Source organism: Pararge aegeria, chromosome 12 (genome assembly GCF_905163445.1).
Source record: "Pararge aegeria chromosome 12, ilParAegt1.1, whole genome shotgun sequence".
NCBI lineage: Eukaryota > Metazoa > Arthropoda > Insecta > Lepidoptera > Nymphalidae > Pararge > Pararge aegeria.
The window spans coordinates 7015138-7136253 of NC_053191.1; the positions used below are offsets into that span (position 1 = coordinate 7015138).

Genomic DNA, 121116 nt, shown 5'->3' on the forward strand with positions numbered 1-121116 from the left:
TTATTAAAGTTGAAAAAAATCGGTGATCTGTGGGGTATGTCGGTGATGGTCATTTCTAACATGATTGACGTTATTGCCCCTTATCTAGCTGTAATTTTTAATGAATGTGTTGATATGGGTATTTTTCCGAACCTAATGAAATGTAGTAAATTAATACCCCTTTTTAAATCCGGTCATAAAAATTATTTTAACAATTACAGGCCTATTTTAATCTTGCCAACTCTTAGTAAGGTCTTTGAAAAAATTATACTTTATCAACTTTTAAATCATTTTAATGTAAATAACTTACTTCATCCGGAGCAGTACGGCTTCACTAAAGGTCGTAGTACAACGGATGCAGGCGCAAGACTCATAAAGCATATTTACGATGCCTGGGAACGTTCGCAGAATGCCATTGGTGTTTTCTGTGATCTGTCCAAAGCATTCGATTGCGTTGAACACAAAACGTTGTTATTAAAACTAAGCCACTATGGCATCAAAAACGTTGCACTCAATTTAATTGCCTCTTATCTAAGTGATAGAGTTCAAAGGGTATGCGTAAAAGACATAAAGTCTAAGGGATCATCTGCCTTAATGGGTGTCCCACAAGGCTCAATTTTGGGTCCCTTATTGTTTCTGGTGTATATAAATGATCTGCCACACCATGTCAGGGGCACTTGTGAGATTGTACTGTTCGCAGATGATACATCTCTCATTTTTAAGACTGATAGAAACAAAGATAATTTTGACGACGTAAACCGTGCTTTGTCACATGTGTCAGACTGGTTTACTGTTAATAACTTACTTTTAAATGCAAAAAAAACCAAGTGTTTGGAATTTGTTTTGCCTAAATTGATAAAAACATCATAATAAATGGAGAAACACTTGAAATAGAAAACTCCACTGTTTTTCTAGGAGTGACCTTAGATTGTAAGCTACAGTGGGGTACCCATATAGAAAGCCTAGCGAGTAAACTCAGCTCAGCTGCATATGCAATCAGGAAAATAAGACAGCTTACCGATGTTGAAGCAGCTAGGCTTGTTTATTTCGCATACTTTCACAGTATTATGTCCTATGGGATCTTGCTGTAGGGAAAAGCTGCAGATATTGAAAGTATATTTATACTACAGAAAAGAGCCGTACGATCAATATATAAACTTGGATCACGCGAATCGCTTCGTGAAAAATTTAAACAAATAGGTATTCTTACAGTAGCTTCGCAATACATTTATAATAATATAGTCTTTGTGAGGCAAAATATTACTCTTTATAAATCAAAAGCGGAAATTAACAATCGACTTACCAGAAACGGTCATAAATTAGTGATATCTGCATATCGTCTGCGAAAGGTGCAGAACTCCTTTGTGGGGTTGAGTATACGCTTTTACAACATGATTCCTAAGGAAATTCTTGACCTACCAATGCATACATTTAAAAAATGTGTAAAAACGCATCTAGTACAGCGAGGTTACTATACATTTGATGAATTCCTCAATGACAAGGTAGAATGGAAGCAGCCAGCCTCGCTCTCATCTCCCGCAAGATAGCAAAATGATTGTAAATGTTGATGTTGGAAAAGAGCAACTACTGAGTTTCTTGCCGGCTCTTCTCGGTAGAATCTGCTTTCCGAACCGGTTGTAGAGTCACACAAACATGCATACTTGACGTTTCAAAAGTGCTTATAAAGTAGGCCTACTTGAAATAAATGAATTTGAATTTGAATTCAATAGCAAATTTTTTTCTGTACTTAAAAATCTATTGTTTAACATTTTCTCATACATTTTGTATTTACCCATTGACCAAATAAAGACATTTTCATAACAAATCAATCGAACTTTAAGATTCAGATTATTCACATAGGCTTGGTTTCCCTTCAGTAAGAAGCACAGCCCATTGCAGAACGCCATCAATGCGCACATGAGGATTCCCGTTTTGCACTGAAAAAAATTGAAATTCTTATTTTGGACTTAACAACATTTTGTTACACAGGTTTTTTTTTTAGTTAGTGACCAGGGTGGTTACTAGCCACGGCCAAACCGACCGACAAAGACGTGCCACAAAGCGATTAAGCGTTCCAGTACGCTGTCGCGTAGAAACCGATTACCTACGGGTATGAGTTTAATATAACTGCCTCCTAACAGGCTACCATCTTAGACCATTACTTACCATAAAGTTAGATTGCAGTCAAGCGCTTACTTGTACTAGAAACTAAAAAAGGGACTAGGACTCAAGTCGGACCTCAGCGCTCTTTTTATATTACACCGACAATAAACACCTTAAACCTACAGTACTCAACTTTTTTTGGCCACTGATGGTCATTGAAAATCATCGCCTTTATATAGAGCAACACTCTGCAGGTAATTCTAGGAACTCTACAACGTGCCGCCCTGCCATCAATCTCTGGCTTAATGTATTTCGGTAAGGCGTAGTTGCTGTTGTAATAACTGGCACGCACGCCCAGGGCGGCACGTTGCAGAACGTATTCCTAGAATTCCCTGCGAAGTGTTGCTGGTGTATAGGCGGTGGTTTTAACATCAGGGTGGCTATCTGCTTGGTACTTCAATCTTCTTATTCTTGCAGCGCCGTCTCCTACCGAAGGTTGGCAACCATTAAGGCTATTTGGACTTTGGACGCAGCTGCACGGAACAACGATCTAGTACGTTTCCAGAACCATTGGCGTAAAGTTTGTAGCCACGTGTTTCTTCTTCGGCCAGGTGGTCTTTGTCGGCTATTTTCCCTGAATTATGAGCTGCAGGGCTAGCAGAGGCAGGAGATTAAATTTATATTCCCGGGATAACAGGGAATAGGATTATATTACATATATATATTATTCGGATATTACTTATTTCTACTTGTGCATCAGTGCTCCAGTACCTCGTCATCCGTAGTTTAACATGCTAACCATTAGACCAAAGAGGCAGTTGACCGACGTCAAAGATAAATAAATGTTATTAGAGATTACCTTGTACTCTAACAAACTCTTTTGTAGGTAAATCAAAAGGCTTCCATTTCGGCCGACCGAGCTGACAGTGTGTCGTCGAAGCAATGCCCTTGTGAATTTCCTGAGAGCGTAAGACTTTATTTAGAGAGTAAGAAAACAATTAAGCGGTGATCTTCAGCTTCACTTTCGGGGGTCTATCGTTTATAACTTTTATGTGTGGTTTCCTCACGATGTTTTCCCGTTTCCTCACGATGTTTTCCCGTTTTCCCGTTCACCGTTGAAGCAAGTGATATTTTAATTGCTTTAAACACACATAAATTAGAAAACTTAGAGGTGCGTGCTGGGATTCGAACGCGACCCCCCGAAAGTGAAGTCGAAGTTCTAACCACACCGCTTCACGTAATAATAGCTAGACTTAATTGGTACTTTTACTACCTGATCCCAAATATTTTGCCGTATGATTTTCGGTTCCTGTCGGTCAGATCTAGCAGACTTCGGATTATAATCTGGAGGGTGGTAAAGCATGTCATAGGCGCACAAATGTTCCCTATTGGATTTCCATTTCGTATTATAAAACGTCCCCCCCGAGACTGGTATAACCATTTGTGTGATAAACCGATCCTCCAGTACCATCTTCATTTTAGACGTCTGTTTATAATCCGAAAAGTAGTATTAGACCTTAGAGTTTATTGAAATACTTAAAAATTTCCTTCGATACACATAATTTCAGAAAATGTTATTAGGATAATATCCTTTAAACCACTGTAGCCATTATAAATTTATAACTATAAACTTGTCAACATTTTGACAAACAACAAAGAGGTTACAACACTGACCTCTATTATACTACGCAAAGAAAAAACAGTACTTATTCAATCAATCCATTATTTATTTATTAATTTTATTTATGTACAGGTGAAATATCAATTTCACCCGTATCACCACGCCAATTTGGCATGAAAATATTATTAGGGTAATTTTAGATTTTAAGTGGCGTTTCTACTTGGCACAATTGAGATACTGACAAATACAATAACATTAATTACAATTATGAAATAATGTTAATAATAATACAATTAATAAATAACAATTGTTTTTTCCGTTCGCTCATATGTATCAATTAAGTTAACATGGACACATAATAATTAGTTACGATACGAATGACATTTATAATACTTACTAGCTATTTCCCGCGACTTCGTCTGCCCTTGATTTTGTTTTTCGATGTGGCATTCAATTTAGTTCTAGTTCTAAAAAAAATTAAAGTATTCAGTATAGCTAAGCCTTAAATGAGGGGTTTGCTGCTGTCCGCTGAGGAGTTCTGTCCTCTATCTCCAACCACATTCATCAGATCTACTCTAAGTTTGGGCAAAATTAAACACATATTATAACCTCTAAGTATACTATAAAAAAATTATATAAATCGGTCATAATTTGTCGGAGTTATGGTGTAAAATCGTCAAACACTTTCATCCCCTCTCCCGAAGGAACTGAGCTTAATGTCGGGATAAAAAGTCTTCCAAAATTATGTGTACAAAGTTTCATGAGGACCGGTTTAGTAGTTTTTGCGTGAAAGCGTAACAAACAAACGTAAGGGATAGGGATAGGGAATAGGGATTCATCAATCGTAAAAAAATAATGTATATTGAAATATTAGAATTATTTTTCAAACATTTTATTTCATTCATTACTGGCTTAATTTCTTAAGGCAATTTATTGAATACTAACGGACCCGCACGCTTTGTCCGCGAATGAGTCGACGTAAATAAATAGTCGTATGTTGACGCGGACTGTTTTATAGAACTTTAAAGAAACAACAATTCCGATAATTCCGATATATGTACTAACTACATACTCCGTCGTTTTGTTTACCGTTCACGCATCGCACGCATCAGAATCTCTCAAAAAGGATATTCTTTGCAGTTTTTGCAACTTTTCTCAATAACGATAGTAGCCATTGGTCGTAGCGTGATGTTGTGTTGTTGTGTTGTTGTGAGTTACCAATCAAAAAAAAAAATCGAAACAGCATTTTCTGAGATTAGCGCGTTCAACGAAACAAAATTTAAAAGCTTTATAATATTTCAATTATGACTAGATATCCAATAAACCACGTCACTAAAACTTCGTTGCGCGGATTTTGAAAGACAAATGTGGAAAAAATAGCGATGCTATCCTGTAGAAGCTGTTTGCTTTTCCGGGATAAAAAGGAGCCTTTTAGCTATTCCAGACTATATTGTAGGTATCTCTGCCAAATTTTAGCCAAATTGGTTCATTCGTTGTGGCGTTAAAGCGTAACAAACATCCATTCATACATCCACCCATACATCTATTCTCAAAAACTTTCGTATTTATAATATTAGTAGGATGGTACGCAATACGCATGCATTCGATCGTTGTCCTATACCTATGCCTTGTGACTTGCTGTTATCTGTGAAGAATGATGTCCTTGATCTCCGACAATATTCATCATATCTTCATTAAAATACACAATACATGCTTGGTACACACTGTCAAATAATAAAAGAATTATTAAAATCGGTGCAAATTTTACGGAGATATGAAGTAAACTTGATGAAAATTTCATCCCATTTTCCGGAGGAAACTTAATGTTTATCGGGATAAAAAGTATCCTATATGTTGACCCGGGATATCAGCTACCACTATACAAAATTTCATTAAAATCTGTTCAGTAGTTTTCACGTGATGCCCGGACAGACAGACAGAAAGACAAAAAAACAGACAAAAATAAAATAAAAATGTTTTGGACAGTATCGATTATATAGCATCCCCCGGTCAAAATTTTCAAAATATATCTATTAAATTATGGAGGGTAGAGGTAAGGAGAGTCATCTGTGTATATGAAAAAGTGTCGTCAAAATGTATTAAATTAGGATGGCGCCACATTTGCATCAGGGTAACTCTTAAAAGAAGCGCCAAATATAAATTTTGTTAGAGTAGGCTTGAAAAATAAACAAGGAAGTATGGAGATACAAGGAAGTAAGGTTATATTTGCCACAATATTTTGTACAACGTAAGTTGTTGAAATTCTCAATAATTAACTACTTTAGTCGATAATGACATTAAATTTTTTAACTCGGCATACTTCAATTCATCTACGATTGCTACATTCATACCATACCCTGTGCATCCACCAGCGCCATTGTGGAGGATTTTTGAACTGTTATTTAGCGCAACAACTGGACACTTTTTCAACTTTTCTCCCATATAAGATGACTCCTTACCTCTACCCTCCATATATTAAATGTACAGAAATCTTTCAGTTACAGTTTTATTATAAATATAGATTTTTATCGCCTCAATATAAAAACTATTGTTATAGAGAGCGGTTTATAATTCTAGATACGAGTACGAAAATAATAAAACAAAATGTCGTACATAAAACTCTATTATCAGAGTAGTTATTTAAGAGTTAATACAAGACTGGCATGGAGATTGCACCGCAGTGGGTGTGTGTTCTCTATGAGCTTCTGTTTATGAGCGGTGGCCACTTATAGCAGGGGGCCATTTCTTGAAGCGTCAAATTGTATTACTAAAAAAATAAATAGTTTTAAGAGGTCATTGGTCATAATGGTCCAATAATACGTCACGGATAGCATAGCTGACCTCTAGTATTATTTTCCTTCTTTGGCTTTTTGGTTTTAGTGCCTGTGCCTATATTTGCCTGTGCTTAATGTGTTAAGCAGTGAGCATATAGTAACGTATTAAAGCAATGGCTTAATGAACGTCCTTCGCTATGACAAGTTACTTATTATAGTAAGCTCAGTGACAGTAGGTATTTCGTAAAGCAGTAGTACCTATTTGTACTCTCTGCGATAGTATTACGATTACATTAGAAGGGCAACCGAATAAGACGCAGCAGTTTTCCTCGCGATTTTACTTTGTTTTACAACCACCCGACACTCGAACACACCTACGGAACAATATTACTCCAAGGAGAACAGATCACCCTTTTATATTCTCGTAAGACCGGGAGTTATCAAACCAATGTCAATAATAACTTCTAGAATAATTAAATAGCTATTAAATTAAGTTTATAATTTTATAACTATTGTAGTTATACTTCTTTTGGCGCATTAGGGAAATATGGTGAGCGTAAATTTTTACGATGCGCGCGCACACCGTCCCAAGAAACCGACACCATGAAGTTGGCCATAGTCAACAATTTTTCTAAAAGAGGTTTGACAGTTGACTTTCAATAATTCAAACAATACCTTTTTTATATTGTTAGTGTATTTTTTACTGCAAACATAGAATAAGGCGAAAGATAAAAACTTCTAACGCGTGTACAAGAGTACACACACGTTTTTTTCTTATTATTATTGTTTATCATTTAAATATATTAGTGCTAATAAAATTTACACAAAATTATATTCATATTCTGTGCATGATACAATCAAATGTCTTATTTTTATTATTTTTAATTACATTTAACATGCATGTAAATAGTAATGTTTACTTGATTTTCGTTAGTAATTTAGAAGGACAGTATTTATTTAATAGTTAATAATAGAAGGAATTATGTATGGAATCTAAAGGAAAATGTAGCCGATAGATGTTTAATTGAGGGTTGGTAACAACAGATATGGTAGGTATATCTTATACCTATATTACGTAAAAAAATATGTGACTGTCAGCGTTACGCCAGTAATGTCAAATTCTGTCATTGCCCGTGATCCCTGGTAATGGCGAAATATTTTCCAAAAGGCAATTTTGTTTGACTATTATTTTAAAATATTTTACCCTCAAAATTCACGACATGGACGATTACAGCTCACATTTTGATATATTTGGTCAGAATTGTTTTATTTAATATTATTTTGCTTTTTTTTTATTTAGCCTTTTTTTATTTATCTGCAGATTCATTGAATTATCTCATCCCACCAGTGAGGAAGTCCAACAGGACTCTTGGAGAGGATTCACTTTTTAAACGAGATTTTCAAAAGCAAACTGATATTAGATTGATTGAAGATTTTCGAAAAAAAATAACAAGAGGAATAATTATATCACCATCCATATTACACTTGCCGGATGTGCAAAGTTCTTCTTCTGTTATTGTAAACAAAACAACAAAGAGGGTAAGTCACATAAAAAACCTTAGGGCCCGGTGGCCATAATATTATCAAACTTGATTTGAGGTTAAAGATTACTGCATTATTATTTAATATTTTTGTTCGATTATTATTCGTTGTTTAATTACAACTGAGTTTGCAGTTGGTACAAATAGATATTTAATAAGTACCTATTTTACCTCACAGTTGATTAAAAAACAGAACTCTTCTGAAAATTCAAAAAATTGGAATTGTAATAACACTACATATTTGCCACTTAATGAAAAAAAAGAAAAAAAAATTGGACTTGAAGATAAACCTACGATTGAAGTAACAGTTGTACCAAGAGAAGCTGAGACGTTAACTAAAGTTTTCAATAAGCATCGCCGAAAGACGAAAGTACTTCAAAGCACAATATCAAATCAAGAGAGTTCTATAAAAAGTCAAAATATTTATTTCATGGTAAAAGGGAAAAGACGGGAAAAGGTGTATGAAATAAAATCGTCCGAAAGTACAAATTTTTCTAACAATTTTTTAAATGCGAGATATGAAGATATATCTTTAGAGCAGATTACTAATTCAAAGCAGTTATTAAGCTCCTTAAATATGGAAAAAAAGAAACGTAAAAATAAGAAAATTGAACAAAACAGTCAAAATAATTATACCTTTGACGGTACTAGCCAAATCATACAAAATTATGAAGAATCTAAAGTCAAGAATACTCGGAAAAGTAAAGTTACAATAGTTGGTCAGTTAGGATTAACTCAAGATGATCAGTATATTTTAAAATGCGCTGCGACAGTCAATGATAAACCGAGTAAGTTAACCTGCATAGTATTATGAAGTTGACTTCGTTTGTACACGTGGGTACCGATTTTGAGAATTAGTGGGCTCAACTGCAAACGTACGTACGTTTTTTTTCACATTGCAGTGGCATGGAAGTAAATTTTTCGAAAATGATTTTAATTTTCGGTTTACAGTACATATTTACATAAACCCACTGTAAAATTACTCATAAAGTGTCTATAGCGAGGAGTAATTATTACAATATTATAATTATGTAAAAATCATATTTGACGGCCGATTGGCGCAGTTTGTAGCGACCCTGCTTTTTGAGTCCAAGGCCGTGGGTTCGATTCCCACTACTGGAAAATGTCTGTGTGATGAGCATGAATGTTTTTCAGTATCTGGGTGTTTATATGTATATTCTAAGTATTTATGTATGTTATTCATAAAAAAAATATTTATCAGTCATCTTAGTACTCATAACACAAGCTACGCTTACTTTGGGGCTAGATGACGATGTGTGTATTGTCGTAGGATATTTATTTATTTAATATTTATTTATATATAACTAATTTCAGTCCAAGCTAATTATGTGGAACTGGACAATACAAATTATAAAACTAGTTTGAATATAAATAGGACCAGGAACGCGTGAGTATTTATCCAAACGTTCTGTTTTTTATTTGCTGATTAATAGAATCACTTAAAAATACAAAATAATTGATTTGTCATTTGATGATGGTTATGATTACAGACAATTTAAGATACGATATCCTTTTGCTCTACTTACATGTTGAGATGCCATGACATACTTTAATGTATTTCTAAAATGGTTTGTTTATTTACCAGTAACCAAGATTCAAATGTTCAAACTGATATTTGTTATTCAAACAACTGCATCAACCTTGACTCAACTAATATGAAGAAGAGGCAAGTTCTTTAATTTCTTTTACAGATCAGTTTTTGTAACGATATGATTATTTTCAATCCTCATTTTACGCAATTTTCTAGAATGATATCACAAGCTACACAAGTAAACTTTTTGCAATCAAATCACAAACCATTCAAAGCTTTTCAAAATAAAATAGCTCAATGCAGTTTTTCAACTGCTGAAAATATTGTCTTCAATAGCGGGACGCAAGATATTGCTCTATCAAACGGAGAAAAACCACTAGTTGTAATATCTGTTTACCCAAGACACGACAGTGAAGACAACAATATAAGTCCTGTTAATATTATTCAACATCCAACTTTATCACAAAAGAAAGTTAATAATATAGACATTAATACATTTAAAAGGAAGGAGAAACAACAAAACAAGGATTCCGTTATATCTGTAAATAAGACTCGACAACGGTCACCGCGGAGTAAATCACCTTCCCCAGGCTCTACACATATACAAAATAAAACTATAGCAGATAAAACAGTGGGTCGAGTTTTAGGAAATAAAAACAACAATATGCATAACATTAGTCCTCCTCAAAGAAATGTAAACAAATCTGGCCACAAATTAATTAAACCTAAAAAAGACACAAGCTGTTATTGTACTTATTCTATGGGTTTAGAAAACAAAGATTTAGTGGAACTTAAACGAACTCCCAAAGCATATGATATTAAAGAAACTGATACGACAAAAGTAAAAAGAGCATTGGTAAACCATTTTTTAAAGAGTGTCGACAGAATAGATCCCAGTGACACGAAAATGAAACTCGTCACCCCACAGAATGATACTTCAAGGGTAACAATAAATATTGACGGTGAAAAGGAGCACTATGACCTTTTTTTTGAGCAGAATGATTTTGATACGGGTTTATCAGTCAGAAAATCCAAGAAAAAGCCACCTATCAATGGGACTTCTCGGAATGATGTTTATAAAAATTCTAAGGAAAACCTTTTGATGTTATCTGACGAAAAGAAAAATGGCACATACATGTATTCACATGTATGTCTAATGTGTTTTATAAACGTATATTTATGACGCTACAATTAGTATTGGAATTTAATTATTTTTATTTTCAGGAAAAAAATGTTAAACCCAAGATTGAACCAATGCTGACAAGACTCAAAGTCAGAGATAGTTTAGAAATTTGCCACAGGTAGTTTATTTTAATTTTTATGTTTATTTTTTAAAACATTTCTAACCCTAATTCTGGAATAAATGAATTTTAACCAATAAAATAAGTGATCTGCGAATTGTAAACAAACATCAATTGCAATGCGATAAAGTCTTATTTTTTAGTCGCGATGGTCGAACTGGTTCACGGTTAAATACTAATGAAAACAGAGGTCAAAATGATTTAACAGATTCCTTTTTCAATGTGGCTCTCATTGGTAAGAATTAAGTAGTTGAAATAATTAATTGAAATAAGTTATCTTGATAACAGCTATATTTAACGTATACAGCTCCTGTAAAGCACTATCGAGGCGACGGTTGTTTAATACCTGATCCGAATGAGCGAGATAAAGAAATTAGAGTGCTTTTAGGTATTGTTAGAAATACTCGCAGCATCGAAAAAGAGGAATCCGTAGCTAATAAGGTAAAGATAAAAGAACATGTCTAACTCTTAGTACCTATGACAATTCCATTATTAAATAGCCACATTGTTAATATAACTGCCACACTAAAACAAAATATTGCAATTTAACATGGGTTGTTTTGTATTGCATTTAACAAGAATGTTCCTACGACAGATTATCTAAATGCCTCTTTCCTTAGACTTTGTATCCCTATCTGTTCGACGATTTGAAACAGTTATAGCATAACGTTTTACTTGAATATAATACTATTTTTATATACTATTTTTTTAATGACAAATTTTATAATTTTATAATCCAAGAAATTTACAGATTTACAACTAAAGTTTTTTATTTTATTTTCTATAGGATCTTAACGTCTCCTATAGTCATTCCGAGAGTCAAGATAGAAAAGAAAAAACTTGTTCCTGTTGTATAAAACGGTTTATTTTTTGTTTCTTTATTTTCAATCAAGATCTAATTTAAAATTAGTTTATCACTGGTTTATTTGGTTTTTTATTTTATGTTTTAGAGGTTCAAAAAGCTTAGTGACGGGAATAAGCATATCTAGATCCCAAAACTATTCAAAAAGAAAAAAAAACACGAATAGAAAAATAGTAATAACAACCAAATGTGCATATGAGCACATAGAGAAAAGGCGACCTCAAACGTCGACAGACAAACAAAGGACAAACGTAACGGAATTTTCTTCTGATCCACAATTTAATCAATTATTGACTAGCGATAAACAAGTAAATAAAAAATTTACCAATGAAAACGTATTTAGACAAGTGCCTCTTGAATCTGGTGTTCTAATTATGAATCACAATTTACGAATAGAACAGTTAAATCAGCGAAAACCTATTATTCTAACCCGTAAACAATACGATAAAGTAAAAAGAACAATACGATGTATAATGAAGCAACATAAATGTTATAATTTAATTACTTTTAATAAAGTGTCAATCGGTGAAGTTAAGATAAAGCGCACTCTGCAAAAGATTCGTTGCAATCGCGAAGTACAAACAGAATGGTGTGAAGTTTTAACAACTGATAGATGTAAAAACATTCAAACACAGCACAATTATAAAACAAAAAGAAGAGACGCACACGATACGAGCAGCAAGGTAAAAATATCTGGACAAAGAATTATAGATAAAATTATTTTTCCCGCCGATACAAAGAACGATAAAAATATAAAAAGAGATATGAATGAATACGTAAATTTAAATAAAGTTACTCCTCGGCAAGCTGACTCTATGGAAATATGCTACGCACATGCTTACGTAAAGCATTTCCCAATTTCCGCCACGCATTTTGGGGATGGATTGCACAATAAAATTACTCGTGATATTCCAAAACCTAGTACTTCACTTCATACTATATTTAAAGGTAGTTTATACTGTTAACCATAAATTTAATTAAGGTGTGTGTAAGTACGAGAAGTAAAGTTTAAAAAATTTTTAAGGTCATAGAAAGACTGCTACGCCAAACTTAGGAACATCAGCTTACTCTTTATGTTCTGATGCAAACCATTCGACAAAATCTATCACAGCTCCTCCTTACGCTGGTGATTGTAAGCCTAAAAAGCTATTCCTTCAGAAGCTCTTATCATGTTTGGTGATGCAATCAACGGAAACCACGATTCTGAAAGAAGTTCCGACGCGAAAACTGTCCAGTGTGAATAGCTCAGTTGATTCTTACCATATAAGCTCTTCTCTTGGTGTAAGTTTTTTTCCTTGCTAACGTATCTAAGACTTGTTCTTTGGCTTTTTTTAATATTTCCATGCTAGCCGTTCGCCCTGGTATCACCCGGGCCGCGTGATTATAGTCTAGGAACCAAGTTAGGTACTCGGTACTCGCGAGAGTACTGCCTAGTAAGTATTTGCGATTTTTCTGAAGGAATTAAGCTTAAATTCTTCACATAATTTTTGTAACTTATAGCTATCACTCTGTATATATCATTTACTTACCAGAACCTGTAGGCGAAATGAGCAGGGGAATCGCTATTTATAAAATGTAACTTTATTGTCATAGGCATTAGAAATGACGTCCTCACTTTATGACACATCGGCATCTTTCTACAGTAATCACGTCATAAAGCCAACGAATAAATTGAAAAGAAGTTTTCTTAGCTCGGTACGGGAATTTTTATCAAATCGACGTAGTTAAAAGTGCTTGTTATATTATATTTTCTTGTTTTGATAAATCACATATTTAAAATAAAATTGTTTTATTGGATAACTTTTTCCAAAGCATCTGTGACGTCGCCTTAGAATCGGTTCAGCGATTTGTGTTCTAATCATTTTTGAAAAGTAAGTGCTCTTGGCAGTAAAAGATAGGATCACAGAATTTACGACTCCAAAACTAATATCATTTTGCTGAGGCGGTGCAGCGTTTCAGTATTCATAATCGGCTCCACGATTGCGAGCATGCGAAACTTATTTTTGCGTTCAGTTCTGTCAAGAAAGCATTCGATTATTCCTGTTACTCAGTTTAACCACCCGGATGCACCGATGAAAATATCCGCAGAAGTCTAAGAAGTGCAAACAAAATATTATATTTTAGATAAAGGAATAATGGCAGCTAAAAAGGCCTACTTATCTGGACTTTAGATTATTTAAGACACTTATTTAATAAATAGAGGAGAAAGAGACAGATTATAGAGTAATTGGTAATAATGTGGTAAGGTAGACAGTAAGTGTGTGGTGTGGTATTCTAAGGTATAGAGGTATGCCAGTTGACGTGACGGTTAAGTTAAAAGCCCAGCGCAATATTCTAAGATATGGTAACATATTCGCCAAGCGAAGTAGATTGATTTTTCTGTATGGCATGGTAAAAAGGTATATCCATGCGCCAAGTAATCTGTGGTATTTCCCAGATACTTAGGTTATAGGCTAAGGGAATTAGGTCTGTCAAAAATTCAAATTCAAATTTTATTAGTTTCAACTCTTTTCTGTAGTAAAAATATAGTTTCTTTATTAGCAGCTCTGCCCCATAACAAGATCCCATACGACATTACACTATGGAAGTATGCACAATGAACAAGCCTAGGAGTTTCAACATCCGTTAGCTGTGTTATTTTTCTGATAGCATAAGCAGCAGAGCTGAGCTGGGCTCACCCGCTAGTGTTTCGACATGGGCACCCCACTGTAGTTTACAATCCAAGGTAACCCGGAAAAACTGTGGAATTCTCCAGTTATCATTAACTTTCTTTACATTTGGTAACATAAATTCCACACACTTTGTTTACTTTGCGTTTAAAACTAAGTTATTAACAGTAAACCAGTGAAATACATGTTAAATACCTATTACTCTGTTGTACATCGTAGTTCCTCAGGTTAGGGAATGTGAAGTCAATTTTAGTGAGCTGTTGGCGACACCTGTAATTACACCAGCACCCACGCCCTTCAGACCGGTGTTACAGCATTGCAGCAATACTGCTTAGCGGTAGAAATGAGCATGGTGATAGAACTTCCCCGCTCTATAACTAAAAGCACTGCTATTCCTCGGCAACATATAGGTGGAGGCACCTACGAGCATAAGTATACGAGGTGCAAGCACTGAACATCTGAACCTGAATCTATTTGGTACTTTAGACGACATATAAAACGGGTTTTGTAGATAAATATATTTAGGTACGATCAGTAACAATGATCACGCAGCGTTGTAATCGTATTTTACCCTTCATTTGGACATACTTTGGTTTGGTTTTTGCTTGATTTTAATTAACTTTTCACTTACACTGTATTCACATTTTCTGTAATTTTATACTACATGTATGTAGTTAATAGTACAGTACATTTCGATTTATTGAACGTGTAACAAATTATAAATTAAAAGATTCGTCCGATTTTGTACTCTTCTCAATATTCTGTGGGCCTCTTGGCTATGCTCTGTGGCTCAAATAAATGATATAGTCTGTGGACTGTTGCTGTGTGAGTGTGGTGTTATTTTTGATTGTGAGGTAGCGGTAGGAAATGTTGTAAATTGATTTCAATAATTTAAAAAACTGTAATGGCTTTCATTAGACGTTATATTCCATTGGTAACGCAAAGTTTAAAAAATGTATACATTGGTGAACAAAGTAAGTGTTATAATTTTCTAACCTGTCAAGAGTTATGCATTGACATGAATAAATAATTATTAAAAATATTCTTGTAGGGCGCAAAATCCATCGGTGGGTGGCTCCCACTTTAATGGCTTTGAAGAGTCGCGAAAACAAACAGGGTGGTAAAGTAATAAATCCCAGAAACACATTCTTAGAGTGGAATTTAGAAGCAGAGTTGTATGCTTTTGGGAAACGTCTGAGTGAAAATTTTGACTCAGATCTTCTACTCCAAGCTTTTACCGACCGGTCATATGTGATCAAGGAGGAGATGAAACAAAAAGAAATGGAATTTGATATTAAAATGAAGGATAACAGAGAATTAGCTGAAGAAGGTAAACATGAATTTTAAAATATTCACAACCCCCACCGACTAGAGGTTGTACATATAAGATTGGATGATGTTATACTATTAATGAGAAAGCTTAGGTATACACAATGGTGTTGCACGTGTTCTTTTTCTGCATTTATTACAGTTTTTTACAAATTCTGTGGTAACCATTACTTTTTATAGGATAAAAAAAAACCTGTTACTCTCCATCTTTTCAACTAAATTGGTTGTTTGGTTAGGGTGTAGAGTAAGGACAAATAAGTAAACACACTTTTGCATTTATAATGTAAGTATGGATTGTTTTTAACCACAACAATTATTTTATCTTTACAATGCCACATTTTTGCTCAAAAAATATTTCTTCAATATAATACATTCTGTTGAATATTATGCTTAAATTATGCTATTACTCCTTCAGTGCATTTTCATGTACCTTATTTAAGGGGATCCGAGATGTTAATGAACAGATATCTTAACTTGTTGAAATTTCGTCCATTTGAAGTTTTATATTGTTGCAGGAAGAAAATTCATGGAGCAGTATATTCAACTTTATTTAGAGACAGTCTTGCCAAAGTTTCCCATGGAAGGCATAGCTAGTATTCATAATCACCTTACAAGTGAAAAGGTTCTAGCAAATGTGTCTTTGCATCTTGGAACAAAGGATATAATTTTAGCTGATGTAAGTAATTTAAATTCAGAACAGGTTGGCTTATTGCAGGGAGTCCAAAAACTACAATTATTTTAATATTTTTCATGTTTTATTTAACTTGACACATAAATATTATTATTTTTAACTTTTAACTTATTTAATAAGTGATTTCAAATTCCAGGAATATCCAGTAGATAATTACACATTAGCAAATGCCTTTAAAGCTATTGTTGGAGCTTTATTGCGTTCTTCGGGTGAGGAGCAAGCAGCACATTTTGTGAGGGATTTTGTTATTACAAATTTACAAGGTAAATACACTATATTTTACATTTTTTGTCACATGTGTTAAGTAAGAACATTAAAGTGGTTAAATATGGTTTCAGAGAGAAGTAGTTTTATAACAATTATATCACATTATTTCAGGAAATTATTCTCTATCTAGTAAAAGCATTTTAATAAATCATAATAATTTGAGAGACAAGGTGGTAAATAAGAACAGATAAAAAGTTTGTAATACTGATCTAGTAAAAATTAATGCAAAAAATTTTTGGAATTACCCCAAAGCACCTTCTATGGTTATTTCCAAATAAACCCTTAATGGCTGGTTTTTTATAATCCTAAATTCAATTTTATTAATTTAAAGGGCAAGATGTAAATGAATTCTGGCATATAGAAGACCCCTGGACAATGTTGACTGATCTGATTGCTAAAACTGGCAGCAAACTAGAACCAAGGTTGATTGGGGAAGTAGGCAAGAATACACTACTAGCCTGCTATCGAGTTGGTCTATACTTAGACAAGAAAATGTTGTCTTCAGGTATGTTATTTATTTTTATATCTAAGTTATTTAACCTACCTAGCCTTACTTTCTTAAAGCAAGTTATGAATTTGCGAAATTCCGAAAATTAAGCTTAATTTGCTATACTCTGCGAAAAGCAGGAGAATCTGCATGGTGTAATTTATAATTTCTTCAATCCTTATATTGCACACGGCACACCAAACAGATCCTCGGGAATGTACCCTCTCGTTTCGCGCCGAAACCGGAGCATCCTCAGGGGATGTTGAATTTACAATGAATAATTGTTAAGTAAAGGCTGTACAATGTTTATATTTTTGTGTATTTCGAACTGGTGAGTTTGTTGCTGGCTGCTTCTCTGTAGAATCTGCTGTGAGAAGACAGTTTTAGAGCCACTACAAAGTACTAACAGTCAGGTTCTGCATTAGAAAAGTGCTTATAAAGGCCTGCTTGGAATTAATATTCTTTAAATTACTTTTTCTGTAATCAAATACTATGTTTGAACTGTTTATTAAGTCTTACCTTAATAATTGTCATTAGTTAAAATGGTAACAATTTTGTATTAAAAATTTATTGTTAATGCAAATGAAGTTCAACTTTATTTTAATGTAATTGACAAAATTATTTTTTTATTTTAGGATTTGGTGAGACAGTTGCGACAGCTAAAGAAATGGCTGCTAGAGAAGCTTTAAAGAAGATATTTGGCACTGAAGATAACATGTACCCCATTAATTTCAAGCTTAATGGCATACCAAAATCAAGCTGTAACTCAAGATATCAAGTGTCTGCCAGTTGAAAGTTTTCTTGATGTAGATTAAAATAGTATTAGTGTAGATTAAGGTTCTCATGATAATGAATATCTTTTAAGTAAATGAAGTTTAATTTTATTCTTACCTTTTAAATATTCAATACACAACAGTTTAAATTTAATTCCTACAATATCTTACACAAAATATACATCTAAAGTATTATAACAATTCATCTTTTAAGGCACATAAATCACAGTTTTTATATTATTTACAAGTTAATCACAGTCCAATTGCAAACGTGATTGGAAAAAGTGCAAATTTGAATAAATGCACTCTAAACAGTAATAATGATTTATAATGCACAGAACATCGTTTGACTGCCATATGACTCTTAGAATACGATGATGACAATTAATATGAATTCTATTGTCCAAAAAACATTTCTTGGAATCATACAAACGCGCGAAAGTCGCACGGCGTACGCTCATTGTCCGCATTGTCGCTGCATGGCTTAAACGGTACGAGAAATTTGAATGTAGCGTAGAAAACAATATTCATATCACACAAATGCGTGAAAGCGGCAGTCAAGCGGCCGCGCGAAAATTTTATCGTCGTTGCAGTCTTAGTCTATCATACAAATTGGTCATCAAGAAGCAGAAGAATCCAAAATAAGATTTCCATGTTTATCTTTAATCCTAACACGGCCAGATGCATATCGCGTTTCTGATGTTCCATCATTGTAGACCAGTTTGATTGTACCGTCAGGGAATTCACGTCGCTACAACAAAAGTTGGATGGAATTAAGCTGCATTTCTTTTTATAAGACAATGCTTTCACTTTTATTTCTTAACAAAAAATTTAATTGACCTCATTGTTATAAAAAAACTGAAATGCAAAAAAAAAATTTTTTGCCAAGTTAAATGAAAAAAATTACTGGGTATGATCATATACTTCGAATTCTCGAATTGCCTTTTAAGAGGAAACAAAATTTACTATACTGCACACTAAAACCAAAACAAAAACATAAAACGACACATTAAAACTTAAGTTGTTCAATTGGTGGTCTTAATTTAGCCTTTCATAAATCAATTTCCTACACTTGGCACTTTCTTAATCATTTAGAAAATATTTATTTCTTAACTGTTTTGTTACATAACAAAGACAGGAATGAGTTAATTTGGTCAAAAAGTTATCTAAGTTTAAATAGCCAAATGTCCACTGCTCATAACCTTTTACAAATTTATTTTCCCCAAATCCTTTTTTTTTTTTTTTTTTTTTTTTTTTTTTTCAAATGATGTCAAATGTCAAATGATGAATTATGTTTTTGTAAGTTGATTAATAACTACTATTTAACAAGCTTACCTTATGGTCTTTTGCATGAACTTCAATTTGCCCATTTGGAAAAACTATTCTTTGCTCTCCACTTGCTGAGACAGTTAACGCTGCACCATCAGGAAATCTCCATTCTTCACGTATATGGTCATTCTTTGGATCAAAGTACCGCATGCTGCCATTGGGCAATCTTATTTCTGATGAACCATCTTTGTAACGTTTTTCTACTTGGCCACTGTAAATAAATGATAAGTGAATATACTGAAGTCATTATATTATAAAATATGATTTTTCAATTTAAAATTACAAAAAAGGGTAGTTAACTTACTCTGGAAACTCTAAAACTTCTAATCCATCAGGATGTGTTGTATGGAATGTTTTTGTTTCAGCATAATAATACTTAATCCTGCCTTCATTGTAAAAGTTCTCTTTTATGTCACCATTATAATATATAAACTTACTGTACTTGCCATCTGCTGAAATTGACTTTATATTACCATTTGGAAATTTTAATTCTTTTGTACCATCTGGCTTCCTTATTTCTATGGGATTTAAATTTGTCCTTGTTGAGCTAGCCTTACTTGTTGGTTCAGGACTTGGAATCATTCTGGCATCAGACAATATTTCTTTATTTATAACTGTTCCAAATTTCTGACTAGAAGATGAATAATTGCTAAGAATTGTAACAGGTGATTTAGTTCTTTGATTTGAGCCTGATTGTGAACAATGTTTCAAAGTGTTTTGCATTTGATGATGATGATCATTTGACAAACTTTTACACAAATTTGATGAGTTAGATGTACTTGAACTTAAATAATAAGATGTCTGATCATGTGAGGGTGAAGTATTTTGATTTCTTGCAGATTTTGTAATAAAAAAATCATCACAGCTTCCCGTAGGCTTACTATTTGAAAATGCTGGACTGTAATTAGAATTTGAAGTGCTAGCCCTTTTACTGTTTGGGGAAGGTGATTTAAATCTTTCATTATATATTTTTTCCAAATTGTTCTCCTCTTCACCATCTGAATTACTTCCATTTATATTGGACATATCCAAGTTTAAATCATGATCGCTACTTGCTTCGTCATCTTCATAGGAGCATGGAAATGTTTGAAGTCCCTCATCATTTGTAGTTTTATTTTTGTCTTTATCACTTAATGAATCTTTTTGACTAAAATATTTGGCATAGCGTGAAGTAACTTTTAAATTAGGCACACTCTTTGCTCTCTTTTTAGGTGCAGCTTTTGAAATAGTTTGAATTTTCCTAGCTCTACTTTGTCGTTCAATTTCATAGGAGCGATATTTAATATCTGAATCCAATTTGACTTCTGATTCAGTGTCTTTTGTAGCCATATTAGAAAGCTTTTTGTTAATCTGCTCTAGATATTTAAGGTTTGTTAATCTTCGTGTCATTTCATTACTGTGCTGAATACGTCTATTTTCTTTTTTCAATTTATCTACTTCATCTTCAATTTTTTTTTTATCTTTTTCCATTATTTTAATTTGATTACGAAGACGCGCAATTGTAGATGTTGACTTTGCATCTTTTATCTTGATTTCTTCTTTTAGATCATGTATTTCTTTTTTTAAATTAACTACTTCATCTTTATCTTTTTTACTAAGCCGACCCCTCATTTCCCTAACATACCTCTCATACATCTGTTTTTGTTTACCAAGTTTTTCCTTTTCTTCTGCTAGGTAATATTCAGATAAAATTTTTTCTTCATTAAACTTTTGTTCAAAGGAAGTTTTCTCTTCATAAAACTTTTGACGCTCAAGGTCGATTTCTTCACGCATTTTGCTCAAAATCGAATTTTCTTTCCTAAAAGTTTCTATTTCATCTTCCAATTCTCTAAGTCTATCTTTAAGTAGTTCACTAGTTGCTATTAATTTAGAATTCATTTCTACTATGTTAGAGTTCATTGCTTCATTTGCAGCTGCTGCACTGTCATTGTGACATTGTATATCTTTTTTATCATCAATAACCTTTTTGGACATATGAATTATTTTATTAGAATTTTTTTCTTTACTTGCATCTTTTTGATTGCAAGGTGAAATTAACTGACTTTGAGTAACAGTTTTGCATGAACAACAACTGGTGGAACAGTCTTCACTGCATTCAGTGTAATCACTATCACAAGTTCCTGCATCACTGCATGTTTCATCATTTTGCTTCCCTTGCATTATGTCAGGTAGGATATGCATTAAATTAGGATTTCTTGTTAAGCATTTCTGCAAAACTAGTGGTGTACTTTCCCCAGAACATTCTAATTCACCTTTTCTTAAAAAACGACTAAAGAATGAGTTATCTATAGCAAAACTCTCATGAGCTACTTTGTTTTCAATAAATTCAAACATATTTTGTTCAGTCTCTTCTCTCTTTTGACTCATGCTTGATAGTTGCTCATCACAACTAATATCAGAAACTGTACTTTTAGCAGGTGATGCAAAATTTTTGTAATAAGCACTTTGCTTTAACTTCTTTAAGAAATCATCTTGTTCTTTGGTAAACATAGCTGCCCAAGTTTTTTCTTTATTAGAAGTTAATGGATGTTTACCTTTAGGATACTTAATAATTGGGTCTAAATTATTCTCAGGCACTATGTTGGCACTTGTTTTGTTAGAAATATTGTCAATTTGGTTATTGTTCGTAGCTTTCTGCTTAATACTGCCATTTGTGTCTGAAAAGCTTATTCTTACATCTGGTTTTTTTAAAAGTGGAAGACTATTAATCTTCAAAGGAGAAACTATTTTTGGCTTATCAACTACTATTTGTATTGGCACATTAGTATTATGTGTAGTATCCTTTGATTCTATAATTTTATTGCTTACGCTCCGATTTTCAACCAGATTTTTTTTTCTCCATGGTAAAGATCTTGTATTTTGTATTTTAAAATCATTCTTTTTTAAACCAAATCTAGCTGTTCCCTGCCCCCTTTTAAGAAATGGTTTACTTTGTGTCTTTTTAGGATTAAGGTTAGCCTTTGTGCTCATTTCATGCATAAGTTTTTCTGAAATTAGAACCTCAAAGTCTTTTTTAGGAGAAAGTATAGGTATGTCATCTAAGGATATTTGTTTTTTGGAAATTGAATGAGGTTCAGAAAGGTGCCCCGATTGTTGCTTTCTATCATCTTGTGCATCTGATGCTGTATTCTCTTTTGAAGTAATAGGCGAGTTTGTTGTACATTCAGACTCTCCAGACAAATTTAATACAGATATACCATCCATAACGTTTTGCAAGTTAATCTTTCTTGATATATTGCTCGTTCGTAATTGAGTAGACATATCGTCAGCATCTTGCGAAGATTGTAACAAAGTTCGAAAGGTATTATAACTGGTGCTATTACTAAAGTGACTTACTAGTTCCGTAATGCTGGAAGTAATTTCAGATGTTTCATGATACTGTAACTGTTGTTTTTGTAGTTTCCCGCGTTGTAATAATTGCCATTGTCGCAACATTTGTAACCGTTCCAAAATTTGAGAAGGAGATAAGGAAACGTCGCCATCTGAATAAGACTGGTCCATTGTCGTACTTCACAGTTAAATTATGGCTTAGCTTTATTTACAAATAATTATCATCAATACAAAATATTCAAGATTGTTTGTAATTCGTAACAACTTTTTCAAAAGTATTTTGACGTTTGCTTTTTTTAATAACTGAACGGCTCTCGGTTCTAGGCAAAAATTTCTACCATAGAATAAAGAAAAACTATTTATGGGCATAAAGGTAGAATGAAAAATACATGAATTTAGGATTAAAATAGCAATTAAATGCATTATTTTGAAGCGCTTAGCTAAAATATACTTATTTTCTGATAATTTTCCAGACGGTGCGGCGCTCATAAGTTATTTATAGTGTTCTGAAATTAAGAATTATTGATAAAGTCAGGTACTGATTAACCTAATTGTGACCAGCGACCCACCGACCCACCGACCCAGCGACCGAATTTTCTCTACTCTGACCTGGTCTGAGGCTCTTAGGCTGTGGCTAGTGACTATTGCGTCGAGAAATATGTGCCGTCAAGCGATTTAGCATTTTGATACTGTGCGTAGAAATAGGGTTATGGCTTACAACTGCCGAACGCCCAACAGGTTAGATTGCTACCGCCTTAAACTGCATCATCACTTACCATGAGTTGAGAATCTCAAATCAAATCTCAACTTATAACAAAAAAAACTTTTTAGTATACTTTCTACGTTACAGAAAAAAAAAAGTTATAGATAAGTTAGGAGTGATGCTTAATTCGAGGGAACGAGTGTTTTAACTGTGAACATTGCGAGAAAACCTGCGCGGCTTAGAATCCTTCTCATTTTCCTCAAAGTCATGTGAAGCTTACCGATCCGCACTTGGCAAGCGTGATTGATAACGGCCTTAACGTTTCTGTAGGAGACCCGTAGCCTGTAGTGAACCTGCCATGGGTTGATTATAATGAAATTCGGAATCATACAAAGCATCTTACTCACCGTCAAAATACGTACCGACATAAACTATGCAAAATAAATAAAGTTAGGTTTTTTCTTAGCCTCTGCCGAACGACCAAAACTACGTGTTTATATTCTCTTTGGTTCCAAGCATCGAGTTTATGTCACATGTCAATCGTGTGTCAAGTGTCAATAAATGTCTAAATTTTTGTCCAAAATCATTCAAATAACATCTGGAAATCTGCAGGCTAAACACATTCACACCGTAACCACAATGTCTAAAAGAAATAGCTTTCACAGGGCTCCAAAATTTAAACCTGAAATTAAGGTGGTGAATAATTCTCCCAAGACCGTTGCTATGACTAGTAGAAAGGAGAAAGTCGAAGTTCTTCCTGAGCCCATAAAATCTGTATCGGATAAAAAACTTTACAAGTATGTATAAAATAATCAAGTTATTAATAAAAATTAATTTGTCCGGAATTGGGTCGGTCTTGTGTCTCGAGCATCTCTCAAATTAAATAACTTGCGTCGTCCGCCTACGTACCTTAGACAGCACGGTAAGCCGGTCGTAATCTCCAAGATATTATTGACTGAAGCTCCCTTACCATGTTTTTATAATCAGAGCAGCACGCTGGATTTAACTTGTTTACCCTTCTCTTATATGACAGAAGAGGCGTATAGCTAGCAATGGTACATTTTGATAATTTTTATAATCCTCATCAATTTATTTTAATCTTTCTGCTATATAAGGTACTAAGAATCTTGTCTTAATACAGTACCAGTATCTTATGTAATAAAAATATTTTTCTCAAATTAAACTGCAGTTCCTGAGCTGAGACTAGTGTTCCAGCATACAATTTGGCATTTTTGTTTCTTCAGCATTATAATATTAGTTGGTTCAACTATAGAGTAACTTAACCTCCATTTTATAAAATTGTAATTAGGAAGATTTTATTTCAATTTGTTTTTTGATTAGTATAGGTAAGTTTTTTTTTTTTAATTTAAGAAATTTATTATGTATTCAACAGTGTTTGTATTTGATGAACGTAATCACTTTATGATTTAAGGTCTTGTTAAATTAAAAATTAAAACTGAATTGTCTAATAGCCAGAGATATCAAATAACTAATATAAAGATTTTAAATCTGCAGTTTAGAATTATAATGGTAAGGTTTTGTATTGTTTTATTTTTAGTTTTGATTTATATATTTTATTATATTTTATATTTAGTTTTCACAAGTTTTTAGTCACTTATTTATAAAGTGCAAAAAAACTATATTCCCCATATTCCTTTTATTATTTTAAATTTAAAAAATTTCTTTATATTCAAATTTTTTCTGTAGTTTATATATTACACATTTGTTCTTATAACCTACACTTAATAGCCAACTAGCTTGTACTACTGTAAATATAATATTTTACTAGGACAATAAGGCTAGAAAATGGACTGACAGCACTTCTCATATCAGACCCAAGTCGACAATTTATTGCTGATGAAAACAGTTCAAGTGAAGAGGAGAGCAGCGGCACTGATGAGAGTTCTGGGCAGGAGAGTGATGGGGCCAAGTCAGGCCAGTCAGCTGCCAGTGACCAACATGGAATTAAGAGACGTGCCGAGTTTGATGAAGAAAAACTGGTCAGTAATTTCTTTATTTTTGATATTTAATAATATTTTGCCCATTTATTTCATAAGACATGACACATAAACATTTATAAGGACTTTACCTTCCCATGTTATGATAATAAATCAAATTAAGTTGTAAAATCATTTTTATGATTTTACAACTTAACAACCCTTATAAACAACTAAAATTGATTGTTTTTAGGTTGCTTACTTTAGTTGTTTATATATGTACATAAATTAATAAATTTTTTTGTGAGGTACAGGGAAGAGACGATTTTTGTGAATTATACTAAGAAAGCTTTGCAAAACAAATAAAATAAGTGCTGCTTCATTGGTGTACCCATATAAATATAAATTCATATCAAATGTTTTAAATAGGTCACATTATTTTAAACCTTATAATTATGATATGTTTGCTCAGTAAGACTCAACACTAACTTTATTAAGCTGTTCATCTGTAAAGACTACTACATTCATTGTTATTTGTGATTGTGTTGTAATAATGACCATGAAATATAAAGCTATTTGATTATGACCTTCATTTGAGTCCACGGTCAATCTTTGTTATGCCTGACCACAGAGATTTCTTATACATTAACAAGTGACAATCAACAATCCTCACTGCGTTGTATCAAAACAAATATTTTTTTGCAGCCCAAATCAATTAAAATCGCTTGTGCGTGATCTTTAAGATTGCAAGTGTAAATGGTCCATAAAAAATAAAATATTCCTTGACTTGAATAAAGAGGAATTCTATATTTATAATCTTATTATCTACTACCATACATTGTAACATGATACACGATTGTTTATAATCGGCTTTCGATCGACGTGATTACATTAAAAGTAACTACACGTAGTTATGTACATACCCTACAAATGAATTGGATCGTGACAAATTTTGTTATTACGACAATAGCAGTAATCGTCACGTACCCATTATTAGTTTTTTCAGGACGGCCGTTTATGTAACTCTGTCTACTATTATTTATTATTATTGAATAACCCTAAAATATCCGACTTTCCAAAAGATACTCCTTCATGTTACCATTATGCTATGAATATTAGTGTAGATTATTACTGATATGCAATAAATAGACTTTCTTTATGGCTTTCTGTTCAGTTCCAATGAAATAAGGAACCTATCGTGAAAATATGCTTCTTAAAAAAATCTAAACTTTTGACACATTATTTCCGCTTTTATGCAGTTAATTGTAGTAATCTTAATTTATAATGCCAATGACGTTTACAGAACCATGATTGGTTGGTTGTCTAGATATATTTTTATAGGCATTCCACAGGAAAATGACGTAAATCTCCTGAAGCGCGAAGAGCGGGGTCGCGAAATAGGAATATGTATGTAATTCAAAATAACCGTTATCTACTTCTGGATGGAAGGTTGAGAAAAGATATAAAAAACAATTGCCCCAAGAACCATCTATCCACCGACCTGTTCGAATACACTATTACTGTCAAGATGATATACCTATTATTCAAGTAAACTAGTTATGAAAATTTAGCTTAATTTGGTAAACTCCGTGAGATGCAGGAGAATCTGTACGGAGTAATTTATATGTACTTAGGTGTAATTTTACAATAAAAAATTGCTTAACAATTATTCATTGCATGGGGAGCAAAACGCGTAGAGGGTACATTGCCGAAGATATGTTTGGTGTTAAGTAAAAAGATGGAAGAAATTATAAATTACAGATTCTCCCGCTTTTCGTGGAGCTTTAATATATCATGGAATTCGGCAAAGTAACACCTGCTTCTATTAAGTAGTATTAATCATCTCATACTTAATATGAATCAATGTACAAAATCGTGCTATACCTATGCCATTATGTTTAATTTTTTCCGAGGTTTTTATGTAACATCGGAACGTCAACTATTAATGCGCTCTAGATGCGGAACTGGTCCTGCAATTAAATCAATCATAAGCCGTTAATACGCGAACTGTCACGGAAACATTATGTTAATTAATTACTGGCATATGAGGCCTACGCCTCAGGTTGGTGGACTTACGACGGCACGTTGCAGGACGTGTTCTTGGCATGCCATGCGAAGTGTTTCCTATTTATAGGCTATGGTTTTCCTTGTGGGCCATCTGCTCGGTCCTTCAATTAATCAGGAAACGAAAAGAACATAAAAGCATAATTACTGCTCAAAAATAGCCTAACGAAAACATAGCCTCGGTGGGAGTGACTAATCGAGTGTGCCCCGCGAGCGTTTAGTTCGCTAGTCACAATGGCGACAGATTAGCTGACGGCCAATCACAACTGGTGCCGTGCTGCATAACATACAATAGAGCCAATCGTGTATTTTACGTTACAATTCATGGTACGTTCGCATATAGACTGATTGGCATTTCGAATGTCAATTTGTTATAAAGGGCAACTACTATGTTTTTTGCGGTTGCTGCAATTAATACTTTAAAAAAATAAAAACTTGTTAGTCATCTTCGTAACAAAGTAATAAAATGTTCAGGGACTAAGTTTAGCCGAATGAATCTCTGATCCGTATACCTAGGTATCTCGTTTGTCCTAGAACGTTTGTAGGTTCTGCTAATTATAATTCTAATTATGTCTGATGGTCTGGTCATACTTCATTTGGTTTCCGGCAAGGAAGGATAAAAAAAGGCTTATATACAATGTGCTGACTAAAATAAACGGATTATAGTTAGTTTCAACTTTCAAGTAGCAAAAACTTAGATAAAAACGAATTTATATTATTCGTTTAATGGGTACCGGGGTACTTGTTATGCTAAATGTGCAAACTGAATGGCACGCCATTTATAATCCCATTATTTAACATACTTAGGGAGATTATAATAATTATTGGCGATACGTCTATGACGGCTTTCAAGGTATCAATGTGTCTGGAGTTTCGGCCCTTGAGGTCTGTATAGATCTTAAACTTATTTATTCAACAACATTTCACACACATGGTAATGAAATCACCTATTTCTTTTTCGACGAATCACATACCGCCATCTATAATTATTCTCCAAAGTGAGCGTATCTTGTGTTATAGGTACTAAGATAACTGATGTTTTTTTTTGTGAATATATTATTACTTATATATACAGTTATTTATATAAACACCCAGACAATGAAAAACATTCATGTTCATCACAAAAACATTTTCCAGTTGTAGGCAAATTAAAACACAGCTTAGGACTCAAAAAGAAGGGTCACTTTTCCTCAAGCCCTAAAAAAGAAACCAATTAACTTGAATTTATGGCATAGTAATGTTAGCTGAAAGGACTTAGAGTAACAGGCTTTTTCTACCAGTAAAACCAAGGGATTTGTAATAAATCGTAATAAACGCGTACGTAGAACGTGGATGGGAAAGAATCTATAAAAAGAAAGCCGAAAAAATGCAAGGTTTCTGTGAGAAAGGTCTCAAGAGCAATTCTGTTATTAGATACTTAACTATTGAATAGGTATTATACCTTAAATATTACAACAATATACCTAACTCAAATAACAACATCATTTGTGATATTTTCTCCAAATCAAGTTATAATCTGGTCGCTCAAAGAATGCGTTCCTTGGTCATTTATAACAATAAGAAACAGTTGACCTAACCTTGTAACCAAACCTGTTAACCATCTATTTGTTTAACATAAAAAGCGCAAACTATAAAATATAATGTGAATACTTTTATTGTTATAGTTTTACTATGATATAGTTGGTAGGGTACAATAAATAGGGTAAAATAAAGATATCTATATAAATAAAAGAAAGTTGTGTTAGTTACACAATTTATAACTCAAGAAAGGCTGGAACAATTTTGATGATATTTGATTTTTTGGATTTCTCTTAGACCGGAATAGTATAATAAGTATTAAAATATAACATTCATTAAAAAAAATATGATCCGCGGTACGAACTTCGTACGGGACACCGGGACAGCTAGTTTATATTAAAATACAACGCCACTCTAAAGTAACATCATTGATTCAAATGCGACCTGTCAGAAATACATTATTTCATAGGTCGAACAATAGGTGCGAATTATAGAACACGTGGGCCAGAAGAGTTGTTTTTTTCTTTCTACAAGTTAACTGAGTCCTTGGCTGCAATCTCACCTGATGCTGTACTCAAGATGATCGGATGGTGGCCAGTAGCGTGCATAGAGGGTATGCACAAGGTATGCACAAAGCGGGCAGATTATATCAAATGAAAAAAATCGCCAGTACGTGTTATAAAAATCTTAAGGATGTAGAAGTTACCCTACCCTTAAGTTTTTTTAACTGGTACTGGAGATTTTCTTAATTTTATATCATCTGCATACCCTGTGCATACCCTATATGCACGCCACTATTGTCGGCAGTTATATTAAGTTCTTACCACTAATCAGATTTTACGCGTTATCGTGCCAACACTAAATCATTTGGCGGCACGTCACTAGCCGCGACCAATGCTCCTACCAGATCAGACCAGAAAAAAATCATAAATTATAAATTTCCAAATTGCCCCTGCCTGGGATCGAATCCTGGACCTCCCACTTATAAGACCACGGCGCTCACCACTGCGGCGTCGAAACTATTCTACTCGTATCTAGTTATAGTTCTCAGTAGTTCAAAGGTAGTTTCCATTTAAAGAGACAAACCCGTGCTAACACTTCATACCTTCGACAGGTGTATCGCCACAGTCGCAATGTATTTAGATTCGTGAAGAACACGTTTGAACAGATATCTAGAAAGCGATGCAAGATATTTCAAAAACAACTTTCACTTGACACGGTATGAGGTGCTGGCACCACTTTTACTTGATCCTGATATTTTCTAAAATCAATTTGTTGGTGTCGTTCATAATATGCGTTAAACAACGAGATTTGAAAGATAGCAATGCATTACAATGATTGATTGATGGCCTTTAGAAAGAATTTAGTTTAGAGATTTGTGAACTCGAGTTCATAAATAGATTTAATTGTAATTTCTCGCCAGCACGAAGTTAGTCCCGACTATTAGTCAAATATCACTAGTAGGTATATTTACATTTTCTGGAGAGTTTGTACGAATACGTTCTATGGGTACCGGCTTCGAGCATATTATATCTCGTTATTTCAATCCCCGCACCTTAGTTCGTTACAATAACCACTTGGAAAAGCGTGGAAAGATCTCGTCATTCGCTCTGTCCTAAAACAAAAGACTACTGAGAAACCCTATGAATGAAAAGCATGCAAATAGGAAATATCTACCAATTTGACTGCTATTGGTAAACTTGATATCTATTTACGTCCGACAGTGTATGTTTTTCTGCATGCAACCATTTGTATAGTATCTGTAGAAAAACATAATGATGGCATTATCATCATCATATCGACCTATCGCCAGCTCACTGCAGGTCACGGTTCTCCTCTCCCAATGAGAAGGAGTCAAGGCCCAGTAATCACGCTGGCCCAGTGCGGATTGGTGGACTCCCAAAAACTATGCAGGTTTCCTCACGATGTTTTCCTTCAACGTTGAAGCAAGTGATATTTTGATTACATAAAACGTGTTCAAAAAAATGTTTTGAGTGTGCAGTAAGCACGTGTATAAGTAGGGTAGACTCATACCGTCCCGTGTGCCGTAGAAGTTCTGACACCCGAGATGATTGTACGCAAGTGTGTAGCGAGGTGTAAATGGGGTACCTACTCCCCATCTTGTTTAAGGATTTACGTAAATTTCTAAAGATTAGGTATTATAAGATATCGTCGGGGATAGATTTTCGAAGAATGCTTTCCTAATGCCTACTGCTTCCTCAATTGCTTATATACCTCCTTTTATCAGAGTAGGAATATAAGGACCACTGTGCACCATGCAACCGGATTTGGATATGCCAGTCACATTCGCTCACATGTCCAGCATTATTCTAGTCCCCCGGAAATAAGAAAATTTCATTCTTCTAAACCAATGCACTGGTTTGAGCTTCGCTACTGAATGTTAGAGTTTTATTAACTACATGTATGTTAGAACGAGCGGTTTGAAAAGTACCTAAATTACAAGTCTATTACAGAGGCACCTACTTATTAACATGTAATGGCAGGAAGCCAACATTTAGAGTAAGTTATAAGCAGTAAGAATTACCGTGACAAGCTAACGCAAGAATGATTCTTTTAAATGACTTAAATAATCATTGTTGCATCGCATGCTATAAGCGTTCATCCCAGCTTATTATCTAGGTTTATTTTGACGACCTTCCAGCAGAGGCAATTTGGTAATTTATAATTTCTGAATTATTTCTGGTGGGTCTGGTGTAAGGCTTCTGCCGTGGCTAGTTATCACCTTATAAACAATGACGTGCCACTAAGCGTTCCGGTGCGATGTCGCATGGAAACCTATTAGGAGACTACCATACTCCCTAATAGGTTAGCCCGCTACCTTCTTAGACTGCATCCTTATTTTCCAACAGGTGAGATTTCAGTCAAGGGTTAACTTGTAGTAAAATAAAAAAAAATGTAATATTTTAATCAAACCCCAAGCTCTGCCCAGCCTTGGGATGTGTTGATGATTACTAATATCCGCAATTGGAGTTAAAACGTCTGTTTTTTAATATTCTATGGTCAGGTCTAGTGGGAGGCTTCGGCTTCCATTCTGGAATATACCCTAAAATCCTTCAAACAACATAGCTAAATTTCACGTTTCGTAGCTTCATATACACATTCACATAAATTAATATGTTGTTAATATGTTTTATTATTTTTGTTCATTCTACGAATTATTGTCAGGAATGACCAATAACGTGTATTTTTCACGCCAACCTTATCGATGTCTAGGCTTCATCATACTTCTAAATCGCTAGGTACCATAGTCTACAACAACTGCTTTTAGGGTAGGATAGTAGCGACTAGCCGCGGCCGAAGCCGCCCGAAAAGCAAAATAGAATATTGATGTTTTTTTAACTAGCGGTTTTCTTTTCGGAGTACTTCGTTCAAATTCCGGTACGCACCTCTAACTTTAGGAGTTACTTGCGTTTTACTTATTTTATTAGCGTGTTATTAAGTTTCACTTGTTTTAACGGTGAAGGAAACTATCGTGAGGAAACTTACATGCCTTAGAGTACTTTATAATGTTCTCAAAGATGTGTGAAGCCTATCAAATCGCATAGCGCACTTGGCCAGTATTGTGGACTACTGTCCTAAACTTCTCATTCTGAGAGAAGACCTATGTCTTGTCTGGTCGGTAATGTGTTAATAATGATGATGATGATGATGATGATGATGAATGTGTTAATTTTTTTTTTTTAACTTACGATTTGTATTACAAGACTATTCCTAATGTACTAGCACTATAATGACGGCCGATTGGCTCAGTGGGCAGCGACCCTGCTTTCTGAGTCCAAGGCCGTGGGTTCGATTCCCACAACTGGCAAATGTTTGTGTGATTAACATGAATGTTTTTCAGTGTCTGAGTATTTATCTGTATTTTATAAGTATTTATGTATACTATTTATAAAATTATTCATCAGTCACTTAGTACCCATAACACAAGCTACGCTTACTTTGGGGCTAGATGGCGGTGTGTGTAGTGACGTAGTATATTTATTTATATTTATAATGATACCTAATACTCGTAATAATTTTTCACAGGCAGCATGCGCTCTTTGCGTGGGAGCAGGCAGCTACAGCGACCCTCCCGATATCCAGGGACTGGCGCATTTCGTGGAACACATGGTGTTTATGGGCAGCGAGAAATATCCTAAGGAAAATGAGTTTGATTCATTCATTAAGGTAAGAAACTTATTATTATAATGTAGGGCCGGTACTTTCAAGTCAATGATTGGTGCATTCAAAACGCAGAACATGGACTCCATTTCTTAAAAAAAAACAAATTTGTTAAAAAGCAAGTTTTGAAGTCGGTGCCAAGTAAGTTTGCAATTATCTAAGCCAAATGTCAACTGCTCCTAACATTTTACAAAATATTGCTTTTCCCGAAACCGGGGCGTTAATTCTTAAGGTGTTCTCCCTGCACTTCACTATAAGCTACTTAATGTGAACAGCATAAATTGCTAACCAACAAAATGGTGAACGATAATGGTAATAATCGAATCACAACCCGTATTATACTTATTATCGTGTCTTTCCGGTGGCCATCCATCAAATCGCTATTGGTGTGCCTATAATATGTGAAAAGTTTTCTTGATTTCTCCAGGATCCCTCCAATAGATCTTGACCTGATGAAAATAGGACCACTTTGAAAGTGTACAGTTTCAAACAAAAAATAATCCAAGGCAATCCCAAATCGTAATAAAAGACAAAGTTTGAGGAACCAAACATAAAAATAACGAATTTGGAACCTCTTCCCTTTTTGAAGTCGGTTGATAAAGTGTAACTAATTACTAGAACTTAGTTTGTATATACCCGGTGCTTAAGTAAATGTTGATATCTTGTTTAACAGAAAAAAGGGGGATCCGATAACGCATCGACAGACTGTGAAGTGACGACCTTCTATTTCGAGATCCAAGAGAAGCATTTGCCTCACGCGATGGATATGTTCAGCCAGTTCTTTGTCAGTCCGCTTATGAAGAAGGAGGCCATGCAGCGAGAACGAGAGGCCATCGAGTCTGGTAAATATAAACATGTGTTTCAAGACCAATGTCTTGGAACAGTGCTTGTGTTTGTAGTGAGAACTTTGTACTCCGAATATGGGTCTAAGTGCCAAGTGTGAAATTTCTACTTACGTTTACGTATTCGATCGAGTAGTTAACCACGATTTACATGGAGTCAAAAGAGTGCCATCTAGTGACAATATAATAAATCCCTGACCAGGCAACCCGATAAGGAAGCTTAGATATCGATAGGGTAACCATAACAGATTATTTATTATATTTAAAAAAAGAAGGCCTAATAGGCCTTAATTGTATTATTATAATTTAGTTTATGTTGTTTTATTGCCTGTATATTATTTAAAATTTATTTAACTTTCTTATGGATTAAAGTCTGGGAATGGAAAGAAGTGGATGCATTACATACATCGCAATCGAGGCTTTAACTTAAACTTTTATTTTGTAGCATCATATCAACCCCTTTCTGGCCGGCCGGTCTCCTCCCACATTGAGAAGGAATTAGGCCGTACTCAACCACGCTGGCCCATTGCGTATTTGTAGACTCAACACGCCTTGAGAACATTATGAAGAGCTCTCAGGCATGCAGGTTTCACCACGATGTTTACCTTCGCCGTTGAAGCAAATTATATTAATATTGTAGCATACGTTAGTTTAAAAATCAAACAGTGCGGAATTCGAGAAAGTTAGTTCGGAGATTTGAACGACCTATCCTCTGCCATAGGAAATCCTGCAGGTAGTGCCTTCCAAGGATTCAACTATACTCGCACTGAGCTAGTGCTTCAATAAAACAAACAATATTGTTAACAAAATAAACTAACTCATAAAATTATACTATTGTGATTGTGTGAGTATGTGAAAATGTGTGTGTATTGATAGGTGAGTGCGCGTATGTTATTAGGTATGTACGTTTCGGTTTGTGTGTTTTCGTGAATTAGGAGATAATGCGAATATGTCTTAAAATTCTAGAATTCGCGATCGCATCGCCTTCGGATTCCAATCGCAAAGACCAGCTGCTGTCGAGCTTATTCCCGGAGGGGCATCCGGCTCGGACGTTCACCTGGGGCAACTTGCGCAGCTTGAAAGATGATATACAAGATGACGAAAAGCTGAATCAGGCTGCCCATGAGTTCAGGAAGCGACATTACAGTGCGCACAGGATGACGGTTGCTGTTCAGGTAAGCCAACTTATTTTTGCCCTTGACTGCAAGCTTACCTGGTATTTAGTGATGATGCAGTTTAAGATGGTGGCGGGCTTACCTGTTAGAAGAATAGAGGGTATTATAAACCCATACTCCTAAGCGGTTACTACGAAATGCGTCAACGCGGCACGTCTTTGTCGGTGGGGTGGTAACTAGCCAAGCCTCTTACCAGACTAGACAGCCTCAAAATCTTACTAAAAAGGTAAGTGAAAAAATTATAAAGGCAATTCGTTTTTCACCAAATGACACTATCGGATATGTTTTTCGACCGTAAATATGGTATTCTTGGCAATTTTCCACATTTTTAACTGCTGATTGCTGGGCTCAAAATTGCTGATTAATGGATCTAAATTCCATATGTCTATTTATAATTATTAAGATCCATTATAATTAGAGACTATCATACCTTAATATTGTTTAATTAAAGTGCTTTTTCCCTAACTAAGATCCGGTTTAAAAAATTTTAAAATGCATATCAAAATTTTGAAGCTGACAATATTTGAAACTACGACTCTCTGGAAATCCTGACCCGAGCGCTTTCCCACTAAGCTACGGAATTGATGCTGATGCCGCTATTAGTATATGCCTTTCAAAAATCAGTCTTATAGCGAGAGTAGCGCCATCTAGTAGGAAATATTGCAGAGAATACAGACTAATTATAGCTGTATAGACAGCTCACACAATTATATTCTAAACTGAGAATATTTATTTCAGGCTCGCATGGAACTGTCAGCCCTAGAACAATACGTTATAAACACATTTGGACAAATTCCCACGAATAAATTGCCTGCGGATGATTTCGGGGAGTTTGCATTCAAACCGGACACAGTTACACCAGAATTCAGAAGTATTTACTACGTGAAGCCCGTTAGCGATACCACGGAGGTACGTCCATTTTCTGTTTTGTTTTTACTTATAACTGGCACTTTAATTATGTCTCTGCATAGGCTTCATCAAGCCCTTTATTTATATTCTTATTCTAACACTATCATTACAGAATACTTAAACCTAATGCGATAGTGTCGCTTTAAAAAAAAAATCTTAATATCCTTATGCTATATCCTATGCTATTTATTTATATATTATTTCATTATTTAAGTACTTTCCTTAATTTTATTTGATTAAAGGATTCACTCTTTTTCACTTTCTGTATCTAGAGTTCCTTATCAGTTGTGTTACTAGTGAAAAAGATGGTTTGCCTTAGTGTACACCGACAATATGTCAACCAGAGTATTCCAATTGAATGAAAAATGTCTAGTAAGCTAATTAGGCAGCGCTTCCTCGAATTTAATGAATCCACTAGACTTAATAATCACTTTGACTTGCTTATATATTAGATTTTCGCATTAATCTGTATAGCGAACGCCTTTCCAACTTGCCTTGAGTTTTCGACGCAAAAATACTGTTTATCCTAGAGTTCTGTATGAACAATTAAAAGTAAGACAAAGCGGTGATAGCCCAGTGGTTACTCTAATAATAATAATAATGAGTGTGTACCAACCCAGTGCTCCATAAAGGGATTTTCCCATTTATTTCTTTCAAAATACTGTTGGAGCTTCCGCGCATCCTGCTCATCATTGGTGCAGATGTTTTTTTCATGATTGCGTAAAAGTCATCCACGTGATTTTCCGCAGACATTTTTCCCGCAGCAGAATCGCGGCAGCCCCATCAAGCCATTATTGTACTGTAAACGTAGGTCGTTATAGGCGCTCTGTGTATATAACACCCCACAAGTTGCATCATCATCGTCATCATGCTAACCATTCAGGGTCCGAGTTCGATCACCGGCACGCACCCCTAAATTTTCGCAGTAATGTGCGACTTAAACAATTAAATGTCACGTGTAAAAACATCGTGAGCAAACCTGCATGCCAGAGAGTTCTCCATAACGTTTTCAAGGACGTGTGAATTCTACCAATCCACACTGGGCCAGCTTGTCATTCTAAACCGAGCCGTGTCTCGTAATGGGTTGGTAATGATATGATTATAACGATGATGTTGTAATAAAGACGGTTTTTCTATTGTATACCATCTCACTGCCTCATGCTTATATGTTCCACACTATATGCGCAAAAGTGGCGTGCCGATATCTAGGTTTTACAATTACAGAGCCTAAATATCGGTTGATATTCTAATGTTATACCATCTCGCAGATACACTTGACGTGGTGTATGCGCTCCCTGCTGTCCGAATATGAATCGAAACCGCATCAATATATTTCATACCTATTGGGACATGAGGGCAAAGGAAGTTTACTGTCATACCTAAGAAAGAAGTGAGTTCAAAATATGTTTTGTTTTAAATTAACTTTAAACTGAGAAATAAATCGTTCTTGTGAAAATTATGTATTAGTCAAGTATTTTTGTATTTACGTAAATCTGAGTTACTTTTTTTTACCATCCATATTAGGTATCGTACCACACGCCGTATAAACAATTCATACCCGCTACCTGAATTCATGTTTCTCTACCACTCTGCTTACCAGATCATTTCTGCCGCATTCTTGCAAATTGTAGGACCATCTCCGATCTTAAGAACTCTAACAAAAGTAAAATTTGGGCTTGTTCGAGGGACGGATAAAACAAATAACTTTAAAAGCCGGCAACCCTATGGTGGCTTCTCTAAACATAACTATGTTCTTTTGCTCGTAGTAAAAATTTAAAAAAAGACGTCATACAAACAAACTCTCTTGCGCTCCTAAAACCTCCAATCATATCAAGTATTAGATGTGTAAAAACACATCTAATACTTTTTTGGTTAGTATACATTCGATGAATTTCGTAATGGTAGAGTGGAAGAAGCAAATTTCGCTCTCATCTCCCGCAAGATAGAAAAATGCTCTTTTTGGTAGAATCTGCTCTCCGAACCGTTGGTTGAGTCAGAAGAAACAGCATACTAGACGTTTCAAAATTGCTTGTAAAAAAGCCCTACTTGAAATAAATGAATTTTGGATTTATCTGATTTATCTATCGCAAAATAAACATACAGCCCCCGATTCAGTTGTTTTGACGAGGCGTGGGAATAAGAAGAACATCCTGGCTGAAAATCCTCTGACACCACGGCTAACATAGACAGGAGACAAAATTATATCCCTCCCCTGACAAGGGATAAACTTAACGCGTCCACCTGCCAAATCATGCCGGGGAATAGGAGAAGTTTACGCCCATTTATTATTACACATACATTATTTGGGTATTATTTACATTTATGCGCGAAAGCTCGGAGAGTTTATAAAGCTTTGAAAGTATATATATTTAGTGCAGTGGTTAATGAAAGCAAACTGTAACTTAACGGAATTGGTGTTTTGTTAAGTGAACGATGTCTAAACGCCTTTACAAAAGATACCTTAAGATGAAAATGTAATGTTATTTAAAATTAGCTATGTTAAAAAGGAAATCTCTATTTGCAGGGTATGGGCTTTAGGTATATATACTGGTAACTCAGAGAGTGGCATCGACTATACATCAATGTATAGTTTATTTTCCACGCAAGTTGTACTTACTAAAGAGGGTCTCGATCATATTGACGAGGTAAGTTTTATTCAATTTTTGCTATATTATTTATTTGAAAATTTATTAGTCTAACACGATTATTGTTATTTTAGGTTCTAGAAGCAATATTTTCATATATTAATATGTTGAAGACAATCGGACCGAAAGAACGCATATATGATGAAATAAAGGTATTTTTGTTAACTTATTCATATTTCGATTCTTGATTTTCAATGTCTGTAGTCACTAAGTCACATTATATATTTAGACCATTTAGTTACAAAATTGACTTGTAGACCTGCCTGTAGGAATCGCACATTCTTCCTGTATTAATAATAGAGTATGTGGTCATTCTCCGGTCTACTATGTCCATTAAATAAAGAAATAAAAAAAAGAAAGAAATACACCAAGCCAAGCGACACTCTCTTAAAATTATTTATTACATTAAGTAAGGATAAAAGGGAAAATATACTTATAGCATATTAAACTAGTTAAAAATAATAATTAACATTGATATTAAAAACCTTCAACAACATAATTTATTTTAGACTATAGAAGAGACAAGTTTTCGTTTTGAAGAGGAATCTCAACCGTCGGATTATGTTGAAACTTTAGCGGAAAATATGCATTTCTTCCCATCCGAGCATTATATCACCGGCGACAGACTGTATTACAAATATGACCCTAAGGTATGTATCATCATCTTAACCGATGTCGTCCAGTGATAGACGCAGATCTGTTGTAGAGATTTCCACACGCCAAAGTTTTGTGCTGCTTGGAAAAAGTGACAGACTCGAAAAGAATAGCAGTTGTGTTTACCTCATGGGGGTCTACGAATGCTCAAGGGTGCGGAGTAGCGACTCCGAAACTAGATTAGAACATTTCAAACCTTGGAAGTTGTGGTTCACCACAACTATCAACGTGTTAAATATATCATAAGCACTCTAAAAACGAAGCAATTATTTATTTTGTCTGATATTTTGTTAATGTTAAATTAATCTGAAGGTTAGCAATGTCGAAACATTTTATAATTATTGTGTAAATTTAATATGGGAATTCTTATAGTTACGTCAACTATGTATCATTAATATAAATAAGGAACAAAAAGGGGCATAATACAACACCCAAAACTTCTATGCTTATAGTCTTTATTTAGTATAATTTTATTTTAGTAAACATTCCATAGGATTGCTCATGTAAGATTTGATCCATCGTTAGATAAATCCCTTAGTTTTAAGCTTTATTCTTATTTCGCTAGCACAATCTTGTTACACACAAAAACGAAATCTTTGGATAAATAATATTTATGATTCCAAACAAGAATTATATTTGAATGTATTGTTACATTTTGGAACCGTTGAAGGATGTACATTAATGGGAAGTCATAGAAATCTGTGTATAAAAAATAACATCGAATTTCCTTCTCGCAGGGAATAACAGAACTATTGGAGTGCATGAGAGCAGACGCTGTCAACATAATGATCTTGTCGAACAAACACACTGTGCCCATACAGTACGACGCTAAAGAAAAGTGGTTCGGAACTGAATACAAGAGAATAGGTTAGTTTATTCTTTATTTATTAACGTATTGAATTGATTTTTTGATTAGCATTTTTTATTGCCTTTTTACAGAGCAGATTTACTTAAATAATTACACAGTTCTTATACTTCAACAAAAGCTAATAGCTACCTTATAAACTAATTAAAAGAATTCGTAAGTGTTCTTTAAACATTCTATAGCAGCTTGGTTGTGGGATTGGCCGATTTACATTTAAAACCTTAAGTTAATTTGCTACGTCCAGATATACAGTCCGAAAAGCTCGGAGAGGAAATCATTTTAACCATAAAAGCAAGGCATAAAATTGAATGTGCCGGGGAGGCGGAACATATTTTCTCCGGGGTAGTTTTTTAGATATTTTTACCAGATTGGTAAACTTAGACTGGATATTTTGTCACAAATAAAATTAAAAGTTTGTGTATTGACAAATAAGGTTGGACCGCTACATCGACAAAAGCTTAGCTATTATGATAAAAAAAGGGATATTTCGGGATTTCAGCGGTTATGTTTTTTATAACTTACCTTTCAGTCTAAATAACTATATAAGTATATGATTTTAATGCGGTTTAGAAGAAGAAACACTTTACTGCACATATAACGTACAGGAAAAGAAACAATAAGGAGTATACAGTAAACCATTAAAAGCGTTTTATTGTATTAAAGAGGTTCAGAACAGGATCTTAAATGTATTTTAAATCTATAATATGAACCCAGAGGTTTTTCCCATGTTTTTTTTTACTATGGCCAGTATTAAAAAAAATAATGGCATCATATTATACTTGTAGATGTCCCAACACCGTGGCTCGATAGATGGTTAACAGTGAAACCCTACGAACAATTTAATTTGCCCGATAAAAATATCTACCTCACTACAAATTTCGATCTGATTCCGCCCGCAATACCTTATCTAGAAGAGGCAGAGAGACTTGGAATCGATCTTACAAATAGTTCTATTAAAGATATACATAAAAAAGTGTCGGCGAGTGAGAGAACTAGTGTTGTGTTACAGCAAGGAGATTTGATTGCAACTGTAAATCATTTTAGGTAAGAAAATGTTTCAGTTTTTAAATCTGTACTAATATTTTAAACGCGAAAGTGTGTTTTTGATTGTTCTTCTAAACAACCATTCAACTTAATTTTTTCGTAAAGAGTCACTTGAAAGGACGGAGAGTAACATAGAACTGTTTCCACAGAATTTGTAAAAAAACAGTAATAAATGCGGACTAAGACAACGCGAGCAAAAGTTTACAGTTAATGTTGTTATTGCATTACTTGCTTTTTAATTTATAATTGGTCGTAGTTTAGAAGACAGGACTCACCAAACTCAAAACTCAAACTTTCTTTTGAGTTATTGACATTTGGGTATTTTTTTATACTTATAACTAGTCGTTTCCAGCCCGCTTCGCTGGGCGAATTGAAAAAGGAAATAAATTACATTTTATGTTTCATTTTTATTTATTTTTTTCATATTTTATTATTCTCCTATTTTTTTATTTTTGTATGAACATAAATAGGCCCCGCGGATAGAACTGTAAGCATCGATATTGTTTAGACTTACTCAAATTCCAAATTCCATCGATTTAGCCTGTATCTTTCATCCAGGTGATTTTTCTCACTAATATTCATTGTAACTTTCAATGTGCAATCATTATAACATTTCCGTGCCTTTCTTCCAAAAATTAATAATAATTGACATGAAGAAAAAAATTTGAAATGAGCATTGAAAGTTTAAGTTAAAGTCATTGCAAGTCTCATATGTGAAGTTGAAATCTGTCTAGGTTCAAGTGCGCCGAATTTTCTGTTAACTAAAATTTTCTCCGTGACATCAATTTTTTATAGAAAATTAATTGTGCATGTTTTTTATGAATTCTATTGGAATAAGTAACTAAATTTCTTTTCCACATCTCATGTGCTTGGAAAATGCATTCATTTTAATCTGTTACATTTCCGCGATCCCGCAATAAAAGAATTCGTCGGTTATGTAGTCTGCAAAAGTAAAATGAATGTAAAATTCTTAGTCCGTTGATTGGATAGCTACATGTAAAGTTAAGTTTTTGAAACCTCTCAATGACTTTTTCTCCGCTGCCAAAAAGACGATTGTTGTAAGGAAATACACGAATATCCCTACATACACGAAGATCCCCACCAAATTTGGAGTCTGTAGAAGTTACAGGTTAGAAATAAAAATTTTATATTTTAACACCCACCCCCGCAATTCCTGTCGGAAGTAGACTTTATTGAAATCCATTTTGTGATGTTCTTTATGTGAATAATAAAAGATTCCTACCATATTTAGAATTTTTAGAAGCTATATTTCGAAATTGAAATTTTTTATTGTTAACACCCACCCCCGCGAACCTTATTGGAGGTGATTCATTGTAAAATCCGCTCGAAGATCATTTTTATATTACATATAGAACACTCTCACTAAATTTGGAGTCTATAGGAGCTATCGCTTGGAAATTGAAAATTGTTAACGCCCCCGCAATCTTCTTTGGGGTGAGCTATCGTAAAATTCGTTCATAGCCTATTTCTACACCTCTTACACAAGATTCCTACCAAATTTGAAGTCTATAGGAGCTATAGTTTAAAAACGGGAATTGTTCATTGTTAACGCCCCCGCAATCCCCTTCGGGGAATGAATTTCTTAAAATCTATTCATAGCTGACCTCTACATAGCAAAAGTAATATTCCTACCAAGTTTCACGTTTCTAAGTCTTATGGTTCCCGAGATTTCGTGGTGAGTGACTATATAGATGGGAATTCTTCGATTATCATCGAAATTTTTAACTTTTTATCGGGCTTTTTTAAAATTTTCTTACATACAAAACTTTCTCCTGACAATTCTGAAGATAAAAAGAAGCCCAATTGGTCCAGCCGTTCTCCACTACCGTGAGTAGATTCTTAGCTGAATGTAAAAAACCATAATCCGTTTAATACACTCTGTTGAAATCCATGGAAACAAAAGAATCAAGAGAAAATGCTTATCTTTTGTTTTTATTAGCGGGATAAATGTTCATAAAAGTAAAACAGCAATAAAAAAATGAAGGAATGTTGGAATTCAAAAAATAGATAGCCATAAACCATCTAGGAAAAATTTCGCATCGAATGGTGGTAGTATCATGTCGATACGATCAGTGGTTTAGGCGTGATTGAGCCTCAAACGAAGACCATTTTCATCATATATATATAGATATAGATTGGCGGATCAAGCAGATGTCCTATCTAATACCTAAGCGGAAAACTGTTGCTGTTTAATTAACATATTGCGGTGTTAGAGCCATTTTTTAAAGTGTATCTTTTTAGGTTAGATCAACCCAATCTGCTGCGCAAAAACCGTCACATGGAACTATGGTACAAACCCGACTTCAAGTTCCGATTTCCCACTGCGCTGTTGTATTTGTATTTCATCACGCCATTAAGTCTGAAGTCTCCTCGAGAGTAAGTCGTCTCTTCATCATACTAACTAACTTTAGTAACTATACTTTTAATTGGTGTCTTAGTATTATTTCTCCTTTCTTTGTAGTAAATGTTTATATTTGAAATAACAGTTCAATTCCAAAATGTTCTGTTTTTTTCACATTTTCTTTAACTTGTGTGCTTGTTTAAGTATGTGTTTTATTTTTAAATAAAATCCACTTAATCATAGTTTTTTCATTTAGATATTTTGTTTTCAATATATTTTAGTTTTTATTGCTGAGTATTTGGTTGTTGCACGTTATTGACTTGGCACGGTTTGTAAAAAGAATAAGCGCATTTTGGAAATGATCAGTAATTAAAATATTAAATTTAAATCTTATTATTTATTTTTATCGTGTTATATGGCGATCATTGATCATAAACTAAAAAGTTGTTAATGTTTTATAATTTATCTTTCATTTTGTTACTATGAACTGAGCACATTATTACAAAGAATTCTTCATTTACTGTAAGCACGTATTGTTTTATTTTCAGGGCTTGTCTAATCGATCTGTGGACAGATGTATTGCAGCAAGGACTTAAGGTAAGAACATGATTTTTATACATTAGTAGTTGCATCGTAGAGATGTCTCTTAAAAAGTTCAAAATTTGTAATCAACGTAAGCTTATAGAAAAATCCAATAATAGTATAAAGGAATACATAACTGATAAAGCAGCTTGGTTGTGAATTACTGCTCTAATCAGGCTTTCTCTTCTAATTATTTTAAATGTCAATGTGAGATGATGATAACAAAAAATAACATCTGGGGAAGTTTGTTGTGGGTCTTCCAGGCCTCGTTTTTTCATACAGTTTATATATAGTATTGTAGAAGTTATCGTGGCAATAAAGTTTTTCTATTCTATTCACCAAAATGTAATCGGTTGGATTGTCATTTTTTTTTTATTGGGAGACTTCGGCCGTAGCGAAAAAGACGTGCCGCTAAGCGATTAGCTTTGCGGTTTAAGAAATTTATTGTTTTCATAAGAACAGTATTCACTTACATGAAAACTTAAGCTATTACATTATAAGGTTTGCTGAGATTGCAAGTCAGAGCGTGCTATACAAAAAAAAACCTAATTCAACATGCGAAAATAATTAATTCACATCCGTAAAAAGTATACAAAAATATGAGGGTAGTATGGTACCATTGTAACAAAATCCCACTATTGCTAGGCATATACGCCTGACAGGTTAAGCCCGTTACCATCTTAGCCTGCATTATCACTTACCAGCAGGTGAGATCGCAATCAAGGGCTAACGTAGTGTAGTGGAATAAAAAAAAATTGAAATGTTATTTTAGAACTATGAATAGGAATTATAACATGTTGTATATTTAAATTTATAGGAAGAAGTGTATCCAGCGAATATGGCGGATTTGTCGCATTCATTGTACGTATCCGACAAAGGTTTGACGCTGAAGGTCAACGGCTACAGTCAAAATTTACACGTAAGTATGTATGAAATTAAATAACAATAATAAGTACATCTAGGTATCTAACAGAGATCGCTTTTAAGCGATAAGGCCGCCTTTTGTATTCTACTCCAGTGTTTGTGTTTCTCTCTATTCTTCCTTTATTTTCCTTACTGCGTGTACAAGTTACCTTAAGGTACTTTAAGTGGTGTACAAATAAAGAGTTTAAATAATAATAAAGGACATAATTTTTTTGTTATGAAAATTGGTATATAGGCTGACAATTGAAAGTGTAATTCTACGCACGACCTGCAACATGCCGCCCTGTGTATTTCAACTTCATGTGCCTGTTATTACACCGGCAACCACGCCCTTCAGACCGGAACACAGTATTGCTGCTTAGCGGCAGAAATAAGCATAGTGGTAGAACTTCCCCGGACGAGAGATAAATTTGAAGATGTGAATTAATAACAGTCTATTACCAATACACCCGGCTAAGTTTGTTGAGGGCTTCTTCTTAGACCAAGACGCGTTTGGAACCCTCGTAGCTTTAGTTTTAAGTTTACGAATGTGGTTATCACCATCATCTCACTACCGTGTTATTCTTATGTACGCATCAAAAGTGCCACCTACGGGCCTACTTGAATAAAGATATTTTTGAATTTGACTTTGACTTTACATAATAGCGAACCCGCGCGCGATTTATAGCCCCCTATTGAAGCCCCCTCGTATACTTAATTTCATGAAAATCCTTGGAGCCGATTCCGAGATTCCAATTATATATGCAAGAATTGCTCGTTTAATGATATAAGATTTGAAAAATTAATGTGTGTTCACAAAAATATATCTAAATTTATAAAGAATTTGACTGCAATAATTTGAACGTTAGAAGCAAAAATAAACTTACAGTGCATTATACTAAACTACATACAATAAGTAATTCATTTAAAGGATATTTTATACAATATTACAATAAATTACCGGTTGATATCTTGGAGATGTCTCTAAAAAAATTGTATTAAACAAAAGCTTATAGAAAAGTCCTATTATAGTATAAAGGATTACGTAGACGATAAAAAGCTTGGGTGTGAATTAACACAGCTCTAACCAGGTTGCTTCTTACATTTTTTCAAATGATAATGTGTGTTAAGGTGATAACAAAAGGAACACCCTATTAAGTTTATTGTGGGCTTCTTCTTAGACCACGGCACGTATGGAACCCTCGTAGCTTGAGTTTTAAGTGTGCAAATGTAGTCATCGCCATCACAACTCACTCCTATGTATACATTGTAAGTAATGAACGTGCGATGGCACTTCTGATGCGTTCAAAACACACAGATGTATGTGCCTATTTGAATAATGAAATATTTGACCTTGACTTTGACTTTGGCAGAAGCTCTGTCACAAAATGCTCTACTACTACTACTTATGATATTTTATAGTAGCATTTCAAGGTATTATCATGGGTTGCTTTGATTTTGACCAGTTGCTGGTGGAGCTCGTGACACGTGAAATGCGGAAGTCGACCACAAATCTCACGCCTGAGATGTTCGAAGCGGTGCGGGAAGTGCGTGCGCGCACGTACCACAACGTGCTTATCAAACCGCACAAGTTGGCTAAGTAATTACATTTTTTTTAGTTTATTTCATAACAAGTTAGCCCTTGACACTGCAATCTCAGCTGATGGTAAGTGATGATGCAGTCTAAGATGGTAACGTGCTAACCTGTTACGGGTTATGGCAGTTATATTAAAACAAATACCCCTAACGGAACGTTATACCGGAATGATAATCGCTTTTCGGCATATATTTGTCGGTAGGATGGTAACTAGCCACGGCGCAAGCCTTCTTCCTAATATCACTGTTAGATGTCCGACTACGGATTGTGAGATCCTGGATTTTATTCCTGGGTCGGGCGAAATTTATTAGATATACTACTCTTGAGTATGGAAAATGGCGATCTCTCGAAGTAACTTGAAGACCCAGTTAAGTTATGAGTCCCAATTATTATCACATGTAATCCATACCTACGAACTAGTACATAAATGCGAAATTCTGTGTTTTTTACCTCAACTCAACTACTGCATCGATAGAGGCAAAATATAGCACAGTGATCAAACTTCAACAGGCGTCAAACTTCTTCTTTGTCAGAATAAAATAAATATACAAACTATTTCTTACCGCTCTTGTCAAATTTTTGCATGTATTCTGAAGACAGAAATATAATCTTTCTAGCGCTAACCCGCATTAAAACAGCGAGGTGGATCCAAGCTCTTAATCACAACCTCTTATAAGAGAACGCTCTCTTATAAGAGGTTGTATGGTAATATTCCAATAATAGCCTTTCTGTGACCAGAAAGGCTATTATTGGAATATTAAATGTCGAAAAAAATAAGCATTAATAAAATTAAGTTTAATTTGCTGTACTCTGCGAAAAGCAGGAGAATCTGTATGATTTGTAATTTTTTCAATCCTTATACTCCACACCAAACAGATCTTAGGCAATGTAACCCTCGAACAATGAGGGCAAGTACAAATTAAGCTTAATTTTCATAATATATCATGGAATTCCGCAAAGTAACGCCTTCTTAGTAACGTAACGTGAAAAGTAACGTGCTTTTATCCAAAATTAAGCATGGTGAAGGAAAAATCGTGAGCATACCTTAATGCCTGTGGATTCTCCATAATGTTCTCAAAGGGGTGCGAAGTTCACAAATCCGTACTTGGCCAGCGGGGTAGACTACAGCCCAAAACCCATATCATTCTAAGAGGTGCTCTTTGGTGGACCGGTATTGGATTGATATTGATGATGAACCAACCAAATCCAATAACAACACTCGTCGTTCTTTTGCAGGGATGTTCGGATGAACATTTTACTGCAGCCGTATATTTCGCCACGAGATAAGGCGATGATTGTACAGAATGTAACCCTGTCTGATCTGAAGGATTTCACCGAGAGGTTGTTGGACAGGTTATACGTACAGGTATGTGTTATACAAAGAATAAGTTCCAATAAAACCTCCATCTCATTTCATGGACTAAAACACATATTATATGGTATCTTTTTGAAAATGAGAATAGTCCGAACGTTCTTTTTAAGTAATTATTTACGGAATGAATAGATTGCCTATTGCCTCATACCATTGCCTATAAACAGAGAAGGGCATGCAAAACACACGTCCTACAAAGTACCGCCCTGTGTCCATAAACCTGAGGCGTAGATGTGTAACCTAAAAAAAAATTACAGGCACTGTAATTTAACCGGCAACCATGCGTGTTACACCGGAACAGAGATAAGCGTGACTGTAGAACTTCCTCGGACGAGCGCAGTCACGAAAAGCTCTACTACTTCTAAAATGTGGTTTTGTGTTGCATATAAACTAAGCTGTAAAATACTAATTTAAAAATAAGTTTATTGTAAATATTTGTATAGTCCAATTTGGGGATTGTTCTTGATTTGAAGTAAAGACGTGTCAATGATACACCAGCGTTAGGCATGTACTGACTTTATTCTTATAACTATGCACCTCATACAATATTTATTATTAACCCACCCTCACATCTTTCCCCTTAAAAATTAACAATCACTCTCACCTTTCTCTTTCCAAAATTAAGTAAATTACAAATCAATCAAATAATCATTTCATCACAAAATGCATTTGAGTTTAATTAAATCGTAAAGATTTTAAAGACAAATTTACATTACATAAAAACTTTTTCAGCAAAATTCTAGTATAAAAATACAAAATCAATAAACACATTAACCTTATTGTTAATCCATGAATTTAAACTCAATATTGAACTTATATCAAATTTACCACATACATAATAATATTTTACTTAACTATTATATTATGCACATTTTCGCCGTAAAGCTCCTTATTCCGAGCAAGACTGGTTAGTTACTTAAACCCCTATCTATCCGGAGGCCTCACTGTCCTGCCAGAACGAGACACATAATTATTCTCTATCTTACCTGTACGCATATTTTGAGTTTGGTAAGGTTCTATGTTAATACCTGTATTTAGTTTCTTTATTTTACTTATGAGTGGCTTATGATCGGTTTCAATAATAACATTCGTTTTCTTATAAATGTACGCATAAAACTTCTCGCATGCAACACGCAAACAGTTCTTTCTCAATTTGTGCATATCTTTGTTCAGCCTTAGTAAGCGCCTTGGACGCATAACATACCGGTAAATTATTTTGCATTAAGCACGCACCCAAGCCACTCTTACTCGCATCTACTGATATAACTATTGGTTTTTTTGACATCATAATATTGTAACACAGGGCGACTAGTCAAACAATGATTAATATCCCGAAAAAATTTCTCATGCCTTTCGTTCCAGTGCCAATCAGTTTCTTTTCTTAATAACTCTCGTAATGGAAGTTCCTTATCCGATAGATTACGAATGTAATTAACTAAACCTAAAAATCTTTCCACATCCTTTTTATCATTAGGGATCGGCATTTTTGTAATCGCCGTGATATGACTGTTATCAAGATACAGGCCATTTTTTGTTATCCTGTGTCCTAAATATTTTATTTCTTCCAAACCAAACTTGCATTTCGTTTCATTTAATTTTAAATTAATTTTCCTACATCTTTCTAACACTCTTCTTAACCTTTCATCATGTTCTTCTTTATTTCTACCATAAATTAGCAAGTCATCGATATACATGTGTGCATGTATATCGATGACTTGTCATCAAAATTTTCTATAATTTTTTTATGAAAGACTTCTGACGCTGAACAAATTCCATAAGGCATTCGCAAGAACTTGTATCTACCAAAAGGAGTGTTGAATGTGCAGTACAAACTACTCTGTGCATCTAAGGAGATATTCCAAAATCCTGAAGAAGCATCTAGCGTACTAAAATACCTAGCCCCTGATAGTCTCGATAGAATTTCATCCAAAGTCGGCAGTCTAAAATGTTCCCGTTTAATAACCATCTTTAGTTCCTTGGGATCTAAGCATATACGCAGATCGCCATTAGGTTTTTTAACCACAGTAATACTGCTAACCCAGTCCGACGGCCCTTCAACCTTAGCAATAATTTTCTTAGTTTCCATTTCCTCTAACTTTTTCCTCACATCCTCCTTTAAAGCAAACGGTAATTTTCTAGGTGCATGCACCACAGGAATAGATCCCTCCTTTAAATGTATTTTATATTGACCCGGTAAGCACCCTATTCCTTGAAACACATCTTTAAAATTCGTTACAAAATCCGGTTTGCAATCAACGGTTTGTATCGACATGACACGTCTCACTACGTCTAGTTCTGTGCAAGCATAATGTCCTAATATCGGTACAGACTGAACATCAGCTATCTTAAATTCAAGCATATAATTATTTACTTTATAAATCACATTTAAATATATCACCCCTACAACGCATATGCTTGCACCAGAATAACCATTTAATCTCGTGTTTGTTTTTAATAAACAATACTGTGGTATTTGCAATTTTTTCAGATAATATAACGGTAAAACATTAACATCTGCCCCCGTATCTAATTTAAATTTAATCAACGTGCCACAAATATTTAAGCTAAGATTCCAATCGCTGTTATTTAATGAATATATTACCTTATCATCAGAGTCCTCAATATAATTCACCACAAACCCGGGCAAAATGATTCATCCTTAAACACCGCGCACACTTTTGGCCATAGGCTGGGCACTCAAACTGTTTTATGCACTATTCCACAATAACTACACTGATTATTCGACCCGCAACCGAACGCCACTGGCTCGCGCCACGGCCTCTGGTCGGCAGGGGGCGCTCGCGCGGCCCACCAGCGCGCTGGCAACGCGACTCCGCGCGATCGCCGCGCCCTCCACTCCATCGCTCGAACTTCGCTGCTGCGTCGTCGGGTACCTGGCTTCTTATTTGTCCTCATGACGATGATATCTTCGACTTTACAAGTGCAATGTGATTTTGCATTTGTTTTACTTGATTTATGCATATCTTCTCTTTCGGACTTAATCTTCTCCGAATAGGTCCGGGATGCCACGGCAGCACGGCAAATATCCATCGCCTTTTTTAGTGAAAAGTCATCCTCTCTTAATAACCGTTCACGAATGGCTGCACTTGAAACGCCACACACCAGCCGATCTTTTTCAGTTCGTCGTGCAAATCACGAATCTCACAATTTTGAGCTAATTTTCCCAACTCAAACACATACTGCTCGATAGTTTCGTTGTCACGTTGATCACGAATAAAAAATCTATGACGTTCAACCGTTACGTTTCTTTTTGTTTTGAATTGTTCATCCAACTTTTTCCATATGTTTTCAACAGTCGTACATTTCTCGGGCAGTTGATCTAAAATTTCTCGAAACTGCTCACCCACCACGTGCAATAAAATGTTCACCTGTATTTCCAATGATTTTTTATTTATTTCACACGCTTTACTGTATATTTCATAACTTCTTTTCCACTTGATCCATTTGTCATGAATGTTATTTGCGTCCGATTCATTTTTGTCAAAACAAAACGAAGACGGCGGTGACAATATACTTTCGATGTTTCCAGAGTTTTCTACTTTAATTTTAATTTTCCGACTGCGCCATGTAAAGACGTGTCTATGATACACCAGCGTTAGGCATGTACTGACTTTGTTCTTATACAATATTTATTATTAACCCACCCTCACAAAGAAGATATACTTTATTGCACATAAACATCAAAATATACATAAAATAAAGAATAAGCAAAATAAAAGAATGCAAAAATGTGACTGTTTATTATATCCTAGTAAGGAATAGCTGCAACAGAGCGAGATATTGCAAATATATATAATACATAAAATAAAAAAAATAATATATATATATATATCTTAATATATATAAATCTCCTGTCACGATGTTTGTCCGCGATGGACTCCTAAACTACTTAACCGATTTTAAATTAAATTGACACACCGCGAGCAGTCTGGTCCAACTTAAGAGATAGGATAGCTTAGGTCTTTAATTATAGTCGCAATTTTATTTTATTGCAAATTATTTGTCTATAATAAATTGACAGTCGCATGTTATATATATACTACTATACTCATTTAAGGCTTAGCGATACTGAATACTTTAAAAACAAAATCAAACGCAGACGAAGTCGCGGGCAACAGCTAGTATATATATATATATATGTATGTTAATATAATCAATACGCAAATTTCGTGAACCGAAGCGGTGATAGCCTAGGACTTCGACTTCACTTTCGGGTGGCGAGTTCGAATCTCAGCTCTGACTTTTCTAAGTTATGTGCACTTTAAGCAATTGAGATATCACTTGCTTCAGCGGTGAAGGAAATCATCGTGAGAAAACCTGCATACCTGAGAGTTCTCCATAACTTCTCCAATCCAATCCGCACTGATCGAGCGTAGACATAGAAAAAAATAGAAATAATAAAGATATTCATAAAGATATTTGTTCAAATTACGTTACTTTGGTTTTCTTATTGTTTTTTTTTTTTTTTCAGATACTGGTTCAAGGCAATCTGGCGTGGCACGAAGCTATCAAAATATCTGAAAATGTTTTGCATAACATCAAATGGGAGGGCATATCGGAAAAAGAAATGCCGGAGGTATGTACAAAATCGGTACATTATTAATTTGCTACATGTGCTCTGGTCTGGTCTGATAGGAAGGCAGTGGCTCGTTACCACCCTACCGACAAAGAAGTGCCGCAAAGGGAGTCCGCGTATCGGTACTATATCACGTTGTAGCCGATTAGGGGTGTGGCTTATTCAAAATTCATTTATTTCAAGAAGGCCTAGTTTATAAGGAGTTTTGAAACGTCAAACGTCTGTATATGTGAGAAACTCAGCAGAATGCTATTTTTCAACATTATAGCTGACATAACAGGTTTGTAATGTCAGCTATAATGTTTCTTTATTCAAATAGGCACATATATGGCACGTTTGATGCGTACATTACATGTAAAATATGACATAGAAGTGAGTTGATGGCGATAACTAAATTCGTCAACCTCAAACTAAACCTAGGGTTCCAAACGCGCTCTGGTCTAAGAAGAAGCCCACAAGAGACTTGGCCGGTTGTTATTTTTCTTTGTTATCACCATCTCACATTGTCATTTAAAACTATTAAAGAAGCAACCTGGTTAGAGCAATAATTTACACCCAAGCTAGCATATAATAGGACTTTTATATCTAGCTTACGTTTAATGCCGCTACCATTTTAGAAAATCTATTCTTTAATTATTTTATAGTTATAATTTTTTGTAAATTCTCAATGGTTATTCAACAGATTAAAGTGTACCAGTTACCTCTAGGCGAGCGTAAGATTAGGGTTCTCAGCCTGAACCCCGCTTCCACCAACAGCATCGTCACCAACTATTATCAGGGTGAGAGTACTACGTCGAAAGATACCGCTACTTTGGAAGTTTTGATGGTAAGCGAATTATTAACCTTACTGTAGCTCCTTTCCAGCTACCATAATCCCCTTTACCGGATTACATTTAACAATGACTCCCATACACTTAAAAAAAAAAAAAAAAATTTTTATTTTATTTTATTACGAAAACTACTAAAATTAGTATTCTTCGCATCCTAAATCTCACATGAGTTTATTTGGACGCTGAACATATTATATTATATCTTGATATATCTATATTTCTTGTTTGTGTGTGTCTGTCACTGAACTCCTCCTAGATGGCTGGACCGATTTGAATGATTTTTTCGGTATGCGTTTGGGTGGCACCCTCGATGGTTTAGATTCACAAATCAGCCCGACAGATGGCGCTGGGATCAGATAGTGTATTATATAATAATATGCCATATATAGTCAGCGAATTAAATATATACAACGTGTAACGGAACTACATAAAACTTTGAAAGTGTTATATAATTTTATAAATTAAAAACGCAATTAAATCTGAAAAGTTAGAGGCCAGGGTCGAACTAGGTACCCCCGAAAGGGAAGCCCTTACACTAGCATGTATCATGCATAGTATAGCATAGTTTTTTTTTGTACATATCACAATTACAATTTTGAATTTTTTACTATTATATTCCTTTTTTACCTACATAATAACATTGTGTACAGTTAAACCGACTGTGGTTTTTGTGGCTCTAGTGAGACACATTATTAAGATCAATAAAAAAAAATACTAAAAATAACTTGATTACGTCTTTATATAACTTTTAGTCAAGTATCAGCAGAGAGCGACGTAGTTTTATGTTTTATTTAATACATCGATAGCACATGTTGAGTTAGCATGTTTTGATTGTATATATGTTGGTAATTGTAACATGGTCGTTAATTATGGGCCTCATAAGAAGGCTCAGAGTCACTCAGCGGGCGATAGAGAGAGCCATGCTCGGAGTACCTACGCGATCAAATCAGAAATGTGGAGATTCGTAGAAGAACCAGAGTTACATAGCCCAACGAGTCGCGAAGCTGAAGTGTCAATGGGCCTGGCACATAGCTCGGAGAAGGGATAGACGTTGGGGGTCCCAAGGTGCTGGAATGGCAGCCCCGAACTGGTAAGCGCAGCGTTGGTCGACCCCCAACGAGGTGGACGGTAGCCGCTGGATTCAAGCGGCACAGAACCGTGAAATTTGGAACTCCCTACAAAATACCTATGTCCAACAGTGGACGTCTATCGGTTGATATGCTGATGTTGATGATGAATTGTATATGTACAATGCAATATGTGTATACAATGTTAGTCTTCGTCCTTACAACTTTTTGTTTATGAATGTGTATTCATTTATATATTGTAATTTATAATTACAATTACTGTTGGCTCACTATATAATAAAATTTAAAAAAAAAAACTTTGCTTTTGTAGATGCTAATGGAAGAACCAGTCTTTGACGCGCTGCGGACAAAAGAGCAATTGGGTTACAGCGTTTTCAGCATGATGCGGTACACCTTTGGTGTCCTTGGCTTCTCTGTCACCGTCAACACGCAGGTTGACAAATTCAGGTTAGACTTATATTATTCTTAGCTGCTATATAATTATGGCTAGTAATACAGGATTTATTTTCCCCCAACTTTTTTTTTAGTTTTTTTTGTCGTGGTGGAATAGCTTTATGGCTACCTCTGTCCTTTTGAGAGAGGCTATGTGGGACTCGTTTACCCAAATTAAAAACCACCACGACATATCCCTCTCGTTGGCTTTAGTAGACGTCCGGGAACCCGTTGTATATTTCCCAGACGTCTACTACGCCAAGAAGGAGAGGATCAGGACAGCTTGAGACCCCGATAGTAGGGAGACTCATTTAGTGAGGGGTTTAGCTAATCCAATAACTAAACGATTTTGATTCTATTCATTTAAAAACGCCTGCTTTTTTCTATTTTTAAAAATTACTCTACAGTACAACGAAAATATTGGACAAGCTAAAAAAAAAAAAGAGTTTATAAGAATGTGTAATTTTCTGTTTAAACAGCGTATCGCACGTAGATAGTCGTGTTGAGGCGTTCTTGAAAAAGTTCGCTCGGAGCACCAAACGTGGTGGTGAAAAAGCGCTGGCCGCCGCGCGGAGGTCGCTCGTGCAGTTAAAGCACACCACCGACTATGAGCTCAAGGATGAGGTAAGTGGCTTTATTTCATCTAATGAGTAATCGAGGTTTCGGGCAGTTTAAAAATCATCTTAATTACTTTACAATAATCATATATATTGACCAACTCACTGGCAGCACCGCGCGATGAATGAGTCTGGTGCTACACGTATTTTTTTTTAATTTATTGCAATAACATCGCGGGGCGCAGTTAGTATAAATCTAAAGTACGGCCGCTTTATCCGCCGACCAAATGTTAACAAACTATTAACAAGTCCTTAACATTTAAGATTGGTTAAGGTTAGGTTATTTAATTATTTTAGGGGTAACCAACATTTTTTTTTGGTTTTCACAGATAACTAAAATGTTTCACTAGGCGAACGATCTTCCTTTTTTGTGTTTACATTCGGCCCATTTTTTTCTCCATACAAGAAAAAATTATGAAACGTCATTAATCGAATTATTATAGTATTTTGGGAACCATAAATAAAATTAAGTCTTGACTTAACCGGAACCGGTGTTTGTCACAACAAACAGAGAGACTTGAATTTTCAAAAGTACCGATGTAGAAACTACTTTTAGAACCTGAACGGTATGGATAAATCCGAAACCATATGAGATATACGGAAGCAGTCTTCGTTATCATTAGGTAACTTTGTGTGTACACAATTTGCGATAAGCTGACATGTATATGACATAACATCTACAAAATGTATAATATATTATATCTATTGTATTTATATTGTATTAAATTCATATTTATTTTTTACACAGGTTGAAAGAAATTGGCGGGAGATTGTGAGCCGGGAATACCAGTTCCAAAGATTATTTATGGAGGTATGACATTAAAATATTTTTGGTATGCGCGTTCTAAGTCTGAGAATCTAGTGTAATATTGATCGAAAGAAGAAACTAGATTAATCGCCATTGCCTTGAGCTGAGTTTTACAGTTTAAATCGATTGTTTTAGGCGGAGTCGATAGAAAAAATAAGACTGGCGGACATAATGAGCTGGATTGAAAATCATTTCTCCACTGGGAATAAATCTCAGTTCAGAAAATTATCTGTACAGGTGAGAAATAAAACATTCTATTTAGCCTCCGAAACAATAGATCATGTTATTTTTAAATCCTAAAGTATCATCAACATCATCATACAAACCTATAACAGGCCCACTAAAGGGCACGGGTCTCCTCCCACAATTTATGTCTTTTCCAAGTTAAATTAAAAAATTCCACGTTAAAATTTAAATGGTGAAGGAAAAGATCGGAGAACATCCCTGAGTGTTCTCTATAAAGTTCCCAAAGTTTTTACTAATGCCGTTATCTCGGTTTATTTTATATACACTGTACTCAATGTTTCCAAATAAATAAAAAAAAACAAAACGTTCCAAAAGTCCAATCCGTATTGGCCAGCGTGGTGGACTTCCCCTGACCCTTCGCAGTCTGAGAGGAAGTTAGTTGCTGACTCTTTTGTATCTAGTATAGTTATTTTGGTACTTACTGCTATTAAAGATTAAAATTTAGACGCTTATTTAATTCCTATCGTTCTACAATGTAGCAGTATGTTTATCCCAGGGCTGGTGTTTTATTCTTCTAATTAAACCCCTAAGGTAATCGTTGCAGATAGGCACCGTGGACAAACCTCGGCGGTTTTTTCGGTGCTTTTATACTAACCATTTTGATGTGATTGTTTTATTTGATACATAAAAAAAAAGTCCCGTGCTGTCAGTGGCGTGCATAGAAAGCATGCGCACGGTATGCAGATGATATAAAATGAAGAAAATCTCCAGTACGATTTATAAATAACCTAAGGATAGGCATTGTAAGAGTTATAAAAAGCCTACCCTCAAGTATTTATAACTCCTACTGGAGATTTTCTTAGTTCATACCCTCTATGCACGCCACTGCGTGCTGTGTAGTGGACCGGTTATAAGTTGATGATTGGATGAACCAACAATAAAAGCGATTGAGTTTTTAAGTTAGTCTCTTATATACATCAACGTTTGCCTAAAGTAACAATCTCTTTTCCATAAATAGATCGTGGGCAACAAACCTAAAGAGGACAACGCAATAAACGCGGAAGTACAACCAAAGAATTACAGTTTGATATACTTGGACGCCAGCGAGCCAATAGGGGACTCTTACGAAAACAGCGCAGATTTCATCAAAGACATAGACGAGTTCAAAAAAGATCTGCCAATCATAAATGTTCCCAGAGTGGAGCTAGCTCAATGTTGACAGGGTTGTAGAAATGTGAAGAAATTTATGTACTGTTAATTTTTTACCGCAACACTGCCAGCCTCTTTTATTTATCTGGTCTATAGGTATTCCAAATTCTAGATTTGCAGTAGTGATTAACAAAACATTTAATTAAATTTTTCCACTTTCCTGATAGACTGAACCCCTTCTTTTCCCCTTCTTTGATAGACTGCACGCTTCACTGCGTTTTAAATCGTCTCGTCTTAGGGTGTCTAGGATGTATCTGAATACTTCGTATTTATTTATTTTACCAATGAACAAAAAATAATTTAAAAATTACGTCGCCGTTGTAAATCGATAAAAGGGCCACGTGTTACAATACATACATAATAAAAATATTAATTTCAACTCATACCCACTTCTTTTCATCATACTAAAGGGTACTTTTCTATTTCTGACAGTCTCTACAGGGTGTTTCTTTACTTACTCCGAATTTATTTACTTTACCATAGAATATACGATATTTAAAAATAAGACTCCGCTGTGAAATGTGTAATTTATAAATATTAATTTCCAACAACTAGCCAGAAACATCGGTTTAAAAATCTTGCATTATGGGGATGCAAAAATATAGTTAACCTATAAGAATGAAAGAGATAGACAGATAAAAGGCTTCATAGAGTAGGGGTACTTATAGAATTTACTGAGACTGACACACAACTGTTTTGGCGGTCCAGGAACCCATCCAGAATAATGGCAACTCAACCATATTTGTAACACATTTGTTACTTTAAAATAATTAGACAATAACTCGTTGTTGGAGTGTATATTAAATATATTAAACTGTATTTAAAATGCTTGTAACCAATACGCATAATATCAACCTAAATATTAAATATATAAAAAAGTCCGACCATACTTTAATTAAACGTAGATAGATAGATAATCAATTAATAGAAGTTTTGTTACGAATCTAGATGCAAATTAAAAACGTTATGTTGCGGTTTTAATTTACGCTCGGATTCTTAATATTATATTTAATGTGTACTTATTAACATAGTTTCTAAAGACAGATACGAACTTAACGATTGTAAAAAATCTATTTATGTATGAAATATATAATTAAACTTAAATGACAGGTCAATAATATTATTGCCTAAAACCTATTATTTCTTATATGCAATTACTGTAATATAAAGTCTGCATCCCAATGTAGAGTAAATTTCATTAACTCTGTTATTATTTTAAATACTTGATTTTTTATTACACTAGCGAATTCTTAAAATAGTATAGATCATTTTAATATTTTTTGACTTGTTCTAATGTAATATACTATATATTTTTCTGGGTAACTACTGCTCAGCCTAATAAATCGAGTAATAATGTATTACGTACTACCAAAGCATTAAAATCCAACAAATATCACGTTGGTGACAACGCTGTGATAGAATAAGGCACGAGTTCCCAACCTTTTTAAGCTAGAAGCGCACTTCGAGCTTAAGAAATTTGTCACGACGCCCGCGCCCTAACCTAGCTACTTAAAGTAGAAAGGCACTTGTTAGTTAGGCAGATGGAGCAACAAATAAATAATCCTCATTATGAAACTAATAAATATTATAATTATGGAATAAATAATTACTTTTGGAGGTTGGCCGTCAACTCTGCAAACTTATCTCTGATAACTTTATAATTTTTTGCAATCGGCAAAATTTAACTGAATTAAGGGGATAGCCATTTAGTCAGAAATAATCAAATTCAAAATCAATATTCATTTTAGGCCTAGCCAGGCCTAGTTTCTAAGCACTTTTGAAATGTCAAGTCAGTCTGTTTGTAGTGGTTAGAAAGGCAGATTCCACTGACAATATCAGTCAGTGGAATCTAAATCTATTTCTATTCAGTCTAAAATATATTTTTTTAATTACGAAAAACTACACACACAGATTGTTAATTGTTTGAATTATTTAAATCTAATTTAGCAGCACTCAGCCTCTTAAGAGCCCCCTCCGCTATCGCTGGCGATATTTAACATATGTCCCAAAAGCGGCCCAGCTATTGGAATTTTCTCTTGATGGTTTTCAGTAAAACCTGGCTTCTGGCAACATGCCGGATTACTCTCAATGCTGGAAACCTTCTGTGTTACCACCTCATTTCAAAGCTTTTGATAAACTATTTGCAGTTAAATTGGCCACAAAGCAAAGCGTAGAACTTCGTTTGGGACGTCCTTTTCTTATTTAGTGCGTAATACATCATTACTCAAAGACTTTATACAGTACCTCAATCAGTTTAATAAATCGAGCATGACTTAAGTTAACGCTTCTATTTGAACAATAAAATGGAATATGTTTTCAACTACTGTTTTTCAATCAGACATCCCCTTCACTATCGGCGACACACAACCATTTTATCAAAGACTAAGGATGTCTTTGACAGCATTATTATCATATCAACCGAATTCCAGGTTACTCAGTCTTGTGCTGCTTGCATTAAGCATTAGGTACGATGTCATATGTCCACCTAGTTGAGTCTTGAGGGTTATAGTATAAAAGGGAGAAGATTGTTTAGTAGGGTTTGGGACCCAAGTGTACATCCGTTATCCTAGCTTGATTGCCCAATTCCTATTTCAATCACAGACACTTTGAGCATAGCTGTCTCGATCAGGGTGATCTAAGTAAATGAATTTTCTGAGAATTGGGTTTCTGATTTTTCTTAGGTACTTTTAGTCTGAAAATGACGGAGAACAGGTACCTACCTAGTTTAAAATTTCAGCATATTGACGTAAGTATAATTTTTCGAGTAAACGATGACCAGCTATATCATGATTTACTATTATGTCATAAAAAATATGTATATTAAATAATCCATACGCATTATCAATCTTGAGATATTGTTAATACCCACTGTTCAAAACCAGTGATAACGTCACTAAAAAAGAAAATAATATTAGTGTAATCGTAGCAGAACTTTGGCAAACGAAGAAGCATGAAGACTGTTTTATGCATTTTATTTGCCGTTGCGGGTATGTACCTATTTAACCGTATAATTCTCAAATGTATCAGTTGCTTAAATATGTATAGTCAAATAGTGTTTAATGTAATTTTGTTAAGGATAGGATGAGAAGTGAACAGATGAAGAACCTGTAAGAAATGTTTTAAGTGTTTGTTCTCCTCAGGTCTGTGACCGAATTCGATTTCACAACGTTGCCCGATGCTTTGTGTACTGTTCCATTCCACCTTTTTGACCAAATAAAAATAAACAGGAATCCCTGCATCTATAGTAGGTATTTTTTTAATTCTAAGATATTAGTAAAGTCTTAGAAAATCTTTATGCGAATATGCGATTGAAGTACGTTTGATATTTTTGAAGTGAAACTTCTTTAGAATCGTTGTAATTTCAAACCGGATACAACGGAAAAAACGACAGGTAAGAGACACAAATACAAAAATGTGTAGGATGAAGCCGGCAAAGAATGAGACAGAAATATACATATTATTTTATTTGTTTTTTTTCCTATTTAAGTTACTAAGGAAACCGAATAATATCTAGATAAAGAAACAAACACATAAATGTATAGGACAGAGTGAGATAGAAAACATTATACATTTTTTACCTATTCTAGTTACAATGGAAACTAAATAATAAATCTTACATTTATCCTAATAATTCTGATACTCTACATCCACCTCAATCTCTCGTTGGCTACTTTTCAGAAGTTACACTTCCGCCGTGTGTGAATAAAATGCACACGATTTTTTCTTGATATAACCCACAGAGAAAAGAACATATAGAAACAGTGTACGCGACTAATATTGAAGCATTAAAAACCACTTCACTTTAGTATCTAGATTTTCTCGAACAGGTGCACTTCATTTAGCAGTTGACAGTAATTATTTTACCTCCAATGTTCTAAACGTTTACTATAAAATGGGAAAAGTTTGTAGGTTAGCAACTCTCCACGGGTGTGAATTTACAAGTGCACGGGTCGTTTTCTGTTTTGGATACAATATACTGCATGCAATAATGGCTGAATAAGGGTTCTGTATCTGTTCTTAATTTGCGTAACCATATAACTAGGTCGCTGCGAAGAACTTTAAAAAAATTTAAAATAGAAAGAATGATCCTAGAGTTTTCATTTTGCGTTAATATTCTTAATAATTTCATCATTAAACAAGGATAAAGTAAAAAGTAGGTATTTGTCTTTATTTTATTAATTTGTATTATATTTAATTATTGTCTTAATTTATCATTCCAGTCTATACCACCATAGCGGGATCGGCGGATAATGAGGGTAAATATTCGCGTTACATACAAATTCCGGACGATGAAGGAGTTCTTCATGTGGTCGATTTAGACGCAGAGCCCAATGCTAAACTTATAAAGCAAATTGAGAGAAACCCAGCCAACAATGAGTACTACCTTTTTACAAGGTAATTATTTACTTATTAACTAAAATGTAGGTAAACCGAACGGATTTGAATAAAATTTGGCAAGAGCGGATTAAATAACATGTAGGAACTTTGTATCCCGATAAACAATAAGTTTCCTCCGGGAAATGGGATGAAAATTTTTATCAATTTTTCTTTATACTTCCGTTAAATTTAAACCGATTTTAATAATTATTATTTTATTTGAAAGTCTATACTATCTAAGTCTTATTTTTATAAGGGTCTGATAAATATTGTCTTAGATAGGGGACAACGATCGAATGCATGCGTCCATCATACTAATATCATAAATGCGAAAGTTTGTGGTGATGTGGATGGATGGATGTTTGTATGTATGTATCAACAAAAATAATGAAAAGGTACATAGCTAGCCAGGATGATTATGATGTTAGCATCAGATCTATTCTAGTTCTCGATTGACTCATACGCAGACGAACTCGCGAGGGTCCGCTAGTCTTGAGTAAAGAAAAATATGAGCTTTATTTTTCCAACAGTATTCTTTAGACAAAGAAGTATAATCCTTATACCATATTTATATCTTAAACACATTCCATAATATTAATACACTTATCATTCGTATAGGCATCTAAGAGAAGATTTCGGCGCTTATATGATTCAGATAGATACCATCAATGGATTGTCGGTTTAATTAAGTACCTATTAATTCTTATTTATCAGTCGATATTCAAGTAGGTAACCAAATATAAATCCTCATAATTATATATTATGATATTAAGATATGCACTTATCGAGGTTAAGATAAGGAAATATGCAATATCAATTTCTTTAGGCTTATAAGTTGTTATCAAGGATGCATTTTGGAATATTATCATTCAATTACCGACCCACGGCACGGGTCTACTCTCAGAATGCGAAGGTTCAAGGTCAAAGACTTCACACGTCTTTGAAGACATTATATTGTAGTGGTTCTGTCCTTTTCACAACGTTTCCGTGATTCAGCATTATTTCATGAATCCATGCCATACATCCATTGTTTTCTTATAACTTTACAGACGCAATCCGACATCGCCTCAAAAGCTTACACTAAATGCTAGCAGTATATTTTCATCCAACTTCAACTCCAATAGTACCACTGTTGTATCCGTACATGGCTGGATGGGCAACTTAAACGCTGCGAATAATATAGTCATCAGAAATGGTAGGTATGTTTTATCTCAATAAATTAAATCGATTTCTCAGAAAAAAATCTTATCCTAACGAAATATGAGATCACTCATATATCTAAGTTTGTATGTATATATCTTACTCCAAGCAATGATTGAACCAATTTGACTGAATTTTTGGAAGTACTACCGCCATGTTGACACAAAGCAGCATTGCTGTATTCCGGTCGGAAGAGGTAGGTTAGGTACATATGCATAATTTTGAGGCCCAGGTGTTAAACCTGGCCCTCAAAATTATAGTCACAGCACTTTGCAGAAAGTGTTTTTTGCATGCCCTGCGAAGTGTGATTTTAGTGGACAGATCTCCGATTACTTTGAGATATCTGCTTGATCCTTACTAATATTATAAATGTAGTATTTGTTTGTTGGTCCTACCGTCACACTCTAAGCAAAAAATCAACATTATTCTAGAGTTAGTTGAAAGGCCGGAGAGTAACATAGGTTCCCACAGGATTTGTAATAAGAACCGTAAAAAAACGCGGTCAAGAACGCGAGTTAAGTACACCTAGTTATTATTGTAAGTAAAACGAATAGCTAAGAAGAATAACAAATTGGTACTAGCTAAGATTTTTTTTTATAACCATTTATTGATGCCTACCTTATGGCCCGTGGAAAATCTGCTCCTATAAACACGTACCAGGTTATCCAAAGAACACATCCTGCAGTGTTGCTGTGGTCATTAACATGAGGCGTAACTAGGTGTTATGAGGCGTAGGTGTTAAGCCTCATATGTGCCTAAAATTACAACGGCAACAACGCCCTTCAGACTGGAACACAACATTGCGACAATGCTGCTTAGCGGCACAAATAAACATGGTGGTAGTCTAGTCTAGCTCTTTCACTAAAAGCTCAACTACTGCTAAAAAAACATTAATCGTTTGCAGCATTCCTTGAACAAGACGACTTCAACTTAATTGTTATGGTATGGGAAGAGCTTGCCGCTCAAAGCTATCCGAGCGCAGTCGCCGGCATACCAGCAGTAGGGAGGGGTCTAGGACAGTTTATCAACTTCCTCAGCAGTAGTACTGGAGTTACATTGGAGTCCATTCACTTGATTGGTTTTAGTTTGGGTGCTCATGTTGTGGGTAATGCAGGCAAGCAACTAAATGGCAGAGTTGGGCGAATCACTGGTAAGTTTACGCTGCTCACTATTGGCGAAAAACAACTGGCATAAGATATTTTTACATTGTTTTACATTTTTACATTTTTGATAAGGCTCAAATCTGCAGATTTTTTTTTTCAATAAATAAATATACTACGACAATACACATCGCCATCTAGCCCACTACGATGACTGATGAATATTATACAGTAAAATGTTTAAAAACACCCAGATATTGAAAAACATTCGATAACAATCGAACCTACGGCCTTTGACTCAGAAAGCAGGGTCGCTGCCCACTGCGCCAATCGGCCGTATAAAAATCCACGTTTCTAAAAGGGGTTAACTTAAGATATCTGTTAGGGCTTGAGTATCCTTTCCACGGAGACACCGTGGTCGAATTCTTAAATTTATGCAGTTATTGCCCATTTTCACTAACGACAAACTATGCCTAAAAGGTAACGCCTAATCTAGGGATATATCTTGATCAATAGTTATCTTCTCTCCCTTGGAAGAGGCTTTTAGTGCGATAGGGGATTTTTATAGGCTATTTTTGTTCCTTAGAATATTATGCCCGTTTTCACTAACGACGAATAAGGCATTTACTTAATCAGTAACGCCTAATCAAAGCATATTCCTAGGCATACATCTACCTTTGTCCAATAGTTATCACCTAAGAGTTGGTAAAACTTTTTTTTTATTATTACGCATTCGATTTAGGCGATTTCTGGGTTTAGTAAAAACTAGCATTAATGTCCCACTTCTGGGAATGGGTCTCATCTCTCATAGAAGAGATAGTTTTAAAGCATATACCGACAATCATGTTCCTTATATGCTCCAAAACTATATCTAGCAGGTTCGCGGGCTTAGTTTACACCTACTTAGCTCGGACTCGGCTCGGCTTACCCACATAGCTCGGAGAACCGATGGACGATGGGGTCTTAAGGTGCTGGAATGGCGACCCCGCACCGGTAAACGCAGCGTAGGTCGGCCCCAAACGAGGTGGACAGATGACATCAGGCGAGTAGCTGGGAGCCGTTGGAGGCAAGCGGCCCAGGATCGTGCATTGTGGAACTCCCTACAAAAGACCTATGTCCAGCAGTGGACGTCAATTGGTTGAGATGATGATGATGATGACCTACCTAATACACTAAACTTGTAGTATATACTTAATCTTTTAGGCTTTATCATATAGTTAATTACATACCTAAATAACAAAAGGTTAGATATTGTTCTGGACTTCAAGAACAGCTTAACGGCTCAGTCTTTCTTATACCCAAATTATTTTATAGGTTTGGACCCCGCCGGTCCTCTATGGGACTGGAATGCGAACCGGCTACATTCAAGCGACGCTGTTTACGTGGAAGGAATCCACACGGATGCAAGCCCTAACGGCGTCGGTATTGGCTTCCTGGCAACCGTGGGAGACGTGGACTTCTACCCCAACGGTGGGCTTGCGCAGCCCGGATGTTCAACAAGCGCATGCCATCACAATAGAGCGTGGGAAATGTTCGCTGCCACAGTGACTTACAATCATTTGATAGGAAGACGCTGCTCTGATACTACCCAGCTCATCACTGACTCTTGCAACGGAGTCCTTTTAAGTATGGGCAACGCCAATTTGACGAAACAAGCGTAAGTGATTTAAATTTGTGATGTATTCGTTAGGGGCGGCAATGAAAATAATTTTGAAAAGCATGACCCAGTAAATAGTTTCCTTTTCATCAGAAAAGCTCAGGCCAGAGAAAAATCAATAATTATAAATTCTCGAATTGCCTCTACTCATAATCAAACCTGGGATCGCCCCCTTATAAGACCACAGTCCAGGGTGGTTGACAATCGCTATTTTGAGAATTTACGCATAGGATACTTATTTATTATTAAACCTGTTTTTTGGCAGGCAGGAGACAAAAACTTTGTCCCCGTTTATATCTTTATTATAAATTGACTTAGTTGTCCACATGGCAAAGCATGGCTACAGGGGAAAGGACAAATTTACCCCTGTTTACTTTACACCCATGCCAGAAGAGTTGATAAAACAGTGGTGGGGTTTTCACAACCGGAAAAGGAAAAAATGTGTTATATACATATTTTTTCCTTTTCCCATTGTGACAACGTCACCTGCCCTTGATAGCCCGAGCAGAGGAGTTTGGACAACAGCTCCTTGGATCTTATTGTTATTATCTAAATATTTTTTTTTATTTCTTACAGAACTCCCGGCATGTACAGAGTGAACACGGCAAAACAGTATCCATTCTAACATTAAAGAAAAATTATATTTTTTTTTATTGATTTTCTAAATTTGTGCTTTAATTTTTCTTTCACGAAGGTATTTTATTCCCGTTATTATTAAACCTAGGCATCGCCTAAATCGAATGCCTACTGACTAAGGCGAGGCGGTTGATGAATGCTTAGGAATCGGCTGAGGCATTGCATTTTTCCACGTTAGTAAAAACGGGCATTAAACCACTCACATATGGACTTCTTGTTTCAGCAAACCAAATACTAAATTTGGGTGCCCTTATAAAAATAGTATTAGAAGCATCTATATTATAAATTACTAGAGGAACCCAGCGCCATCTGTCGGGCGGGATTTGTGAATCTAAACCATCCAGGGTGCCACCCAAACGCATACCAAAAAAATCATTCAAATCGGTCCAGCCGTTTAGGAGGAGTTCAGTGACATACACACGCACACCAGAAATATATATATAAAGATTATCACAAAATAAGATACTAATAATTATATACAATCTGAACAGTTTAAGTTAATAATTTTCATGAATGAACACAAAAACTTAACATTTCTGATGAATAAGAAATGTTAATCAACCCATTACTGACCCACTACAGAGCTCGGGTGTCCTTCCACAATGAGAAGGGGTTAAGGCCGTAGTCCACCACGCTGGCCAGTGGGGGTTGGTGGACTCCATACACCTTTGAGAACATTATGTAGAACTTTCAGACATGCAGCTTTCCTAACGATGTTTTCCTTCACCGTTGAAGCAAGTGATATTTTAATTACTTAAAACGCACGTAACAACAATAAAGTATCTATATTGGCGCCAATACAGTAGTCCGTAGATCCTATAGTTCATAGAACCTCTAAAAACTGTAGCGTCTTACTGTATCGAGTTTAAATATGACGGCACTACTTTTAAAATTGTTAATTTGAAAGCCTATTGTCGCAGTGGGCAGCTACCCTGCTTTGTCTGTGGGTTCGATTCCCACAACTGGAAAATGTTTGTGTGATGAACACAAATGTTTTTCAGTGTCATCTTAGTACGCATAACATAATTTACCTTTACTTAGATCGTTGTATATTTATTTATTAACTTAGAATACAAATTGTCTACATCCGAAGTGGCACAATTATATTAAACTTAGATTCAAGTTAAAAGGTTTTTACATGAGTTTCTGTCACAAACGTCATTGTTATACATTTAAAGTTTTAACATAGGTTGATTTTAGGAAATCTTTTTTAATTTTTAATACACAATTTGAATTCTTCCATCAACGTCTTTCAAAACGGTACCCTGCCGTCGCAGTGTGCTTCGCAACATTACGTAGTCGACACCTAAGTCTTCGATGTTTTCCCTATTGTTAGCTAACATCTGTAAAAAAACAAATTATTAATAGGTCACGTACAAGGGCATAAGTGGAACCAGAACTGACTGAAGAACCGGAATTTAAAGACATATGGAGCTATCCCTATGACAGTTCCATGTGTCCCATTTGTAGCGCCAATGTGACATGCGAGTCTCTCTGATTGACTAATATACCTACTGAGTTACCTTGGCCAACGAATTAGTTTGGCCATCCAAAGGGGCAACGATGCCAGCATCATAGGAACTGTGGGTGTGAGAACACGCTGAGGTGGTTTCGAAGACGTTTTATGGTTACGAAAGGTTATATTTATAAAACGATTGGTTTCCATTCCCACGGCTGGAAAATGTTTGTGTGACAAACATGTTTGTCAATGGCGATGTGTGTATCGTTGTAGTATATTTAATTGGACATTGTATCGAAACACTCACGTCTTTGTCGGTAACTAACGACCAAAGACCCAGACCAAAGAAAATTCCGAAATTATATATCTACAAATTGCCCCTGCTGGAGATTGAATCCGGAACCTCCCACTTAAAACCTCAGCGCTTGATTGGAAAAAAAAGCAAAGTGACACTATCCTATGTAATAGAAGTCAGTGCGTTACTGGTAACACTGGTAACAGTAATACAAACACGATTTTTTCTTACATGTCATATTATTTAATCTTTCAGTTACTTTTTAGTGTTATAGTTTTGAAAATATTAAAAAATCATAAAATCATGAACATCTATTTTTATTTTATTACTACATGTTTGTTATTCTTCTTTTTTTAAAACATACTTGATATAAATTGATGCGAGTTAGAAAAATACAGAATAAATAAAAGTCTTAAACGTGACAAAAAATAATTTAAAATGATTACCGTAAATCCTCCGCCTCCCTCGCCGATATAGTCCTGAGAAATAACGCGGTACGTCGCCTCGATATCGAGAGGCTCGTAACGCGGCACGTCGCAATCTGTGCAGCGAACTCTCACGGAGTTAACGCGCGACCCCAACTGAGCCGTTGCGTTATATACCACGCGCAACCCTGTGATAAGTGGGCAGAGTAACAGATAGTTCTTAAAAATATATTATTATCGAATAGAAAAACATCGATATGTCGGTAAAATTTTCCTAAAACATGTACAGGTACACGTATTTTATGAAACTTTGACGTTTTATTCCTACTAACGCATTAAATTTCAGTCAGAGGAAAAATTATATCATAGTTGATACGTTTTCAATATTTATAGCGTTATACCGATGTATCACAGTAATAAATATAGTTATAAATGCGGCCAATTTATCTGTGGACCAAATGTAAACAAACAAATAACAGGAAGTTTGCCTGGTGAAGGGTTAAACAACATTTTAGCCTTCTATAAAAGTTTAAATAAATTTTCATTTTAATCTTCTGTAGAAATTAAAAAAACCAAATATGCTGTATCCCCATTGAATTCTAACCTAACCTAAAGAAATCTAAAATTGTAAAGACCTGTGCCGTTAACGTTAATATTTTTTATGCAGCAGAAAGATCTATTCAAGATCTTGTATTAATTAACAATAGAGAATGGCAATAAAGGATTATTATTATTAGATATTATTATTTTTCTTATGCTCGAGATGAGTTCTCGTCATGGTTGACTCACCCCCGATTTGTACCATTCGACCGCTGTTGAAGTTCTGGGAGCTGCTCTGGCTTACTCCCACAGAGAACTCCAGAGCCTCAAGCAAATACGAGCCCTTTAAATCGTACGCTTGCACTTTGTTCTCAAATGGTAGCGCCATAAGGACCCCTTCGGTTGTTATTGCTGTATGTAAAACGAGTTATTACCAATAAGTTTATATAAAACACTATTAATAAGAATGCGTATAGGGTATTAAGCAGAGTGGTTTAAGACTTCGATCCCCTGCCAGTAACTTTTCGAAGTTATGCGCACAATTAAATTGCTTGCTTTACTAACGGTAAAGGGAACCATGAGCAAATATGCATGTCTAAGAGTTTTCCATAATATTGGAGCTTGTATTAGGTGTGTAAAGACTTGGTGAGCGGGGTGGACTACGGCATAAATCCTTCTAATTTGAAGAAGATTGTATGTGTAATTAAATTGCTGTATAAGAAGCATCCTATATCGAATTTAAGCTGCGCAGTGCGGGCTGAGTGTCAATTCTTAAGTCTTTTCAGGTAGCAAAAAAGAAATTCTAACACCGGCAGGCACTTTACTTGATCTGGCGCTTTCAAACTTCTAAATGCAGAAATTAATGATGTATTTTTTATCACTGGTGTAGTTCTCTACATGTATCTTCAATTATTTTGAATCAAAATAGTGCTGACGATGTTTTACGATAAAAAAATCATGGTGGGAGAGTCAACTCGGCCGCCCGACAGAAGGGCTAGCACAGGCAGGAGACAAACATTATATCCCCCGATTATATCCCCTGTCAGGAGATATAATCGGGGTAACCTGTTAACCTGTCAACCTGCTAAAGTAAACATGGAATAGGAGAAGTTTACCCCCGTTTTATTACACATATATTAATTGGATATTATTTCTACTTGTGAGTCAATGCTCTGAGAGTTGATAAAACTGTGGGAGAAGATGAATTTATATCCTTTCCCCCTAGAGCTCATTGCCTCCTGCCAATGCTAGCCCTGCAGGACAACGATTTGGTGGGATGCGGAGGAGGGCAGCAGTGGAAATATAAAGGCTTCTTAAATTCTTAGAGCATTAGTGAAACTAATCATTGCATAAACACAAATTCATTTCAAGTCACCCAAGTCGTTATAATAATATAATTACCTCCCGAACTGATGTGCGCACGAATGCCGCCAATGTTGATCAAACACACATGGGCGTATCCCCACGATGAGCCAGTCGCACGGGGAATCACCTGGTATAAAAGTGTAACTATCGTAACAAAATATGTTGTCTATTTTTTGACTTGTCTTATTATGTAAAGAATCTTTACATAACTTATTAGTGCTTTAAAATATATAAAAAAAAATTATAAAGACATACGAGTTGTTTTTATTATTTTAACAGACTTGTTTTTTTTTAGATTTTTAAAACACACCACGCCCAACCACTAAACATTATAGAGACATTTAGAAAAAATAGAGAGACAGTCATTTTAAACATTTTTTTTTTTTTTTATATTTATAGACGAGCGCTTGACTGCAATCACACCTGATGGTAAGCGATGATGCAGCCTAAGGTGGAGCGCGCTTGCCTAGAAGATGCCTATTCACTCTTGATTTGGACAAGAATTATAATTTTCACCGTTGAAGCAAGTGATGTTTTAATTGCTTGAAACGCACATAACTTTTGATAGGTTAGAGGTGCGTAGTGGGATGCAAACTCGGCCACCGGAAAGTAATTAAATAATAAATAAATATATGACGACAATAGCCATCTAGCCCCAAAGTAAGCGTAGCTTGTGTTATGGGTACTAAGATGACCGATGAATGATTTTATGAATAATATACATAAATACTTAGAATATAAATGTAAACACCCAGGCACTGAAAATCATTCATGCATCATCATCACACAAACATTTTCCAGTAGTGGGCATCGAACCCACGGCCTTGGGCTCAGAAAGCAGGGTCGCTGCAAACTGCGCCAATCGAAAGTGAAGCCGAGGTCTTCAACCGCTGGGCTAAAATAGCTCACTGCAAATACACTTGGTACGTAGGTACCAAGATAATTAAAAGTCTAAATAAATGAATCAGTATATACTTACTTCTTCAATGAAGTTGTCGCATATCCAGCTGCCAATGTTGCACTCTCCGCGTCGGCAGTCGTTGCGGTTTAACTCCGTAAGCGATACGCTGAGCACTTCTTTGCCGATCGCGTAAACCTCCTCCCTCCAGGGCTCCAGAAGGCTTGATATTCGCGGATCTATGGACATAATCACCGCAAGGGGTATTACTGGGCCGATTGAATTAAGAACATACAGAATCCTCATTCAGCCATTGTTATTGCATATATGATATAACAATGGCTGAATGAGGTTTCTGTGCACTGTGTCCAAAAACGGTGAATGGAATATTTGTAACGGATTAAAGTTCAAACACTGAAAATAAGAATGCACGTATGCCACTTACCGGTCGTTGCATGATTCTCCTATCTGGGGTACCCCGCTCCTGCTCCATAGGTCTAATCAGCGGTTTCAAGTATAGATGCTGGCAGCGATAGTCGAAGATAGCGGATGATAGAAAAGTTGAAGTCCCGAATCAACAAGTTGTACGTTAGCGAGAATCGTCCGAAAGCGAATGACGTTGATAGGTAGGTGGCGCTAGCGAACGTTTGGAATCGTGACATTTACATTCCTTTTCAGTGTTAGATAGTAAGATAGAAAATAAGAAATTAATATAAATTAAAATGAAAACAAAGTATTTATGCTTGCACTTTAGAATCATTTGATATACGGAACAAACGGTAAAAACGCCCCGCGCACGTCTCACTTTTCTTCCGCGGAATGTTGGTAGGTCACATTTTTTTCCCATTTTATAATTTCATGGAATTAATAACTGTCAACTGCTTTATGGTATGAAGTGACTAACCATTTGTTCGAGAAACCAATCTAAAGTGGTTTTTGATGCTTCAATATTTGTCGTGTACACGGTTTCTGTATGTTCTTAGTTCTGTGACTGGGCCATAGCAACGCAATTATTATTTAGTTGATTGGTTGCTTACGCAGGGCATGAACGAAGGGCAAATAAGCAAACGCACATTCACATTTATAATATAAGTGAGGTTCTTTAACTAGTGCATGCATGCTTTGTACTGATCAGCTGATTACAATAATTGCCGCCTAAAATCCACTAACAACCGAGCTAGTTACATATGAAAGTTCAGCATATGGGGAAAAAATATATTATTTAATTTATATAGATTTATTATTAATTATATAGATTTTATGCCCACCTTTTGTTATCGAAGAGCCAAGGTAAATCGGTTGTCCTTCCCAGGACACAATCTTGCCTGCATCATCAAAGTATAGCTTGATGTCACCCAAATAGCGAGTGTAGGATCCAGCTTGCACGACTAGTATCTAGGTGAATGGCAAAAGCAATTGTATGTTATTAACAAAGCACATAAACCTTCGACGACCTCCCCGGCGCAGCGGTTAGCGCTGTGATATAAGTTGTAGGACTCAGGTTCGATTCCAGTTCGGCAATTTGGGAATATATAATTTCAGAATTTCCTCTGGTCTGGTCCGAACCCACCACCACTAGGGGTACCTTTTATAAGTACCACTAGGTATGACAGTTATATAGTATACATTGATTTGGGGTAGGGGTAGGGCTTATAAGAACCACCATCATATCGGAACAACAAAGCGATTTAGCGCTTTGTCGGAACAGACATACTTGACGTTTCAAAAGTCCTGAGTGCTTAGGCCTACTTGTAATAAATTAATTTTGAATTTCACCGTTTTCGGTAGGGTGTTAACTAGCCACGACCAGACCAGAGAAAATTGAGAAATCTGAGAATAAAATTGAGAATGTTGGCGAAATAAGATTAGCTTTTTCTTTACGTACTTTATGGCCACCAGCTTGTGTGACGACAGTCGGGTACGGACCGGCTGGCCGCGATCCGTCCGGCGCCGCTCCGTTATATAGGAACGTATGGGAATGAGCACCCACTATAAGATCCACTTCAGGTGGCATAAGCGCTGCTAATCTCCTTTAAAGAAACAGAATCATTATCACCAGCCTAGCCAAGCCAGCCGGCCAAGAGACATTTTTCTCCCCGGGGAAACACATAATGTTATATTATCTTCTCTCCGAAGTCCGAGCATTTGCGTACAGGAGGAAATAATATACGCGTGATAATAAACGGGGGTAAACTTCTCCTAAGTATTCCCTGTTGCCTTGCTTTAGATTGCTTTAGATTCAGGTTACTTTTATCCCTTGTCAGTGGTCAGCCTTGCAGCCTTGCAGCCTTGCACAGCCTTTCAGACCACCGGACCCAGGTCTCATAGGAGAGATGGTTTGGGAGCATAAAGCCACAGCGCTGCTTCAATGCGAGTTAGTTAACGATTATGATACCTAATTGGGACCGATAGAACATAGGAACCTGTCAAAAAATTCAAAATTCATTTATTTCAAGTAGGCCTAATATAAGCACTTTTGAAACGTCAAGTCATTCTGTTTGTAGTGACTCTACCACCGATTCGGAAGGCAGATTCTACTGAGAAGGAGCCGGCAAGAAACTCAGCACTTGCTCTTTTCCAACATCAACAATTTACATTTTACATTTTAACATTCATTTTTCTATCTTGTGAGAGATGAAAGCGGAGCCGGGTGCTTCATAGTAACCTCGCTGTGCTAAATGTGTTTTTACATAAACTTTAAACTCATGGTAGGTCCAAAATTACCTTAGGAATCATAATATAAAAGCGTATACTCAATCCCACAAGTGACTTCTGTACCTTTCGCAGACGATATTCAGATGTCACTAATTTATGACCATTTACCATTACTATACCTTGTCTATTTTTTCTCAGTTTTCTTTCTATGCAAACAATGTTTTAATTACCTACTTTAACCTAGTTAAAAGTAGGTATTCTTTAAAAATAGAAATGAACTACAAGTTAACTCAGTTCTCCAGAAAAAAATACTTCGCAGTAAGTTACTGCATTTATTGCGCAGTTAAGATTTCAATGACAAGAGAATCGAAGCTTAGGTAAATTATTACGGATCCTCTTTTATACTATAGTACCTACGCTATAAAAGAGGTCAGCGTTCTACACCCAACAAAAGATTTATTGAGTTATTTGAAGACGCGTGAAAAATACCGTTATTTACATGTCAGTAGTGTATCCAACGTGGGAGAGAACGATAATAATGTCCACGTTTTGTTGTGTAAGAATGGATGCTTCTCGTCGCACCGCTTCTAACTCATCCTCCATTATTACTTTTCCTATTGGTGCTGTGAACTGAAAACATGAAAGTTGAAGTTCATAAATATTTATCGCTACGTTTATCAGTAGAACGTGCGTGCAATGACGACGAGGGTTTGCTTAATTACATCGAGGATAGCATGTAATAGTTGGATGATAGTTAGTATGAGATGGACACAGTTTCTTTGAAAAAGAAGATTATAGCGAAATTAATAGTAATCATCGTAATGATACGATTGAATCTCAAGTAGGTACCTCCTTGTCTACTCAATTAGTCTATTCCGAAAATTAGAGTTAAGAGAGTCTGTTCCACTTAAGAAGCTAACTATCTACCAAAACATAGCCGATGTCGTCTAAGACGAGTCCCACATCGAGTAACATATAGTAGATACCTACCTACTACAAATTATGACGAGTCGTCAATAGATATTTGGAGTGTCACAACCCGTCAAACTTTACAGGCTTCGTCTATTCTCCAAGGAAAGGCCACCTCTATGTTTCTCTATAATGGAAGAGCGGAGTCTTCTGACACAGGTATAGTAATACCTACTACTCTTAAAAGAAGACTTAGATACCACTTTGATTCTTACCGATAACAATTTTTTTAAGGGATATCCTTGATTAACGTATACAGGTATTTAGGTAACTTTGAATTAGCATAGCTCATAATCATGACTTCAAAATGACGGCTTTCTTTGCCATCATAATTTTGTAAACTATAGACAGCAAACTACATAATAAATTTAAGGAATAAACAAACCCCAGTTAATAATATTCCAATGATGCCAATCTTGCGTCCCTTTCGCTCCACCACAACATGATTTTTCACGTACGGAGTCAATTCTGGTTCAAAAGTTGTGTTAACATTGGCGCCCAGCATAGGGCAATTTAAACCTTCCAAGTATGGAAGGAGACCGTCGATGCCATTGTCGAACTCGTGGTTGCCGAGGACCTACAAGAAGGTTGAAGTAAAAATTAGTTTGTACTTACCTACTAGGTAACATTCTTGATCTTTTCCGACATTTTATTCGTTAAGTCTTTTCCTAAGCTAACGATTTATTGATTATCAAAATAATGTCGCTAATAGCTACTAAACACTCCATTCAGAGATAAGATAAAATAATTATCATTCTTTCCGCCTCGCCGGCTGCAGGGTCGCCGCGGCGCGCGGCGCCATGAGCCAATACCTAGGTATTAGGTTTTACATGCATGCATAAATCTGTCCTCGGTGGATACCAAGCTTTAGAAACATATTTACTTATACTAGTATACTATTTAACTATAGATAATAAGTAATACCTACTAAGAAGCAACAAATACTGTTTTACTATACCTACCTAAAAATCAAAATCAATAACTATGATAAAGCTATCGTAGTTACGGATTTATTAAAAAAGTAGGTACCTAGTTTTGCTTCCCCAGTTTTATCTAAGATAAATACCGTAAGTATCAAGTCATTAGGGTCAGTTTTCATAAAGTTAGAAATGAGTCCTCTCAGCCGCCGAGATAAGACCGCCTTTGAACACTAAAATATTTATTGTTATGCTTCTTTTATTATTTGTGTATGCAATAAAGATTTCACAAACAAACTAGTACTTAGTTCATTTTTTAACTGCAATGTTTTACCGGCGGTATGTAGATAATATCTGTTAGGCGATAGTAATAGGCCAATCTTGATTTATAATACTTTAATCACCAGAAATAATTATCAGGCATAGTAACGAACCAACATGTCAAGAATCACGCTGTCTAGCGTGATTTTTGAAATTTATCCCAAATTAAGAAGGTATTATGCTGTATTCCATCACGCTGTTGAAGAGCGGACTATTAGAATTTAGGCTTTGAAAACCCTATGGTGAAATCTCATGCATGCAGGTTTCCGCACAATGTATTCTTACACCGAATACTACATTGAATTAAATTGAAATGGAGGCCGAAGCCCTGACCGCTAGGCTTTTGGTTTCTATGATTTTTAAATAAACGGTTGTACCTACCCCAATATCTGAACAAAATTGACGTTTAAAACTATTCTGACTCTAGTGTTATCCTTATTTTGGGTAGGTATACAGTGTGAGATTAGTATACAACAAAATCGCCGTTATTAATTGGTACATTTTATGTTTTTAGATAAAAATAAATTAAAGACAGACAGCATAGTTGCTTCTTCGTTGAAGAATTTCGATCCAAGAGTCAAGCCTATTTTCTTGTACAGAAATCTCTAAACAAAACTAAGTACCTACATTGGTATGTTTAAAAAATAGACAGCACTACTGTTAGGGCAAATTGTACCAAATCTCTTGACTAAAACGAAATCAACTTTAGATACGAGTTTTGGTTCAACAGAATCGGAACTAGTAGCTGAACCAAAACTAAACTAATACTTACATGAGCGTCATGCATTGGCAGCAAGTTCATAAAATGTAATGTTACGTTCCAGCGTAAGAAGTTATACCACATGGTTCCTTGAAAGGTGTCTCCGCCATTCAATAGTAGGGAGTCGGGCTTAGCCTGCAATGTCTGACGTATGGCTGTATAGAGGCGCTCGTATCCACCAATACATTCTCCTTCCACGGGATTGCAAGGGCTGCCGTTTAAAGCTATTTCGTCGAAGCTTCAAAATTATTAAATTATTATTTAAAATGATCTTCAGTTTTTTCATTTAATACGTTTGGTTTATGGTTTATGGAAATGACTTGGTATCTACATAACATAAATTAAGCTTTGCGTTTTTAAAACCAAGTTATAGTTAAATACTTACTGTGCATGAAAATCGTTATAGTGGATTATATTTAATTCAAAAAAACCATTACTATTGCTTTCAGCAAAAACTGCGTACACAGAAAAAAGGAACACAAAAATCTTGTTCATATTTTTGCTAAAATAAGAGTAACTATCTCATCAAGATATCCGAGTGGACTTAGCTTTTTTCTGGCACCAATTCGTATCTTAATCAAACGAGTACCTATCTAATCAATAATAAATCTAAAGCTAAATTTGCCTATATTATATTATATGTACATTAAAATTCAGCTTCCTTATGTTTGTTTGCAAAACTCAAAACAAATTTGTGCAAACATAATATGTTGGTATTGATTGACTGAGTGTCATAACCTTATTTTTTGGGTTTGGCTTCATTTGAACAGCTCAACGCTTGCTTTTAGGCGATCCTCGGAATAAGGCTCAGCCAGGAAGGGTTTGAACCCTAGGGCTCGAAGAAGCTCGAAGAAGAAGGGCTCGTCGGCCTGAGGGCGCCTCGGGCGACTATTGGAGTGTCGAAGTTTCGGAGGGTGATTATTCCGCACGCTTCCGAGGCCCTGGTGTGAGCCCCATTCCGGATGACGTTTCCGGAAGTCGGGGACCTCTTCTTCGCCGGCAGAGACGCTGTGCAGAGGTCGATTGTGTGTCATGTTAGGGAAGACTTTTCCTGCATCTGCAAAAGGAGCTCTACGTACGTATCTTACTTACCTTTGTTTTGGAAACCGAAAGCGGAAAGTTATCGAAAAAATAAAAAGAAAGAAATTCGACTTTTATGATTGTTTTATCTGTTTGTGAGATTCTAACGTGTAAACAACTGAACTTATCTTTATTTTGACATCTGCCTGTAGCTTGGATTCTGCAAACAGACATACTAACATGTACAGACAAAAATACTAAATCTCACGTAAAATTAAAAATAGTAGTATGTACGCGAAGTCGCGTACTACCGCCAGTAGTTATTATAAAGTATTGAAATAAAATCATAAGTTACTCTGAAGGTTACAATATGCGAATATCTTTGGGTCGTATCTAGAGATAATTGATAAATTAGGCCTCTCGTTTTAAACAGTTACACTTTATAATTTATCGAGTTCTTTGAGCGACAGTTACAATTGACAACTATTAATTGACAATTAAAGATTTTAAACTATGATTTTCGGTTTGGTTAATCAACATTTCTTAAATACAGTTGAACGGGTAAGTACATACGATAATATTTTTGGATTTGTCGTTATTTCGACCCAGTTGCATGGATCGTGGTCACGGTGGGACTGTGTCGAACAGTTCGTGAAATACCGACAACAAGAACACGAAAGCAGGTAGACAGATTCTGTCCGTGACATCCAACTTGACATCTCGTACCTACGCATATACTTATATATTACACATATATTATTTGGATATTATTTCCACTTTTGCGCCAGTGCTCTGAGAGCCATGCTGCACGCCTAACATGGGCAGGGTAAAATTTTCTCCCCGGGGAAAGAATAAAACTGTCTCCCACGGCTTCATCAACTTTCCGAGCATTGGCGCACAAGTGAAAATAATATCCATATATATGTGAGTTAATAAACGGGGGTAAACTTCTCCTATTCCCTGTTCACGTGCTCTAGCAGGTGGACACATTATTTATATCCCTTGCATTAAATATATCCCCTATATAATCGGGGTATATAATTTTTGTCTCCTGCCTGTTCTAGCCCTGCTGCACGGCTAGCATGGGTAGAAGACAATAATATACGAGAAAAGCATATAAATTTATGTCCCACAGCTTTATCAACTCTCAGAGTACTGGCGCAAAGTGGAAATAATATCCAAATAATATACATATATATGTATTAATAAAGGGGGCAGTGGCGTGCATAGAGGGTATGCACAGGGTATGCAGATGATATAAAATAATAAAATGAAGAAAGTCTCCAGAACGAGTTATATATACTTAAGGGAAGGCTTTTTATAGTTCTTACAATGCCTATCCTTAAGTCTTTCATAACTCGTACTCGAGATTTTCTTCATTTTATATCATCTGCATACCCCGTACATACCCTCTATGCACGCCACTGAAAGGGGGGTAAACTTCTCCTATTTCTTGTTCCCGTGCTCTAGCAGGTGAACACGTTAATTATATCCCTTGCAAGGGGATATAATCGGGGGATATAGTTTTTCTCTCCTTCCTGTGCTGTGGAAAGTGGAAAACCATCGCCTATAAACAGAGCAATACTCCGTATGGCATGCACGGTGCCCCCTGTGTCTATCAACCTGAGGCGTAGATATTAAGCCTGTAGACCGAAACCCACGCCTTTCAGACCGGAACACAGCATTGCAACAATGCTGCTTAGCGGCAGAAATAAACATGGTGTTAGTACCTCCCCCCGCCCCCGGGCTTTGTCACAAAAAGCTACTACTACTACGGGTTTTTGTTGTTTGGGTTAATTTATTAAATAGGTATTTCGTAACAAATGGCAAGGTTATCTTACAGACAATTTTATAAAAAAATTCTTGCCCACAAAACCTAAATAAATATACTACGACAATGCACACATCGCCATCTAGCCTCAAAGTAACCGTAGCTTGTGTTATGGGTACTTAGATAGATTAAAATAATAATACTTATAATGTAAAGATAAACACCCAGACACTGAAAAACAATCATGTTCATCACACAAACATTTTCCAGTTGTGGGAATCGAACCCACGGCCTAGGACTCAGAAAGCAGGGTAGCTGCCCACTGCGCTAGTCGGCCGTCAAAACCTGAAGATGTTATTCATATTAAAACCCATGTCTGTATGAACTTCTAATGCCGGTTTACAAGACAATGCTCAATTAAGTAACGCCTTATCTAGGCATACATCAACTGATCACCAATAGACAATAGTAAGGTATCACCTAAGTGTTGGTGAAACTTTTTTTTTTCTATACATCGCCTTAATCATTAGGCATTCGATTTAGTAATGCGTATTTTTAGTGAATACGGGCATTAGTGTTGGTTTAACAACTAAGGATAATATCGAAGGATATAACATGCAAATAAAAATCGTGTTAACAATTTTAAAACATTTATTTTGTGAATCCTACGCATAGACAATACAACTACCTGATTAGTTATTAATTTATTGGTGTTTGCGTTTTTATTACGAATTATATAAGTAAATGCATTTATTTTATATCATATTAAGGTTTTTTTTTAGGATTAGGTCGCAGAAACAATATAAGATTGTAATCTCTGTGGCGACGCTATAAGCAAAGATGAAAATGAATTACAATACACATACACTAATATCAGGATCCTTTGTTCATGAACGTGCAAATGCGCTGACGCGGTCAGAAGCGAAAATTGCACGGCTGTAATTACGAGGAATAGTCTCATAGCTTACTTTCACATTGATATTTCAAATTCATCTTAAAACAATGTATTACAGAGAGGGAGATGGAGTGAGAGACAGCAAATACAATTTATATGAAAAGGACTGCAGATAATTTATGTTTTCAATTTAGATGGGCATTGAATAAATTACCAACTTAATTTTCTTGAATGTTAGATTAATCTACGGTTGTCGTTTGTTCCCAATGAAACTTAGAAGTGCTTCACATACCATATCATCTCGACACCAATTCTTTTTTTTTTATTCCACTACAAGTTAGCCCTTGACTGCAATCTCGCCTGGTGGTAAGTGATGCCCACCCGTCGAACACTTCTAACTAAAGATCGTAGATAACGGGTTGCCAACTACTTAGTTGACCGAGAGATCGTACTCCGCACCAACCATACTGGTTGACGACCTGAGTTGACGACTCTTTGACAGTAAATAGTTATTTGCAGTTGATCCGGTCTTGAAATGGTGTTGAGTCGATAAATGAGCGAACGCCTATAATCTCTAGGGTCTTATTAATAAACATTACATAACGTTGGAATAGTTATGCAGTGTTTAATCGTACTTCATTTGTCAGGGTCTTGCAAATGTGATCAAAACATTGCATTATTATATAAACGTTATGCCACGTTTATTAACAAGGCTATGCAATGCCCTCTCGGAAACATTTGTTTGGTAACGTCCTGTTTTGTATTACAAGTACTACTACGGATTATTTTAAAAAGTGCTTTTTTTTGCTAATTTTCGTTATGACTTTATTATTGATATAACAAATACATATCGAAATGTTTATTATAAATAATTTACATCACTAAAAGGCACTTAGAAGCAACACTAATCTCGACTTTTGTATGTTAAAATATTTATAGATTATTTTATTAATTATATTATATTAATATTAAGTTGACTTCAACATGTTCAATATTTGAAAATAAATTAGAACCCTGATTCTTATATGGTATCTTAAGTTCTCACGAAATGCATAATAAGATGTTAACTTTGACGTCACAATCAGTAAATAGTGTCTTACAATTATAATATGAGAATAAGGGCCCTAATCCTGGAAGTCAATACATATAAAAATGTAAGTCTAGTACGTAAATAAATTTTCCTGTTTAAAAATCCAATAAACTGTAATGAAAAAAAAACATACATTGTAAAAAAACTTCACTTTTTGATATAACTTAACAATATTTAACATCAACAAATAAGATGATCCAACAAACATAATATCACAATATCAAATTTAAGTTAAATTTTATTAAGGCTACTACACACCGAATACAAGCCAACAGCTTTCCTTAAATCTTAGCCTCTAATATCATTAGATATATCTATCCAAAAAAATACGTTATTTTAAATCAAGTGCATTATTTGGAAAACATTAGATATAGCTTCGGATATCACTAACGAGCCGTAACTTGCGGTTACACTAGTCACATCGAGGCTAGAGCTATGGCAAACCATATTTATTCGTTACTGGAGTATCTAGTTTACTGGCTGACTTACCCGGCTAAGTTTGTTGTGGGCTCTTCTTAGACCAGGGCGCGTTTGGAACCCTCATAGCTTTAGATTTAAGTTGGCGAACGAAGTTATCACCATCCCGTTACAATTATGTAAACAAATATGTATGAACGCTTCATAAGTGCCTGTGATAGGCCTACATAAATAAAGAAATTTTGAATTTTGAATTTGACTCGAAATCGTTACCTATTCGTTACCGGCATAGATATTTTGTTACTCGTATCTGCGCACTTACTTTGTGTATAGGATATAACGTATTGATTATACTTTTAGGAAATAAAAAACGATGTTAAATTTAGAACAATGAAAATGTTCATTATCATCATTTCAACTGATGGAAGTTTACTTGCAGGTCGACCTTCATTAAGGACTTCTACACTTGGGCCTGTCGATTCACTTTATATTGTCTGTCCGTCTTGTATGGCCGTTTTTGTTCATGAGTCACTGTAGTTAATCCATGTAGGATAAAAAATAAATGAGACACTTGCAAGAAATTGGGACCTACAATCGAACAATGTAGAAAGGTAAGTTCGGCCGTGAAATGTCCAGTTACAATATCTTTATTTGATAATTCGTTATAAGCGCAGAGTAAGGCCAATACCAACATAGGGTTGAGGGGTTCGCAGACATTAACCAACAATAATATCCTATGGTGTTATAATTTTGACGTTGACAATAGTTAATGTATTCACTTAAACCGCGTGACTATACCTGCAACGGTCACAGCTCGCATATGATAAACGGGCTTAACATAATATTATCTATCCAAAAAATACGTTATGTTAAAAAAAAGTGCATTATTTGCAAAACATTTCTAGAAATTACACTAACTCCTAACGTGAAATGTTAAATTTTCTAAAATTTCTAGGTGTAATAGAAAGTACATATAATTAAAGTTATTTCCGGATTACTTGAACCACTTTGAAATCAGTATGAAATAAAATTACTGTAGATGTTATATTATAATCTCATTAGATAAGATAACAAAAGGCTTGTTATTTGATTATTATAAAAACAAGGTGCGCGAGTTAAATATAGATATTTCTACAGTATATTCTTAGGAAAACAAATGAATGCAACGCAAACTTTTAGTTTTGTATGGAAAATGTCAAACGCCTTATAAAGGCAGATTGGGACCAACGTCCAGCACGGCATGAGATTTATAAAGGATGAATATGCAATAATTAAAAAAAATCGAAAATACTTGTTGTGGATTTTTCGGCGATTGATGAATTTTCGACGCAAATATGCCGTATAAATAAGACTAATGTATTAAGCTAAAATAATAGTTGTTTCAACTGCACCGACTTAAGTTTTGTTTTCGCTGTGATCTACGCCGATTTTTATCACGTTCATTGTCAATCACTCGACGTTGCATAATGAGGTTTCTACATCTACGTTGTTCAAGTCTTGGGCCTTACTATAATGGAAAATTAATTTCTTAAGGGACTCTGGGAAAAGGATTTGGCTATTGTAGCCACTTGACTAAGTTTTTCAAAATAACGTAATGACATTGCATTATATACCATCAAAAAAGTCACACGTTTGGTTTAACAATGAACGAATGAAATCATAGTGCAGCAATAATTAATATAATTATATATTTCTTAGCTGTTAAGTCAGTATAGCTAGAAATAGGACAATTTAAAACAAACACACATTGAAAAGAACTTTAAAGTATTACAACGTAAACGTTTTTCTTCACTACAACTAAAGATGAAATGCTAAACCGTTAGACATGCTTACTTTTCCTTTTGCCAGATGCAATGCGGTGGAAGTTCTTTAAGAATAGGGCGTGCGTGGATTCACGTTGATCATCTCCGTTGTGCTGAAAAGATAGGGTTAGCGTTACAGGCATATAAATCTTAATAAGAAAATACTAGAAATGTTGTGTACGCGTCACCCAGTCGCCGAAGACGAGACTCAGAGTACTCAAATTTAAAATATACACAAATTTGTAACAGTTAGCGTCTTCAATGTTATTTTTAAACTACATTGGCTTAAATTGCTCTAAAAAAATATTAGGTATTTGCTCCAGCGCAGAGTATTTCCACTCAGAACTTTTAGTGATACTACCGCTGGGAGCTGACGTTGCGCATTTGGCGAATATATTGGCTAAAGGACAATTCTGGTGCCCTTCTATTAAGATATCTATCGTTACAGGATATCCATATAAAGCTTGCACAACGCGACATGTGCCGCAAGCGTTAACGCTCAGAATGAAGCCAACTTTTCAGCATTTCAAACGAAAAAGTTGGCTATAGTTCACGTAATTTTAATTCGAGGAATATTCCCATAAAGCTAAGGTTACACACTGCGACATGTGACGAGAAGATAGGCACAATTTACGTGTATTAAAGTCGAGGAATATTCACATGAAGCTGGTTGTACATTGGGCATGTGCCGCAAGAGCAACACGCCGAGAATATTTAACCAACTTTTCACCTTTAAGAAGGAAAAGATGGCCACAATTTACGTATATTAAAGTCGAGGAATATCCACATAAAGCTGTTTGGAAAATTGCGACACGTGCCGCAAGAGCAACATGCTCAGTACGTAGTACATTTAACCAAATTTTCAGTTTTTTAAGAAGAAAAAGTGATGTTTTTTAAGTCACGGAATACAAAAGGCTGGTTGCACATTGTGGCATATGCCGCAAGAGCGACACACACAGAAAGTTCAGCCAATATTTCAATCTTAAGATGGAACTACGTCCTCTTTAAACGTATTTTAACATAAAAAATGCCGAACCTAAATGTTCGCTAAATGTAATTAAAAATTATTTTCTTTTAAATCAACCTTTAACTTAGGCATTGTTTGCACGAATAATATATACGCTATATACATTTAGATATAATTCTAGATATTTCATGTTTTCAAATAAGCAATGTTTAACATTGGCTGTGATATTCATCAATAGTAAACATTACCTAATGGGAATTACTACAATATCAAGAGCTACAAATAAATAAACAAAAAAAGTCTACTTTTCAAACTCTACTAAAAACTTTTAAAATATTGTCTCTAAAATTAAATTTTATTATATTTATTTTTAAAAATATGTTTTTTCTTATCAGTAATTATTATACTTAACAAAAGCAATCAATCAAACAAAATTAGGTGTGTTAACATAATAGAGGATAAAGTTTAATTCCCTATAAATCATTGACGAAAAGTAAACTGCTTTTTACCCTTAATGCAGCAACTAAAGACCTTACTTACGAAGTCACAGCAATATGTTTGGTATTGGGGATAAGTTCAGGAATGGGGACAGGTTCCACGAGGCCGGAGTTGGGAACAGGAGGGGGGTATCTAAAATGTGACAAACAGTATGAGGACGGTAAAAAAAAAACTCACTGTAAGTTAGTAAGTTTCTACAACATTCAATTTGTAAGTACAAATAAATATAAATATTATTTATTAGCTCTTGCCTGCGTTCATTGTCCGCGTTTAACTCAAAGTCAAATATTTCTTTATTTAAATAGGCACATAGATGGCACTTTTGATGCGTTGATTTTATACAAAATGTGAAAATATCAGTGAGTAGTGATGGCGATAACTACATTCGTTAATTTAAAACTAAAGCTACGAGGGTTCCAAACGCGCCCTGGTCAAAGAAGAAGCCCACAATAAACTTAGCCGGGTGTTCTTTTTGTTATAACCATCTCACATTGTCATTTGAAAATATTTAAGAGAGTCACTACAAGACTGACTTGACGTTTCAAAGGACGTTCAAAAATAACACAGGCTATTGCCTATGTTATTTAACGTCCTATCAACTAACTCTATGCCGAAAAACAAATTAATTGGCTGCTTAAGGGCATTAAACAAACAAACACATTTTTGTCCCACAAAACAAAAAAGTAGATAGATAGATAAACACTTTATAGCAAACTAAAAAAAAACAACATAAAAGACAAATTAATAAATTTAAACAAATATTGGTACGCAAAGCCGGTCTTATTGCTAAAACAATCTCTTGCAGACAACACTTGGGAAAAGAATAAAGGTAATAGAGGATAGCTGCGCAATATATAAATATGAATACATACTAAATAAATATATATATAATACAACGTGTAAATATTTCATAAGGAATCACCCTGTAAATATTAAATCAAAAGAAGCATATATATTTTTCCATAAAAACTAATTCAAAACATTCTAAGTGTTTATATGACAACCCTATGAAAGATAAAAGACCGACACGTGCATAGTGCCTACGCTACGCGACGCGTACCCAAAGCGACACCTGATTTTAATTATGCATGTGATGATTTCTCTCAGTGAAAACTATGACAATTGTTAACACAAAAACTAATAGCTTATCGGTTTCACAGATAAGTCTCAGAGTCATTATAAAAGTCAGAGTCATTTCGGTTTTCTTTTACACGTTGTATATACATATAACATAGTTAAGTATGTATAGTAATATAGTTTAACAAATCATGATTACCTCTTGGAGCACCTCACATGTATGACCAGTAGCACAATGCCCAGCAACAAGCAAAGCGTGCCCACTACCACATACGCGACGCCCAGGAACGGGTTCTTGCCCCCCAGCAGTGACGTGGTCGATATGACGAATGACTTCTTCCCGTCGAACTCTATCACCGGGTAATCTGTGGGAATATCAAATTTATTCATCGTATACGTAACATAAAGCTATATCTGTACGTATATATACGTTCATCAAAAGCCTATAACATTCTACTGAGTGATTATTCGATGTCCACTTGTATGCATCGAAACCGGTCCGCAGGTCGCGGGCTCCGCGAGGGTCGCTTGCAGAACTTTTTGAGTTTTTGAAGCGTACACAAACCAACATAACATTTTTATATATTATACAATATGAATAATAAAAATACATTAAATACGTATTAGCTGTATTTATCTGAGATATGTAATTTTATAAACGTATGTAATGTGTGTATACTGTATATGTAATACGTTTACAAAACAAATATTTTTCAGTCAAATTTAGTATTTATTATCATGGAGGCATTTAAAAGATAACTTTGAGTGCAGGCTGCCTTTGTATAACGTTTCGTTGTGGTTTTTTGCAATAAATATATTCTATCTATCTTTATTTGTCTGTAATATTATATTATATATTGACTTACTATATTCAACACGGAGCACGTAAGGCCCTTTCACAAGGCCAGGAATAAATCCAGGTTGCGAGTGGTCCACTCTTCGGTACAGTTTGCGGAACGTCGGCAAGGCCGCAGTACGCATCCATACAATCAAGTCTTCATTCTAGAAAAAAACGAGTTTCCGGAAGCTTTAATGTTGCTCATCATATCTCTAAACAGTTATTGTATTAATATTTTCTGTAGATTTGTTCTATGCCATTGGTTACCTGGAACTCGCTATGTAGCGATAAGGCCGCCAAATTCAATTTTATTTTTGTTCAGTTCATATGATTAATAAATCTTACCTGAAAACCATTATTTTCCGTGTTATTTGGATCCAACTCCCAAACATGACGACGCCAGTTTATTGGCTTTGTGTAGTTTGCGAATGCTGAAAAGTTTATATATTATCCCTTTGTCTTAAACATAATTTTATATAACAAATACACTCTTACAACAGGTGAATACAAATGCAGACAACAATTAACAACAATTAAGTGCTGTAAGGTACCTTTAGAAAGATTTATTTTTATAGTAATAATTGACGGACTAAGCTGATGGCCCACCTGATGTTAAGTGGAAAACGATTGCCACAGGGCAACTTCCCAGGGAATACAAGCAGTGGCGTGCATAGAGGGTATGCGAAGTGTATGCAGATGATAAAAAATGAAGAAAGTGTCCAGTAGGTACAAGTTATAAAAACTTAAGGGTAGGCTAATAACTCTTACAAAGCGTATCCTTAAGTTTTTTTTTAACTCGTACTGGACATTTTTTTCATTTTATATCATCTGCATACCCTGTGCAAACCCTCTATGCACGCCACTGAATACAAGAATCACATCTAACAACATAAAAACTTGTATCCATTAACCTGAGCCGTAGGTATCAAGCCTCATGGGCCAGTAGTAACACTGCCTGGTTACCACTCCCTTCAGACCAGAAATAGCCAAGGTGTAGTACTTCCCTAGTCAAGCTCTGTGAAGAGCTTTTCTAATATTATAACTAAATAAATTAATTAATATGCACACATACACACATCGCCATCAAGCCCCAAAGTAAGCTTGTGTTATGGGTACTAAGATGCCTGATGAATATTTTTCTAAATAATATACAAATATATAGGTGTTTATATGTGTATTCTAAGTATTTATGTATATTATTCATAAATATATTCATCAGTCATCTTAGTACCCATAACACAAGCTACGCTTACTTTGGGGCTAGATGTGTGTATTGTCGTAGTATATAGTATGTATATATAAATACGTATACTATGCATATAACACCCAGACACACAAAAATATTCATGTTCATCACACAATCATCACCAAAATGTACTCTCTTGCTATGTATTTATATCTTTGTAACTACTTTTTTTCTTTGGTGTACAATAAAAGTGTATTCATTCATTCATTCAATCATTTTCCAGTTGTGGGAATCGAACCCACGGCCTTGAACTCAGAAAGCAGGGTCGCTGCCCACTGCGCCGTAAAATTATGAATACCAACATACCCTATCTGCAGTAATCTAAGAAATGTTTTGCAACTAAGAATAGTTTTTGAGTAAACCACTGCCATAATTTTTACTGATAGAAATCAGATACAGCTCGAACGTCACTTGCAAAATTAGAAACATGTGACTCCTCTCACTTTATTAGGTAATCCTCGCATAGCGTAGGTACTATGCGCGTGTTGGTCTTTTGTTTTCTTGAACTAGAATTCGTTTGTATGGAAAAATAATGATTGATTCCTTATGAAATATACTTATGCATCCTTCACTAGTATTTCGTAATTCCATTAAACGTTGTATATACCTAAGCTAATGAAAACCTATTCAAGCAACCATAAATTAATATTTGCCAAAATAAATTTGAATGAAATACAATACGCATATAAGCATTTTGCTTGTCATAGGCATGTCTGATAACTGATTACGAAAGGGCGGATGACAGTAGCTGAACTATATACTGCTTCTACATATGTGTTAGAAGATACTTATAAAAGGTCTTACCAGTCTTTAGATCTCCAGGAGGATTTGCAAACTTGATTTGTTTGTCAGATGTCCAAGCAATACCGGTCCTTAGTACTGGCACATCCATATTCATTTCCTTTGACAACACTGACAGTGAATCTAAAGCAATAAAATACTAATTTAGCAAATTGTTAAATATTGACAGATGAGATCAGTATATGCAGCTAAACAGCTATTATACATTGTCAATTGGGAGCATCCTTTATAAAAGTATGTTGAACAGGCATCACAGGGGTTTTTTGTTGGTGATAGTAGGTGGCTAATATGTTAGAGGCATGGAAGTTATGTCAAAAACTCATAACTTATCAGTTTCTATTTGCCACCACACCGAAATATAAACGAAAGATAAATGCAAAGTTGGCAGCTTTGCCTTTGATGGTAGAAGCAGACCAAACAACAGAATACAGAAAGTATAAATTCTTTAATAATGAGGCATAAAACTCTTCCTAATAAAATCTCAGCGCTCATCACTGTTCAAGAAAAATATGATTGCAAGTATACATCTAAGAATAAAGAACCCATGCGGCAAGCTTTAGAGTAACATTTGTGACCAGCTATTAATATAAGTAAAGTAAAAACAGATTTTACCATTGAACAAAGAGTTGGCTATTGCACCACAAGGCGCTATAGCTACATTATTTTCATATGCAAATGGTTCACAGTCACTTGACGGTAAACCAGGTCGACCAAGAAGCTGGTTATCATCTCTGTAAAAAAAGATATAGGCATTATTCAAATAATATTAGATAGAAGCAGGCGTTACTTTGCGGAAATCCATAATATATTATGAAAATTAAGCTTAATTTGCTATACGCCGCAAACAGCAGGAGAATCTGTATGGTGTAATTTATAATTTCTTCAATCTGTATACTCCATACCAAACAGATTCTACGCACATTTCACTCCAAAACCGGAGTATCCTCAGAAGATATTGACTTTTTTTTTTAATTAGCCAAATGCTAATTTAATTAGCCTTTTATACCTTTCGTATAGCCTTTTTACACCTTTTTACCCCTACCCCCCTAACCTTCCTTATCTATCTAAGCCCCTCCCACCTCATTAGTGCCACGTGAAGTTAATAAGTTTATTTGTTCGTTTAGCAATTCAAACCTCCCATTCTTATGATTAATAATTTCTAACTGTTCTCTCAAATCAAGTCTCAACCCTTTGTCGCAAGTTTCTAATATTTTGTATGAATGGTTACGTTATGTCCACTTTCTAAAAGATGTTTTGCAAAATTAGTATGGGTATTCAGTATGGTTATGATTGAAGCCATATGCTCTTTGTAACGCGTTTCAAATGTACATCCAGTCTGACCTACATATGTGGCGTAGCATTCAGAACATTGTAGTTTATATACCCCTGATCTCTGTTTATTGTCGAATCTGTCTTTACTGTTACAAATAGTTCTCAGTTGGTTATTTGTTTTAAAAGCCACATGAACGCCATGTGATCTAAGTATCCTTGCTACACTCACGCTCAGATACAGATCCAAAGTAAGTCAGACTAGTTTGATACCTATTCAGTTTGTCCATTGGTACAGTGTATAAGATTCTTATTGCTAAGGATCTATTAAGCTTCATTTTCATAATAGCTTTGAATAATAACATACTATTCCGATTAACATACTATTAATTGGGATGTAGAAATCTTCTTTACCTGGATTTTACATATCTACGATGATTCTGATAATAATTGGCAAGCCCATAATAGAAGTACACATCCCCCTTAAAATCTTCAGTCAAGTTGAATTCTATCTGGCATGTGCAAGCTGACATATTGTTTTGCCTGATATAGTCAGCACACGTTATATTCTCATTTTCCTTCATACAATATGTGTAATCTATTACATGTTCCTTTACCTACAATATTAAGTGTATTAGTATTAAGTGCCACATATACTTCCTGGAGTCCATTAATGAAATATTTACACTTTGTGTCTGAGTCATCATTTAAAGTAAATTACAGAAATCAAAATCAATATTCATTACAAATATAGAAGAAATTGTAATTTAATAAAACAATAATTGGCTTGTTACTTATTAAATAATAATGAATAGAAGTAAACAAAATTATTATTTATAAAATTTACCTCATCAGAGAAGTATAGTAGGCCAATACCCACAGGAATAAATGCAATACCAATCACAAAAAAGGTCGGCAAAACTGTGCCTGCTGTAAGAATTGGCTGCCAGGCAGGCAATCGCTGTTGTTTGAAAGCAGACTCTATAAAAATAACAGAATCAATAATGTGAGGCCATGAAAGGTGTGTCTTTAATTAATTGAAAATTAGCTCACCTGCAGGGCGCCTAGACTTAACATTCTGATCAGAAGTATCGCTTGAAGTCGCCATTATAATGCATATATTCTTATGCAAATAAAACCTTTTCCAAATTACTTTGCAATCAATTATAAATTAATAAAAACCACAAACATTCATCACCATTTCACAGTTTGACATTTCAATTCTGGACTGACAAGTGACAGTAATGACAGATACACTTGGCTCAGATTTTTTTTTAATTTTTTTTTAACGGCTATGTATTCAAGTTTTTTAAGGCCTGCTCAGAAATTCGGTGTTCTTAGCCACAGAACTAGTATTTCTTACCTTAGAAACTAGCCTTTTTTTTAAAAATTATTTTACGGCTATGGATTCAAGTCTTTTAAGGCCCATAACATAAAAGCAATCTTAGCTCTGAAAATATATCGAAATTGTTGGTTCGATAAATTACGACATACATTTTTTTTGGCCCTTCCTGATCCCTCTGCGGTATTCTTGCCAAACTACCATACCTATATACCTTGCAATGTTTACCAATAAAGAGTTCCGTACCAAGATCGTGCAAACGTGAATAGCAGTGTCCTCTGCGCTACTACTGCGATCAATCAGTCTGCACACTGCCCAGCGCGGCGTGATGATTACTGGCAAACCCTCCTGCTGGGAGATTCCTTTAGTCCAGCAGTGGTTATAAGCTATTGATGATTGATGTTGTGTATTATTTTTGCCGCTTTAACATTAAATATTAAAATAAATGATGAGCCGGGTATCTTGAGGTACCTAGTACCTACCTACTATGAATGAATTTATTTGCATAATTACTGGGGTTTCCAAATGTTAAGGTATTGCACGTAAGAAGTAGGTACGTACCATGTTTAGAAACTTTCTACTAAATAAAATACAATACCTTTTAGGTATATTTCTAATTTTTTCTCAAACTTGTAACTATGCTATGTTTTCAGACTATTTAAATGGCATTCTTGAGTCGTATACCTACCTAACTACTTGCGAAACAACAAGTATGCATAACTAAAGTAGGTATACATATCGTGCTTATAAAGTCGATTGTCGTTTTTTGTAAAACTTAGAACGATTCTAAGAAAAAATAAGTCACAATACCTCATGAATATAACCCCATCATAAATTTTAAAAGACACCTTATAAAGAAGTACACATTTATTCAACACACAAAAAGCACATAAACAGAAAAACAATCCTAAAAATTTGGCGGCAAAATACTAAAAAACAAAATGGTTAATTTTGACTTTATTTTAACATGTCATGTCACATGCACGCATTAACTACAAAAAGATCTAATTGTTACAAATGCTAGCTTCGACCTATAAATTACTAGAAGTGCAGTCTCTTACAAAATCTGAAAGACAAAAGTTTTCAAAAATAACAACAAAATTAAAATACAAGTTATATTACTACAAAAAAGAACTCCACTTTTTGTTTATTCATAATATTATTTCATAGACACTTATTTAAAAATGACAGCAGGTTTTTTTTTAAACCCACCGAAATTGAACAAGCGTTGGGAATAAAAAAATATAATTTTTTTTTCCAAAAATGATACACAACGAGAAATGCTTATGCACGTTTTCACTATAGCCTTAATCGGATGCCTAATGATTTCGGTGATTCCTAGAGAAAAAAACGTTTCACAAACTCTTATCATGACTAACGATGTTAGGTAACGAATAATAACGATGTACTGACACAAGTATTTATGCTTACTAGGTGGTCTTATCATTTACAATGTAAGAAACGAAATAAACGATTTACGGCACTAACGCGCCATTGCTTTTGTTTGAGGGACGCTTTAAACGGTTTGAATTCAGACAGAATTCGCGTCGCATTTCGTGGGGTCGAGTGGTGTGCTACAATTCAGTACCGGATCTACGATTGGGTCATTATTTAACAACGGAGACAAAGGTTTCTCTTCAGGCAGAACTTCAGATATCCGATTGTTTGGCGTGCGTTCCTCTAAAATGTTCATAGCTCCGTTATTCCTCTGAGCTCCTATAATAAAACAATAATCAAATTCTTAATAAATTCAAAAATATTTTATTCATGTAGACCTTATTACAGGCACTTATGAAGCGTTCATACATTTAACATGTTACACTAATGTTAGTGATGGTGATAAGTGATAACTGCATTCGTTAACTTAAAACTTAAAAGGTCTAAGAAGAGCCCACAACAAACTTAGGTTTTTTTTTGTTATCACCATCTCACAGTCTAGTTAATGTTGAGCTATGAAGTTAGAGCAATTTATACCCAAGATTTTTTATCATACATGTAATCCTTAATATTATAATAGGATTTTTCTATAAGTTTACGTTTTATATATTTATATAACCTTTGAACTTATTGAGAGACATCTCAAGGATTTCATCTGGTAATCTATATATATAAAAGAGAAAGTGTGTGGGTATAGGCTCCGAAACGGCTGGACCGATTTCAATGGAACTTTCAGGGAATCTCCGGATTGACCTGGCGAATTATCCTGTAAAGGTTGGTGACGATCAAAGCACTCCTATTTTTGAACTGTCGAACTGTCAAATACAGCTTTTATTTACTATGATGATATTCTATTTTTCGCTCGAGAAGAGAATAGACGAGAATGAATACGGAACGAAATAAATCTTAATATATATAAATCTCCTGTCACGATGTTTGTCCGCGATGGACTCCTAAACTACTGAACCGATTTTAAATTAAATTGGCACACCGTGAGCAGTCTGGTCCAACTTAAGAGATAGGATAGCTTAGATCTTTAAGTAGTCACAATTTTATTTTATTGCAAATTATTTGTCTATAATTAATTGACAGTCACATGTTATATGTATATACAACTATACTCATTTAAGGCTTAGCGATACTGAATACTTTAAAAACATTTAATAACAAATCAAACGCAGACGAAGTCGCGGGCAACAGCTAGTGATTTAATATATTATGAGACTTAAATTAAAAATTCAATGATGTAAGTTTATTGTTTAAATAAAATAAAGCAAAATCTAGCCCGGCGAAGCGGGCTTGGTACGCTAGTTTGTTATAAAAATATATACAACTAGCTGTTGCCCGCGACTTCGTCTGCGTTTGATTTTGATTTTTGATGTGGCATTAAATTTAGTTGTAGATCTAAAAAAAATTAAAGTATTCAGTATCGCTAAGCCTTAAATGAGGGATTTGTTGCTGTCCGCTGAGGAGTTCTGTTCTCTATCTCCAACCACAGTTTGGGCAAAATTAAACACAAATGTTATAACCTCTATAGTACAAAAATTATTATTTAAATCAGTTATAATTTGTCGGAGTTATGGTGTAAAATCTTGGACTCAGAAAGCAGCTTGGGTCGCTGCAAACTGCGCCATCGGCCGTCGATTTCATATATGTTTATATCTTATTTGTATTTATATGTAATATTTATAGTAATATATATTATTTTTATATTTGTGTAATGTTTAAATCCGGCTTTGACAGCCGGAGAGTTGTGGGAGAGTAAGGCTGTGGGAGAAATACACTTTGTCCTTTACCTGAGGGAGAAAAATATCCTCTGCTCATTTTGAAGAATTACAACACAAAAAAAAATCAGCAATAATTACCTGTTATGCTGTATCGTAATTCCAGCAATGCAATAGAACCAAAGAGTAAGATCATTCCCAAGATGAGTGCAACGATGTCAAACGCATTCGATCTGTATGTAGTTTTGACGTCTATGCTTTTCGAGGAGATGACTAGAGCTCTTCGCCAAATGTTGGGGTTCCCATAAACTATAACAAAAATATATTTATCTTATAAGACACCTTGTCCACGTATGTGTCTTATAAGATAGAGATAATAACATCTTCTGAGGATGCTGCGGTGTCGCAGCGGAAACGTGCGTAGAGAGTACGTAACATAAGTACACCCCAGTTGGAACCCTCGTAGCTTTAGTTTTAAGTTTACGAATGTGGTTATCGCCATCATTTCACTACCGTGTAATTCTTATGTACGCATCAAAAGTGCTACCTATGGGCCTACTTGAATAAAGATATTTTTGACTTTGACTTTACATCGCGGAAGATATGTTTGCTGTGGAGGAATATTGAAAATTCATCAACCAATCGACGTCCACTGCTGGACATAGGTCTTTTGTAGGGAGTTCCACAATACACGGTCCTGGGCCGCTTGCGTCCAGAGGCTCCCAGCGACTCGCCTGATGTCATCTGTCCACCTCGTTTGGGGCCGACCTACGCTGCGCGTACCGGTGGGGGTCGCCATTCCAGCACCTTAAGACCCCAACGTCCATTGGTTCTCCGATTATTGAAAATTAGAAATTATAAATTACACTGTAAATACATTTTCCTGCTTTTCGCGGAGGTCATCCAAAGTCAAGTTTTTATTTTAAAGATTTTATAATTCCAACCAGTAGTTTCTGAGATTAATGCGCTCAACAAAACATACAAAGTATTTCAAGATCAAAATAACGATCATATTATTGAAGAAGTGAGAAAGTGCCCAATACTAAATTGCGTTGATGGCCTAGTGTTTAGGACTTCGGGCTTCTTTTCTGGGGGACCGAGGTCGATGTCCGTCTCACACCTGTAACTCTAGGAGTTATGTACGTTACCTGAGGATTAACTTATGTTCTCAAAGGGATGTAAAGTCTACCAATCCGCATTTAGCGAGCGTGGTAGACAATGGCCTAAACCCTTCTCATTCAGAGAGGAGACATACAGGGTGTTTACGTGTCACGTGACAGGTTTGCGGTAAATCTTGCGATCACTGCTGTCAAACGTCACCTTTGTTTTTTTATTGTATGGCTTCGGCAGTGGCTGGTTAACACCCTACCGACAAAGATACGCCGCCAAACATTTTTGCGTTCCGGTACGATGTTGCGTTGACACCTATTACGGGTATAACATAACTGCCATAGCCCTAACAGTGACAGTTAACCCGATGACATTTTAGACTAAATCATCACACCATCAATTAAGATTGCAGTCAAGGGCTAACTTATAGTATGGAATTAAAGCAAAAATAACTTACAGCGGACAGTAAGTGTGTAGTTTCCTGGTGGAAACATGTTCATTATATTCGCATCAGGTCCATCATATTTCCAGTTGTTAGACATCAAAACTGATATGACATTCTGAAATAAAAGAGATGATAAGGGAGAGATAAACATTTTCTATAACATTTTAAAGTAGATACGAAGTAAAATATAAAAATTATTAAGTACCTACTAACTATTGTCCGCGTGCTCCGTTCGCGTTTATAACTTTTTGTCCCAGGTAAAACAAACAGTTCCCATGGTTTGTTAACACGTGAGAACTGTTTGTTTTACCTGGGACAAAAAGTATGTTACTATCTGTTTTTTAAACTAACTCTATCCCAATAATCAAGTTCATTGGTTTCTTATATAAAGGCTACGGCTTATAGAAATGCCAAAAACACTTTAGCATTCATAATATTAAATTGTTTCTAAATTGTAGCAAGAAAAGTACCTAGTAATTTTCTACATGTTAAGTGAGTGGATAGAACTATGGGAGAAGATATACATATTTCAGAAGACATACACTCCTGCCAAGCCGTGCAGACTATCTAGGATTGAAATTATCTTCTGCCATAGCTTTATAAACTCTCCGAGCACTAAACGTGTAATAACAAACGGGGGTGAACTTCTTCTCTTTCTCTCTCTCTGTTGCCGTGCATTGGAAGGTTGTTGGAGACGTTAATTTTATAGCTTGTTAGGGGATATGTTGCCTAGATGGGATACTTTAAAGGTCATTATTTCGTAGTCCGTGTCGTAAAAGACGTGATAGAGTAGTCTCCTGAGTGCCAAATACTACAATTTATATGACATCGAAGAAGCGAGATCTAGTGTCAAAACTGGGAAACCGTCCTGCCGCTAGATGGCTCTCTTTCGATACTATCGAATCTTAGTTAACATTTACGCGATCTAACAAGTAAATCTCTTCGGTGGGATCTGCGTTGGGGTTAGGTGTATAAACAAGAGCATCGACCACTAACGGGTCAGTCGGAAATAATATTCTACATAAAAATGTAACGTATTTCCCTAATCCCTTATGATATTATTCCTCTTATCAACAAAACGCATACACAACTGCAAGTTTTTATCGAATTAACATAATTATTTCCTCATATTAATACCTACTCAACAATAATTATGGTCTATTCTTAGTACGTTAACTAAAACAATTGATAAGCAAGTTTTTCTCCTAAAACGCGTAACTGTATCTCATCTTTGTTTATGCATAGATCTTTTAAACTACGCAACGGATTTTAATTCAGTTTTCAGCAATCGATACAGTGATTTAAGAGGTAGGTTTATACAACGTGTCACCGAAATACTGTTGAAGGTTGCATAAGCATATTTCATACGGAATCACCCTATAAAAATATTAAATCAAGCATATTTATTCTTCCATAAAAACTAATTCACAACATTCTCATTGTTTACTTATGACAACCCTATTGAAGATAAAATACCGACATACGCGTATCTATGGAGGGTAGAGGTAAGGAGAGTCATCTGTGTATATGAAAAAGTGTCGTCAAAATGTATTAAATTCGGATGGCGCCACATTTGCATCAGGGTAACTCTTAAAAGAAGCGCCAAATACAAATATTGTTAGAGTAGGCTTGAAAAATAAACAAGGAAGTATGGAGATACAAGGAAGTAAGGTTATATTTACCACAATATTTTGTACAACGTAAGTTGTTGAAATTCTCAATAATTAACTACTTTAGTCGATAATGACATTAAATTTTTTAACTCGGCATACTTCAATTCATCTACGATTGCTACATTCATACCATACCCCGTGCATCCACCAGCGCCATTGTGGAGGATTTTTGAACTGTTATTTAGCGCAACAACTGGACACTTTTACAACTTTTCTCCCATATAAGATGACTCTCCTTACCTCTACCCTCCATATGCGTATCTAATAAAGTGACAGGAGTTACTTGATTTTAATTTTGCATGTGATGTTAGGACTATACCGAATTTAGCAGTGCTTCACTCAAACGCTTTTAGCGTTGGGGCTTCACAGATAAGTCTCAGAGACAGTAAAAAATTTACCTCCAAGGCATGTGAAGTATTATTTCGGTTTTCATTTACACGTTGTATAATGAAGTAGATATGTATGCATATTACAGTAGAGAAAAGCTTTTTTCGTAATAAATATTTTTTAGTTACTTAAAAGTTTTCGATGTTTTTAATCTGTCGGGCACAGGAGAATAGAATAACATGTTGATAAAAACTTTTATAAGCAAATAAGCATGACAGGAGTACTATACCGGGCGAGTTCTGTTACAAAACCTCTATTACTAACAACCAAACACAAGAAATAATCTCCAACATGCGAAAGTGCGTTCGTTTGTTTGCCCTTCCTGTACGCCTTAACTAAGAAACCTTTATAAAGTATATCAATCGACTCAATTTTTGGCATAGAGTTAGTTGAAAGGACGGAGAGTAAGATAGACTTTTTTTTAACCCAAGAGAACGACAATTCCTACGGAGATTTGTAAAAAGAAAACTATTATAAACGCGACCGAAGAACGTGCAGCTAGTAGATTAACAAAATCGATATTCCTACTGTATGTACTGTATGTTACGTGATTGTTTATTCACCTGAAAACCATTTACAGAATGGTTCGCAGCTGGACCCCACCTAGTCGATTTGGAGAAGCTCACTTCTGAATCTATAAAGACAATCAATCGTAACATGTTAGTTGGAAAACAAAAAAAAATACCGAAGCTCACTAGAGTTCTTAGAACTGTAGCCTTAGTACGAGATTTGGTCGCTCGCATCTAAGGAGCCGTTTCCGAGTACAACTTTGTTCAGCCAAAGTAAAATGGACCTAATGCCACTGTTAAAGAGTCTCAAATCCTGTACTTGTGATTTTTGTTTCACAAACGTTCTGTCAAATGCCCGAGTGTATAATTAAAACGTTTATGAGACAAATGTTACAGATAGTGAAATACAGATATACAAATAATCTAAAAATTAATATCTTATGTACCTAATTATCGCACAAGACCAAATGGTCAATTGTGCCAACTCTGTTGTTAAAACAAACTAAAATAATTGATGTTTACTTGTGGATAAGGATAGCATCATTTTTAGACATGTCAATTTAATTAATCTTACAGAATTGTGTACAGTAGTAGATAAACCAATGAAGAAAAAGTAAGAATTTTCGTCTTTTCAAAAACTTACCGTTCGAGTCTTGTGTTTCTGCTTTCGTCAGTACCAAATAATCTGGAAACAATATATTTTAATTATTAATAAAGATCTAAGCCTGAGAGTTGTAAGGTAGGGTTGCCAACCAACGCTAACTAGGGCATTTCAGTGTGCAGTAGTGGAGTTTATTATAATTTCTAATCTTTCGGCAGGGCAAGACTAATATTTTATAGAAGGTAGCAGCCTGGTTATTAAAGCGATGATAGCTCAGTGGTTAGGGCTTGGGCTTCCCTTTCAAGTGGACTTAGTTCGTTCCCGGGCACGCTCCTGAGTGTTTTTAATTTAAGCCATATCTATATATGAATATCCCATGCTTTAACAAACATCTCTCTTCAACTCTCTTCATCTGGAAGAAATCGCTATGTAGCGAAAAGGCCACCAATTTGTACTCTCTTGAAAAATCTATTTATATCTCTGTAACTACTTCCTTTCTTTGGTGTACAATAAAAGTGTATTAATTCATTCATTTCTTCAAACATCGTCAAACCAACTACATTTCTCCATAACGATCTCAAAGGCGTGTAAAGTTTACCAATGCGCACATGGTTCGCGTGGTGTACTACGGCCTATCCCCAAAACACCCTTGTAATCAAAACCAGTTACTAACCATATTTATTAGCAATTGCTTAAAAAATGCTAAATCACTGGATCCCACTTATTATTTTTCGTGTGAATAAATGTTTTTTTTTTTTATTATTATGAATATTTAAGGATTACATGTTCGCCAGTTATTGTCAATTGATTGATAAATAACGTCGATGGTGTGCTTAAAAAAAAACACCGCATCAAGTTCAGTAAAACAAAAAAAAAATAACAAACACTTCAAGAATGTAGTAGGATAAATACCTGTACCTAGCATAAAATAATAGTGGTAACCCTAATCCCAGCGCTCACTGCACTGCAACTCAGTAAGGGCATCAACTAATTATCTTTCGGCTTACCTTGAAATATTTCGTTTGGAATAGCCTCGCAAGTGTCATTGGCAGTTTTTTCACCGTTGTATGGATCGCATTGCTTGTTAGACGTCGATATTAAATCAGCAAATGACTTTGCACTACGAAAAACAAATGATTGTGAATAAGATTGCACTATTCGAACCTCGCTAGATACTAAACTCCACCATTTTACCTAGGTCTTATTTTGATATCGTGTTTTATTTCCTCAATATATTCAATTCAGTTCGTACGAATACCATAGTCGGAAAAAAACTAGGCATCTAATAAATCAATAGTAATTAGTAAATTAAAAGAGAGCATGGCCTTCTTCCTTGCTCTTGAATAATAAGATTTTATATACGTTAACTTTAAATAGGTCGTATTTTATGAATAAAAATAATTTAAAAGATAAAATAAAAAAAATAAAAATATTAATATAGGTAAACCACTATAATTGTTAACTAATTTAATAACATTTTTTTTTTTTACAACAAATAAGTACATTTTTGTTACTATGTATACATTGCAAAACAGCGTTACAAACCAAGTGCCAAGATGTGCACTTAAAATAACCGACTTCTATAGCCACTGACTAAAAAGCAGGTCGTTAAAGAGCGATGATAGCCTAGAAGATGTTAGATAGACAGTGGCGTGCATACAGGGTATGCACTAAACTGGCAGATGAAAGAAAATTAAAAAAAAAATCTCAAGTATGGGTTATAAAAATCATAAGGATAGGCATCGTAAGATATAAACAAAAGCCTACCCTAAAGTTTTTATAACATGTACTGGTGATTTTCTTCATTTACTATCATCTGCATACCCTATATGCACGCCACTGTAGACAGAAGAGGTTAAGGCTTCGGCATCCATTTCGGGGGAACCGAGTTCGATCCCTGGCCTCTAATTTTGTGCGTTTTAAATTTAAGCAATTAAATATCAGTTGTTTTAACGGTAAAGGAAAACATCGTGCATGCCTGAGAATTCCCCTATTCTCAACGGCGAGTGAAGTCTACCAATCAACACATGGCCAGCGTGGTGGATTACGGCCTGAAGGGTTCTCATTCTGAGGAGACCCGTGCCCCGGTAATGTGCCGGCGATGATAACGACGAAGTGTTTCTTTTGTCTCCTGAAATCTTCGGTAATTACCCTTGAGCGAAACTGTTTAGTTAATCAACAATTTGTTACTTACCTAGAATTGCCATTGTTCAAGAATTCTTGATTAGACATCTCTAGTAGGGAATGAACAGTCAAGTTGCCGCGCAGGTCGACGAAATTGTTATTGAGAAAGCAAATACAACTGTCTCCTTCCGGTTTATAGAAATAGCTCCCACATGTTTCATGAAAGCCTACACGCTTGCAATGCGTGTAATCTATTACGGTTTGCCGTTTAATAATTTCTTCGTTGAACTAAAGGACATAATAATAGTAGATTGTTATAAGTGACAGAAAAGTCCCTATTCTTAGCCGACATTTTTGTACATTAGTTTGAGTGTGACAATAGAGAATTTATAGAGTTGAACATTCTTATAATAATTGTTCAGTTTCTAGACTTTTTCCCAAATAAGTAGGAATCGCATATTTCCCGCCGTCAACGCTTGTTAGCAGGAAAAAGGATGGCAGTAAGCTACATCTTCTAAGCAGAACAATAAAAAAAGGTATACTACAACTAATGCGCTGTTAACTTGAAATTTTATAATCAAATAAATAAATTTAGCAGCACACATTTATGTGCCTCGTTGGTCATGTGGTTAGCATGTTCAACAAGGGATAACGAGGTACTGGGTTTGAACAAATTGAGTATATAAATTATAGTTTTTTCTCTATCAAAGAATTTTCAGTACCAGCTCTGAGTTGGTGGTGGTGACAACTCCGTGCCCCAGAGAGCACCTAAACCTGTCGGCCTCCGTCATTATCACTTAATTATGGTAATTGACGTTAAATTATATTATTAATTTCGAAATTTAGCCATTCTATAATTTTTTCTTTATAACTTTATTTTTTTCCAATTTCAATAATTTAAAGAGGAATTTGCAGGTTCATAATCAATTTTACCTATAAAACTATTCATTTGGATAAAGATCTGATAGGAACGTCCAAATCTTAAGATTGTACCCGTTTTTTGATTGACAAATTATAACAAAAAGCGGTTATTGTGCCTTAACAGTTAGACATTTAACTCCCAGACTTTTTTAAGTAATAATTATTACTGTCCATCAATCCATACAACCATCCATCCATCCATACCTCAAAACTCACAAACTTTCGCATTTATAAAATAAGTAAGATGGTACGCATGCATTCGATCGTTGGCCCATATGCCTTGCGACTCGCTGTACCTGTGAAGATTTATGTCCTTTATCTACGACAATATTTATCAGATCTTCATTATAATTACACAACACATGCTTGATAGCATACACTATTAAATAAAAAAAATATTATTTAAATCGGTTCAAATTTAACGGAGCTATGAAGTAAGTAAAATTGATAAAAAATTTCATCTCATTTCCCGGGAGAACCTTATTGTTTATCGGGATAAAAAGTAGCCTATATGTTGACCCGAAATATCAGCTACCACTATACCAAATTTTATTTAAATCCGTTCAGTAGATTTCACGTGATGCCCGGACAGACAGACAGACAAAAATTAAATATTAATCTGTTTTGGACTCAGTATCGATTATAAAGCATCCCCCGGTCAAAATTTTCAAAATATATTAAATGTACAGAAATCTTCCAGTTACAGTTTTATTATAAGTATAGAGGTCAATTAAACAATAAAGTTGAAAAAATTATAGAATGGCTAATAATAATCTATCAATCAATGTATTACAAACTAAATATATATAATTTTAACTATAATAATTCCATAAAGGCCTTATTAAATCTTAATTATCGGAACCAAACCATTGAGGAAACAGTTGTTACAACAAGAGTGAACAGAAGTAACTTTCCTAGGTTTGAGGTTAGACAAACAATTTAATTAGATATCACATGTTGAATTAGTATGTAGCAAAATAAATTAATGTGCATATTTTCTTTACAAACTTCGGAAAACTTCAACAATAAAAACTGTACTACATACTATGGATAAGTTTATTTCATTCTCTAGTATGTGGCACTAATATGGGGGAATCCCACGGGTATAAATAGAGTATTTAATGCTCAAAAAAATGGTGGGAAAGGCCCCATTCAAATTATGCAGACCAATATTTTAAGTTTAGGAACCTTACACTTCCTAGCATAGGTATATATTTTAGAGATTTTTCAATTTTTGTAAAATCTAACCCAGATCTCTTCACAAAGGTACTGATTTATTTCAAGGCACACTTGAAACAAAGACAAATATGATACAAGTGCCCTAGGAAAGCCATGTATTTGAAAACCTATAGTACCATGTGTATATTGATGATGGATTTAATGCAATCCCAAAATCAGTAGTCATACTCGTGTAGCCATAATAGTGGTTATTGAATAATGTATTTTATTCCATTGATGAATTTCTGCATTCAGTTTAGGCCTTACAACTAGATTATTTAACTTATATAAATTGACCAAATTTTGTTTGTTAGGCCTGACTGGATATGTTTCAACATTTTATTTTGTTAAGAACTTTTTATCACATATTCTTACAAATAAATACATTTCATTAAATTTCATAACACCCACCAATGCGCATCGGAGCAGTGTGGTAGGTCTATGGTCCAAAATCTTCTTTCCTGTGAGAGATGAGGCCTGTATCCAAGGCCTGTATTTTAAAAGGCTGTGAAAAATATATAAACAAACCTTGGCTCCTGTAAAATTAGTGTTATGTTAATTTGGCTGAAATAGCTTCAAATAAACTTGAAAATACATACCTCTACTTTAGGGTAACAACTTAGTGCAATTCCGGTTATAATGAGAGCTATTGCAGCTGCTGAAGTCAATGCAATTATTACAAACAATTGGTTTAGTGATATTTTTAGTTCTGAAATGAAGAGAAAAAGTATTGATTTGTGTAACTTATGGTACAATTTTCAAACTTCTTGTAAGTATGGATCCTTTACAACAATATGGAATTATACTAAAGAGCATATATTCTCTGACAGGAAAGATGATGATTTTCTAAGAGTGCAGTGTTGTGATTCAGAGAATATGATTGCCTACTTAATTTCTATAACACTTATTTTACAAGCTACTAGCGTGGAGCATCAATTTTCCAAATAAAATTGTATGTTCTAAATCACACAAAACAAATCAGCATTTCAATAATTTTATACAATGAATTTTTGACAGTGCATTTCTGTCCAATGCATTTTAGCCTTTACTCCTAATTGGCTGGAAGCTTCAGCCACGGTTAGCCACAGAGCCTAGCAAATTAAGGGTTCTGGGATGATGCTATGATGGAAACCAATTTTGTGCATGTTTAATGTAACTGTCATATACAAAACAGGTAAGCCTTCTACCATCTTAGACAATATCATAACTCACCACCGGGTGAGGTGGGAGTCAGGGGCTTACTTTTAGTGAAATAAAATAAAAATTTGCCAATGGAATAACTTAAGCTTACATAGGTATTATACGTAAATGTGGTAGGTGGTATACTTTAAATATTAACGCTATTTGTTAGACAACCCATCCATATAACCATTTGCATATCCACATCTACATTAGTAGACTGAATACATTAATATTATCCCTAATAATCCCTATCGCTACTAATACCTACTAATATTATAAATGTCAATGTAAGTTTGTTTGTTACGCTTTCACGCAAAAACTACTTAAACAATCCTCATGAAACTTTGTAAACCTATTCTTGGAAGTGTTCGAAGTAATATAGGATACTTTTTATTCCGACATTAAGCTTGGTTCCTTTGGGAAAGGGGATAAATTTTTTTACGATTTTTCACCATAACTCTGACTAATTATATCCAATTTAAATAATTATTGTTATAATATGTGATTGAATTTGGGTAGATCTGATGAATGTGTTTGGAGATAAAGGTCAGAACTCCTCAGCATTCTGCAGCAACCCCTTATTTAAGGCTTAGCGATACTGAATACTTTAAATTTTTTTAGAACTTACACTAAATTGAATGTCACATCAAAAAACATAATCAAGGGCAGACGAAGTCTCGGGCAACAGCTAGTAAGAAATAAAGCATAGGAGTTGTTCTAACAGCCTCGTCAGTTTAGTTGTTAGTATGTCCGACTACGGATCACGAGATCCTGGTTTAAATGATTGGGTCGGGCAAAATATTGCTGGGTTAGGATACGCAAAAAAAATTTTAAAACTTACTGCTTGCCATCTTAAGTTAATAGAATACCTTAGGTGTAACTAGCTAATATGATTTCATACTATGATGTATGTTGAGATCTAAAGAGATTCCAAATATACCAGTACTACGTGATGGAATTCCAAGATATTAAGATTACCCCGTAGTGACTCACGCAGTCAAACTTCTTAAATGGTTTATAAACAGTCACAGCTACGGTTTGTTGGTATTAATTCTTAACAGAAAACTTCGTTTCGCATAGAAAGCTATTGGGTTATGATTAAATTTTGTTTACATTTTGATTTTGACTTTTCCTGTAGTTTATTTTCCTCAATGAATTCATTGTTCTGGGGTTATTTCTGGAGGGTGATTGATCTCGTGACTCAGAATGTAGCTAAGAAATCAGATTGACAACACCGTACCTATCAGAAGAGTGCCATCTAGTGACAATACCGTTTTCCAGTATTGAACTAGATGGCGCTCGTTCTATACCATATAAATCGTAGTTAACTTTCAAGTGATCGAATAAGTAATGTAGAGGTAGACAATCACACACTTGGCTCCAGCCAATGCTGTAGCCAAGCTTGGCTTGGCTTGCTTGGCTTCGGCATTCAATAAAGCTTGTCTCCTGTGGCACGGACTCGTAACAGTCTTGACAAACTGGTCGAGGTCGTCATCTGGGTGTTGTGGCTCGCTTTACAATCCATCGCAACTCTTCTCTAACGGTTGCCTTACTTGCGCATTCTTGTAGAGAAGCCTCGATTGCGGCTTTCACTCGGTCCGTCCATCTCATGGGTGATCTATCTATCGATCTCTGATACTTTCTTTTTTCCCTTGAACCAAAAGACACTCAACGGACACGTCATTACGCCTGGACACGTACTCGAAGGAACTGAGAATTCGAGCTTGAACTGCAGATGATAGGCGCTGTTTAATGCTGAGTTCGTCGAGAATTGATTTATTCGTACGGAAAATGTTCTAGGTCACTCCCAACATTCTCCTCCAGCACAACATCTCAAGAGCATCTATTATTTTCTTCTCAGTCTCCCTCAAGGTCCACGTTTTCGAAGCGTAGAAAAATATGAGGAATATCAGTGCTTTAACTAGCCGGATCTCTGTGGCTTTCGTTATATTACGATTCCTCCATATCCTTTGCAACTTGTCCATAGCCTTGATCTCGTCAATGCAGCCACCATTCATGGATCATAAATAAATAAATGTACGATTGGACTAAACCACAGTCGTATAGAAGCAGGCGCTTTCATTGTAAAGTCAACATCTCCTCCCTCATCTCCATCTACTCTCAGGAGTACTCAGTAGGTACCATACCATGTTGTCGAGACTGGGAGCTTTCATTGAGTGCAGCTTGATGATAATCGCTTGTACCTGGTCGACGGATGTGGGAGCTATAGGGTCGCTGTCAGGAGACAGGATGCCTAGGCTATCAATTTCGCTATTAAACAGCTGAACTTGGTAGGGACCTATAGAGATATCGCTCGAAATACATATTTTGGCTTCTATTGTGCTTTATCCAAATCTTCGAAGGCGGGAGGGGGGAGGTTTAGGCGTAAGAGCGGAGGCGTGGTTGAGATATGGTCGGAAGAATGGGTAGTTTATGTAACAATGTGCTGCGCTGCGCATTTGCAATCGCTTATTTGTGAAAAGTTTTCAATTTAGCGGCTTTTAGGTTGGGAGCTATCGGAGCGAATGAAATGCGGTTTACTAATTTGTTGATCTCACACAGCGCGATTTTCTTAAGTTTGTTTTGTCATTGAAAAATCTAATTAAATTTTATGGCTGGCTTTCATTTAACTTTCCCTCTTTAGTTTTTTTCGTGAAAACATTCTGTAATTGATTTGGTTGAAGTACACATCCGTGTTTTTCAATTGTCACCAAAGATTGTCACAGTTGTCACAGACCTGAGACCAGCAACTTTAGTATAAATAAACATTAAATAGTCAGTGGTCTGTGGTGGTTTTCGTCGGTGAATTCGATTTCATGAATTCGAAAATAATAATTTAATCGGGAGAGGTGTATTTTTAGACGGATTCTTAGTGCGTGCTAAAGTATAAGCTTATTAAAAATATCGTCAAAACTAAATTATACTTCCCTTTGTATACCATCAACGGTCTCAACTAATCAAGCCCCAACGAAGCATTACAATCAAACGATGTCTAGCGAAACTCCAAAAAACGTAAGCGATGGGTTTTTATTTATTATATATAAATTGAGGCATTACTATAAATCGTATGCATAATAAAGATTTCATTATTTTCGGAAAATGTTCTACGTAAAGGATGTACTCTCATTACTGTATGATTCACGGTGACATACTTATCGAAGTAGTATATAGAGCGTTCATGTTGTTTGATAATTGATTCATATGCATGCCTTTGGTGAAATGGTTTTCAATACAGTTAGCGGCGGATGTATGTCAGTGTTTACGCATGCTGTTTGAATATATAACAGATGAATGTGTCGCTTGTCCTAATCTAGTTAAATTGATGAAGATACCTAAATCACTTCTATTTTGTTTGTTAGTGTATAGAAATTGCAATAAGCAAAAACCTAGGCGAGCGTATACTACAACGAGCTCTCGTCCGGTGGGAGGCTTCCGCCTAGGCTAATACCGTCCTACTGATATAAACTTGCCACTAAGCGATTTAGCTTTCCAGTACGATGTAGCGTAAAAACCATTTGGGGGTATCTGTTTAGTATAACTGGCATACCCCTGGCAGGTTAGCCAACCACCATCTTAGACTGCATAATCACTTATCATCAGATGGGATTGCAGACAAATTGTAGCAAGGAAAAGGAAACACTGTTAACCCAGTAAGACAACTAAGAAAAATGTTATGTTATTTACCAATAAAAACTAAAAAAAAATTACTTCTGTACATATAATGCTCTCACATATACCAAGTGCAGTACAAATACAGAGATAGTTAACTGAGAATCTTGTCTTTACTCCCAGTATTTAAATTGACACTGGTTTGGAAGGGTACGCCCATGGACCGTTGTGAATTCAGTCAGAGTACAATAAAACAGATCCATTCTCTTAGCTATGATGTTAAGGGTGTGAATCGTTACTAACATTTAATATGCCAATGGAGATGTTCATCCTTTAAGATACCTCATAAAATAAATCCAATAAACTATCTTAACAATTCTATGATATTAATATACTCATGATAAAAGACCCTCCCTTATCAAGAGCCTATCAATAGCCCACTGCTGGACACAGTCCTTCCATTCTGCCCCAATACTGGTTAGAGGCAGCTGACAATTATTGCTATCCTATGTTAGTCTTAAGAACCATAGCTTGCATTTAGTTGTAGTGGAACTATTTGTAACAGAGCTTGTCATGCAGTATTTCTGCTGCCATGCAGTATTGCTGAGTTCATGAGGTTTGACACCTACACCTCAGGTTGATGGACACAGGATGGCACTCGTAAGATGTGTTCCTTGCATGCCCTGCAATGTGTCAATTTATAAATAAAAAATAAATATACTCCAGCAATACAAACATCGCCATCTAGCCCCAAAGTAAGCATAGCTTGTGTTATGGGTACTATTAGCTTGTGTTATGGGTACTATTAGCTTGTGTTATGGGTACTATTAGCTTGTGTTATGGGTACATAGATAGCTGATGAATATTTTTATGCATATTACATACATAAATACTTATAATATACAAAGAACACTCTATAATATATAGAGAACACCCTACGCTGAAAAACGTTCATGTTCATCACACAAACATTTTCCACCTGTGGGAATCGAAACCACAGCCCTTGGACTCAGAAATGAGGGTCAGCGACCCTCATTTCCCACTGCGCCAATCGGCTATTTAATGTTGTTTTGTATTTTTTTTTATAAAAATAATAAACAGATGCTATTAAAGAACTTAACAGTATTATTTTTTTCCTACAGTTTTCTAATTTGGAGACACCAGGCTATGTTGGGTTTGCAAACTTGCCCAACCAGGTGCACAGAAAATCAGTGAAAAAGGGATTTGAGTTTACCCTTATGGTGGTGGGAGAAAGTGGTCTTGGAAAATCCACTCTTGTTAACTCTCTTTTTCTAACAGATTTGTATCCTGAAAGAGTTATCCCTGATGCTATAGGTATGTACAATATGTCAATCTGTAACTGTAACAATATTTTAAATGGGGTACTTAGGTGTACAATTGACATTGTTAACATAAAAGAAATTCATCTATAACCAGGGTATTTCTGGCAACGTCAGTGATAAATAAAAATCAATATAATAATTACAATAAAACTAAACTAGTTGTTTGTTTGGCGAACACACTGATCTCTGGAACTACTAGTCAGATTTGATAAATCTTTTTTGTATTAGGTACATATCTTCATGCTTGAAAAAAGCGGCGGTGATAGCCTAGTGGATAAGGCTTCGATTTACTTTTCAAGGGGACCGAGTTAGATACACGGCACGCACCTCGCACTTATCAGAGCTATGTGCGTTTTTAGTTTAAGCAAGTTATAATCACATGCTTTAACAGTGAAGGAAAACGCCGTGAGGAAGATAGCTACGAGTACATGCATGAAGTTCGCCATTGTATTATCAAAGGCGTGTGACGTCTATCAATCAGCATTTCGCATTCTCGTCCTAAACCATTTTCATCCTAACAGAAGACCCGTGCCGTATACCGTATCGCTAATGATAATGATAATGCTGTGTTAAATATTATTCAAAGATGTTCTTGCAAGTTACACACACACACACACACACATCAACCGATAGACGTCCACTGCTGGACATAGGTCTTTTGTAGGGAGTTCCAAGTTCCACGGTTCTGAGCCGCTTGGATCCAGCGGCTACCTGCGACGCGCTTAATGTCGTCTGTCCACATCGTTGGGGGTCGACCAACGCTGCGCTTACCAGTTCGGGGCTGCCATTCCAGCACCTCGGGACCCCAACGTCCATCCTTTCTCCGAACTATGTGCTCGGCCCATTTCAGCTTCACGACTCGTTGAGCTATGTCGGTAACTCTATGTAGGTTCTTCTACGAAACTCCACATTTCTGATTCGATCGCGTAGAGATACTCCGAGCATCTCTCCATCGCCCGCTGAGTGACTCTGAGCCTTCTTATGAGGCCTATGGGCAAGTTACATACTATAATATTAAACCATGATTTTCGTGGTTGATCAACATTTCTTAAACATGTACATAGGTACATAATTATGATATTTCGATCTAGTTACTAGTTAGTTAGAAATGCTTAGTCGTTAATTTGCTTCTGTTTTACAGAGAAAACAAACCAAACAGTGAAGCTAGACGCTTCAACTGTTGAGATTGAAGAGAGAGGCGTCAAATTACGGCTTACAGTTGTTGATACACCAGGATATGGAGATGCTATTGATAATACTGATTGCTTCAGGGTAAATAAAGCATTTTTTTTATAACACTAAGGCCGCAGCTATTATCCAATATTTGTCGATCTCCCTGCCGCAGTGTTGAGAGGTGTCCTATTCGCGTGGTGTCAATTCAATCTACGGCAGGGGCAATTTGGTAATTTAGAAAATATCGCCAACTTTATTAACACTTTTTAAACGTCAAGTCTGTCGGTATGACTCTACCATCGCGGTATGGAAGGAAGCTAATAACCCTTTCAATTTATTTATAATCAATTTCAGTATCTGTCTTTAGGGCGTGATTACTGATGTATTTATAGGCACATAAGACCTGAAACCTACGCCTCAGGTTAATGGACGCCGAGCGGCACGTTGCAGGACGTGCTCTTTGCATGCCCTGCGAACTATCGCACTGTTTATAGGCAATTTATTGCCTCTTACCATCAGCAGGGCTAGCACTATAACACATAATTAACGCCACCAGCTACACCTACACGGGAACATGGAATAGGAGAAGTTTACCCCCGTTCATTATTAAACACTAGCGTACCCAGCCCGCTTCGCCGGGCTAGATTTTGCTTTATTTTATTTAAACAATAAACTTACATCATTAAATTTTTAAATTAAGTCTCATAATATATTAAATCATTTATTTCTCTCCGTATTCATTTTCTTCTATTCTCTTCTCGAGCGGGTGATGATCATTATCTACACCCATCTACACCCAACAATAGAAAATCATCATAGTAAAGAAAAGCTGTAATTGAAAGTTTGACAGTTCAAAAATAGGAGTTCTCCGATCGTCACCAAACTTTACAGGATTCAATCCGGAGATTCCCTGATGAACTTTCATTGAAATCGGTCCAGCCGTTTCGGAGCCTATACGAAACATACCCACACACTTTCTCTTTTATATATATAGATAGATAGATATATTATTTGGATGTTATTTCCACTTGTGCGCCAGTGCTCTGAGAATTTATAAAGCTGTGGGAGAAGATTTTTTATCCTTTCCCCAGGGAGATAAATGTCTCCTGTCCATGCTAGCCGTGCAGGTGGGCCATATGCTTGGTTCATCAATTATTACTATAGAAAAAAAAGTAAAATCTGTCAAAATTGGTCTACCAAAATTTCGGTGAGAATGATGCGATCTGCTCTATTAATAATGGTATTTCTTTTTAGTCGATTATTCAATACATTGATGAGCAGTTTGAGCGGTTTTTGCGCGACGAGAGCGGTCTCAATCGGCGTAATATTGTCGACAATCGCATACACTGCTGTTTCTACTTCATCTCTCCGTTTGGACATGGGTATGTTTTTATTAACGTTGTCCACGTTGAGATTGTACACATTAGGCGTAGTTATGTAAGTTATACAGGTTATTCCGAAAAATATTTTTTATTTTATTTGTTATGGACAGGTTGGTTATATTGGAGATAAGTTGCAGAAATAATAATCGAAGTAACCTCAAGATCAATAATACTTTTGCTAATAGATAAATTCTCAAAAGTATTCGTAGTTTTTATCTTCTGTATAGGTTGTTTACTATGAAAATTAAGCTTGATTTGCTATACTCCGCGAACAGCAGCAGAATCTGTATGGTGTAATTTATAATTACTTCAATTCATATACTCCACACCAAACAGATCCTCGGCAATGTACCCTCTACGCACGTTTCGCTCCGAAACCGGAGCATCCTCAGGAGATGTTGACTTTACAATAAGTAATTGTTAAGAATAATTCTTAATAGTATAGCAAATTAAGCTTAATTTTCATAATATATTATGGATTTCCGCAAAGTAACGCCTGCTTCTATCCAATAGGTTTTTTACATTTAGATGTTATCAGTAATAAATTCGTGACTGGTGATTCTTAGGCGAACTATGTATGGGCGCTGAGCAATGTCCCTTAGAAATTTGTAGTAGGGTGTAAATTAGTGTGTAAGTGTGAATTTACTGGAATAAAAGTTTATTTTTCATAGACTTGGTTGCAAAATATTATATTTTGTTACTTTATGAGGTTTATGATATATATAAACATTTGTGAAAAATTATATAAACGATGGTGAAAGCCGTATGTTGAAATTATAATAGGACCTTCAATGGTGCCAATTTTGATGTACAACAGATGTGTGAACAACAGAACCGACATCAATGTCTTTTAAGTAGATTTTACATATTTATAATATAACTTAACATTATAACAAAGTATTTATTATCAAGCAACAGTCATTTACAGACAGATAAGAGCTCTACCCTCACAATGTTTTTATCTATAGTCAAGTCATTAACTTCTCTTATCAAATCAAACTTTATTTATGTTTGTTTATTTAAGTTCCGTTAACGAAAAGCAAAAAAGCCTAGTAGGTACTGCTTTGCATTTTAACACCCTTATTAATGAACGTGGCGTTATGTCCTAATAGAAACGAAGTATTTTGTCATACAAAAACCTACAGCACCCTTCTAATGTCTCGACATTACAAAATAAAATAAATATACTACGACAACACACACATCGGCGTCTAGTTAAGCGTAGCTTTTGTTATGGATAACAAGATGACTGATGAATATTTGTATAAATAAGATACTACTTATAATATGCATATAAACACCCAGACATTAAAAACATTCGTGTTTATCAAACAAACATTTTCCAGTTGTGGGAATCGGACCCACGGCCTTGGACTCCGAAAGAAGGGTCGCTGCCCACTGCGCCAATCGGCCATCAGACACATTGACAGCTTACCATCGTTATCACCAGACTATCTACATGGTCCGTCAATAGATCTTTAGGTTTTTCTCATATAAAATATTGTATGAGAAAAAAACTGAAGATCTACTGTTATGAATCATTGTTTTAGCCTCAAACCTCTGGACATAGAGTTCATGAAACAGCTACACAACAAAGTTAACATTGTTCCTGTCATCGCGAAGGCTGATTGTCTCACCAAGAAAGAAGTTCAACGGCTCAAAAGCAGGGTAAGCTTTAAGAAACTGTAATTTACAATATCTTATTACTCTAAAAATGAACGCAAAAACTTAGTGAGTGTGAAAGTGCAACTTCTTATGTGAATTGTTGTGATTTGAAATTTAATGAAACGAAAATGAGTCACGATAAAAAAACAAATACGTACTCGTAAATGTTTAGGATTAAGTCGCCCAGAGAATTAGGTAGAATACACACATATTGTTTTAGTTACCATGGAAACTGAATTATATGTAATATAATTTTTTACGTTAAAATATTAAATAATAATAAACCTTGCACTTATCATAATACCCTTGATATTCTATATCCATAGTGTAGGAATGGATTTTTTTTTATTTAGGAGTATATTCAATCACAAACCCTTATTTCCTACAAAATACATGTTTAGCAGTGGGCGTCCATAATAAATATTGAAAATGAATAGTATTGAACAGCTTAAGCGCGAATCTCTTACTGGCGTGAACTCGATTTTTATTTGCATTATTAAGACTTAATACTTCGCGTTACTTTAACAGGTGATGGAGGAGATTGAAAGAGAGGGAATTAAAATCTACCCTCTGCCAGATTGTGATAGCGACGAAGATGAAGATTATAAAGAACAGGTATGGTTTTTTGGCAGTTTATATATTATATATAAAAGTAAATGCCCGTCACCAGGAGGTAAACAAAGTTTCGTTAATATCGGCTTAGGTGTGAAGACGTACATTGGTAACAAAGACTATATTATAGAACCTTACGTATTCTATGTCTATCTCGAGGATGCAAGCTATATACAACGTGTAAATGAAAACCGAACTTATACTTCACAGGCTTTAGAATATATTATGTACTGTCTCTGAGACTTATCTGTGAAACCGGAAACCTAATGGTTTTTGCGTAAACCACTGCCATAGTTGTTACTGAAATAAATCTGATACAGCCCTAGCATCACATGCAGAGTTAAAATCATGTGACTCCTGTCACGTTATTAGGTACGCGTCGCGTAGCGTAGGTACTATGCACGTGTTGGTCTTTTATCTTTAAAAGGGTTGTCATAATTAAACACTTAGAATGTTTTCAATTCGTTTGTATGGAAAAATAAAAATGCTTTTTTAGATTTCATATTTTTACAGGGTGATTCCTTATGAAATACACTTATGCCTCCTTCAATATTATTTCGTAATTCTTTTATATGCTGTATAACGAACCGCACATTGAGTTGGTCTAAAATGCGTTATTTAGATAGAGGTAAAAAATAGTTTCATTCACCTCAACATTGTTTGATGGTTGAAAATTCGTTACAAAGTGGTGGTTCGCAAAAAATGTTCGCAGTGTGAATATATAATTTGCATTGATTCTTATGGAAAATTGAAGGAGATTAAGAAGAAATAGTTAGATCGAAGCAGTTGTTATATTGAGGTACGTTATATTAAGGTTGCACTGTATAGCGTATTAAAATTAGAATAAATTTTATTGCTGATTAACTGTGTTCATTCTTTTTGATGGTTAAAGTGAGAATATTTCCATCAGTTTACCACTTTCTGGCGTGCAATTTTCTTACATATTTAGAGTTTATATTACAAATTACTGTCACAAAAATATTCGTTAAAATTATAATACGCTTAATAACTAAATTGTAAACCTATTTTTAAAAATATTACCGTCTAATTTTTTTACCATCATTTTAAAACGGTTAAAAATTTTTATACCACAAGCATAAGTACTTTTCGCAAATACGTAACATTTTTTTTGAGGAACACATGTTATGTATACCTACGTATAACGCAGTGTGATTCCGCTTTAAAACAGAATTGGTGTCAGTGTCTGTCCAAAGTTTCCTAGCATGAAAGCGGTCTCTTCAACAGGTGCGGCAATTGAAGGCGGCTGTACCGTTTGCTGTTTGCGGCGCAGGGCAACAGTTGGAGGTACGCGGCAGGCGAGTACGCGGTCGACTGTACCCGTGGGGCGTGGTGGAGGTCGAGAACCCCGACCACTGCGACTTCATCAAACTGCGGACTATGCTCATGTAAGTATATAGTAGTGTTTTGAAGAGAAAACTGGGGCAAATGTCTATGTGATCTATAACAGTGTTCGTAGCTAAATTTTGTGACAACTGAGATATTGAATCTGATGATGGGATACACGGGTACAACCCCAAAAACTTTTTTTTTTTTTAATGATTTATTTATTTGCTGTTTTCATTCCCAGCACCCACATGCAAGATCTCCAAGAGGTGACTCAAGAAGTCCACTATGAGAACTACCGTTCGGAAAGACTTGCGCGCAACGGACAGATTCCGAAGAGGCATACGTGAGTACCAAATACATACAACACTATTATTAATTATTATCCCTTATAAATAACTTTAATTTTCAATGTTTTTGATACACATTTCACCACCACGTCCTACCTCTTCGGTGATTTTTTTCATAGAGACGAAATAAAACAGATTTGTGTTATTTGAATAACAATAGATGATTATGGTATCGACACGTACCACGAACTTTTCAAAGTTATTTACTTTTTAAGTAATTAAACATTAGTACCTTAGCGGTGAAGAAAACATTGTAAGGAATAGTGCTCTATAATATCTTTAAACGCGTTTGGAATCCATCAATTCAAACTTGGCTGGCGTTGTGGCGTCGTGGTGACGGCCTAAAAACCCTTCTCATTCGAAGACCTGGGTCGACTATTATTTATTTACTCTAATTCATATTTAAGTATTTATGGTATGCTAAAGTATATATTAGTTTATTTATTTTCTGTATTTATCAATAGTGTTGTTGTATGTGTAGTATAGTAACTGGTTTTAAACAGTGTACCTTTTCGTTTTCTTTTTAATTTTCCTAAACCTAAGGTTACATGGCAGAGATCGCTACTTAGCGATAAGGCCGCCTTTTGTATCCTACTCTGTACTTGAAGTGTCTGTTCTTTTTTTTCTGAAGTTGATGTGTCGTACAAATAAAAAGTAAATAATGACGATGATTTGATGATCTGAGCTATTAGTGTGCGAGTCTCTTCATACTTTTTAGGTGCATGACTTCAAATTATGAGAAATGGGTATGGGTAAGGAGAGTCATCTTATATGGAAGAAAAGTTGAAAAAGTGTCCAGTTGTATGCGCTAAATAACAGTTCAAAAATCCTCCTCAATGGCGCTGGTGGATGCACAGGGTATGGTATGAATGTAGCAATCGTAGATGAATTGAAGTATGCCGAGTTAAAAAATTTAATGTCATTATCGACTAAAGTAGTTAATTATTGAGAACTTCAACAACTTAAGTTGTACAAAATATTGTGGTAAATATAACCTTACTTCCTTGTTTATTTTTCAAGCCTACTCTAACAATATTTATATTTGGCGCTTCTTTTAAGAGTTACCTTGATGCAAATGTGGCGCCATCCTAATTTAATACATTTTGACGACACTTTTTCATATACACAGATGATCCTCCTTACCTCTACCCCCATAGAAATGGGGCAAAGATAACATGTCATGTCTTAGAGTATTCAGTAATTAAGTTCTAACAATTAGTTAATTTAAATTCGCCAAGGTGCAAGGCTATTCTTATGGACTCAATGTCAAGATAGTTCAACAGTTAGATGGGTCACGAGGGCGAAACATGATCGTGGCATCGTTAAAATTTTTATACATATATCCATGAAACTTGTTACTCGGGATTTTTGTTGTAAAACAAGAAATGACGGTCTTCGAAATTACAACCCCCTAGTAAAATAGGGGATAAGAGTTTGCAAAAAAAATTTCTTCCTTTAAGTTATAGAGATTTTTACTCGCATTTCGTATAGGCACTACTGATTTTTTTTAATCGATCGGTATATCTGAAATTTAGCGCAGATGAAATTGCGGGAAATATGAGGGGTACTTCACAAATAATAGATAAACAAAGGTTCAAAACGTTATATTATGTCTTAAAATATAATTTTAGAGTAGTTTTTAACTGGACATAGATTTTTTGGTCTCATCGAAATTTTTTTTTATCCTTTACTTCAACATTTAAATGACCTATTATATTAACCTGTCTGTCACCAACAGCAACAGACTGTGAAATTTTTAACGACAAATAAAAATAATGTTTGTATTTGTATTATAGATCAACAGAGAGTGGATTGAGTGAATCAGACTCTGGCTTGACTAATGGATCCAACGAGGACTCCACAGAACGTGAGCGCGCATTACGTGAAAAGGTAGGTATATTTAGCACGTATGGGCCTAGATTTTAAAACCAAATACGTACAATCTGCAGTGCAATGGGCGGGGCAAGGCACATAGCTTGGAGAAACGATGGACGTTTGGGTCCCAAGGTGCTGGAGTGGCGATCTCGCAGCGGTGGTCGGCCAAAAACGGGTGGACAGACGACATCAAACGTTTCTGGGAGCTGCTGGAAACAAGCGAAATCATCTCGAGCGAAAAAATCAACTCCCTACAAAAGACCTATACATCCAGCAGTGACTACCGTCGCTTGAAGTTTCCTATCGCTCGCTGTTAGTAATATATTTAATTAAAAATCTCTAAATGGCAGATTGAAGTTAGTAGGATAGCACATCCATATATAAAGGGAGGGAGGAGGGACAATTACAGTACAGTACTACAGAGGAGAGGAACAGAATTTAAATTCTCCATCAGAAGATGTTGAGTAGGATTGATTAATTAACTTTGGGCGTATGACAAAACCACACTGACTGGCTCGCTCTCTATTAGGTATCCGTATCTATGCTCGTTTCACTTTTTGTGAGTTACGAAAGTTAAAGTAGCGTTAAAAAAATTAATTCAAGTTTGGAACTTAATATGAAGCGGCCTTTTTTATGGCTTCATCTTAGACTAGGGCGCGTTTAGAAATCCTCTGAAGCATTAGTTATAATTTACTAATGAAGTTATCGCCATCGTCATCATGTACACATTTTTGTGTAGTCAAAAGTAAAATATTTTACTTTGACATTGTGGATGACGTCATCCGCACGCATTTCTAGAACTGAAGAATGTGTTGTTTACGGTTCATCCCTTGTAGGTGTAACCGCAAGTTATTGGAATCATAAAGACTACGTGCTCAAAAGGGCTAAAGTTCAGAGCCGTAAAGCCAGTTTATTAAAAAAAAAACGATTTCTTTTTTTTACCAGGAGGCAGAGCTGCGTCGCATGCAGGAGATGCTAGAGCAGATGCAGCGTCAAATGCAACTGCAGGCGGCCGCAAACACTACCTCCGCATAGTGCACCCAGGCCCTGCAGGTACAGCGACTGTTTAATCACATGTTACACCTCGCGTCATGAATACTGACCCAAACTCAAAGTACAACTATTGTTATAAATGTGAATGTGTTTGTTTGTTTGTTCTCACCTAACGCCCTTAATGAGCATCCAATCGACTTGATCGCACTACTATTCCTATTAATGCGAATGTGTTTGTTTGTTGGTTCTCACTTAACGCCCTTACTGAACAACCAAACGACAATCGACGATCGCGAGTCAGTTGAAAGGGCGGAGAGATATGTAGGCCATTGTTTATCCCAGGAAAACAGTCTGTTTTTTTGTGAAAAACCGTAATAAACGCGGACGAAATACGCCGGCAACAGCTAGTATTGAAATGATACTGGTTTAAGCCATGTTAGTAAGATGGCAGTGATATTACGAGAACGAAATATACGACTATCCTCAGTAATCAGTGCCCCGGTATGTGAATAAACTGCGATAAACAGATAATAGAGCTAGTGTTGTTTATTTCAGCTGGGGACTAGTAGGGCGGCCCAGCTGTCGGAGGCTTGCAACGTAGTAAACTCTATACTACGCATAATACCCTACTGCGTCACTTCCACCTAACAAATTTGCTAACAAAACGCCTACCCGACCCGCCGACCTACGCGGTATTAAAAGTGTTACTAACGACTGTGTATTTGTATTTAAACCTCTTTTGTATATTTACAGAGGGTTTTAAAAGATTAATTATAAAATCCGTGTAAAACCTCATTATTCATTTGTTGTATAAAATTGGCCGACGAAGACTGAGTGACGCAGTGGGCAGTGACCCTGCTTTCTGAGTTAAAGTCTAGCTTCGAATCCCACGACTGGAAAATGTTTGTGTGATGAACATGAATGTTTTCAGTGTATGGGTGTTTATCTAATTATAAGTATTTACGTATATTATTTATAAATATTCATCATTCATCTTAGTAACCATAACACAAGTTACGCATACATTGGACCTAGATGGTGATGTGTGTATTGTCGCATTATATTTATATTTATTAAATTCTCAGCCTCATTATTATGTCAAA

At 35.3% G+C, this 121116-nt stretch overlaps 8 protein-coding genes across 12 annotated transcripts; 4 read left to right on the forward strand and 4 right to left on the reverse strand.

Moving 5' to 3' along the window:
- Nucleotides 1-1766: 1766 nt before the first annotated feature.
- Nucleotides 1767-3742, reverse strand: LOC120628335. The gene is made up of 3 exons (XM_039896658.1): nucleotides 3356-3742; nucleotides 2942-3041; nucleotides 1767-1916 (listed from the first exon to the last, which is right to left on the reverse strand). Exons 1-3 carry the CDS (start codon nucleotides 3557-3559, stop codon nucleotides 1828-1830), a joined length of 393 nt encoding a protein of 130 aa, XP_039752592.1. The 5' UTR covers nucleotides 3560-3742; the 3' UTR covers nucleotides 1767-1827.
- A 3886-nt stretch (nucleotides 3743-7628) lies between these two features.
- LOC120627806 lies at nucleotides 7629-18045 on the forward strand. Of its 3 annotated transcripts, XM_039895855.1 has the most exons (18): nucleotides 7629-7731; nucleotides 7799-8016; nucleotides 8197-8806; nucleotides 9354-9426; nucleotides 9625-9705; nucleotides 9787-10717; nucleotides 10795-10871; nucleotides 11015-11106; nucleotides 11179-11312; nucleotides 11659-11732; nucleotides 11822-12681; nucleotides 12758-13018; nucleotides 14787-14801; nucleotides 15454-15732; nucleotides 16247-16407; nucleotides 16559-16685; nucleotides 17021-17194; nucleotides 17812-18045. In XM_039895855.1, exons 1-18 carry the CDS (start codon nucleotides 7698-7700, stop codon nucleotides 17967-17969), a joined length of 4359 nt encoding a protein of 1452 aa, XP_039751789.1. In that variant the 5' UTR covers nucleotides 7629-7697; the 3' UTR covers nucleotides 17970-18045. The 3 variants fall into 3 exon arrangements, with proteins under 3 accessions (XP_039751789.1, XP_039751787.1, XP_039751788.1); XM_039895853.1 differs by lacking the exons at nucleotides 14787-14801; nucleotides 15454-15732; nucleotides 16247-16407; ... (1 more) ...; nucleotides 17021-17194; nucleotides 17812-18045 and adding an exon at nucleotides 13327-13483 and having other exon boundaries at nucleotides 12758-13014; XM_039895854.1 differs by lacking the exons at nucleotides 14787-14801; nucleotides 15454-15732; nucleotides 16247-16407; ... (1 more) ...; nucleotides 17021-17194; nucleotides 17812-18045 and adding an exon at nucleotides 13327-13483 and having other exon boundaries at nucleotides 7826-8016; nucleotides 12758-13014.
- A 33-nt stretch (nucleotides 18046-18078) lies between these two features.
- On the reverse strand, nucleotides 18079-22892 carry LOC120627807 (centromere protein J). The gene is made up of 3 exons (XM_039895856.1): nucleotides 19583-22892; nucleotides 19285-19489; nucleotides 18079-18700 (listed from the first exon to the last, which is right to left on the reverse strand). Exons 1-3 carry the CDS (start codon nucleotides 22777-22779, stop codon nucleotides 18569-18571), a joined length of 3534 nt encoding a protein of 1177 aa, XP_039751790.1. The 5' UTR covers nucleotides 22780-22892; the 3' UTR covers nucleotides 18079-18568.
- Nucleotides 22893-23872: 980 nt separating this feature from the next.
- LOC120627955 (nardilysin-like) lies at nucleotides 23873-60049 on the forward strand. Its single transcript, XM_039896086.1, has 24 exons — nucleotides 23873-24108; nucleotides 25101-25311; nucleotides 32878-33018; nucleotides 33686-33854; nucleotides 34821-35029; nucleotides 35768-35938; nucleotides 37207-37328; nucleotides 38463-38583; nucleotides 38658-38735; nucleotides 39093-39233; nucleotides 39975-40104; nucleotides 40888-41146; nucleotides 43409-43543; nucleotides 44057-44105; nucleotides 44908-45009; nucleotides 46460-46593; nucleotides 47827-47956; nucleotides 52455-52559; nucleotides 53242-53385; nucleotides 54788-54924; nucleotides 55389-55533; nucleotides 56275-56337; nucleotides 56470-56571; nucleotides 57539-60049. Exons 1-24 carry the CDS (start codon nucleotides 23873-23875, stop codon nucleotides 57737-57739), a joined length of 3435 nt encoding a protein of 1144 aa, XP_039752020.1. The 3' UTR covers nucleotides 57740-60049.
- Nucleotides 60050-60427: 378 nt separating this feature from the next.
- Nucleotides 60428-66729, forward strand: LOC120627905 (pancreatic triacylglycerol lipase-like). The gene is made up of 7 exons (XM_039896028.1): nucleotides 60428-60441; nucleotides 60870-60973; nucleotides 61950-62124; nucleotides 63156-63301; nucleotides 64211-64456; nucleotides 65721-66063; nucleotides 66640-66729. Exons 1-7 carry the CDS (start codon nucleotides 60428-60430, stop codon nucleotides 66686-66688), a joined length of 1077 nt encoding a protein of 358 aa, XP_039751962.1. The 3' UTR covers nucleotides 66689-66729.
- Nucleotides 66730-67901: 1172 nt separating this feature from the next.
- On the reverse strand, nucleotides 67902-92214 carry LOC120627849 (cell cycle control protein 50A-like). 3 transcript variants are annotated; one of them, XM_039895942.1, is made up of 19 exons: nucleotides 92048-92214; nucleotides 91842-91975; nucleotides 91409-91611; nucleotides 90338-90456; nucleotides 89729-89848; nucleotides 88024-88109; nucleotides 87707-87842; nucleotides 87040-87205; nucleotides 77689-77739; nucleotides 77316-77541; nucleotides 75691-75882; nucleotides 74836-74966; nucleotides 73567-73711; nucleotides 72950-73076; nucleotides 71763-71920; nucleotides 70820-70910; nucleotides 69668-69829; nucleotides 68900-69066; nucleotides 67902-68042 (listed from the first exon to the last, which is right to left on the reverse strand). In XM_039895942.1, exons 1-19 carry the CDS (start codon nucleotides 92100-92102, stop codon nucleotides 67917-67919), a joined length of 2595 nt encoding a protein of 864 aa, XP_039751876.1. In that variant the 5' UTR covers nucleotides 92103-92214; the 3' UTR covers nucleotides 67902-67916. The 3 variants fall into 3 exon arrangements, with proteins under 3 accessions (XP_039751876.1, XP_039751878.1, XP_039751877.1); XM_039895944.1 differs by lacking the exons at nucleotides 67902-68042; nucleotides 68900-69066; nucleotides 69668-69829; ... (6 more) ...; nucleotides 77316-77541; nucleotides 77689-77739 and adding an exon at nucleotides 80728-84411; XM_039895943.1 differs by lacking the exons at nucleotides 67902-68042; nucleotides 68900-69066; nucleotides 69668-69829; ... (6 more) ...; nucleotides 77316-77541; nucleotides 77689-77739 and adding an exon at nucleotides 85802-85895.
- A 1064-nt stretch (nucleotides 92215-93278) lies between these two features.
- LOC120628345 lies at nucleotides 93279-106882 on the reverse strand. The gene is made up of 9 exons (XM_039896669.1): nucleotides 106509-106882; nucleotides 105085-105194; nucleotides 102417-102634; nucleotides 101230-101342; nucleotides 100265-100306; nucleotides 99676-99746; nucleotides 97065-97167; nucleotides 95639-95806; nucleotides 93279-94052 (listed from the first exon to the last, which is right to left on the reverse strand). The coding sequence occupies exons 1-9, from the start codon at nucleotides 106516-106518 to the stop codon at nucleotides 93868-93870; spliced, it is 1020 nt and encodes a 339-aa protein (XP_039752603.1). The 5' UTR covers nucleotides 106519-106882; the 3' UTR covers nucleotides 93279-93867.
- A 1573-nt stretch (nucleotides 106883-108455) lies between these two features.
- On the forward strand, nucleotides 108456-120897 carry LOC120628034 (septin-1). Its single transcript, XM_039896222.1, has 11 exons — nucleotides 108456-108679; nucleotides 110419-110611; nucleotides 111761-111891; nucleotides 113047-113174; nucleotides 114725-114842; nucleotides 115368-115454; nucleotides 116697-116857; nucleotides 117040-117141; nucleotides 118942-119035; nucleotides 119966-120073; nucleotides 120569-120897. Exons 1-10 carry the CDS (start codon nucleotides 108656-108658, stop codon nucleotides 120053-120055), a joined length of 1128 nt encoding a protein of 375 aa, XP_039752156.1. The 5' UTR covers nucleotides 108456-108655; the 3' UTR covers nucleotides 120056-120073; nucleotides 120569-120897.
- Nucleotides 120898-121116: the final 219 nt, after the last annotated feature.

Coding starts and splice junctions, on each gene's coding strand:
- LOC120627849 (XM_039895942.1), bottom strand. CDS start 92,102: ATGGCGACTTCAAGCGATACTTCTGATCAGAATGTTAAGTCTAGGCGC. Junction 87,843..88,023: donor CGGAAAATAATGGTTTTCAG/GTAAGATTTATT, acceptor GTTTTTTTCTAG/AATGAAGACTTGATTGTATG. Junction 77,740..87,039: donor CATGTGAGGTGCTCCAAGAG/GTAATCATGATT, acceptor TGAAAGCAATAG/TAATGGTTTTTTTGAATTAA.
- LOC120628034 (XM_039896222.1), top strand. CDS start 108,656: ATGTCTAGCGAAACTCCAAAAAAC. Junction 111,892..113,046: donor ATAATACTGATTGCTTCAGG/GTAAATAAAGCA, acceptor ATTTCTTTTTAG/TCGATTATTCAATACATTGA. Junction 113,175..114,724: donor ATCTCTCCGTTTGGACATGG/GTATGTTTTTAT, acceptor TCATTGTTTTAG/CCTCAAACCTCTGGACATAG.
- LOC120627905 (XM_039896028.1), top strand. Junction 62,125..63,155: donor GAGTACTACCTTTTTACAAG/GTAATTATTTAC, acceptor ATAACTTTACAG/ACGCAATCCGACATCGCCTC. Junction 64,457..65,720: donor CAGAGTTGGGCGAATCACTG/GTAAGTTTACGC, acceptor ATTATTTTATAG/GTTTGGACCCCGCCGGTCCT.
- LOC120627806 (XM_039895855.1), top strand. CDS start 7,698: ATGGACGATTACAGCTCACATTTTGATATATTTG. Junction 8,807..9,353: donor GACAGTCAATGATAAACCGA/GTAAGTTAACCT, acceptor AACTAATTTCAG/TCCAAGCTAATTATGTGGAA. Junction 11,313..11,658: donor AGGAATCCGTAGCTAATAAG/GTAAAGATAAAA, acceptor TATTTTCTATAG/GATCTTAACGTCTCCTATAG.
- LOC120628335 (XM_039896658.1), bottom strand. CDS start 3,559: ATGAAGATGGTACTGGAGGATCGGTTTATCACACAAATGGTTATACCA. Junction 3,042..3,355: donor GGCAAAATATTTGGGATCAG/GTAGTAAAAGTA, acceptor TTACGCTCTCAG/GAAATTCACAAGGGCATTGC. Junction 1,917..2,941: donor AGAGTTTGTTAGAGTACAAG/GTAATCTCTAAT, acceptor AATTTTTTTCAG/TGCAAAACGGGAATCCTCAT.
- LOC120627807 (XM_039895856.1), bottom strand. CDS start 22,779: ATGGACCAGTCTTATTCAGATGGCGACGTTTCCTTATCTCCTTCTCAA. Junction 19,490..19,582: donor GAAGTTTTAGAGTTTCCAGA/GTAAGTTAACTA, acceptor ATTTATTTACAG/TGGCCAAGTAGAAAAACGTT. Junction 18,701..19,284: donor TTCATGCAAAAGACCATAAG/GTAAGCTTGTTA, acceptor CTTTTGTTGTAG/CGACGTGAATTCCCTGACGG.
- LOC120627955 (XM_039896086.1), top strand. CDS start 23,873: ATGTCTAAATTTTTGTCCAAAATCATTCAAATAACATCTGGAAATCTG. Junction 41,147..43,408: donor GCAACTGTAAATCATTTTAG/GTAAGAAAATGT, acceptor GTATCTTTTTAG/GTTAGATCAACCCAATCTGC. Junction 56,572..57,538: donor TCAGAAAATTATCTGTACAG/GTGAGAAATAAA, acceptor TTCCATAAATAG/ATCGTGGGCAACAAACCTAA.
- LOC120628345 (XM_039896669.1), bottom strand. Junction 99,747..100,264: donor AGAAACACAAGACTCGAACG/GTAAGTTTTTGA, acceptor TTGTCTTTATAG/ATTCAGAAGTGAGCTTCTCC. Junction 95,807..97,064: donor CTACACACTTACTGTCCGCT/GTAAGTTATTTT, acceptor TTTTTGTTATAG/TTTATGGGAACCCCAACATT.